Source organism: Danio rerio, chromosome 22 (assembly GCF_052040795.2).
Source record: "Danio rerio strain M-AB ecotype USA chromosome 22, GRCz13ab, whole genome shotgun sequence".
Taxonomy (NCBI): domain Eukaryota; kingdom Metazoa; phylum Chordata; class Actinopteri; order Cypriniformes; family Danionidae; genus Danio; species Danio rerio.
Genome location: NC_141042.1, coordinates 24,350,343 through 24,494,521, shown reverse-complemented (window position 1 = coordinate 24,494,521; position 144,179 = coordinate 24,350,343). Strand labels below are relative to the sequence as shown.

The following is a 144,179-nucleotide window of genomic DNA, read 5'->3' as shown; positions in this document are numbered from 1 at the left end:
GAGTAGTCATAAGTGTTGCAAAATATATGTCATGTAACCTTATTACCTGTCCGCTTCGCCCAAGCCTTGTAAACAACATAACGGAGAAATGGTATAGAATAACGGACTGATAACCTCCACACATAAACGGGCAACAACAAAATACACAGTAAGACAGGGTTTTTCTAAACGAAACGCATCACACGAACACAGAAATAAGTGGAAAAAGACAAGGGAAAGAGATGGGGCTGGTGAGTGGTCTGGCGAGCGCTTTTATGATGGGTGGTCTTTGCTTATTGGATGTGACGTAATGTGACAATGACCAGGGAGGAAATGACTGACAGCTGAATAGACCAATGAACGAAACCTGAGAATAATGAAAGCAGATATTTGAACTTACCCCTACTATTCAGTGTGTGGTACATTTGTGTAGTTACACCAGTATTATACAAGTAAGTACTACGTACCAGTGTGTTCATACACTAGAGTGACATACTACTTACACATCTAGTTACCATGTAAGTTCCAACCCAGGCTCATTCTGAAAACGTAGTCCTCTGGACGTTTCTGGAGACCGCGAAATATGTCCCAGGAGGTACGTATGGCTGCATTTCATTTTTTTAAGCGAACGCTACGGGGCGGTATGATGCTGTTCCCTGTCGCGCTTACCAGCTGACCGCTTACCTCCATGTGGAGTGCTTTCCCACCGCAACCAGTTTGTCCCGTCAACTCATTGTGTACGTAGGCAGACTTCAGATGCAGAGAGGAGGAGTTGACCACGGCGACAGGGTTCGAGTCCAGGGAAGAGCGGTTCCAGAAATCTGGTAAGAAAAAAACAGAATTCAAAAAAATACAGAGAATGAGTTCATAACAGGGTGAGAATGTGGTGAAATCCGAAAACGTGGTAAAAAATCAGACGAGGGCTTTTCTTTTTCTAGACGGCTTTTTTAAATTGTTGCTTGGGTTTAGGAAAGTGAGTGGGCGGGCAGATCAATCGGTACAATTAGTTGGGTTTAGAGAAGGAGAAGGGTGGGTCAGCCGATTGGCCGGTCACACAGTCAAACATTCAGTCAGTCAGACAGCGGCCTCAGGTGGGTTCACGCAAGAACAGCGTGGGCGCGAACGGCACTCGTGAGAGACATTTGAGATATGAAAAAGCACACACAACAGCCTCTCGCGGTTCGTGAAAACAACCGCGAGAAAAATACGTACCTCCCGGGACGTATTTCGCGGTCTCCAGAAACGTCCACGGGATTACGTTTTCAGAATGAGTCTGGGTTGGTAAGTTTACAGGTATAAACAACACTTGAAATAAAGTGTGACCGAAATTTCTCCTGAAAAACATTGTTTCTGTGAACCCAGCATTAGAGAAGGTTGCATGTTTAATTCCCAAATAGCACAAAACGTACAATAAGAAGTTTTTATAATAAAAATAAATAAAGTAAAAATTTTGATCGTAATAATCTAGGAAAAGTCTGTATAATAACTGTGTTTTTCTGTAAACATTCTAATGAAAATATCTGTAGATTTATTATTTTTTGCATTTTATTTCTATAATTTTATGTTTTTTGTTTGGCAGCCGTAGCTGCCAGTCATTTGACATCTTTTTTTACGATTTTTTATTTTTTTTACAGAGCAAGTAATTACAATTTATTACTTTAATTTTACGTAATTTTAAATGTACTTCATAAAAAACAGGAAAAAACGCTGTGTAAATAGTACAGCAATTTTATTGTATAAAACTGACAAATTGCTGTAATTTGTCATTACTTATATAGTACATAAAATAACAGTCAAGCTGTTCATTTACAGATATTGTTTGTAATTTTTTACGGATTTTTGAATATAATTTAAAATAACTGAAAAAATACTGTATAAATAATACTGTAATTTCCCTGTATAAAAACCAAAAATGTCAGTAATTTGTCTTTAATGATAAAGTACCTAAAATGAAAGTCAAACTGTGAATTTAGAGAGATTGTTTGTCATTTCACAAAGTTCTACATATAATTTTAAATGACAAAAAAATTACTGTAAAAAATTTATGGATATTTTCTGTAAAATTAAGGGTTTTTTTTTTTTACAGTGTATACTGGCTCTTGTTTAGGTCATAAGAACTAAATGTAAGTGCACGTTTGAATTGGAAAATGTGATTTGGAGAAGGTAGTGGGTTCAAACCTCAGATCACAAAAGCTTTAGCTTGAAAACACATATACCCCACATGTCATGTCCCCCATGACTGTGGGGGAAACCGGAGCATCCGGAGGGAACCCACACCAACACGAGGAGAACATGCAAACTCCACACAGAAATGCCAACTGGCCCAACCGGGACTTGAACCAGCAACCTCTTTGCTGTGAGGTGGCAGTGCTGCAAACCACCGTGCTGCCCTAATTAACAAAATTAACCGCATGCACTCTTGTTTGTATAACAAATGTTGAGCAGATGGAGAATAAGAATTACAGGGGAAGGTTGTGGGACTTACTCCCATAGCTCAAAATGGACCTCCAACACATTGTAGAAGCATAAAAATGGATGCATTTTTTTTTCTCACACACTTTAAGTTCCCCTACCTCAACCATGCCCTTGAGCGAGACGCCTATCCCTGAGTCGCCCTGAGGGAACCCGACTGTTCATTGCTCTCAATAAAAATCATCTCGCACATGTAACAAGGCAACATACTCTGGTGAATAAATGCATTGACTTCTTAAAATGTGACAAAAAGGCAATTTTCAATCAGCGGTACATGTTTCACAGCTCTGACAGGGTGTCGTTTCTGAGAAAAGCCATCTGTCTGGGCCATATCCTTGAAGAAAGGCTGATGATTTACCGACTTCTCGCAAAATCTGACTAATCCCGACCTCTCATCCCACAAAGTCGCGATTACAGCTGAGCCCATCTATCAGATCTACTGCCTAAACATCCGAAAGCTTAGCTCAGAGATCTGTTTGTGGAAAGCCTTCGCCCTACATCGATCATTTAACACCTCTGTCTTTTCTGCAGAGGCAAACAGAGGCTGAGCGGGTTCAGACTAAACTTGGCAACCAGATTGACAGTTCAGGGAAATCAAAAACACACACTTGTCTGTTTACATCAGATGTGTTAGCGCTCAGGAGTCAACTTTTAAATTTGTTGCATTTAGCAACCTCGACAACTTTAGAGAACGTACACATGTTTGCAAATCCTTCGAGGTTCACAGAACATGTTGTTGAATTTGCAATTCAGTTTAACACTGTATTAAACACACCTACCTAAGTGTTATGATTATGTATATAGGCTGATATTTAAGTGTGGATTTTAATTAAACTCGTAAAAAGAGTGACAATTATTATTAAGGTTCATCTCGATTTATTTTCTAAATTAGTGTGGCTTTTTAGATTAAAAAGGATTTTTGCTGACAGTTTTCTCGCCTTTCATGATAAAGAAGAAACCTGCTATGCGATTCCAATCCTACTTTAAACAGCCATCAAAGGAATAGTATGAAGGATGAATGTGATTTAAAAGAAACAAATTAATACTTCTGTTCAGCAAGGATGCATTAAAGTCACAGTAATATCAGATAAATTATTATTTTGAACTTTCAAATAGTCAGCGAATCCAAAGGAAACATAATCATGATTTTCATAAAAAATATGGAGGGGAAGGAATTGTCAACATTGATGAGAATAAAAGTTTTTTTAGAAAACAAATCTGCATATATAAATAATGTCTGAAGAATTGTGTGACTCTTAATCACACAACGGGGTAATTACAGGGTAATAATGCTGAAAATTAAACTGTGCCTCAGGAATAAATTATTTTTAACACATTTCAAAAAGCTGTTTTAAAATGGAATAAAAGAATTTTCACTGTATTTTACAATTCAGCTTTCATGAGCACCTTTTCTTTCAAATTTTAAATATTAAAAAAGAAAAAAAACGTATTTTACAATATGAATTACACATACGAATCAAATTTCATTGTGAAAAAAAAATTGCTCGTTTTCCATATTAATTGATATATATGTAAACGACACATATAGAACCTATATATGTTTCCTTTACAAACATTATTGAGAATATTACATATAAAATCAATTAGCTACCGAATATTCTAATCTCATATATAAATCATTCTAATCATCAATGGTTGTAGTCCTAATTTACAGTAGGCTATTTATTAAAAAATGAAAATAAATATTATTATTGTTGTTATTATTATTATTATTATTATTGTTATTATTGTTGTTATTGTTATTATTATTAAGTAGAATATTGTTTATTTGTTGTACCTTTTTTTTTTTTTTTTTGAAAAGTCTATTTTTACAATTTGACAAATTCAAACCCCTTGTGCACTACGAATGGAACACAATTTTCAACATGAAGATCGCTAAAACTGAACTGTAAAAAAAAAAGAGTAAAAAAAACATTTAAATCATTTAGTTTAAATGTTAAAATGTTCTAAATGAATAGGGCATAGGGGGATAACTGGGAATAGAACCCAGCCAGAAACTTTGTTTCTTACTACAGCTCTAGAGGTTTTAGTTGCAAGCGTACAAGTTTGCGATGCAGTTTGCAAATGTTCGTTAGAACGACGGACTTGGGAAATGCCAAATTAACAAACAATGTTTGTAATGGTGGAATTTGCACTCTTAGTTACACTGTAAAAACAACCTTTAATTTTACGGTTAAAAAAAGTAAAATAACAGCCATTAAATTACAGAAATTTACTGTAAAATAACAGAGATTGAATCACAGAAAATTCCCAGAAATTTTAAAGGGGTGGTCCAGAATGTCATTTTAAGGCTTGGTTTTGTTGATAAGATGCAAAGCAATGTGTGCTCATGTTTCACTTGAAGGAAATCGTGTTATTTTTTCATATAGCTCACTTTGATTATACACAGCTACTCAGCTAACATAAAAAACGACTATCAATTTTCCCAGTTCCTCTGAATGACTCTGATTTGTCATCGTCATAATGTGCTGTGATTCACGCATGGGCTCCACGTCACACCTGGACAAGCACGCGCGTTTTGTGTAAACAGTCAGTCAACATGTGTCTGTAACAAGTGAAAATTGGATGCCGCTCCTTTAAAAGTGTTTGTATGCCATTGTGTGTGTGTTTATGTGTGTGCGTGTGTATACTATGAAGTATCTGTAACACGAGAAGAAAAAATTATTATTTTACCGATTATTATTGTTCTTTTTCTCTCATAATCGGATTAAGTTATTTTCTGTGGTGACGCTGCTGACAGAATAAAGCACAAGATGTGGGATGAGACCTGTGTGAGCCTGGATTGATTTTTTTTGCTGTTACACTCCAGTTGGGAGAGCATTGCTGTATTTTTTTTTAAATCAACGTGTTACAGGACGTCTTTCACACATATGCCTGTGTAAGTAACATGAATCGTTCACTAATCTTTTGCAACTTTATTGTCTGAGATGTAAAACGCATGGAAAAGTCTAGAGAAACACTGCCGTCTCACACAGAGATACGCACGTGCTGGTCAAGAGTGTGTGTATGTGTATGTGTGTGTGTGTGTGTGTGTGTGTGTGTGTGTGTGTGTGTGTGTTTACAGCAGTTTGACCGATAAATGTGCATTTGTAGCTAAATCGTTGGCGGTGGCGATAATCCCGTTGTTTACATCTTTGTTACAACATACCAATAAAGCTAGACACTGTACATGTCATGATCAATTTTAACAAATAAAAACACTTACAGGTCATGGCTCAGAGTTCACAGCGTCTCCTTGCTCCATCTTTGAGGCGATTTTAGCTGAATCCAGCACTGAACTGGGTGAGATTCTGGAAGCTGCGTTTTGTCAAATCATGCTTGCTATGTATTTTATAGTTCTCTGGAATATAATTAATATTGAAATGTAAGCACTTCTGTGTTTGGGACGTGTCATTTGAAAGCCCAAATACAGAAACAGAGAAGCTCTGTAAAAAACGGCAGGATGGCATTTCTCCCTCCGCAGTAACGTTACAGCGCCTCTGGCCACGGCCCTTACCTGCGCTGTGTGGGTGCGCATAAACGAACCTTTGTGATCTCACAGGGGGCGGAAGTATTTTGTGTAGTCCCTTGTTCATTGTAGGCTTTGCTAAGCCTTTAAAAAACTCTGTAAAAATCAAGGTCTCTCTTTGCATTGAACTTTGAGCATTTTACATTCAGTGATGCTGTTTATGTTCACACAGCTACATTACACATCAACTTAAATTTGAAATATGATATCATAGTGGAACACCCCTTTAATTAAGGAAGATTTCTGTAATTTAATGTCCGCTATTTTATGGTAAATTTCTGTAATTATTTATGGTTATTTTATTGTTTATTTCTGCCTAACCAGCTACTGGAAATAAATTGTAAAATTATGGATTTTATTTACAGTGTAGCTAATAGTGGTTTTTTGGAAATGCATGCCAGTTCCGTTTTTTTTTTTTTGTTTGTTTGTTTTTTTTTTTTACAATGCAAGATTCTTAATCTAAACTTGGCCTTTCTAATTATTTGAAAGAACCAATTCACAAAAATGCCAAATTAGCCAAATCATTTTAGTTCATGTTTGTGACGTGTACAGGTTTAAATACGCAGAATGAAAAATGAAATTTAGACGGGAAAGTTGTGGCTTTAAATCCCACAGCACAAAATCTTCCATGAAAAAACAGTAAAAGTCATTTTTCAACTATGCAGAAATTTAGATTAGGATTCATTCTGGGTTTACATCAAAAGTTAAATAAATTATTGACGCAATTAGGGTTAGAAAAAGCCAGTGCAAATGCACAAATATAGATAAGTTTCCACTGGGCGATATGAATGACACAATTTGCCTCAAAACTGTGGAATTTGCCTCAACGCCATTTTCAAATAATGCAAATTAAGTTCAAATAATGCAACTCAATTGCATTTGCTATTCTTCTTCTCATAGTTTTCCCTTTGAAATTTTCAACTCAGGCTTACCCCTATATACATTTCTGGAAAGCGAATTTTTACATTATTTTTTTTTTTTTAGTTTTGCTAATCCACCAGAGGGCGCTGTGTACTCTTTTTCAGATAAAAAATTTATCTCGCCAGTGTCATTTCTGTCTGCTGTTGTCATATAAATCCACCAGAGACCACTGCCAACCGACCCACCGAATGACCTCACGCACCTCCTTCTCTAAACCCAACCGATAGTATTTTCAAAAGCACAGATTGACCCAATCACCCCCTTCCCTAAACCCAAAATGTGTTTAAAAGCAATCCAAAAAAAAAGAAAAGCCCCTTGATTTTTTTACCATGTTTTCAGATCTTTCCACGTTCTCACCCTGTTATTTGCTTTTTTATTATTTTTTTGTCTTTTGTTTTTGTCTTACCTGTTATTTGGAACAGTTCTTCAACAGACTCGAACCCTATTATAGTGGTCAACTCCTCTCTGCGTCTCAAGTCCACTGACGTACATGGCAAGCTGGGCAAACTGGTAACAGCGGAAAAGCCTTCCATCCACACAACCACATAAGCGGTAAGCTCTCCAGAAATGTATACGGGAGTACATTTTCACAATAAGCCTGTGTTACAAATTCCAAATTCTAGTTTACTGTACATGCGAGTATGAATATTTTACATATTTTTTTAAAGCTCTTCTGCAATAAATGACAGCTGTCCAGCAGTGTATATTATAACATATATTCACCCTATATTCATAACACTTGTCTCAGGGAGTCTTGAGATAATAACAGTTTTAGTACAATAAAGGTAAAGCTAGCGGGACTCCTCTCATGTGCAGTTCTTCATTGGTTTCCATGGTGCCTATGAGGAGCCCGGTGAAAGCGGCCATACTGTAATTGAACACACTTGCAGAAAAATCAATCTGCCGCTGTTTGAAGTCAGAACCCAGAGTCCAATCCGCACTCCCTCGTTAGGAGTACTTTCATCCCAGCTCCCATTTCATAGTTATTATCACTCTCCTTCTGACACTGGCGGGGGAAAAAAGAAGCTCTGTCTATTATTGACTCGAGTGTTTGGTATTCAGCCCTGAGTACTAGTTTTATCTGCTCAAAAAAAGCCACAGGCTGGTTAAAACACACCAGTCATATAATGAATCTTTAGAACTCACTGATTTATATACATGAGCGTTTCCAGTTTATATTCACTGCGAGACAGCTCTGGAGAAGACAAATGTGAAGAGCTGTGGAGAAGTCCTGATGCTTGGTAAAAAAGAAAATCTATATAAAGTGCACTATTATTGAGGGTGCCATTATCAGTATAATATATAGCTTCTTTTTCTTTTTAAATATGTAAATTAGTCATTAGCTGTAATGCAAACTATAGTGGCATTGCATGTGTGTGTGTGTTTAACTTGTTTTGAACAACTCAGAGTATACGTTTCAGCTGAACATTTTTTTTTTCATTTTATGTTAAAAATGATTTTGTTCATTTTTTTTTACGTAAAAGCCAAACATTTTACATGATAGCTGAACAATTTACTTAATTTTACACAATAGCTGAACATTTTTCTAGTGCATCTATCAATCCATAAATTTACCATCTTAACCTTACTTTAAAACTCATGTATATCCTTTTATAAATATAAAATAACTAATATGGTGAAACCTATGTTAGAAATGGGTTGTATATATTATTCTGAATGTTACAAGTTACATTACATTTTTTCCCTATTTATAATATATACACACACACACACACACATTCAGGTAATTATTTTACTTATTTGTATTTCATTTGTTTTGTCTAATTATTATATATGTATTTTGATCAATGTTTGGGTAATGCATTTCGTTATCATGTTTTTTATGAAAAAATGTACATTTTAAAGAAAATCATTCTGTTCATACAGGCAGCATTTATTAAATGTCACATTTTATAAAAAAAAAAAAAAAAATTAAATAGCTGCTTTCTTATTATACAGTATGAAGTTTCAAATGAGATTATTACTCCAGTCATTAATGATACGGTCTAGTCGATAATGATAAAAATAAAAAAATATTTTTATTATAACAATTATTATTATAATTATAATTAATATGATTATGAAATTATTACTCCAGTTATTATTGCATTTATTTATAATACCATGAATAATAATACTAATAATAATACTACTAGTAATAGTAATAATAATAATTATTATTATTATAGTTATTTTATAGTGCAATAACATTTCATAATTTGTACTGTATTTTTGATAAAAAAAAAAATATATATATATATATATATATATATATATATATATATATATATATATATATATATATATATATATATACATTTTTTTTATCGAGATTAATCTCTGAATTATTCTAGATTAAAATGGCTCATTTGAATTCTGCCGAAGACATTCAGAATATGTGTGCACCCAAATAATAAGTCTTTGAGATTTTAAGGTTTTTTCAAGCCAGGTGGCACATTAGACCGCGATTTTAGACAGCACATTAGACAGCGATTTTTGATCACCTTAATCTGACTAAAGTCATAACTAAACTAAACAGAAACGGAATTAAGACATGTGGAGTATGCAGAAATTAGTGGCATTATTGAAATAAACAATGCAATCAGTAAACACTATCATGTTGGACTTTTCCTCATATTTTCCGACAAAATTCACACAGGCAGCTGTCAGTAAAGGACTGCGCACACACAAACAAACACACACACATATCACGAAACGCAGAATATTTTTTTTCTTTCTATTTGGCATGCGTTATTTAATTCTATAACACTCACCAGTCCTTATTTGCGTCTAATACCACAGTTTGTCACGGGAGCATGAATGAAATGTTCATGAGTTAAAGTGAAACTGTCAAACTGCAGTTAAAGTCAGGTATCCTGCTGATTTGATTCAGAAGGGCACTTTTTTGTCAGACAGCTCACCGGTCAGGTATACATCCGTACTAAAATATCAAGGTGAAAGTCATCATAGTTTGCGTAGTACAGACCCAGCTCCCAACCTAATTTTGAGAATAGATTAATGGCAATATTTTTTTGTCTCGCGTTAGCGCAGCACGTTTACGCCAATAACGGCCCACCACTAATATATATATATATAGTCGCGAGGGAGGTGAGCGCGAGAATTTACAACACTCAGCCAACTCAGGGCTGGCCCGTGGCACAGGCACCATAGGCAAATGCTAAGGGCGCTGTATATCCAGGGGGGCGCCAGAAATGAGCGCGGTTCAGTTGGTTTTGTTTTCGATATTCCTGACACACATTCAGTTATAGACGGCATTATTTTAAAAAACTCTTACCCTAAAAGGATCTAAAGTGTGTTTCCTACAAAAAGACAAAGCTGGTTATGTTTCACAGCTGTCTTTTTTTTTCGCTCGACATTACGAGCACTGCTCCGTTCAAGCCTTCGCAATATGTGTTCAGCCGGGAGAGCTCGCGCTAAGAGGAGCTCTCTGTAAGAGACCGTCAGAAAAGTGTTTATTTTTTAATTTTTTCTGCTCCGCTCAGCTCGCTCTCCCTGTTGCGAGGGCTTAAGTGTGTGTGTGTGTGTGTGTGTGTGTGTAATTGCTTGTTGCTGTCTATGTTTGTGTATGTGTTTGAATGAGAGAGAGTGTGGTGCTGTGTGTCTGTGTGTTTATACAGACAGCATGTTATAGCCTCCCCCCTAAAATATAATACTGTATATGGAAAGCATCGCCAATGCACCGTGATATCGAATTGAACCGAATCGAAGGCATGATAATCGTAACCGAACCATGAGACCAGTATAGGTTCACACTTCTAATATATATATATATATATATATATATATATATATACAGGTATATATATATATATATATATATATATATACAGGTATATATATATATATATATATATATATATATATATATATATATATACATATATAAATATATATAGACACATTTTTGTTACATTCTGTGATAAAGAAATACATAGAACAGATATAAAAAGTAAATGATCTGAAAGCACTAAATAAAAAAGTCAAAAGTCAAACATTTTGCTGCTTCCTTCAAACCACCTAAAAAGTCATATAAATATGCAATTAAACTGACTGTGAAGGAAGCGTAGGTGTTGCACTGCATGTAAGTCAGAGGTGTAGATAGTTGTGGCATGTTTTTTTGTGAAATGAAAGTCATTTCTGAGGTAATTAGCATGAGGGTCTGCTTTGAATGATTTTACTCCGTTGGACTGCCTTTTACCATCCAATGTCATTAAAGCTGAGGCCCACGAAACGATTACTCAGCGATAAACTTTTAATTGCTCGGCCGTCTCCAGTCTGCAATTAGCGGATCCAGGGAATACACAAAGCACCGTCATTTTTATCTCCAGAAGAAGTGTCACATACTGCAGAAAAAAAACTCAAATTGAATTCGGCTGTGGCGTCTTCTAATCAGCAACGATACAATGCGGGAGGGCTCTTTTGAATGGCGTCCATTCAAGTCGCATGTCCTTGATTATGGATGCATTGTTTCACGTTACTGGCAGACTTCAAAATATACCTCCAGAATCCTAATGGGCAAAAACGACGAGGGGGGAAAAATAAAAAATAAAACTGGCATTAGTGTCATTCACTCACTGCAGGACTCCAGATGTAATTGTGAACTGCACTGACACTATTGCTGGGATTTCGGTGGATGTATATTGTCATTTTTGAAATCCTGCTGACTTCCATCATGCTTCTAATTACATTATATAATAACAGTGTACAGTATTTTAAGTTGCGCTTGGTAAAACAAGTTAAATAAGATGACTTGTATAAAAGTAAAACCTAATTTATAGTGACAATAATAATAATAATAATAATAATAATAATAATAATAATAATAATAATGTGTTCATTGCTAAATGTTTTCTACTTATTACAGTACAATATTTAGAAATTTATTATTTGTTTTAATATTTGTTTGATTGTTTCACTTTTATTTGCACTTACTTTATTATGTATGATTATATTATAGTGTTATATTATTACTATTAAAACCAAAATATGGGTAATCAATTTACATGATTCTCATTTTTGTGTTAATCCCGGACGAGCCCCCTTATGTTACACCTGGCTCAAAGATGTAACATTAAGAGAGACGACATGGCCAAAGAAATCAATCTATATTTATTAGTAAGTATTTATTTGTTTAATCAGTGTGAAAGGCAAATGAATGAATACAGTAAGTGTTGTCACTGCTAGTTTATGGATGCAAAACAAAACTTGAAGGGCAGCTCTAGACAACTGCCCAAACAATAAAAGAACAGTGGCCCAAATGAACTCTCACACTGCATTTAAATATGAGTGATGACAATCATTAGGTGTGCTGAAGTCACACCCCAAACTTCAACGGACAAAATTATACTAAAACACAAACCAAAACAATGCAATCCTAAAAATAAAAAACAGAATAAATACTACTATACATTAGGGTTGTCGCAATACCATTAATTATTCTTACGATACTATACTAGCTGAATTATCACAATACAAAGTAGTATTGGGACAATGTAAATATATCACTAAAATATAAAGAATTTATGTTTAGAAATACTATATTTATGTTATAATAAGCCTACTTAAATTGAATTTATAACTTCCAAAGTATGCCAAAAAGTAATATTTGCACGTCACTTCAACTAAAATTTATTTATTATTTTTCTTTATTTTGTAGATAACTGACTAAAAAAAATACATAAAAAAGATACAAATTATGCTAAATTTAAACAAAATTAGGCTATATGAAGTGGCCAAAGTTGTTTCAATGTTTGCTGCATGTCTTTGGACCGTGGGGGAAACCGGAGCACCCGGAGGAAACCCACACAAACAAGAGGAGAACATGAAAACTTCACACAGAAATAAATGCTAACTGACCCAGCCGAGGCTTGAACCAGCAACCTTTTTTCTGTGAGGCTTACTGCGCCACGGCATCACCCTTCATTTGTTATTATTGTAAAAAATATATATATTTATTTTTTATTTACCATTTATTGACTTTACAATTACACCATTTTTGGTCCACTGCAAATGTTGACTACATTTTATTGATCTTAATAAAATATTAAATATTTAAAATATGTATTAGTTATTAGTCAATGATATATTCATTATTTTAACTGCACATTTATGATGCTTTCTCTCCAAACGCACAGTTGAAGGCTAAATTATTGTTAAATGTTAATTATTTAAAAAAAAAAAATACTAAGTGCTGTTTAACAAAGATTTTTCCCAACATTTTTTAAGCATAATAGTTTTAATCACTCATTTCTAATAACTATTGTATGATTATGGCTTTTATTCTCTTCTCTTTGTCCATTTTAAGCTGCTTTGACACAACCAACATCGTAAAAGTGCTAAAGACGTAGGGATAAATTGAACTAATTTCTTTTGTCTTTGCCAGGCTGACAGTTAATAATATTTGTACTTATTTTGCAAGGTACTAGTATTCTGTTTGATAGCCATTTAAAGCCTTAACTAGGTTAATATGTCAAGTTTTTTATGCTTTTAAGTTTGTATTTATTTATTTACAAGTTAATTTAATTTAATATATTTATTTATATCATTATTTTAAAGGAGGCTTATAATATTAAACTTAAAACATTCTAGGAAATACTATGCAAATTGCCTTGCTCTGTTAAATATCTATTGGAAAGTATTTGAAAAAGAATTAAAATTTCACACAAGGGCTATTCAATTTGTCTTCAAAATCAGCAACTGAAATATGGTGCCCTGCACAAAAAGTTTGCTTATATATATTTACTGCTTTCATCCTTTTAAGATGGATTTTGCTGAGTGCTACTTTCTTCATCTTTTGAAGCAGGCATAAAAGTACATCTCAAGATGGCTACCTTAAGGCAACTCTCTTTCTTCTTTTGGAGCTCAGTGAAACTGTAGGCTGGGCTGACTGATCATCTTTGGCCTTCATTCACAACAAAAATATATAGGTGCAAACAGTGCATCATCCTGCCTGTCATAATGCAGGCCCTGTTTTGTTACAAAAACTAGTGAGATGGCAAGTAGGGGTTATAAGTGCACACAAAATAATTAGGCAGAACCACATCTCAGTTGAAAAATTCAAGGTGGCTGATCAAGGAGGTAAGAAGATTAGAAATATAAAAACTGGATGAATGTCAGAGATTGTGAAAGGTAGATGGCAACTCTCAATGATTCTGATGATTGCCTTAATCAAAAAATGCCATTTGAAAACTGTTAATAATAACAAAATGTGGCCAAGATCAACACATGATGATTCTGCAGCACTTGAAATATTGGAGGAGACTCTAGCACTCTCCAAACACATGCCTGCTTTTCTTGTTTGCTCAAATCAAATAAAGCTCGTCTCAGAAAACAAGAGTTGTCCACAATAAAATCTGCTCAGGGAAAACACTCAGTAGGGTTTTGTTTGTTTCACTGGCTCTGCTCCATCCCAGTGGACTCAAGACGTTATACTGACACGTACTGCAATGGAAGCACAAACTTTATTAACAGTTGCTAACTTACACTAGAGTGGTTTAGCTTCTTGTCTTTATTTGTCCATCACGAGATGGGCGTCCTTTGATTCAAGCTCTAATGCTTTACATTTTGGACGTTGAATCTCATTTGACTGATATTTGCAGAAGCTAGCATTGAAATAATTAGCAAAATTTCTAAAAAATAAAAAATAAACAAGCCAGGTTAACCTACAAACATTTTGACAAATGTAATGTGTAATGGAGGCCAGCTAGAGAAGTGCTATGCAGGTAAACCTCACTCCTCTGACCTCAAAAGTTGCTCTAGTGACAGAGGCTATGGACTTTAGCCTCCTTGTTAGAGCAACCAACTCCCATGCTAAGAATTGTCGGTTCGATCCCAGCTTGGACAGGATGGGGTACAGTAGGACCGGTGGGTTACATGTGTGGGCTCAACCGGGATTGGAGTGAGGTTTAGGGGGTGAATGTATTGTAGGCCAGCTTGCGAAGTGCTGTGCAGGTAAACCTCACTCCTCTGACTTCAAAAGGTGCTCTAGCAATAGATGCTAGGTCCATGGTCTTTAGCCTCCTTGTTAGAGCAAGCAATTCCCAAGCAAAGAATCAGAGGTTCGCTCTCAGCTTAGACCGGGTTGGGTAAATTAGGATCAGTGGGTTATGCGTGGGGGCTCGTCCGGGATGGGAGTGAGGTTTAGGGGGGGGTGAGTGTATTGGAGGCCAGCTGGAGAAGTGCTGTGCAGGAAACCTCAGTTTTCTGACCTCAAAAGGTGCTCTAGCTACAGATGCTAGGATAGTCTTTAGCCTCCATGTTAGAGCAACCGACTACCATGCAAAGAATCATTGGTTTGATCTCAGCTTAGACTGGGTTGGGTACGGTAAAACCAGTGGGTTACAAATTTATGTAGGCTGTAGTTTTTTTTGTTTTGTTTTTTTGTCAAAACTGTCAAAATAGACAGAAATTACAGATGTTCTGAAAGATGTTATCATTTGCAAAACAAGATTTCAGATCTGCAGGTTTTACAGAGAGTAAGGTTGATTTAACAGATTTAGTCAGTAACGCTGTGTTACCTTGCTACTAAAAAATTGCCTGTAGCTTTTTAATTGCAAAACTTTTATCAGAGTCGATGAGCAATGCTGACAACATGTTTTTGTGTTTGCCTGTATGTGTCCTTGAATGAGTGGGAATTTGAATGGGAGAGAACAAGCGAAACAGAGCATATGCTTTCCATAGTTTTCTATTTTGAGGGACAAAACTTTTGTTGCTATTGTTTCTTATATTTGTTTGCTTACTCAGTGACTTTGTGGGTTTGGCCTATTTTGCTTTTACTTGCTGTGAGGACCTTAAATAAAGATAAATGAAATAATTTAGCATAGTGATATGAAGCTGTACTGCAGTCAGAAACCTACCTGAAAGTGGTTTAGTTGTTTCCATAGAAAAAAAGTATTGTACATCATACACACATGAGAGTGTCTTTCCATGGTCTGTCCAACACTGTTCAAAATCCTCACATCTTAGATCACCACTCACACATTATTTTCTGTTCAGTTGCTTTAGATGTGTCTTCAAGGCATATTAAGTACAAAAAAAATCATTAGAATATCCAAAAACAATTTAAAAGTTATATATTTTGACAACTCCCAAGTGTTTCATAGAATGTTCAAATTTAGAGAAATAAGCTATTTTAATTAATAGTCGATCGTTACGATAATGATGTCAAAAATTTGACCTCAATTTTTTTGTTTAATTTTTATAGAAAACAGAGAAACACCAAAGATAATTTAATTGTTAGACAGTACACCAATATATTTAGAATATATTTAAATGTAGTGTGATAAAACAGCACTACTGCTTCTCCCGCGATCTCTTTCGGAAGAACCAGAAGCGGGGGATGTACAAAATGAATCAACACAACACAGACTCATTGTAAAAATGTACCCCGTATACATTTCTGAGGAGCGGAAATTATGTAGCCAGAGCTACCTATGGCTGCATTTCATCTTTTAAATGAATGCTACAGGGCAGTATGATATTACAGACGGCTTTTGCTTAGTTTCCTGTCAGCTGACCGATTACCTCCATGTGGATGGCTTTTCCTGCTGTTACCAGTTTGTCCAGTAGCTTGCCGTATACGTTGGTGGAATTGAGATGCAGAGATTACATAACTGTGACAACGGGGTTCGAGACCAGCAAAGAACAGTTTCAGAAAGATGAGGCTTCACATTGATCCTGAAGGGCCAGCCTGTTCACCAGCTGGTGACCTCTCCCACCTACAGTTCTCCACGATGGAAGTCCAACTTCAGCCTCCAACACCTAGACTGCAGCTCTGCACAAGAAGTTTGGCCAGAGGAGAAATGGTCATGCCCAACTGAGCCTGGTTTCTCTCTAGGATTTTTTCCTTCACTTTCATCAATTGGTTAAGTTTGTTCCTCATCACTGTCGCCACTGGCTTGCATGGTTCGGGACTTGTGGAGCTGTTACATCGATAGATTTGCTCTTCAGTGTTTAGACTCTCAGCAGTGAAAATTAAACTACACTGAACTGAACTAAACTGAACTACAACTCTGAAAACTGGACAGACAGTTTCAATTTACTATATTCTTCAATGTTAAGCTGCTTTAGCGCAATCAACAATGTAAAAGCGCTATAAAATAACGATGTAGATATTCAGTAAATATTGTGAAAACTTCACACTCTAAAGCCTAGTTTATACTTTTGTCACATTTTTTGAGAGGTGCGCATCAGCAGCACCGACGGCCATGGCGAGGACTAAAGCCTGGTTTATACTTCTGCGTCAAGTGACCAGTGTGACCCACAGTGCATGCAACGCGCATAGCTGTGCATTCATACTTCTGAGCGCTGTTTCTGCTGCTCTGCTATAACACTTTCGAAATGCTAGTTGGCAGTGAGGTGTTTATGTTCCTCTGTGTCGATTTTCTTCCGGTGTTTTGTTTTTCCTTAACGCTTCCTTAATGTACAAGTGGCTCAAACTCGCCCATTTTGACTCCACACTTGTAAAAAATTGCTCTGTTAGGCTTACGCGGCTCTCTGTCCCACCCAGACTCATCAGCGCTACCAAGCCAACCAATCACAGAGCTTGCGCTATGCGTCGTTGCGACGTCTAGTTACATATTAAGTATAAAGAAGTATAAATCAGCCTTATGTGTCCAAAGAATAGGCTGCGTCATGGCATACGCGTGCGATTGACGCAGAAGTATTAATCAGTCTATAGAGGCGATCTTTTGTTTAATTATTATTCAGATTTTTTTACCCCCAAATTGCAGTTCAATTCTTTGTGTAAAACTTTTTTAAATGAGGAAAATGACTGAGTGTAGTTTAAAAGCCATTGCATGCTTCATATCTGCATTTTTTATAGCACAAATTGATGCAACTGGCATTGGCAAAAATGGACTAATACCAGACTTTCTAGCAAAAGGAAGGGTGTTAAAATACAACCAACAACTTTTTCTTCACAACTTTGTTAATTTGACTCTCTATTTAAATGTGAGTTACTGGAATGTTTTTGAAGAAAAACTCACATTCGGGCAATTACTGCTGTTCTGAAAATGCATTTGTGGCCAACCATTATCTGTAAAAATAGTGCTTTCAAAGCCAAATGTGATTCAGTGGTTCATTTTAATATTGGTAGTATTTGTCATGTTCACCTTCTGCTTCTAGAAGCATTAACTGTTCCTACAGACACAGCTATTCATAAGTAAAGTCAAAGAAAAGTGCATAACATACATTAGCATCTGCAGACATTAAATTATCAGCTATAATAAATGACTCCAAGGATTACAGAAATTATGCAAAACAAGCTGCCCAAGAACATGATTAAATTATACGCATCAATTTACCCTCATAAAACACACTATAAGTGCTTAATACCAATATTTTCCAGTCTGCACTAATGTAAACAGAGCGTCTTTTTTCCTGTTAGTAAAATAAAGCACATTAATGAGCTAGATTAAGACAATGAAGTAGAAAATTATATTTATACTTAAGATATATTGTAAGAAGCATCAGAGCATATTTATTCATTTATTAGGTGGCTCTCTTCATTCTGCGATCAAATATTTAACAAGGCTCGCTCACCTGTAAATTTGACCGTCACCTTGGAAACCAGTCTCCAACACTGTGCTAGCTTCACGTCATTTCTGGCACTTTGTGGATTTCCTTATAAAATAATGAAGCAATCACAACTCAAATCAGCATTTATTTACATTAGTTAAGCAGGATCGTTTACAATAAACAAGTCACTATTGCTTAATAAACCCCTTCAGGAGCATACAAATTAGATTTAATGTCAGTGTTTATTTTGCAACTGTACTTAATATGTACTTCATTTGCTCTCTTGTAAAAAGCAGAGTGCAAACTGAGTGTAATGATTTCTGACCATTTTTTGGATAGCTTCATTGCGATTAAATGCAAATATATTAGAGTTCAATCTTCTGGTGTTCCTGGCATGGCAGTGAAAAATGACCTGTATCATTTCAATTAAATTAATGTACTGTGCTTTAGTTCAATAATGGTTTTATTTAATGTTTGGTATTCAAAAGGGATTTGTATTTTTCTGGCTCTAAATTATGTTTCAGCATAAAGCATTTATGAACTGTTGATTACTTTTTAAGTATAGACTTCAAAATGAAATGTCCAACTTAAGATGTCATAAATCCTGAATGGTGGAAAAGTTGCTAAAGCGACAAAAGTAGTAGAATTTAAAAGTCTAATATTTGTATTTAGTATTATTTTTCTTGAAATGTTGTTATTATATTATTATACATATTGAAATATGTATTCTACAAACCAAATGTGTATTCTCTAAATTAAAATACTAAAGAAAAAAAATGAAGCATCTTTCAATAAATATAAATAGATTATACTGCCGGGGCGAAGCAGTGGCACATTAGGTAGTGATGTCGCCTCACAGCAAGAAAGATGTCGCCTCACAGCAAGAAAGTCGCTGGGTCGCTGGTTCGAGCCTCGGCTGGGTCAGTTGGCGTTTCTGTGTGGAGTTTGCATGTTCTCCCTGCGTTCGCATGGGTTTCCTCCGGGTGCTCCGGTTTCCCCCACAGTCCAAAGACATGCGGTACAGGTGAATTGGGTAGGCTAAATTGTCCGTAGTGTATGAGTGTATGGGTTGTGGCTGGAAGGGCATCTGCTGTGTAAAAATTTGCTGGATCAGTTGGCGGTTCATCCCGCTGTGGCGACCCCAGATTAATAAAGGTACTAAGCCGACAAGAAAATGAATGAATGAATGAGATCATGCTGCCTTTGCCCTAGATTTATTATGTAAATAATTAAATCTGTATGTATATTATGTCATTAATTCATTCATTTTCTTTTTGGCTTAGTCACTTTATTAATCAGGGGTTGCCACAGTGCAACGAACTGCCAACTTATCCAGCATATCTTTTACACAGCGGATGCCTTTTCAGCTGCAACCTAATAAAATATGCATTCTTCAAAGCAAATATGGATTTTCTAAATCAAACGTACAGCAAATATATCTGTAAAGGTTTCCTAGGGTGCAAAATAGCATTTTTACATACATTGAAATACAGTGTGCTGCCTTTGCCTCATAGATTTTCTATGTAAATAATTATAACTGTGTGCATGTATATTATATACAGTTGAAATCAGAAAACCCTTTGATTATTTTTTTCTTTTTTTAAATATTTTCCAAATTATGTTCAACAGAGTAAGGACATTTTCACAGTATGTTTGATAATATTTTTTTTTCTTCTGGAGAAAGTCTTATTTCTTTTATTTCAGCTAGAATAAAAGCAGTTTAAATAATAATAATAAAAAAACAAACGTTAAGGTCATAATAAACTGTAAAATGATGGATTTTGTTACAGTGTAGTCAGGATAGAGGGAAAGGTGAATGCAGCAAAGTACAGAGACATCCTGAATGAAAACCTGCTTCAGAGTGCTCTTGACCTCAGACTGGGGCGACGGTTCATTTTCCACCAGGACAATGACCCCAAGCACACCCCTCAAATATCAATGGGATTGTCATGGTCACACAAAGAGGACAAGGAGGGTTATCTTTTTTCATCAATTTATTCAAGCAAATAGTGCATTATTAAACAGGAGAAGCAGGGAAGTGGGAGTCTTTGCAATGGGGCGGATGAATAATGGTTTACGTAGTAAACAGATAGCTTCAAACAGACATAGGCTGCATTTAAACTGCAGATATTGATGGTCAATTCCGAATTTGTGACTTTATCCCATTTTTTTGATGACCTGCTTACATCACCTTTTAAAAGAGACTCTTATCCGATTGTCTGCATTTAAACAGCATATGACAAAGGCCCAATGACCATGAAAAAAAAGAGCTGGCTCTGACTAACAGCTGATAATAAGAGTGTTTTTTTCTCTATTCCTGTATGTAATCTGTTCACAGCTTTTGACAAGCTGTTTTACTATAGTTTATGACAGAAATGTTCTCATTTGTCCATCTTCTTTTGATATATAGGCTTTTTTAAACCTCTAGGTATCCCCATGTATTGTCCATGGTGAGATTTGTGCACGTCATGTAGCTATGCACTAGTTTTATATTAGTTCATACTGGTTATGTGGCGGACATTGTACTCTCTCGCTTTCGTTAACATGCCTAAATAGCTGTGCTATATGACATTATAAAAGCTGTTTAAGTCCTTGTGTATGACATTTATGATGATGTGTGCCTCGCATTTACATGTAAAATTTCAATCTACCTGCTTACACTGCAAACACGAAGGCACAGATCAGATTCATATCGGATAAATTTCCACATCTGAACAAATCCTGAATCTGCTTTGAGTAAATTGGAATCTATGTGATTTGTTCCTGCTTACATGTACATGGGCCAAATGCGATCTGTGCCACATGGGAGAAAAAAAATTGGAATTGAACAGTGCAGTGTAATTGCAGCCATAGAGTGTAAAGTCACTTCCCTTAATGATAGTTCTGTTCATCCACAGGTTCGAGAGAAACATTTACAGGTTAAACGTTCATAGGAGAGGGGAATCATCCACTGAAGAAGGCAAGTCAGTGACAAGGTAAGGTGAACCGTCAGACATCGATTCCAGCTCCTGACTGACTGGAATCGCTAGGTTATATAGGGAATGCTGATGAGGGGTGCAGGTGTGTCTAATTAGAACTCAGGTGAATGTGCTCGGGTGTGATGAGAGGTGGCAGGAGATGGGGAGCGATGATTGGTGCTGAGGTAACGTGATGATGAGAGAGACTCTGTGAATGTCCTTGAGTGGCCCAGCCAGAGCCCAGACCTAAATCCTATTGAACAACTCTGGAGAGATCTGAAAATGGCTGTACACCGCCACTTTCCATCCAACCTGATAGAGCTTGAGAGGTACTGCAAAGAGGAATGGGCAAAAACTCCCAAAGACGTGTGTGCCACGCTTGTGGCATCATATTCAAAAAGACTTAAGGCTGCAATTGCTGCCAAAGGTGCATCAACACAGACCTGAGCAAAGGCTGTGAATGTACATGTGATTTTTCAGCTGTAGTACAGTCAGTACAATTTAGTGCATTTCTTTTCACAAGCTTATAAAGCCAGCTTCAAACACATAAACTTCATTCTCCTGCTACGAACATTAATTTAATCTGATTTTGGGTTTGTCTGAAATCATAGAGCATTCCCTTGGGAAATTACTTAGAGTTGATCTCCTTACGATTTAGCTAGTGACAAATGATCAAAGAGTCAACAGTAATGCTTACGCATCATTGACATCGGCAAAGATTCATTTCTACCAATGTGTTCGCAATTAGAGGCCAGCAGGTTCAACTGACCTTGCAGTATATTCCTGTCTGACATATGCAGAGAGGATCTGTTGCAACTGGCATATTGTATTTACATTTATATTCTCCGCATATGCCTTCCTACCAAAGTGACTTACAATAAAGTGCTCAAGTCACGTTAAATGCCAAGCACCAGGACAGGTAGCTGATCATGCACAGCGCCTGCAAGCCTTAAAGCGATAACATTTATTCAGCCTTGCGTTGCTTAAAACCCATATGCTGTTATTATTTCCCCTCCAAACACAAAAGAAGAACATTGGATAAAGATGACAGCTGAATAACAAATTACGAATCAGTAGATGATTCCCTGAAAATTATGAAGCCAGCACAAGGTGTTTTCACAGTACAGCTGTTAAAGTTTCTTGTAAATTTAAAGGTTTTCGATGTTACAAGACAGCAATCAGCAGGGACGTGGCATCCTGAAGTCATTTATTTTCAATGAGAGTTGGTGACTCAGGCTCCTGTGAGATGCTAGAGCCGAATGTAGGCAAGATGGAAAAGTTAATGCTGCTGTGAGTGATTTCAGCGTTTTGTAGGATTTGTCTCTGTCCACAAAGTGCAATATAATAAATATGATTTGTGGAAAACAGTGGAAGAAACTGTCAGCACTCTTGGATTTGTGCAATGATAATCATTCATCTTGTTTGCGATATGATGCACTGCACACTGTCGCTATTTATAAACACACAGATTTCATTATAAAACAGTAATTCTGGTGTAATGACAGCAATACAACAAGATAAATACACTGAAATGCTAGTTTAGGGGTCGGAAAATGAAAGTTTTGATAATGAGTTTTAAAGCACAAGTTTTTTTAAAAATATGCTAACATTGTCATTAAGTAAACTACAAATATGGCAAAGAAAGCGTTCTTGCAGGACTCCTAGAGTTCATCAAGATTATTTAGATTAATCTTCATTGCCCCCTCCTTCATCTTACCCTAGGCATGCTCAATAATGTTCATGTCTGGTGACTTGGATGGCCAATTCTGGAGCACCTTGACCTTCTTTGCTTTCAGGAATTTTGATGTGGAGGCTGAAGTCTGAGAAGGAGTGATCCTGCAGAAGAATCTCCTGTGGTTTTTAATGTAATGGGCAGCACAAATGTTGTGATACATCAGGCTGTTGATGCCATCCACTCTGCAGATCTCTCGCATGACCCCATACTGAATGTATCCCCAAACCATGTTTTTTTCTTCACCAAACTTGACTATTCTCAGTTAGAATTTTGGAATCATGTGGGTGGTATTCTGCAGTATTTGTGAAGATTGAGATGGAGTTCAACAGATGATTCATCAGAAAAATCTGCCTTCTGCCACTTTTCCAAATGATCAACTAGAATTCAAGTTATTATTTGTTGCTCTTACAACTGGGATTGATGACAAGACTTTTGTCAGGTAGTGTGTGTTTGTATTGATTAAACTATTGATTATTTGACTAATCTAAAGGTCATTGCACACTAAATATGAAAGATTCATCAGTAATTTCGAATGTTAAAAAATAAATTCGACGTCACGTTGTGTGAATCATATTTACACACTGCCTCCAAAACTTTTATCGGTCATAAAAAAAGAACCGGGTAAGTTTTTTTTTTTTTTTTTTTTTTTTTTTTTTTTACACTTTTTGCATCCAAAAATTGCTTTGATAGTTAAAGAGCCACCGTACGAGTGAAAATACAGAATGCCGTCATTTGAGCTGCAGATAACTGTATGACAAACACATTGCATAAAATAAAGACAAAATATGGTGAACAACCCCTATATGCTGGATTTAGTGACTCGAGCACCTCCCCTGCTGCTGCTTGTTTTGTCTGTGTCTGTCCATAAATTTGACGTACTGCCCATAGACATTATAAAAGAAAGCATGGTGTGCTTTTGGTTTGTTGCTTCGACACGTCAATGCAGACACAATCTATTATAGTGTCTATAGGTAATTCTGGTCTCTGTTAAAGGTTTGTTTATATACGTGAATGTGTGAAATTTCACAAGCAATGTGTCAATTCCACAGATTTCCTGAAAAAAAAATCCTTTGCAATTTGGGATAATCCAGCACAGCTCTTTGATTATGATCCTAACTCTCCTTCCTCAATGCAGTATGGATGAACACATTATGTAGCCCATTCCTCTTTCTTTTTCTACTTTGGAGAAGAGAAGAGAACAATGTATCGCTGCACTGCCTTTTTTTTTTTTGGCGTTTACATTGACGTAAATTGCATTTTTTTGTGATGGATTAATTAATACACAGACTCAGTGTGCAAGGTTTGTTTATGTGACAGTTTTTTGCATATGAACATGAATTCAGTGGGCAAAGACCTTAAATGATTACATTTATATTGAAAATCTATCATTTTTATCTACCTTGCAACTTTGTCGGCACCAATAGCCTAGTGGTTATATGTGCCGACATATAGAACCATGGTGCTCATGGTTCAATTCCCAGCTTAATGTCCTTTGCCATTTCTTCCCCTCTCTCTACTCCCAATACTTTCCTGTCTGTAACCTCCACTATCCTATCCAAATTAAAGGTGAAAAAAAAGCTTTTGACAGAATGTACAACTAAAACAAACATTTCAAATAAAAACTGGAGAAAAAAAAATGTAAGCATGCTTTAATCTGAATGGCAGTACTCTACTGTGCATACAGTACATGTTCATTAGGTCATTATGCCGCTAGCCACGCACTGAAATGGTCTTAGGTAAATTATTTAATTACAGTAGACAACATTATGCCTGCACGTGAACAAAGGCAAACACAAATCAAACTAACAGTGGTTCTCAATTCCAGAATGAATATTTTGCATATTTATCATATTTAACACACCCAATTGAGATTACCAGCTCATTAGATGAGAGCTCCACGCATGAACTGTGTTCTGATTGACAGGGTCTTGTTTGTTGGTCTTTCAGCATGGGTAATCTTTACTTTACTTTGGAACACACATTCTGGGATTTGAGCTAGTTTGCAGCATCTTCACAAACAGGCAAAACTCACTAGTTTTTTAGAACTATTTAGATTAATGATATTTAAATTCAGATGTTGTGCACTAAAATGCGGTTTGATTGAGATATATGCTTGCTCCCTAGGCCACTTTGCAGGGCACTTAAATTGCATAACTTAGCCCGAACTATTGATTATAAAATATTGATGTAGACTAATTGTTCAAATACAGCCAAAACAACAGTGGCACACTGTTTATTTACACATTGACATTGCCACCTACTGGTAGACAGGGGCGGACTTAACCAACAAGCAAGGTAAGCAGTGGCTTAGGCCACCCAGGAAATTAGGCGACCCCGACCAATGCCAAGAAGCCTATATTAAACACATAATCATTTTTTTTTCTCATATGTTGTAAATATGTCTATAACCATTAAGATTTTAATGTTATTACTTCTTTTCAAAACCGGAAGGTCCCATGAACAGTGGAACTTTACTTCTATTTAATTAAATTTTACATTAAGAAGATGAAGGTTCCACTTAAAATATATATTTAACATGTAGTTTATTTACAAAAGGAAAACTACAGAAAAAAACATCTACAGTATAGAGAAAGAGAGTGGTTTGAGTGTAAATTCTTGGGTCCCATACCTGAAATTGCTTAGGGCCCCCAAATCGCTAAGTCCGTGTCACAATCATCAGCAATTTTATTCTGGCAGATCGATGGCAAACACACAGATTGCTAAAAGGAGTACAAATCCGCTGGTATAGGGACTACAAGTTCCAGTCATGCACCGCTCACATGCACCTGTTTCTCATTGGGCTGATAACACAAAGGAAACATGAGTAGAGGTGATGCCAGTATTATATTGTTACTTAGTTACTGTCGCCACTGGCTTGCATGGTTCAGGATCTGAAAAGCTACTCATCGATGATTTTGCTCTTCAGTGTTTGGACTCTCAATAATGACTTCAAACCACACTAAACTGAACTAAACTGAACTTATACACTAAAAACTGAAATACCCTGATCCAGTTACTATGAACATTTATGTGAAGCTGCTTTGACACAATCTACATTGTAAAAGCGCTATACAAATAAAGCTGAATTGAATAGTTGGTCTGAGTCTTCTGTAATGTGAAGTAGACACTGACAAAGAGGTGTGCTGTTTAAATAGTCCTTAAAATCAGTTCATGAGCAGCTTTCAGCCGTGACTGTGTGTAATCAACCCAATGAGAAACAGGTGCGTGTGAGCGGTGCAAGATTGGAACTTGGAGTCCATATTCAAGCAGCTTTGTATTCCTTCAGCAATCTACCAGGACAAGGTCGCTGGTGATTGTGACAGTCTACACCGTTTTGATGGTATTTTCAATTTTTGGTACATCTTTGTAGTGCAAGCATCCCTTGGACTGTGATTTAGCAAGTGCCAACACTTCTCTACTCGTGCACATTTGAAGGCTTCAGATTCCCTGAAAGGAAACAATATAGTTAATTTAGTCATTGATCTAGATATTGCTTTACCCTTAAGATATCTCAGAAAGCAATTTATCAGTGGCTTTAGCAGGTCTGACAAGCCTTAAGCCTTACTGACAGAAAGTCAATGGACCTAATTAGTGTTATCCGTAATTTCTCTCAGATATGATGTCTCAAATAATAAGAACCTCTGAGATTAATATCCCAGAAAGTAATACTTAAAGGATTTGTGAGTTAGCGACAGGAAAATCTGCAGTTAAAAAGAACTCCTAATGATATAGCGACAGAACTTTCCACCTTTGTGCCATTCAACCAGTTTAATTGGTCTTGAATTTAATTGGCTTGCCGACACTGACAACAGAATTGTGCATAGATCCCAGTGAATAATTTCAACATCCATGCGGATAATGTTTTGACATAGCTTCCCAAAGTGTGCAAAAATCGAAATGTTTCAAAGCTATTGATTGTGACTATGCATCATTTGCACTGCTTCTGAGCTAGCAAGGCAATTCTTTATTTAAATGGGTGTTTATGAAGTGCACAAAAACCCCCACTCCCAGAGTCAAAATAAATGCAACAGCGAAGATTATTACCGCCGAGCTGCAGTGTAAATATGCAGGAGGCAGGGGCACGAGTGGGGTAGTGCTTCATTATCTATCTGTCTGGCTTATACGCGGCCCTTCTTCAATCATAAAATATTGCAATTGCTGTCTCATTTCTGACTATCAATCAAGAGAGACACAGTTTGCTCCACTAATGGACTGCTCTGACTGATTTCTCTCTGTGCAGTCATCTGGGCATGGCAGCATTACGAGTCACGGCGAATTAAATTACAGCTAGCAAAACTTCTCCCATTCTCTACTGGGGGAAAGTGACACTGCAGGCCCCTGGAGAAATAGGGGGTTGTGGGAACGTCACTCGGATAATTTGGGGATATCATAAATTCATAATATTCACATGGGCAAAGTGCATGGGAGTGCAAGACCCATAAGTCATGCAACTGTCAGAGGCAGATGGTGATACATGCAGTGGGGGTGGGATGCAAGGTGCTCCAGGCAGGGGGTGTGTGCTGCGGTTTGCCGTCAGATAAGGAGAGAGGCCTCCCTAATTCCATCCGCTAGTCTAATGTGTTTTTAATGCAGCCTGTGACTTATGTTGCTGTCAGAGCGCGCTGCCGCAGAGGGATTCCCAGACAGTAGTGGGCAGCAGGCGAAGACTTGGAAAGGTGGCAAAGATTAATCGACTAGCAGGGGCAAACGCAACTTGATCAAATGTGCATTGATGAGGAAAAAACACAGAGAGGGCAAAACCTATGGAGTGGAGACGAGACACTAGAGTCATCTCAGCATTTTGCTAAATGGACCTATTGTTCCTCTGTGAATTGGTGCTACAAGACTGATTCACCCAAAATGCTTGCTTCGGATCCCAGCAGAGCAAACAACTCACAAAGGAGATTTGTGAAGCTACCTTGCTTATCAATTATGCAAAGCACATTTGATTCAAAAATACCTTATTTGAACTTTCGAGATTCACAGATAAACCATTTTCCACCAAAACATTGTTAGTTCTTATATCAGAGCAAGCGTAAAACTTGGGTAATCACTCTGTTAACCACTCTGATAAAATCACCAGGAGTGTAAACTGCAATATTAGAGCAAATATTAGTGTCTGCCTTGTTGGTTAGAAAACCATATTTGGAGGGGACCCTATCCTTCCCCCAGTTCTGTGATGTTACTGGTTCCCTGTTTAATACCAGCTGCACAGAGGAACAAATATTTCCAGCCTAGAGCTGGAAGCCACTGTCTCCTCAGTGGAGACACTTGGAACCCATCAAACTAGTGGCTTATGAGTGGACAAGGGGAATAAGTTAAACTAAAACAGAATACATCCCAAAATACTGAAACACTTTCATCTCTAAATATTCTTCAGCTGTTTTTTAAAGGAAGTCTGTGCACACTTGGCCCGGGTATCGTTTGGGGTTATTTTGATACCAGTGCAAAATCGCCATTTCTGTGTGGAGTTTATACGTTCTCCCCGTGCTCACGTGGGTTTCTCTCAGGTGCCCTAGTTTCCTTCCACCGTCCAAAAACATGCCACTTAAGTTAATTGACTAATCCAAATGGGCACCATAGACATGCTGAGTAAGTACTAGTAAGTAGTTATCTCTTAAGAGAAATCCCTATCTGTTTATTAGCTACTACAGCAGGGGAGTTTTCGAGTTCTACCTGAGCTCAAACTCCTGTCTCGCCTTGCAAATGGGAGGGAGCTCTGGGCTCGAGGATGTTATGAGCTCTGGGCTCTCTCTTGGGACAGTATGGCAAACATGCTTTATAAACAATCATCAGCTAAGTGTGAAATCTTAAAAGGTTTGTCTCTATGTTCATTTGTTAATTGTGACTGTTTTGTTTCATGTAAAATGTTTATACTATTTTCAAATCATATGTGAGTTTTCTACTTTGATAATGTGATAGCCATGCTGTGGAATTTATATGTCTGCAGCAAGCCATCCACTTATAGGACTGTATTGTTTTATATTACAGCAAAAGTGTTAACCAAATACTTTGTGCTGGTCTTCATTCGAGAAAAACACAATGCAAAAGGAAGAAGATGAGTTGAAGGACCGGAAACAAGCATTAAGTAAGGTCTGGTGGAGAAGTGTTGTTTTAATAAAATTTGATATCACATGATGAATGGAAAGAAAAAACCTCCGCATTTCGTGACGCGGGTGTCTGTGGTCCTTTAAGGTAATTAAAAATCGCTGTTTACATGATAGACTTCAGGCATCATAGTATTGTTTTAATCATACTAAAATCGGAGTATTGGTGTCCATCTAAGTGAAGTTTGATCAACTAATTTCGAGAGGAGCACGTGATATGATTGACCGCAGCTGGTCTCTCATCTACAATCATTAGTTAGCCAATCAGATTATTCCAAACTCATTAGCTAAAAGTAATCTCTTCATTTTCAAAAGAAACCCCCCATCCACCCTTTCTCCCCCTCTATTCCTTTATCAAAGGGAGCTTTCGAGAACTACCTGATCTCATTCTCCTCTTACATGCTAAACTGACCAGGCGGCAGCCCAGGGCTCAATTGTCTCTGAACTAAGGGTTCTCTCCCGTGACAGAATGCCAAACCTGCTAACATTTGTCAAACAGGTTCTAAGTGTGAACACTTGAAACAGTGGAAGCACCTGATGATGTCACAAGCTGTCAAAGAGAGTGCATTCTTCTGCCTTTAGGTTGACTCCATGATGTGTCCTTAAATGTTTCATTAAGTTTGACGTGTTTACAACTTTTGTAAAGCATCTGCTTCATGTGTCAGAATCCTTACTAGTAAATTATAGCCATACTTTAGAACTCTAAGTTTAAGCTATTTGATAGAATGTGATCATGCAACAACAACAAACAGATGGTGTTCGTTTCCCTCAAAGTTGTTTAGAATTAAACATTTAAAGATGGTGTGACAATGCGTACTTATGTGTGCTTTGGTGCACCCCTTAATGTCCTTGTCGCAGCACCAGTTGAACTGAAGTTAGGCAATGTAATTCATATGCTGATTCGGTCTGCTGCATACCGGTTACATTGGTACTGGCGCCATAAAGGCACCGGGTTTCGGTACCCAACCCTAGTGCACACTTGCCACTGCTCTCTCTGCATGGAGCATGGGTTTCAAACTGGAGAACCACGACCCTGCACAGTTTTAGATCCAACCCTGAGGCCCTTCAGAAATTGAGAAACCCATGCCATGGAGGGTGCACAATTAAACCAAATGGTTCTATTTGGAACTATAGTAGTGACCATTTGTCAAACTTGTCTGTTCATGATCATCTACGATCGAGCTCCACTGAAACAGCTGTGTGCAAGATGGAGTGGAACACGAAAAAATAAGATACCTGGGCTTTTAAAGGGACTTCGCTTGCCTCTTTGATGTGTCTTCTTATCGCCTCCTTCTGATAATACCCTTCTGCTAATCATTCAAGTAGGTGCAGAATGGTGCTTGGTTTCAAGCTGGGATTTAAAATGCATGTATTCCTCTCTCGAAGGCCCCAGGGATCATCCTTCCCAGGAAGCCGAAAGTCCAATAAAACTACATGCAGAGTAATGACATGCATTACTGCTGCCTGCATGCATGCGATAGATCAGCTCCTGAAGGTGAAAGCAGACCAGGAAAGAAAAAAAAAGACTTTGTCACTGCCCTCCATCTTCAAGCTTGCAGCAGCAGCACTCCAAAGGTGAAGGCTTCCCAGTCAGCTGTGGCTGGCCTCAGCCTTGAGTCAGCTCATAAATTTGTACCCTTCTCACAGATGACTTCACAAGGTGTTGCCAAAGAAAGGTCACTCGCTGACTGTGGTTTTATGATAGATAGATAGATCCCAAATCTGATATGCTGGTGCCATTATGGGTGAGCACTAGGGGATATCTTTTGTCTATTATCACTCTGACGGCCAAGTCATGATTAGTGACAGACAGATGTGAAGATGGAGGAAATGATCAGACCAACTTAGAATTGCAGTCACTTTTACAAAAGTATTATAAAGTATGTTAAGATGTACTTTTAAAAGTTTTGATGAATTTTAAAGCTAAAAATATACAGAATTTAAGGCCAATTCACACTACACAGTCAACACCAACAAACAAGCCTGTCAGATTTTGTTTGATCAGTGTTACTCATGTCTCGTTCTGATACCATTGGTCAGAGTTTGCTTTTACCCGACTAAACATGTTCAATTGTTAAAATAGGATACACAAATTTTATACTAGAATGATTCCTCCTTGTCCAGTATCTGTGCCTTTTCTCTCCATGACTAGGTCTGCGTATTGTTTGGGGTTATCTTCAATAACGAAAATCTAAAAGTTTAAATCTAAATCTAAACTTTTAAAATGGTACCAGTGCTAAAACGGTGCCCTAGACTCGTTCACAGCTACAGATAGACAATCACTACCTTCCCTCGCATTCCAAATCTTTGAGTGCTTCACCCACCAGTATGGGTAGGAGGGTTTGTGACCAGCACCCCTTGGGTGAGGACCAGATGGTTGCCGCCTTCATCGAACTGCATCCACATTCCCTGTTGCGATGTTATGTCTATACCCCTGTCACTACAAGTTGTGACGCTACTAGCTTAACTACATTTCTCAGTAGCGTGGCAGTAGTGCTCTGGTAGTGATACTTTCTAAATCAAATGGCTTTTTAGTAGCGAGGTTATTTTTTAGTCAAGTAGCGCAGTAGTGTTCACACCAGCTACATTTACCACTCGCAGATCAAAAAGTGATGGCACCGACACTCAAGGGGACGTGAGTCCTGTGTCTAACCGATTAAAATACATCCATGTGAAGGCGAAAATGACGATTTTTTCTTCTAGCTGTTTTACGGTGGTGGGCAACAAACTTTTTGGTACGTCACTGCCACCTCTCGCTACGGTCGGAGATGTCACCAAACAATTAGGCTTACACAAGAAATTTGCTTGATGGAAAGATGACTGAGGAAGAGGAGTAGCAGGATTCCTCATGACCATACCTTGAGAAGTATTTATTCAGAAGCAATAACATTAATTCTGATGCTGTGCTCAAAAAATACTTCAGTAATTTATAGTAAGTACATATATACATAATATATATATATATATAATTACATGTATATATTATATATTACATATATATGTGTGCTTTGGTGCATGCTTTGATGCTTCTTACGTCCTTTTCGCAGCACCAGGGGCACCGAAATTCATATGCTTATTCGGTCTGGTGCATACATGTACTGGATAAGTTGGCGGTTCATTCCGCTGTGGCAACCCCGGATTAATAAAGGGACTACGCTGAAAAGTAAATTTTTTTAACGTCACTTGACAACGATAAATCAACTGCGTATTGCGTAAGAGTGTTATTGTAGAAATTGTGATAATTGTAATGATTGATAATAATGTAATATTCAAGATTTGTAAAGTCCCACAGTTCTGCATAACTTGAAACAGTGACCACTAGTCTCTCCCCCATCTTTAAAACTCTCTGTTAAAGAGAGACACAAACACTGCCATCACCTCCACGCAAACCCTGACTCTCAACGCAAAAAGCACGTTCGGTATGATTGGCCCCTAAGATCAACAACGATGTTCATATCCTTCAATGTTGGTTAAAATTAAATGTTCAGAGATGGTGTGACAACGTGTACTTATGTGTGCCTTCGATGTACCCCTTGATGCTTCTTACGTCCTTGTTGCTTCAATATTAAGCATAGAAATTCATATGCTGATTCGGTCCGATGCATACCGGTTACATAGGTACCAGTGCCATAATGGCACAGGTTTTCGGTACCCAACCCTACTCTGTAAAATCCAAAAAGTTAAGACAACTCAAACCATTTGAGGAAACCTATTGCAGCAAACCGTTTAGGTTCAAAAACTAGCCCTAATGAGTACTGTAAACTTCATACATTTTAGTAAATGAAGCAATTTGAGCACCCAATAAAATAATAACAATAAAACCTAATAAATTAAGAGAACTCAAACAAATGAGAACTGTAAAACCCAATAAGTTAAGGCAACTCAAAACGTTTAAAAAAATAATCGATATGAGTATTGTGAACTTACTCCATTTAAGTTAAAATAATGAGGTTTTTAATTAACCCATTACGTTCAACCCTGAGTTCAAAACAGTTTTCAAATAAGCAGAATTAACATTCCGTAAATTTTGAGTTAATACACTCATTTCAGTTGATAAAGTTGACTGTTGGGTTTTACAGTGTAGTTATAAGAAATAAAATTGGCATGTTACTCATTGTAGTTAGAATAGTAGAAATATTTTAATCCTTTTACACACTCACGTGTCAATAGACAGTAATTATTTTTCCAATATTTAGAATTGTTTATGTTCCCTCTCTTCAGTTTCTTTTCTGGCCATGAAAATTCAGTTTGGAAAAATTGTGTGCAAACTAAAAAGTCCAAAAACAATTCAAACCACATTTGAAACCTGAGTACATTATAAGGTAATCATACAGGTAGAAAAACACTGTCAACAAAATTTACATCACACGCATATTCACAAGCATGCACATAAAATCTGATGTGCGATACAAAGTTTGTCAAATAAAACAGCTTATTGAATTTACCTTGAAAGCATGTATTCAGAACAAATGTAGCTCAACGATATAAATTTACTCTTGTTTACTTTTGCGAAATCTACAAAATGCTTCTAATCATGGAGCCATCAATAACTGGCAATGGCTCCTTTAATGTTCCAAGGCCAAATATCAGTCGCCTCATTGGAGAAGGTAATTATGCTGTTTCTGGCCCCCATTGAATTCAGTCAAGAGCCAATGCCATCCTTCCCTCCGCTCTCCGACTGGCTCATCTCTCCACTTATGGGGCATATGCTTCCAAAACCCATCTGAGGTGGAGAGGCTGATGAGCCATGTGGAAAGACCGAGTACAGTCATTCATTTAGAAATGAAATTACAGAAGCCCAGCACCCGCTCTGCCTCTTCTTCTTTTTTTTTCGCCCCCACACTTATGGAGCCAAAATGTGCCTGAGCATTTCCATAATTGGATTATTCCCCTACATATTCACACCCATTCCCCCACTGTGATATTACATTTGATCTAATGGTCACCGCAGAACTGCAGGATGCATATTGAGGATGGTGAAACACACAAGCTCAGTTTGATGAAATTGTGAGCAGGAGAAGCGTCTGAAGTGAGACTGTAAGTGTGTCAGGAAAACAATGGGGCTGGGAAGGGCTAAAGGTTACAAATTGGCTTTGTTTGTGTGTGTGTGTGTGTGTGTGTGTGTGTGTGTGTGTGTGTGTGTGTGTGTGTGTGTGTGTGTGTGTGTGTGTGTGTCATCGCTGAAGGCATTTGATCCCAACGCTGAAATACAAACACTTTTTCTCTTTCGTTGTTTTCCTGCTTTGATATCAGAACATGATATTTGTGTTTTATTGATGCCTTTTTCTCTGTATTACTCCTCTTGACCTCCTGGGACAGCACAGTCAAGCCTGTCTACATTATTCAGAAAAAGCAACGCGAAAAGTCGCATAACAGAGGTTTGTGTGTGTGTGTGTGTTTGCAGAGCTGAAAACTTGATGGATCACAGTGAAACCAAACAACTTATCAAAATGAATTTTGTCTCTAAAGCAGAAAATTGCAATTCACTAGATGATCCAAATGGGTTGATTGCTTTTTTGCCATCATTTTTAGTAATGCCACGATTACTGTTTTTAGACTTAGAGTTACCCTAACTATTAATCCTATAAATATCAAATACAGCATCTGGGCAATTCCCTGAAATTTACGACTTAATCTAATACTTTATAAGCAATCAGACTTTTTGCTTGCTGTTCATTAAAATGCCAAGAAAATCTCAGAGAGCTACACGGAGAGAGGGATTCAAGCCAATACCTTGAGACAACACACTTGTATATACATAATAGCACTATGACAACCTCTAATGGCCCGTTTTCACTGAGTCGGTACAGGTCACCTTTATCAGGCTTGCATTTCCACTGCCTAAAGGGTACTAATGGTACCCTTTTGATGGGCGTAGTGTATGACAGAAAGTTGCGTTCTACATCATTGTCGCTAAAGGAAATGTCAAAGTAAAACTGTACAGGTCGTTCATATATCATATGAGAAGCTTGGGTCGAAGCATAAACCAAAATGCTTGAATCATAGTTCGTTAATATATATAGGGCGAAGCAGTGGCGCAAGAAGGTCGCTGGTTCGAACCTCGGCTCTGCTGGCATTTCTGTGTGGAGTTTGGAATTGTGGAGTGTGGAGTTTTTAAATTGTCCGTAGTGTATGTGTGTGTGTGTGTTTGTGTGTGTGTGGATGTTTCCCAGAGATGGGTTGCGGCTGGAAGGGCATCCGCTGTGTAAAAACCTGCTGGATATGTTGGCGGTTCATTCTGATGTGGCAACCCCGGATTAATAAAGGGACTAAGCCGACAAGAAAATGAATGAATATATATATATTGCTGTTAGGTACCTTTTGATGGTGAAAATCTATCGAACCATACAATACTGTACCACTCAGTGAAAACGGGTCATTAGAGATTGTCATGGTGCTATTATGTGTGTTGTCTCAAGGTATTGGCTTGGATCCCTCTATCAGTGTAGTTCAATGAAATTTCCTTCCTTTTAATGAACAACAAGAAAAAAAGTCTGATTGATTAGATAAGTCAGAAAATTTGAGGAATTGCCCAGATGTGTTTAATATTAATAGGATTAAGTGTCTGTCTGAGTCTAACAACAGTAATCGTGACGTTACTAAAAATGGCACTAAAAAGCCAATCAAGCCATTTGGATAATCTAGTAAATCTTCCTCTTTTCCTAGATGGACAGCACGGCAGGTAAGTGGTTAGTAATGTTGCCTGAAAAATTCACGAAATGGGAGGATTTGGATCAGAAGCCGCTTGTCTGGAGAGTATTGAATGGGCCAATGAATGAAATGAATTGGCAGCGTAAACTTGCACAGGTGTGCTGCATTGCCAATTATCCCAGCATATAAGCACACCTGGAGCGAGCAAACGCCATCCTTTTCGCTTTAGATCCTTTCTGAGTGAGTCGACGAGGGTTCCTCTTGCTGATCAGCACTTCAGAGTGAAGAAGTTTCTCTCGGTCCAGAGTGGGTTTTCGCAGTGGTAGACGGTCGAGCTGGGTTTCTCCTTTGCTTGCGGTTCTTTGGGTCCGGTCCTCCAGAGCGGTGCGTATTGTTGCAACTTTCCTAAAAGAGCAACACAGTCGTGCAGCACGTTCTTTTCAGGATGTTGCTCTGACTGTGCGTTTCTGGATGCGGGAGTGGACACGATCACTGCATTGCATGTTTGGGATCCAGCATGTTAATGCGGTGCTCGCGGGCGGTTCATGTCGTCATTGTGATGCCATGACCGTTGCACAGCTAAGATCGCGGCTAACTTTCGTAAGAGAGCGAGCCACCCCAGTTGCCTCCTGTTCTAAAAAAGCAGCGGGCGCTCGGGCAGATCTGAGGGTTCCAGTTGGAGAAAATCGTCCGCCCACGGACTCGCGGACCTCTCGCTCCTCACGGCGCTCCATCCAAGCTTTGGGCAGTGGGAGTGATCCGTCTAACCAGATGGGAGCTCTCACGCTCGCTGACACCAGAGATCAGATGTCCTCCGCGGCATCGGAGGGTGGGCTTTCACTGTCCGACGAAGATCCGGACCCGCTCGCCCCCTCCGGGCAGGTGACCGCCGTCAAATCGGATGCTGAAGCGGACATGTTAGCCATGCTTTCCCGGGCTGCTTCGGCCGTGGGGTTGGAGCTGGTTCATCCCCCAGCTCCGCGGCCGGACTGACTAGATGGGTGCTACGTAGAGGACCAGAAGGCGAAGCCTTCGAAGCCTCTCGTCCCCTTCTACCCGGAAGTGCACAGTAGGCTCACGCAGTCTTGGAGGGCACCTTTCTCTGCCCGTGCTGCGTGTCCCTCCGCCCTCACCGCCCTTGACGGCGGAGCTGCCAGGGTGTATGAGACGATCCCTGTCAGTGGAGCGCGCTATCGCGGTCCATCTTTGTCCGCGTGGCGCCTCTGCGTGGCGGGGTTTGCCCCGCCTCCCGTCCAAAGCCTGTAGGTAGTCTGCCTCCCTCAGAGCCAGAGCTTATAAGGCTGCGGGCCAGGCTGCTTCTGCTTTGCACGCGATGGCCACCTACCAGCCCTACCAAGCGCAGGCGCTGGCCGAGCTGCACGAGGGCGGGTCTAACCCAGGCTTACTACATGAGCTGCGCACCGCGACCGACTATGCTCTTCGGACTACTAAGTCCGCCGCGTGTGCGCTGGGCTCGAGGATCTTATAAACTCAGGGCTCTCTCCCAAGACAGCATGCCAAACATGCTTTATAACCAATGATCAGCTAAGTGTAAACTAGGGATGCTCAAAATAATCGATTAACCGTTAACCGAAAGGGTGCATTTGTGACCGATAAATGCTATCAGTTAAACGATTAAAATATTATTTTATATATTTTTAGTTTGGCTGCATAAGGGGCCGATTAAATGCGTCTTTGCGTTAAGAGGGGCATCTTTTGCATGCGGCTCATCCCAGAGCAGCAGTTTGTGTTGTCAAGACAACTAGAGAGAACTTTTTAAGAGCTTGGTTTCCGCTACATTCATTCTTCCATGGCAGGGACCAAAATGCATCCCGCCACGGCTACATTACCCATTCAAAACATTCAGTTATTGTTGTTGTTGTTTTTAATAGCGGATTATAAACGCATCAAAACGTATTAAAAGGTAAGTGGATTATAACAGAGCAAACTTTTCTGTAACCGTATAGTGCTGTGCGCTGTTTAATCTTTTGGTGTTACGTGCTGACTGACTGACAGGTGCGCGATGCGTGAGGCCAGCAAACACGCAGAAGCTTTCAGTTAAGATGAACACAGTTTATATAGTTATACTTTATTTAAAGATAAAGTATGACTCTGTATATAATCACTCTATCTTGCTGGAGTTTACAGCCGTTTCGCTTTACTTCAGGACGCATTAAAGCCGCTCTGAAGGTCTAATCGCTGTTTTAAGTTATCCAGAGCTGTATGAATGTACAAATCTTGAATATCACAATATTATTAAATATTACAATTGTAACAACAAAGACAGCAAAACTTTTGCACAATCGCTACCCAGCTGATTCAGTCGTTTCATAAGAGGACCGCGACTCTTCTCTTCTTTTTTCCTTGTCAACATAAAGGCAGTGAGGTGCGCCTAGCGTTTTTGGACTGAAAAAAAGCATGTTAGCTGTGGTCGGCCACTTGTTTTACTGCAAGACATACTTAACTTGCGGGACGATAACGTATAACCCGTGGCTACAGACACATTTGCCAAAGAAGCAAAATGGAAGAAGAATATTGCTGTTTGAAACAGACGTGTTGATGCCAAAAAAAGCGTTGATGTTGACCTGGATCTGCGTAATAAACACAACAAATAGGCTTTATTTTTTATTTTACAGCTTATAAAGCATGTATGCACATTAATGCAATATCATATTTAAACAACAAAACTGTTTACAAAAAGTCAACATATGCGCGCGTTGTCTTTTCATCACGCAGCACGCACTTGAACCGCGAGGGAGAGAAGGGAAACCATACATCAGGACATGTTCTTTAAAATAATGATTTCTATTAAAAATGTAAAAGGTTTTGTGATTATAATAATAACAGCGGGGCATTAAATAAATGCATATTTTCCGTGGAGCGAGGAAGGAGACTTTGAGGAAGTCTGCTATTTTATTTGACGGAAGAAAAAACATATGATTGGAAAAAAACAGCCTATGCCGGTTATTAAAAATAATCAGTCAGTGTTTTCAATTTGTAATATAAATTAATTATTTAAGTGGAAAATAATTTAGGGCAGTCCTATTTATTTTATTCATTTTATTTAGTTTAATCTGCTCTTCTGTGCTAAACACTGCAGGTGTGTGAAAATGCTTTGTTATGTTCTATTATTAATATGCTAGCATATAAAAATAAATCAGTATTTTAAAATGCAATATTTAATGTGTCAGACACAAAATAGACACGTCAATTTGTTTAATATAAAATTAATAGTAATCTGACCAGTTAATCGTTAATAACCGATTAATGAGCGCCGGTTGTCGGTTAGCAAAATTAACCGAAATGAGCATCCCTAGTGTAAACTCCTGAAATAATTTTTAACCATTTAACAGTAAAGCTAAACAAAAGCAAAATAAATTTCACACAATGCAAAAAACTAAGCAAATTAAAAAATAAATGATATAAGCAAATATATGTGCTAAACAAATACAAAGAAACATATCAATAAAACAAACAAAAAAAACCCACATACAAATAAATTTTCCTGACACAACGTAAAATAAATTAATAAAAAGCTAATTAAATTATTAGATGTGGACAAAACAGACAAAAACAAATAATTTGTATGGCAATAAACATACAAATAAACCATTAAAAAATGAAATAATTGTTATTTTATTTAGTTATTTAGTTATATTAGTTATGAGAAACAAATAACCAAATGTCCAAATAAATAAACAAGTAAAAAGTTATAAATAATTATAGCAATAAAAATAATAATAATAATAATAGTAATAATAATAATAATACGGTAATAATAAATAAGGTATTATTGTTAAAATAAACAAATGAATATGCAAATAGAGCAAACATAAATAAATAAACAAGTTAAAAAACAAGTAGTCAATAAAGATGTGCTTATTATGCTAAAAAAACTAAACAAAAAAAAAATAAATCACAACAATATAAAAAAAATAAATAAACAAATAAATAATCAGGCAAATAAACAATAAAAGTTTTGCCTGTATTTTAATATACAAACAAAACAAACATGAAGTGCAAAAAAACAAAACAAATGTATAAGCAATTTGACAGTTGGTTTTGCCCTTGTCATTACCCAATATTAGCCACCCTCTTATTCGACCTATTTGACAAATTTCTGACACATGCATTATGCATCTTGTAAATCAGGTATTTTATTTCTGAACCTTCTTGAAACCCCAAACCGCAGCAAACACGCAGACATGAAGGGACAGGGTCGGATCTCAATTAGGTCAGTTCCTGAGAATGTTTCAGATAAGCATTGTGAAAATAAGCAAGTGGATATTTATATATTCTCTTTGATGTGCGACCTCGGGGGAGAACCAAACCCCGCGCTGGCATATTTTGAGTTCAGCGATGGAATGTTGCGCATGTTTTTGTGTAACACTGGAAGTCTATTGCTAATGAGTCACAGGTGAGCTCAGCCTCGTCGTCTCACGTTTTCATGGTTATTTTTGGAGGTTATAACACATGGACACACACGGGCATTTTCTAACACAAACACACACTCAAACACACACTTATTGACTTGCATTTATAACGACATCTCTCAGAGTGACTCACGGGCTGTTTGCATAGATCTCAAAGCTGTAGTCACTACACAAACACTGATGGTTAATTACCCTAACATTACAGGACAGCCAAAGGTTTCGACATCATCACAAGGTGACCTCTGTGCCTTTTCAAATATTGTTTCATATTTCAAAGCAGGCTAATTGATTTTTTTAAGGTGCAAAAAGAGACATCTCAGATATCTTTCGCAGAATTCTAGCCAGAAATCCATATTTCAAGAGCCGCAGGAAAGCTGAAAACTTGCTGTATTGCTTTTCAAATCGACCTCTCGGCATCTGAACTTTTTACAGGTCTTGTGTACATGTGGATAGTGTTGCCCTGAGGTTCTCAAAGCACAAATGCAGATTTCATTAAGGTCATGTCCTTACCAATTACTGGGAACAAACTACACTGTAAAACCCAACAGTCAACTTTATCAAATGAAATAAGTGGTTACCTCAAAATTTACCTAAAGTTAATTCTACTCATTTGAAGAGTTTTGAACTCAGCGTTAAAGGTATAGAAGTTAATTAAATATCTCATTACTTCAATTTAAATGTAGTAAGTTCACAGTACTCATACAGATTTGTTTTTTAACTCAAATAATTTGTTGAAATTGGTCCTCCCTTCGTCTGCTACCCAGGCTTTTCTGTCCATTCACTGTCCAATCAATTAAAGGTAAAGACCCCCCCAAAAATAAAAATTATAAAAATGAAGATAAACATGTATTTTTGTTATTGAAATTTTTGGGTGAACTATCCCTTCAAATGTTTTTTTTTTTTTTTAATCTATAGTATATTTTATGTGTGGTATTTTTTTTACAACAAGACATTAATTATTCATTCACTCACTCATTTTCCTTAGGCTTAGTGCCTTTATTCATCAGGGGTCGCCACAGTGGAATGAACCGCCAATGAACTGACTGTGGGGGAAACCGGAGTACGCGGAGGAAACTCACACGAACACGGGGAGAACATGCAAACCACAAGGTAATGCCAACTGGCCCAGCCGGGGCTCGAACCAGCAACCGTTTTGCTGTGTGGCGACAGTGCTAATCACTGAGCTACTGTGTCGCCTGCTTCATTAATTAATGTTAAATCATTTATTAACTAACATGGATTCAAAATGATCTTGTTTAGCATTTATTAACTGCAGTTAATTACACTACAAATGCATTATTAAAATCGAAAATTGTACAAAATTTAACATTAGTTAATGGAATTCTTCGATAGTTAATATAGTTAATGTAATTTTTTTATTACAAAGATGAATAAATACTGCAATAAATATTAGTCAGTAAAGTACATTAACTAACATTAACTAATTTGTGTTAATTACATTTACTTATGTACATATTTTTTCCATCAATAAATTATTGTATTATACACTAGTTCTAAGTGTTGTCGTTTGTCAGTTACCAGCGATCTAATCCTTGCAGATTGAAAGTAAACTCAGAGATTGCATAGATCTACATATCTGCCGGTATATGGACTACAAGATCCAGTCATGATTGCTAACACACACAGCTAAAGCTGTTCAAAACTGATGACATGGACTTTAAAAGCAGCACACACACACACACTAGTGGCTGAGTCTTCTAATGTAAAGCAGACTATGCAGCTAATATTATCATTTATTTAAAATACAAAACATGTTTTCGATTTAGAAAAATGGTTTGGAATAATTTTATAATGGTTTGATTTTGGGGTAGGACTGACCATTATCGAGGCGTCAAAACTGCAATTCTTTCTTAATAAATAGAAAAACATACACATATCCCTCATATGATTACAGAGCAACATTAAAACCCATCATGATTCCTAATCCAGTCTTGACTTCACAGTCAGATCCTTTTTTATGTATTCCTGAAGAAGATTACCGGATGTTTCTTGCAGCTCTGTAAATAATTCATAACTTTGAGGTCTTACATATTTGTTATATATACAGTACATATTATGGGACATGACTAGGCCCACATGGAATCTGTAGATTTTAGCCAATCATTCAGTCTAATTATTTACAAGTGTAAATTTGTTCTTGTTCATTTTTATTAATTTCAGTAATATTATTGACTAATATAAAAATGTTCCTTTGATTTATTTACAATAGTTTGTAAAGTATTATTTTCTGTCTTTTAGTAGATATATTAAATGAGACTTGCTTTGCTTAACAAAAGTGGATCTAGTTGAATTTTCATTGTAAACATTAAATAAAAGTTGAAAAGCTTTTTTTAAATTGAATTTATTACGTTTTTAGTTTTGATACTCCCAAAACAGTTTGCATAAATCCGCAGATTTTATTTTATTTTATTTTATTTTTTACAAAATTCTCTGCAGAAATAGCAAAAAAAGTCCACTGATTCTATCTGGCCCTAGATATGACCTATTAATGAAACCAAATGTTAAAGGGGTCCTGTTATGACCCTTTTTACAAGATGTAAAATAAATATCTAATGTCCTTAGAGTGTGTATGACAAGTTTCAAGTCAAAAACTATATTGTTTTACTCTTTAACTGTCCCTTTTAAGCTTTGATCCTGAATTTTGGTGACTGTCACTTTAAATTCAAATAAGATTGTGCTGCCAGCCCTGTTTTGAAAAGAGGGCGGAGCTACAAATGCATCATCATAACAGCAGATTCAAAAATGGCTGCTACTCAGGGCTGTCTATGCTAATGAGGAAGAGATGGGTGCTAATGGGCGGGGCTTTCTCCCTCTGATGACACCTACAAAGGGAGAATGTCAATCAAAGTGTTTCTGCAGGCTGCTTTAATGATGTGTGACTATACAAAGTAGAACTAATTAATTTTTACCATAAGAGACTGGCTATATTCACATACTGTTGCCACACAACACCCCCAATAAAAGAGATTTTAGCATAATAGGTCCCCTTTAATGAAGAAAAACTAATAAATCGTGAGAAGAAAAAAAAGCATCAAGATTAAAGAGTTAGTTTTTGCATCAGTGAACTGTTTGAAATGATATGTCGTTTGTCCTGCGGTAATGCATCCGACTGCCTGAAGTTATGACTGATGGACCAGTCACCCTTTCTGCCACGAAAGGCAATAATGCATTGATTATGCTGAATAATCAAATTATTCATTCAACAATCAACGGCTGCTGGCAGGCAGATACGCTTTCGTGTACCACAAGAATTGTGCCAGAGGCAACATTGCATATTTATGGACTAATCACAAGATTATGTCGCATGCATGCCACCAAAAGTAAATAAATAAACATACTTTTTCAAGGTATTAAAGCCAAATAAGCAGAAAACAACAGCATAAATTTCATATTCGATGTCATACTGATCAAAACATTCATTTATCTGTGGAAAAAGTCACTTTATCAGGTGTATACTTGCAATTTTTTATGTGTATATTTAACATATTTTACAATCATTAATATTATGTATATTATATATCATGTATCGAAGAAATGTGTGCATATAACCCATTGGGCCATCCATTGTCGAACTATGCTTTTAAGAAAACTACCATTTAAAAATCATCTTCAACCAGCCAAAGTGGCTAGTGGAGGTGGCTGTCTAACCGGCCACAGCTGAACTCTATACTGCATTTGGTGGGTTGGCAGGTGCTTTTGTCAAGCCCTGATTTTTAAGTGAAGTTTCACAAACTAAAGCTACGGTCACACTAGAGTTTGAGCTTGCGAAATTCTGTTGTTCGGTGCTGCGAAAAGGGGCGGGATTAAACAAGACAATTAGACATTTCAAAAAGTGAACGATTGTTCCATATTTTAAATTACTGTCCAGAAAGATCGTGTTTTGATCCTCGATTGGTCTCACGCAGTCGATTTCGCAGGTCAGAGTTCACCAACCTTGAACTTTCCATTGCAGCGATCTGCAAAACTTGCTGCATGAGCTTGCATTTTCAGTCTGACGCATTCCCGTGCGTATGAATGGAAGTCTGTGGGGAGAAAAGTGCAGTGTGACTGCAGCTTAACTTCGAGAGGATCAATCACGTAATATGAGCTGTTCTCTCATCTGTAATCATGAGTAAGCCAATCAGATCAATCCAAACACTCTATAAGTAGCCTGTCTAAAACTACACCCTTATCTTTATTTTCCGAAGAAACCCCTTATCCACCCCATCTCCCCCTTTCCTCCTTTAACAGGGCGAGCTCTCAAGAACTACATGATCTCGTATGCCTTACATGCTCATTGATTGAGCGGGAGCCCTGGGCTTCATTATCTCTGAGCTTAGGGTTCTCTCCCGGGACAGCATGTCAAACCAGCTATTATTATCAAGCAATATCTAAGCGTGAACTCTTGAATATTGGATAAAATTTAATCTATCAACACAAATTTTATTTGTGTGTGTACCTATTTTACTAATTTTTTAAGATTTAATATTATTTTTATGGTTCTTCTGAATGTGCCAGTTTAGTTTCAGTTTAAAACAAAATTCAGATTTTTTTATTACAATGTGTTAAAAGTCAGAGAGACAGAGAGAAACAATATGAGTGAAGGACCAGCATTCAGCTGTACGTGTACGACCCAGACACAGACCAAGCAGACACTACTGTTGAGAAATCAATACTCGTGATGTGCTAGAATATGGATTAACTGGATTAACTTTGACTGAGGGTATAAGGCAAGTTAGTTATTTCCAAAGGAGAGACGCATACGCGAGGCAACGAGCTCACAGTTTACAGCCGCACCTAGATGAGATGACAGGGAGCTTCTGTGACCAGGGGAAATGCAAGCGGCTGAAGTTTAGGGAAGACGCGATGAAAAGTACACATTTGCAAACCCACCTAAAGTTACAAACATTGGCGCTGATGAGAGCAATCATGTGGTGAATGTTGATCCGCCAGCTGAAATCAATCGAGTGTTTTTAGAGATAGTGCTGAAAGACTCGGTGGATCAGCAGTTTTTAATGGGCTGAATCTCAATACGCTGCATTCACTATGTCTTCAGCACAAATGGCCGCTAAATGTAAAATTTATGTTGCTCATTCGCTGGAAAACAAAGGAAGCCTAATGAGCCTTACATCTAAAAATAGAGCAAGGTTGTTTCTTTGGTGACATCGCTTTGACTACCATGCTAAAAATGGCGGAAGTGAAACAACAAATTGAGGATATGGTAATGTGCGACTGTCAATTAATATTGGTGGGCGAGAGGACCGCACTCCTACGACAAGTTGCGGTCGGTCTCAAAACCGAAAAAAAAAAGGACTGGATGTGTTTATGTCATGCTCCTTGAAAAAAAACGATAACAACAAGGATCCAAGATGCAAGGTCTTTAAATGACTGGTGAGTAACCGACAGTTTAAAAAATAGAACAAAAACAGAAAGATAAGTGCAGAGCTGTAAAGGAAAACCAATGAAGTCCAGATCGGTTTAGCTCTCTGGAACAGCTGGCAGATCCAATAAACGCAGTACAATAAACGATAACGAACTGACAAGATGCAAAGAACACCACGCACCTATATATAGGAAAGATAATTAGCCACAGCTGAAACCAATGAAACAGTCACATGATCAAAGCAGAATACTACTACACCGCAAATGAATGAGGCGAAACAAACAGGAAGTGCACACAGCCTGTAACCGTGACATGTTTATATCACCCTAATATGACGGTCTATACATTACACCAACACACGTCTGTCCAAACAGCTTGAAAAGTAGATTTTTCACCATAGGTGCCCTTTAAAATTAAATAGAACTTATTTTCAATGGTGCAGCATAATACAAGCAGTATTTGGTGTGTAAAAATTTTAAAAACTGTGAGGTAAAAAATAATGATTCAAATGACGCAACCATTTCATGAATTCACCTCACAGTATTGTCATTGATGTCTTCAAAGGAAGGCTATTTATTCTTTCATTCCGAGGCTACGTTGTAAGCTAAATTTAATTTGCATTTCTCTCCAGCAGTCACAAGTCGTGTCTCCATTCACTCCTAAGATAAGTTGAAAAATATTTAATTTCACGCCTTTTACGACGCCAAGAATAGAGCCGAGGACATGTTTCATCAATTTGCAGCTTCACATCTCTGCTTTTGAATTCTGCCCGAGTTCATTGTAGCGTTTCTCAGCTGAGTGTTTGTTCATTTCGAATGCACTCACTCCAGGCAGACGTCTGGATGCTTGAATGGTGCCATCTGTTGAGTCAGCAGCACGGAAACATTCAAAATGCAGAGGCTGCAGCACAACACTCGTCAACTGGAAAGCTCAGCCACGTTACGTCAATATGATTAGTTTGGAATCATTTCCTCTGGTAAATGCGGGACACCCACAATGATTTACCTTTCGATTGCCCCGTAATGAGAAAACAAGGTCTTCGTTGGCTGAATGACAATTGGTAGTAGACCTCACAGAATCCCTCAGCACCACAGTAGACATTAACAATCAAAACAAACTGTTCTAATATCACTCTAAGGAAAATACATTCAAAAATTAAATGCTGTATTATTTATTTTGGGTTCTGATGTCATTTGTATTCCAACTGTGTTGTTGTTACGTGTAGTGTTCACTTCTGCCCGTAATTATTACTTTCAATTGATCTTGTTTTACTTTTTCTCTTTTCATTTTCTATTGGTTGATTTGGTGATGTCAAACTTCTCACTCTCACTCATTCCTCCATGCCATCACAATTTTTCGATGGCTTTATTGCTGTGTTACAAAGTACCATTACGTGCCTAAAAATGTAGTGCGAGTAAACGTACCTGTCGTAAGTATTACTCAAAGTATGAGTAAAAAGTAGACTTTCAAAAGTACTCAAGAGTAGTGAGTATTATGCTGTAAAAAGCTGATGCATTTACTTAACATTCTGTAAACTTAACATTCTGTAGTGCATTTAGCGCAAACAACATCAAAAGATGTTAATCTTAGGTTTGATTTAGGTTGTGAGGTCCAAAATTCAAGTCTAGACAGCGTTTAAGGGCAACATTATTTTGATGTCCAGAAATGACGTCAAATAAAGTTAATATTTGGTTAATTTTAAGTTGTTTTACAAAGCCACCAAAATCCAACATTGAGCCAACACCCTTAACCAAATTCTGACATTTATTCAACAGAATGCAACGTTTGATAAACGTCATAGTGGTAACATCCACACAACATCCACAAACATCACTAGACATAGATATTTGGTTGATTTTAGGTTGGACATTGACGTCGGCCTGACACTGAGTTGCTGACACTCAGAGGTGGGTAGTAACGAGTTACAACTACTTCGTTACATTTACTTGAGTAAAATTATTGGGTAACATGTACTTTTTGAGTACATTTAAATATGTGTACTTTTACTCAATTATCAGAGAAAAATCATCACTCTTACTTCACTAAATTTCGTGGCATTCCTCTGTTACAGTCAAATGATAATAAAAATTATCCATATGTTTTGTTTGCAAATATCACGAGGCGCTGCATTGGAGAGGTTGTGTCACGAGAGGTTGCCATAGAGTCACATCTCCCACTTTCGGTTAGGGCGCCCGTGTTATACTGCAGTCACACCATGGCCATCTGCAGTTCCAAGAAGGACGATCATGCAGTCTGTGCAGTAAGTTTTATCGGACAAGGTCACCCGGCCTTAAGTTCAGTCTGTTTTCACTCCAAGATGTCAACAAGAATAGTCTGATAATGCGATGCATGCACAATGTACATTAAACTGACATCGCAGCATATACATGAATTCCAGCTCCAACCTGAAAAAAAATGGTGGTAAGTGTCTAAATTATCCCATTTTGAACCCTATTAATGGTAACTATGCAGGCCCGTAGCCAGGGGGCTTCAGGTGGTTGGAAAAACCCACTCCTCAATGACAAAGGTCAAGAATTTGTCTCATACATGAGCTTATTTGCCTTATTTTGACTGCTATGTCATCATAAATAGTGAAATTAATTTATTGAAAAAGGCTTTAAGACCAGTGTAAATCCTATAGTAAAATTTATTTGAAAACTAATTTGGTTATTTTTGCTATTTTGCTATTTGCTAATATTTTGGTACAATAAATGTGTCATTACGATGACGACCTAATAGGCTAATCCAGCTAAAATAGTGCTTAAAATGCCACTAAAATGCAGTATTTAAATCTCATACATTGTAAATGAGGTAAATATCTGCAAGAAAGGTCCACATTTAAAAAAAAAAAAAAACTTATAACAGGCTGGCTACGGGACTGCTTTGGAATAACCGAGTAGCTGTTAAATGGAATAACAGATTGTCCCAGTACATATTAGTCACTTAGTGTCCCGGAGATGGGTTGCGGCTGGAAGGGCATCTTCTGCGTAAAAAGGTGCTGGATAAGTTGGCGGTTCATCCTGCTGTGGCGACCCCAAATTTATTCAGGGTCTAAGCCGAAAAAAGAAAATGAATGAATATTAGTCATTCAGGCTGTTAATCCTTAAAAAATGTAACATTTAAACGTTATTTTTAACATAAAATCATAAAATGGTTTATATATATATATATATATATATATATATATATATATATATATATATATATATATATATATATATATATATATAATTAGCTCCATGTATATTTTTCCCATTATGTTTAACAAAATTTTTTTTAACACATTTCTATACATAATAGTTTTAATAACTCATTTCTAAAAACTGATTTGATTTATCTTTGTCATGATGACAGTAAATAATATTTGACTAGATATTTTTCAAGACACTAGTATTAAGCTTAAAGTGACATTTAAAGGCTTAACTATGTTAACTATGTAACTATGTTATTAGGTTAAAGTTAGAGTAATTAGGCAAGTCATTAAGGATGGTTTGTTCTGTAGACAATCAAAAAAATATTGCTGAAGGGGGCTAATAATATTGACCTTAAAATGGGTTTAAAATTATTAAAAACTGAGAAACTGTGAAACTGTGAAAATTTCAATCTGTTAAACATCATTTGGGAAATATTTGAAGAAAAAAATCCGGAGGGCGAATTATTTTGACAAACTATATATATATATTTGTGTGTGTGTGTGTGTGTGTGTGTGTGTGTGTGTGTGTGTTTGTTTGTGTGTGTGTGTGTGTGTGTGTTTGTGTGTATGTATATACACACACACAGTTGACATATTTAATTTAAAAAAAAAAAAATATATATATATATATATGAGCAATTCCATGAAAATGTCAACCTTGCCATGAAAAGAAAAATGTTTTCACCAAAATAGCGAAACCGTTTCTACATTTTTTGCGCAGGCAAGTGTTTTACAGTACTTTAACAATACTTAAAAATGTCTCTGTCAATGTTTTCAAACTATTATATTTGATTTACCAAAGTCAAACAAATGGCAATTTCACATCCATCACATCCATAACGAAAAAGTGTCACATCCATAAAGCTTTTCCCTCAAAAATGCAATTATGTCAAAATAAAATAAAATCAATCAGTTTTGTTCTATAAAGAGCCTACTCTTATCCTTTTGTTGAGCATTATTTATTTTGGGTTGTGTAGTTTAATTCACAGAATTTCTACGAAATATGTTGTATACTGTAAACTCGCAGACTTTTTTTTGTCACATCCATAACGCTTGTTTATTTTCCTCATTTAAAGTATAAAAATGTTCACAGATTGAATTTTTTTGATCCCATAACTCTGTGGTTAGTTGTTTTGGAAAATATAAATAGATGGTTCAATATAATGTTAACGTATACTTTCTCTGCGAATTTATGTTTTGAATTTTTACTGCAAATGTCACATCCATAACGCTGGAATCAGCCATATATATATACATATATATATATATATATATATATATATATATATATATATATATATATATATATATATATATATATATATTATTATTATTATTTTTTTTTTTTAATTTTATTATTTTATTTATTTATTTATTTTTTTATTAAATATGTCAACTGCCAACATTAAACCCTGAAATTAAGAACAATGTCACCATTTAGTAGAAACTGTGTGAATGGAATGTTAGTTATGGGCTTTACTTTAATCCGTAAATAGCTTTACTTTGGAAACCTAATGTGATTAAAAATCGCAAGCATATCTAGCACAATTCATTCACAAAGTCTTTGCCACAAAGTCCATTCATGTGCTTGTCAAGAGAGAGGGCGGGACCATCTCAAGTTTTTTAGAGCTTATTGGATGTTGACGCTTCTCCTTTCAGCTATTGGCTCAAAGGAGTGTCAATTAAAGGTGCAAAAATGGCCGGCGGCCATTTTGTTGACCAAATCACCAGTGTTATGACTGGAGACGCTACTCTGTTGAATTCACTACAACGAGTAGTTTGGATGATAGTTTGGATGAACATGGATGTTTATCAATGTATAAATATGTTGTGGACTAATGTTTTAAGGATTGGATTTCCTGAACCCTTGCTTGAGAGGTGAGTCATTCTATTCACGCTACATTCGTCTTTCGAAAGAAACATGTTTAATCTTTGTTGCAGTTTGCGAGGCTTCCCTTTAAAAGTGTTATGTACATTACCGCAGGTGCACCGCTAGGAAATCGGTGAGAGTTCGGCTTGGATCACCAGTGTCTTAAGAGTTTAGGCGGAGTTTGTGGACAGTGATCGAGTTTTGACTGTGATCTTGCTGGAGGATTGGGTTGAAGACACAGAGATTGCGTTGTGTGAGGCAGTTTGAAGTGGAAGGTTGAGATATTGTTGAAATTGTTGGATTTATAGTTGGAGATGTAGTTGTTGTTGTTGTGTTCTTCAAATCGAAGATGGCTGTAGTGAGAAACACTGGCTCTTTATAGTGGGTTAGGACTGGCCTGATTGGTGGATTATACGTAGCTAATGTAAAACTGTGTTCAATCATAATCACGTGATCCTCTTGAAATTAGTTTATAAATATTCTCACTAATTTCTGTCTTGAACACAACAGTTTTTTTCCCCTTTACTGCTTTTAATGCAATAATAACAAACACATACACTTTTTAAACATGTTTTGACTATCAGTTAAAAATAGTGTTTGGGACATTTCATATGCTGCAAAACAGTTGCAAGATGACACTGTATGTCTGTAACAAAGTATAAAATGTAAGACATAAAAGCTAAAACGTGCTGTATGTTGCCACTAAGCCCTAGGAGGTCATTAAAGGGAGTAACAGAAAAAAAAAGAAAAATACAAACCATAATGGCAATATCATCCATTATCAAAGCTATTCAATCATTCATTCATTCATCCATTCAGTTATTCCTTTTCTTTTCGGCTTAGTCCCTTTTTTAATCCAGAGTCATCACAGCGGAATGAACCACCAACTTATCAAGCACATGTTTTACGCAGCAGATGCCCTTCCAGCTGCAACTCATCTCTGGGAAACATCCATACACACTCATTCACACTCATACACTATGGACAATATAGCTTACCTAATTCACCAGTACCTCATTTCAGTGGACTGTGGGGTAAACCAGAGAACACCTAGAAAACCCACGCGAACGCGGGGAGATCATGCAAACTCCACTCAGAAACGCCAATTGACCCATCAGAGGCTCGACTTAGTGAACTTCTTGCTGTACAGCGACAGCACTACCAACTGCACCACTGCGTTGCCTCAAAGCTGTTCAAATGGACAAAAAATAATCATTTGTAAAAATTGACCTGCATTATGCAGAGTTTTGCTCATTTACAGTCAACATCTCTTATTAAATCAGGAATTAATTTAAAGTCTCTTTTCTCTTGTATTTGCAATAATACATATGTAACTGCATTAGCTCATTGCAGCAAAATGCAGGAAACACCAGACAAATTTACACTACATGAATATAACATTTTCCCTTTGTCTCTTGATCAGTAAGAGTCTTTTTATTTGAAAATGCCATAACAGCCTATTAGTGATGATTTTTTTTTTACATTGATTATTATTATTTTTTTTTTACATTTTATCTCCCATCAGTATCAGGCAAATAATAAACATATACAGTCGAAATCAGAAATATTAACCCCCTGAATTATTAGACCCCTGTTTATTTCCCCCCAATTTTTGTTGAACAGTGATTTTTTTATACACATTTCTAAACAAAATAGTTATAATAACTCATCTCTAATAACTGATTTATTTTATCTTTGCCATGATGACAGTAAATAATATTTGATTAGATATTTTTCAAGACACTTCTATGTTGCTTAAAGTGACATTTAAAGGCTTAACTAGGTTAATTAGTTTAACTAGACAGGTTAGGGTAATTAGGCAGGTTATTGTAAAATGATGGTTTGTTCTGTAGACTATCACAAAAAAAATAGCTTAAAGGGGCTAATAATCTTGAACTTAATATGTTTTTTTTTAATTAACAATAATTATTAAAAAATCGATCCTTAAATCTTTAAGTATAAATTTAAAAAACACCCACACATAGAATTTTTTGTGTGTTGAAATTACGTATACTGTTGTCAGTAGGCCACCTCGCCATTGTTTGACTGCAGATTATTAATAATTCACTGAATAAGACACCTTTGTTCATTAATTCATCTGTTGTTGTCATGGCGGATGTCTTGTAGGATCACAATGCTATATTTTCTAAAGTCATCTGCCTATACCATGGACATCTGCAAGCTAAACTGATTATTTTAAACATTAAGTGAAATCATTTGTAAAAAAAAATTAAAAATAACACAACAACAAAAAAAATTAAAAACATTTTTGCTTTGGAAACGAAATATTTTCTTCCTCTGTCGATTAGCATTACGTATAAACCGCTTAACGTCATAATAAAATATTTAGCATGGTTTAAAGCTCCTGTTTTGAAGTAATTAAATCTCTTTCTGTAGGCATATCTCTCAGCTTTTAATTTCCCTGCTGCTTTCATTGTAGATTGTTTTAAGAAGCGAGCATTAAATCATGACTAAATCTGGAGTCACTGCAGTTGTTCATAACAAAATCCTAATCAGACTATTTACAAAGGAACGACACAAAAAGCACAGTGTCACTAAATAGCACCATCTTAAAAAAGTGTACTCTAAATAGCAGTGACTTCGACAAATGGAACTTAATCTATAAAACTACATGCAAAAGTGCTGCACTTATTCACCACTGTGTGTCTTATTGATTTCCATTGATTTCAGTTTGCCATTTAACACATACTGCAAGCTCAAGCAAAAGGAAACATCCAGATCTAAACTCTTCTGCAGCAGAGTGCTACTCTTCCAATGCGCAGCAGAGCATCATGGTTCATATTAGGACCTCATGTTCCACCATTCTTTGTGATGAGTTCCCCAGGGCTTTGTACTGAGTCCGCTGCTGTTCACCTTCCGACCCTAGACTGCATTGCTCAACATTAAAGCATAACATCATTAACTTTTCCTTAGCAGAGTTATTGGACTCATCGCCCAGAATGAGATGGCCTAGTGCAACAACAACTCTTGCTATAATGGCAACAAAACAAAACTGATGATTGTTGACTGCACTGCTCTTGAATTACAGCAGTGTGGTATTGGACGTGCTCATAGTTTCAAAGTCAAGATACTGTTTTCAGTTGGTATTAACACACATTTAAATGCATCGCTGTGATCAGATGTGTTCAGACTTCCTTGGGACTCATTCCTATATTTCATTTACTAGATTCAAGTACTAAGCCAACTAATGCACATCATGAGTAAGCAGGAAAGCAAGTGAATGAAAAGAGAGTGGATGGAAACTTGATTATGGTGGATTGAGAAAGCCAACATATTGTTATGCTGCATAAACTTAATATTCTTCTGTATGCTTCTTCTTAGACTGTTTTAAGAACACATATCCCCCTAGACTGTTCATACTACAACCTCCAAACTAACTCTAAACCTCCAAACCATACTGAATTAAGTTGCTTTATCTTTTCCAACTGATCCGACTTACAGTTTTCCGAAAACTGTCCCGGAAATGTAGAAAAAGTCCCATTGACTTAACATTGGACCAAACTTTGTGACAGCATAACTTTGCACCAGACTGTCATACATACTTAAGTTTGAGCTCATTTAACTCAGACCACTAATTTGCCAATCACTGGTGACCTTTCAACTTACTAGCCACACCCTAGCAACCACTTACAACACCCTAGTAACTGTCCCATAGACTTCCATTGTAAAAAAAAAAAAAAAAACGTTTATGAGAGGTTGTGTAAGTATATGAAGCATGTATTTTGGGTAAAGTTCTTAAGCATGAGTGTGCAAGCTTTGTGGTGAAGATTGTCCCTTTCACTGATAGGTTAGTGAGCTCTTAAGAAAGGCCACAGACTCAGCTTTGCCATTTGTTTATTTTATTCAAGCAGGTACAGTATGTGTTTACTCATGCTTCTATTATGATTTTGAATGTATGCATATTGTTTGTCTTTTTTTGGTGTATGTTAAACACACTTCAACTTGATTTACGTCAGTTCGCGGCAAACACGATTGAGGAGTGTTTGGCGAGCTCTTAAGGAAAGCCACAGTCTCAGCTTTGCCATTTGTTTATTTTATTCATGCAGAATAAAAGGCAGTTTACTCCCATATGACTGGTTCCTTTCACCTAAAAACAAAACAATGCAAAGTAAAGCAAGTACCGGTCACTCTAACAACATATTACAGGGTATAAACGGAACTTAAGCACAATTGAATTTGTTTTACTACCTATTTTAATACCATCAAAAAATAGTTTTATACCAGTTAGGTTACAACTTAGAGCTGCAATTGTAGTGACGTGAATGAAATATCTTTCCAAATGGAATAACATATTGCAGAAAACATATACATTAAAGTAAAGCAAAGTAAACACCACAGTACCTCATCTCGCAATGTAGTGGTAATGGCGGGGTGTAGCATAGCGTCTGTTGTCTGACGTCTATCATGCACCTGTTGAAAATGCTGCTAGTCCCACTGCTGGCAGTGGTTTGCATCCCAAGCAGTCGATGTTGAGGTCAAAGCAGTGGAGGTTGAGGTCGTTGATGCAGCTGTAGCACAAAACATTGAAATGGGAAGCTACTCGTTGCATCCGCACATCCTAGCTTGGTGGCTATTTGATTTTATATGCAATTTGATGCCATTCATTCCCACCCAGGTTAAATTAATTGTCTTCTTGCAGACTTAGCAATAAGCCTCCCGGCTATTGCCAACTACAGGCCAAACCCAGTCTTTAAATCTTAAGTCCTCTAGCCAGAGGTCTGAAAACTTGCATTTTCCCATGTTTTAATTCAAATATTAAATAAAAGCGAGCTTGCCCTCATGGTTGGCAGCAAGCCAGCAGGGTACCCGGTTTTTTTCAGGGTGCCTGCAAATGTACACCACCTGATATCGCTCAGATACTCTCGACATATAAATAAATCCACGCAAATTTTAGAATAAAGGCCTGCACTTGACACAAATTGAAAATGTATCCCAAAAAAAGGGCTGGAAAATGTATTACCTCGTCAGATGACAGTTATTACTTTTTTATACTTTAAAACCCTTAATTTTGGCCAATTTCATTTACTACTTTTTACTACCTTTTACAACCCCGCAGACACCCTGAATTATTTCTAACAATATACCACCTAAACTAGAAACATACGATCGACATACAAACAATATACTGATCCATACTAGAAACATTTAGTATTAGTTTGTGGAAAAGTGCTTACTGGAGACACAAATCGTTTCAAATGATTCAGTTTAATTTGATGAGCTAGTCTAACCAGCTAATTTAGAAGATATAAAAATAAAACCCATTATTGGGCAGAAATGTGTTAAATTAATACTTTTAAGTGTCTGCTTGGTCGTATATAATATTGTCACCGTGTTGTTATCATGTCCAGTTGTTGTTTTTGTCGTAGGAGCAACAGCAAGGACTGACTGGAGGAATACTGACTAGATCTGGCTAATGGCATGAGGATTACAGACTCTGAGATGTTGCATGAGTCAAACACCTGGCAGTGTAAAGTAAATCGATTTACTTCTAAAAGGCTTATGTATGAAATACTTTTACAAAGAGGAACACGACAAAACTTTTTGTTATAATTTTAGTCAAAGTTCGTTTTGTGCATACACAAAACTGTTTCGGTCAGTTCTAGATTAAAAAATATATATCTTTTTACTTTGATAATGTTTTTATTATTATATAAATTAACAAAAATGTTTTTTAAATTTTAGTTTTCAGGGGTTTTTTTTTGTTCGTTTTCGTTAATATTTCGTTTTCGTTTTCCTATAATAACCTTGTTGTACAATTGTAACTTCCAGAAACTGTCATCTATTGGTCAGATAATCAATGGGCTGATCCAACACCACAGCACTCATATCACAACTTTAAACTTAGCCTATATATTGCTTTTAATTTCAAACTGAAAAAAAATAAATAAATAACTGTTTGACCTCCAAATTGTTGGCATTTAGAAAATATTTTCTTTGCAGCAAAAATAATTCTGCAATTGATCATCTAAGCAGTTGTGACTTTTCATCAAAATTACACAATGTGCACAAATCAATATATATAAAACTGACAAATGATACATTTTGCACCAGTTGTATCTTGTAGAATTACATATTTCTTCTTTCTGGAGAACGGAGTGTTTTTTTTTCTTCCTGACCTTCATTCCTCATTTCCCCGCGCGTGACCTGTGATAATTAACAGCTACACGCAGCCCTCCAGAGATGTACAGATGTACGCTGTTGATTTCACATGCTTGTTTTTGCTTGTTCTATTGGTAAGTGTGGAACAGGCTGTAGGCGGCCAGCAAATTAGAAATCCTCTGTAAGCTCAATAATTAGCTGCACACCCTTGAACCTGAGGAAAACTCCTCTGTGACATGAATGAATTGAAGTTATTTCCACAAATCTTACCCAGAGAGAGCGGTGGAGAACCAAGGACATCTGGACATGGCGGTATTTGCTACAGCGTATATGGAGCACATTGTTGCATTCAAAGGATTTAAACATTGTTGAACACAATATGTAACTTGTAGCTGAAGCTTTGGAAGAATGTATTAGGAATAATCCAATCTTTTACTCTGTCAGAATGGTAAGCAGGGGATTTACAAAGCCTTCGGTAACCATCTACTTACACAAGAAATAAATGTCAAATATAAAGAGTATATTTAAGAAAACAACTCAGACATGCTCACAGTGGGAAGTAATATAATATGAGGGAATGCAATGAGGGGGTGTGTTTGAAATTTTAGTTTCAGATTACAAGCTAATACACTTTAAAAAAAATAATAAGATTAGTTGCCTTTACTTAACAAAAGTGATTAAACGCATTGCTTTTAAAGCAATTAATTGGCTTAACTTTAAAAATAATAAATAAACGCACAGCAAAAAGGTCATTGGATCAAGTTCCCACTGGGCCAGTTGGCATTTCTGTATGGAGTTTGCATGTTCTCCGCAAGTTGGCATGGGTTTCCTCTGGGTGCCCCTGTTTCCCCCACAGTGCAAAGACATGCGTGTAAGCTGAATTGAATAAGCTAAATTTTCCTTAGTGTATGAGTGTGAATGAATGTGTATGGGTGTTTCCCAATACTGGGTTGCAGCTGGAAGAGCGTCTGCTGTGTAAAGCATTTGCTGGAATTGTTGGTGGTTCATTTCACTGTAGAAAACTCTGAAAGAGACCAAGGGCTCTATTTTAACAATCTAAGCACAAAGTCTGAAGCGCAGGGCGCAAAAAGTATTAAGGGCGCATCCGAATCCACTTTTGATATTTTAAGGATGGAAATATACGCTTATTCTCTTTATGACTTATTTGTGTGTTTTGAGAATAAACCAATCAGAGTCTCATCTCCCATTCCCTTTAAAAGTCAGTTGTGTCGCACCATGACGCATTTGCTATTTACACAGCTGATTTTGTAAGTGGAAAAACTGAGCGTTTCACTAGAGAGAAAATGGTTAAACAGAGCATCTGCAATGCCAGAATGAGAGAAAGAGCCTCCTCTATTCGGTCCTTCTTTTCACTTTCACTTTCTCTCTTCCGTGGATAAGGAAACGGTGTTGTACACATAGACATCCATTAGCCTACATAATTAATTTTGTTTGTTAAGCGCAAATATTTGTTTCAAAACTATTTTTAAATTCAGTTCTAATTTCCAGCAAACAAAATAAAAGAACAGTGTTAACGAAGTGTGTTCAAAAAACTAGTTATATCCAAATACACATGCTGTGCCCAAATATGGTCCAAAACTCAACAGGTGGACAAATCTAAGCTTGTTTTTAATAAAACAAATATAAATATGCATTTAATAAATACTACTACTAATAATAACAACATTATACAAAAGAAAATTGTCATGAATAAATTAAAAGTTTTGTTCTTGCATTGGTCTGAAAATAGCAACACATCATGAAAACACATCTTGTGCCTTATTTCGCCGGGTGTATGATAGGGCACTAAAAGTCTTTGCACACTGTAGTCTGAATTTTTATTCATATGCGGAAACAGTTGTCATGTTAACAAACTTTGCAGTGAGTTTGATGTGTTTCAATTAATCTGTTAGGCTAATTAATAATAAATATAATAAATAAAAATAATAAAGTCTGTTTGGCGTTGTTAACAATTTAGCAACAAATAAATATTTGTAACATTACAGCATGTTATGTAAGCTGACCAATCAGAGCCTCTTGAGGGCGAGCATTTTGGATGTTTTCATGTTAGCTGAGTAGCTGTATGTAATCAAAGTAAGATATGAAATAATAATGTGATATTTTACAAATGAAGCATGAGCACACATTGCTTTGCATTTTATAAACATAACCAATTCTTAAAAATACACTCTGACCACTCCCTCAAAGGTCTTAGCAAACTGAAGTCTGAAATTTTTGTATGTTTTTTTTTTCATATTCATATATTTCATATTCACAAACCTTGCACACTGTGTCAAATGCATTTTAATTAATTCATTACGAAAAATCATTTTGAGTCAGTTCAAGCAGTGATACTTTGTTCTCCAAAGTAGAAAAAGAAAGAGGAATAGGCTACACATTGTGTTTATCCAATGCTGCATTGAGAGTTAAGATCATAATCAAAAAGTGATGCTTGCGACGCTTCGCACATTCATGTACATAAACAAATCTTGAACAGAGGCTGGCAGTACCTATAGACAGTATAATAGTAGGCAGCCACATTGACGTGTCGAAGCAACAAACCAAAAGCGGATTACGAGGTGTCAAGCTTTCCATTATAATGTCCATAAGCAGTACGTCAAATGTATGGACACACACCAAACAGCAGCAGAGGTGCACCAGTCACTGAATCCAGCATACTGGATTCAGTTCTCAACTGTCCGGCACATTCTGTCTTTATTTTAGGCAATGTGTTTGTCATAAAGTTATCTGTAGCTCAAATGACAGCATTCTGTATTTAGCTTTTCACTTGTACGATGGCTCTGAACTGTCAAAACACCTCTTAAAGTGCTTTTTCAGAGACGAAAAGTGGATAAAAAATCCCGCTTAGATTTTTTTTTATGACAGAAAAAAAGTTTTGGAGGCAGTTTGTCAATGGACACAACAAGAGGTTGAATTTGTGTTTTAATGTGAGAAATTACGGATGATAATTTCGAATTCAGTGCGCAACAACCTTAAGTCGAAGAAAAATGAATGAATGAACAAACCCATTGCCTTATATTTATTAAGTACACTGTAAAACCCAACAGTCAACTTTATCAAACGAAAAGAGTGTAATTAACTCAAAATTGACTGAAAGTTAATTCTACTCATTTGAAAAGAGTTTTGAACTTGGTGTTGAAGGTAATAAGTTATTTAAATACCCCATTACTTCAACCTAAATGGATTAAGTTCCCGGTGCTTTTATAGATTAGTTTTTTAACTGAAATGGTTTGTTGCATTTGGTTTCCTCAAATGATTTGAGTTACTTAACGTTTTGGGTTTTACCATGTAAATGAGCTACATTATTCTAAAAATTCAATTAACAATTTCAAGTTACAACTGGTCCACTCACTTTTTTAAGTGAAGTTTTTTAACTAATTTTGAGATGAGCACGTGATATGATTGATCACAACTGGTCTATCAGTTAGAATCAGCAATAACCCAATCAGATTAATCCAAGCCTACAAGAAATAGACTGTTTTCACCCTACTGCTTCATCTTGGAAGAATCCCCTCTTCAACCCCATCTCCTCCTTTTAGCAGAGGGAGCTCTCGAGACCTACCTGATCTCAGACCCCCTTACATGCTAATTGACCAGGCTCTTAACCCTCCCAGCTCAGGGTTCTCTCCCAGGATAGCATGCCAAACCAGTTTATAGCATCAAGCAATATCAAAGTGTGAACTCTTGAAATTCAACTTGCCGCTTTTAATATGAGTTTGTTCAGTTTTTAACATACAGTAACAAATAGCTTTTTACAGTGTACAGGTAAGCCCAAATCAATATTTTGTGGTTCATTAATCGGTTAGTTTAATTTGGGTAATTCAACAGACAAATTTTTGAGCAGTTATTCCATACAATGTGGTTTGAAAATAATTATTGTCAATTAAATTTTACATAAAACAGAGAAGTTTGATAAGAATTATAAGGCTGAAAATGTCTTTTGTTTTTTGTTTTTTTTTTCCTTTGAAATGATGAAGATGTGTATGGGGGTCTGCTATTGTTATATCTATTCAGGTTCAATTTAATTCGTCTTTATTTCTATAGAGCTTTTCCAATGTAGTTTGTGTTAAAGCAGCTTAATACCGAAGTTCTCTCTGTATAGGCTAGTGAACTCCAACTCTCTCTACACTCCCTCTCTACATTCAAGCTAAGTACAATTATCTGTTTTTTGTTACCAATTCAAGTGTAACCATAAAAAATACTCGTATTAAACCATTTCAATTATGAATGATCAGTGAACTATGCTTAATTGATTATAGCACTGAACGCCGTTTAATATAGTCACACAATAGAAACACTCTCCCACGTTTTGCTTTTCTGACTGTGCTTATTTCTGTCAATGGTATAAGTGGCAGAAGGTGATGATAGACTATGTATGTAATTTATTACAACATCCTGATAAAGTGTCTTTAGTTATTTGCCAATGCTACAGACTGAACCACTGTATTAAAACCACCGTACAGCATTTTGTCCACTCATTTTCACGGCAACCATCTGAAAACACAATTGTTTGAAAATAAGTTGTGAGTAAAAGTGCAAGCTTCTGAAAATTATGCTGTTATTCACTCAATTTGTGAAAATGGTGATGTCATGACCATGTGTATTACCAAAGTCCCTTTAAGGCAGGGGTCACCAACCCTGTTCCTGGAGAGCTACCTTCCTGCACATTTCAGTTGCAACCCTGACCAAACACACCTGTTTGTAATTATCAAGTGCTGCTTTAGGTAATATTAATTGGTTCAGGTGCGATTGATCAGGGTTGGGATTGAATTCTGCAGGAAGGTAGCTCTCCAGGAACAGGGTTGGTGACCCCTGCTTTAAGGCAAGTCATTTCACTCGGTGGCCATCTTTGAAACGCCCCTTAGGCAGTATGCTCAGACATTGTTTGAATTTGGAAACATCAAATTCTCCAAAATTGCCTGCCAATACGTATAGCACAATAACTGTTTTCAAGGTATACCGCGGTTTGGAAAGGTCAAGGTTTTAAAACCGCCAACATTTTCTGCTAAACTGTTCCTACGGTATGTGTAAGATTTAATTTTTTTTTTTAGGAGAACAGTATCTCCAGCAGGAAAGATATCCAAATATGTCATTTTAAATCTGTTTTTGAAACTAATGAAGACAGCAGAAGTCATTCATTCATTCATTTTCTTGTCGGCTTAGTCCCTTTATTAATTCGGGGTCGCCACAGTGGAATGAACGCCAACTTATCCAGTCAGTTTTTCACGCAGCGTATGCCCTTCCAGCCGCAACCCATCTCTGGGAAACATCCACACATACATTTACACACACACACTCATACACTACGGGCAATTTAGCCTACCCAATGTACCTGTACCGCATGTCTTTGGACTGTGGGGGAAACCGGAGCACCCGGAGAAAACCCACGCGAAGGCAGGGAGAACATGCAAACTCCACACAGAAACGCCAACTGAGCCGAGGTTCGAACCAGTGACCTTCTTGCTGTGAGGCGACAGCACTACCTACTGCACCACTGTTAATTGTTGGAATAGGTTGTTTTCACATGACGTCATTGATGACGCACAAATATCAGATGGAGCGAAGAAAGTGATTCTTCTACATAGAAATCGCTATCGGAACATCAAAATGTTTCTGTTTTATGTTGTTTAAAATTGTTTAAATTGATCAAAATAAGAAATGCTGAACAGTTTTTATGGACTTCCAAACGTTTTTGCTTATGAAGTGGGAAAGTTTAAGAAACTTTCTGAAAAACGGAAGAAAAGGCGGCATGTAATAAACATTTATTTAATGAATCCATGTGTACAAACTTTTTTTAACGCGATAAGTCGTTTGACAGCACCAATGAAGATTATATACAGACCTAACTATGTATATAAATATATTTTCAAGAGTTCACACTTACAGTAGCTGATGATTGATTATAAAGCTTGTTTGGCATCCTTTCCCGGGAGAGAGCCCTGGGGTCTGTTCTTCGTACGTGGATTACTCAATTAGATGAATTTGGTTATTGACGATTTGACATGATCCAGGATCGTTTCGTTCTTTAAAACTCATTAGAGAGTTGTTGTCATAGCAACAGTTCTGGTAGCTCAAACGTGCTCTGTAGCAGGCTTATTTCATATAAACAAAATTAGAATGGGTCTTTTCAAGCAAAGGTAATACTGAAAGTATGGACCAAAAGCTGTTTTTTTTTTTCTCACAGTAGTAACCTAAAGATTAAATACACCTGGGAAAAAATAAAATAGTAAAAAAAAAAAAAAACAGTTTATATATATTTATATATATATATATATATATATATATATATATATACATATATATATATATATATATATATATATATATATATATATATATATATATATCATTTATAATAATTAATATAATTTAATATTAAATAATAAATCATATTTATGTTTATATACATATAAGTTAAAAAAAAAATATGTAAATAAAACTTGGTAAATAAAAGTACAAAAATGAGGTGGTTCTCCCCAAAGGGATCAAAGAGGATATTTATTAATATGGATTTTTTTTAGATACAAATGTGTACTATTTAAAGGTACCGATTCAGAATTAGTACAATTTCTAAAAGATTATAAACATAAACAATATTCAACAATTTTTTTTTATTTAATTTTTTTTTATAGAGGAATAAATTTTGCATAGACATCTTGCATCAACAGTGCGGGCTGGATCTTTTCATCTCTAGAAAATTATAACAAACATTTGATATGTAATGTATTATTACAAGGGATGCTCCGATCAGGATTTTTGCAGCCGATACCAAGTACCGATTCCTTGTCTTGGTGATCGGCCGATTTAGAGTATCGATTCTAATGCTTCAAGTTTTATAATGCATAAAGCACATTTAAGCATGATACTTACGTGGAGATTTCGCCTTACCTAAGAGAATATATATTATAATATATAATCCCTTAAACATTTAGTGTGGACAAGACATGGTTGGAAGCAGCTTTACAGAAAGTTATGTATTTAACAGATTTTGTTTTTAAATGGTAAGAAAAACAACTAACAAGGCAATTTAGAAACATTTTCAAATGATGGAAAAAGAGTTTAACATGTCTCCATGAAGAAAAATTTTGGAGAGCATATTTGATACAAGTTAAAATGCACACCTATAAATACACATTTGTTTATTGAAGTAAGTGTATTACAGAAAGGCATATTATTCAATTTTCAAGTTTTAAAAAAATAATTTTAAAGTTTTTTTTATTTCAAAATGTTCAGCAGGTTTTAGTGACCTTGCACTATTGTAAAAAACTTTCAGTTTATATATATGTAAAAAGGCCTAAACATGCAAGACCATACCAATATTTTGCTCTCCAACTAGCATGTCTGATTCCTCTGCATGTAAACTCATAAACAGACATCTGCGTCTGGATCCTGAAAACAGCCAGATTCACGAGTACCGATCGAGTCATAAAATGTGATTATCGGCCGATGCTGGCCGTTTTTTTTTTTTTTACCTTTTTTTTTTAGAATTCTGCTTTGAAGGATTCAAACTTAGTAACATATGTTCATTCTCATGCCATGTGGAGAAAAACAACAAAAAACATTCAACAACATCAGCTTCAGCTTCCAGGGAAGCGCAAGAAGCTCTATGGAAGATTCTTAAATGATGATGATCATGAGCTTTCATGCACTGTTGTTAAACAAAAAACATGGAGACAAGACAAACACATTCTAAAATGCATGTGAAATTCCAGCGATTTACATGAAATCATTTGTATTAAATTAAAAACGAATGCAAAGCAGCAGCGATTTCGCTTGACTTCTGGCCCCCGCTGTAAATAAAAGTGCATCAATATGCTGCAAAGCTCCTGACCTCATGAATCTCTTTTCTGCAGGAGATAGAAGAGCGGTCAGGCATCTGCGCTGGTGCTTTAGCGCTGCCTCTACTGGGTCTTTTCATCTCACGCCATCGCTTTCTAAATTGCAGTGGCGATAATGGAAGCGGATATAGTCATTTTCAAATGGACTTGCACTTATCATTGATAGTTTCGTTTGCCAGGGATGTAACTTTTTGCGCATTGTCATTCACCTCACGCGTCAGTCTGGTGGGCTCTTGATCGCTGGGCTGTGGGCCAGGTCATAGAGTGATTTAAGGTTTCTTTCATAGTTTAAGAACTGCTGGTACATTGGCTTTTAGTGTGCCGAGTGCCGCTGGAGGTCATCCGTGAGAAGCCCGTGCTGAGGTATTTATGCCAGCTAACACGTCATTAGAAATGCACTCCACACGGATGAACTTTGATAGATGGTTTTAATAAGCAATGAGCCACTCAAGGCCGTGCATTACAATGAATTTTACCACAGTTTAAGGTTGTTGAAAACCCCCTTAATCATGGTAAAAATCAATGTAACATACGGGTTCAAGTGCCTTATGGCTTTCATTAGACAGAAGCGATGGCAGCATGATAAAAGACAGCGATGTTCAATAAACCATTAAAAGAACTAATAATGCCAGTAAAGAAGGTTTGGCCTGATCATTTGTTGTCGCAACTAGGCTGCTTTCAGTTGCCAAGCAACATATTATCGTGGCACATTAATATAGATGTCAGCTGATGAGCTCAAGAGTTTTGTGTCTATCAGTTTTTTTACTATGATTATAAACACAGTACATTCACACATGACAAAGTTTTATTAAAATAGCAAAGTTTTTCTTACCGTAATTATTAAAATGAGTTTTTGCACAAACAAACAATACTGTAAGTAAATAAATAAAGAAATAAAATGGTGGCACGGTGGCTCTGTGGTTAGCACTGTCACCTCACAGCAAGAAGGTTTCTGGTTCAAGTTTCACCTGGGCCAATTGGCATTTCTGTGTGGAGTTTGCATGTTCTCCCGGTACTCACGTGGGTTTCCTCGGGGTGCTCTGGTTTCCCCCACAGTCCAAAGACATGCGGTACAGGTGAATTGGGTAGGCTAAATTGTCCATAGTGTATGTGTATTTGAATTGAATAAACTAAATTGGCTGTAGTGTGTGAATGAGTGTGTATTGATGTTTCCCAGTACTGGGTTGTGACTGAAAGGGCATCCACTGCAGAAAACATATGCTGGTTCATTCTGCTGTGGCAACCCCTGATGAATAAAGGGACTAAGCCGGAGAAAAATGAATGAATAAAAAATAAACAAAATAAATAAACTGCACACTAAAAAATGTGGTTATTTCAACCTAATTCTGGGTGTAATACAGACTGAAACAACTGCTGAATAAATGAAGGGTCTTGCATTTTTTGGGTTAGTCCATATTTTGCCCAGTTTGAGTTTTCAAAACCCAACATTTCTTATGCTGTGTTCACATCAGATGTGGCACGAACTAATAAATAAATAATGCTATTTATGCATAAATAGTCACTTTAACATTTTGAGTTTAAATTCACATTTAAATTTGTCAAATTCACTTCACAATAGACGCAGATAGGGCTTTTGTCTACCCAGTGACTCTAGCTTCATTGCTAAATGGCTAACATGGATTTTAGTGAGACAATAGCTGTGTTTATGTGCTTTAGGAAGGTTAAGAAAAACAGCATAGATTAGTTTAGCGTTGTGTTCACTAAATCCTGATTTCAGAAGTATACCCAGGGCATCTGCTGTGTAAAACATATGCTGGATAAGTTGGCAGTTAATTCCGCTGTGGCGACCCCTGATGAATAAAGGGACTAAGTCAAAGTAAAATTATATATATATTTTGCAGAGATGGGCAGCCTCTTTACTTTCTCTTTATTTTACTTTTACTTTTCTCCTTTACTTTCATGGAGTAAGGAAACGGTGTTGTACTCACTCCACTGAAGACATCTATTAATCTACATATTTAATTTTGTTTGTAAAGCGCAATAATTTGTTTTAAAAACTATTTCTAAATTCAGTTCTAACTTCATGGTGAGGCAGTGGCGCAGTAGGTAGTGCTGTCGCCTCACAGCAAGAAGGTTGCTGGATTGCTGATTCGAACCTCGGCTCAGTTGGCGTTTCTGTGTGGAGTTTGCATGTTCTCCCTGCCTTTGCGTGGGTTTCCTCTGGGTGATTCGGTTTCCCCCACTGTCCAAAGACATGTGGTACAGGTGAATTGGGTAGGCTAAATTGTCCATAGTGTGTGTGAATGTGTGTGTGGATGTTTCCCAAAGATGGATTGCGGCTGGAAGGGCATCCGCTGCATAAAAACTTGCTGGAAAAGTTGGTGGTTCATTCTGCTGTGGCGACCCCGGATTAATAAAGGGAATAAGCTGACAAGAAAATTAATGAATAAATGAGTTCTAACTTTAGCATAACTAATGCGCTCTGCGCTGGACTTTAGACCTGCTTAGTTGGTCAATGGTGCTGTCTTTTTCAGTTCTTCAAAAATGTGCCATGACACACCTTCTTTTCAGACCAGTACACCCCATGAGTTCACAAAGTGCCCTTATTGTGTAGGGTGTAGGATAGGGCCCATAATCTTTATTTGCACCCAAAAATAATGGAAAATGATTTTCCTTGACAAGTCAACTCATACATTTTTATTATTTTAACAAGCTTTATGAGCTTTCAACAGTACACCAAATGTCAGATACCGCTCTATATGTGCTCAATTCCAAAGTTAGATCATTTCAGCACTACTTGAAGGCAGCGCACGGCCATCAAGCCTAAGAAAGTTTTAGAGAGATTCAGGTAGAGCTGATAAAAATGCGAACAGACCTCCGGATGGCAGATCCAGGAGAAGAGCTTGGCTTTAAAGAGAGCAATAAACAAAAAAAAAAGTGAGTCCGTGGCTGACAGCTCTGAGTAGGTACATCTTGAGATGAAGTTTTTGTCATGCCACAGACTATAAAGCTCCAGAGACGGGAAGCCCAATGAACTGCTCAGCAGGCCAGCATCACGTTCAAAGCGTAGTTATCTCACTAGTGCTCTGAAACATGCTGTAAGCGGACACACAGCTGTCATCTGCTCTGACAGTAATCCCTTATAAGAGCCACTACGTGCGTGTGTATCAGGAGCTACATGTGTCAAATAGTACAAACTCCCACTGCGTGTGTTTACGTGGCTGCAGATTGTGGACTTCACCATCATTTGAGGAATTAAACCAGCAAACTATTTTAATGACAGGAGGACTTGTACTAGATTTGAGTTGACAAATATTACACCTGCAGAGTCGAGCAACTTACTATTGATGTTAATGGAGAATGCAGCTCATGTTTGTGTATTACTGGCAGACACCAGACAAGTGAAAGTTCCTGAGTGCTTCTTTATGCATTAATAGATGTGATGTGTTAATACTATAAAAATAACCATTGGACAATGTTGTCACTGCGATGTTCTAGGATTGGATATCAAAAAAATAAAAATAAATAAATAACAAGTACCAAGGACCAATGTTAGGGTAACTAACAGTTGCTTAGGATTTTAATAACCTATAAATAATCATTACATTCTGTAGAAATCATCAGATTCTTTTTTAAAAATAACTAAATCACTTGTTCAGGTGCTTTCACACCTGTGGTTTGGTTCATTTGCTTTGATCTAATTATACATCTTTGCATTCTCTGCGGTCTTAGATTCTTTTCACACCACACTGTTTGCTCTGGTCTGAACCAGATGAAACAAACCAAAATGCAGTCATGTGACAACATCTACATCACTCATTGGGCAGATGTGTCATTGAACACATTTTCTAAACTGCTTTTTTAATTGGTTAGAATTAACGTGCTAGAATTATACAGTTTGAGGGTAATTTCCAGATGCAGCGTGAAATAATGCCCTGCAAATGGACAAGGAGCATCACAAGTCACTCCTGTTGCTAAAGCACAGTAAACAAATACCTGCCCTTATCCTATGAAGTGCAGCTGAACATTCTCCCCTTGTTCGCGTGGGTTTTCTCCGCATGCTCCGGTTTACCCCACAGTCCAAGGACATGCAGTACTGGTGAATTGAATAAGCTACATTGGCCATAGTGTATGTGTGTGAATGAGTGTGTATGGATGTTTCCCAGTACTGGGTTGCAGCTAGAAGGGCATCCACTGTGCTGGATAAGTTGGCGGTTCATTTCGCTGTAGCAACCCCTGATGAATAAAAGGAACTAAGACAAAGAAAAATGAATGAATAAATGAATAGTCCAAGACAAGATTAAGTCTCACTGACTTTAAACAAACAAAATTTAAGACGTTTAAGCACACTGTGTGATTATTTCACTCCAGAATAAGCTGCAAAAAGACATATAATTTATACTGAAATAATGACAACAAATACATTAAACATATTTTTATTTATATTTCTTGCTTGCTGACACCAATAAGCAGTATAATTATAAGCATTCTAAACAGAGAAAGGATGAAAACATGACCTTGTTATATAATATACAACTGACTAATAATTAAGTAGAATAAAACACTAACAAAATCTATTAAAACTTCATCAAGAAGAGTTTACTGCAATGTAAAATGAATATAGACACGATAAAGCTACTGTAACACTGGGTCACGCTGCCACAACCAGTGGAGTATCATTATACTACGTTCTTTTGTTGCAGTGCACACATGTCATAAAAACATTTGGGCCATGTGTTCAGGAAATGCGTCATGAGAAATGGAAATCCCAGAGAGGAATTGTAACTATAGACTGTGGAGTCTTTCTATGGTATATTAACCTGTATGTTTTGTTAATTTGCACAGGCTTCATAGGACTTTCATAAAAAGCAGTGTACTCAGAAGTACCAAAGGTATACCTGTCAACCCTCCCGTTTTTCCCGGGATTCTCCCGTATTTTGCAGTTCTATCCTGCTAACATCCCGTAAAGGTATTTTCCCATATTTCAGTTTTCACTGAAGGGTGGCAAATAAACATTAAAGAGCTGAGCCCTCCTATACACAACCCATACCGCCGAACCACCAGGGGTCACCCTTACTCTTAATTGTGAGTCTGTTCTGTGCTTTCGCTTTGTTTAGGCATGGCAACACTTTGAAATAAACATAAAAACGGCGCCATTCCCTTCCTTTTCATTACAGGTGCCGTCTCCCCTTCATATGCAATGCTCAAAACAGTCATATAACGGTGCATGAGTCTCAGCTGACACGGTGAATAGGGATAAACAGACGCTGCTTCCTAATTGGATTCTGTACATGCGATTTGAAGCGGAGCAAAAGTCAGGGTTTTGGATGCGTGTTTAAACAGACATACACATGATTAATAATAATAATAATAATATTTAAAGATGTCGATCTTGGTGGGGTTTCTTTTCCAAACACAAGTAATTTTGTCCTAAAAGAGCATAAAAAGTTAGGAAAGCAATCGAATGCTTTCATTATAACGTTAGATGTGTGCATTTTTAGTGACACCTCTGTTATTTAATGTAACGAAAAAAAAAATCTATATAATTCATTCGTTGCTCTTTATTCAGAAGTGTGACCCATACAGTAAAGAAACAGCTCATGAGATTTGATAACTTGATTATATTACATTATAACAGCTATTAATTTTAATAAGCTGAACTGTTTACCTGAATATTTGCTGCTAATGTATACAGAACTATTTATTTTTTTTTTGTAAATATTAATAGAACATATTACTGACCACTTAACTGTTTATTTACAATGAAACAGCTCCAAATGAGCATATTTAGTAATTTGGGGATTTTTTAAAGGGGGGTCGGGGGAATCCCTTATTATGGTGGGCATATCCCTTATTTTCACATACTAATGTTGACAGGTATGACCAAAGGTCTCAGTGCATTGTTTAAAGCATGTTTACTGCTTTTCTCCTGTTACTTGTCTAAAGTTCAGCCATGTTTAGTTGCAACTGGTGTGTCATTTTTCCTGCATTGAGAATCAAAGGTTAAAACATCAGCAGAGACCAATTCAACACCGCGGGACGCAACAAGAGGATGGAAGGTGTTGTTTTCAGACTCGAGATCTGTGGCGTGTCAAATGGCTGTCTATAAGACCTGTCAAAATTTAGCAGATGGAAAGGTCTGAGGCTCTGTCATTGGAGAAGGTGTAACAGCCTCTTCTTGAATCAAGAGTGGCTTTTATAACCAATCACAGTGCAGGCTTGATGTCCATTGACTTTCTGTCAGAATTGTGCGACATTCAGTCACTGTTTGTAGAGACCTGTCACAAAATTGTCTGACTAAACAGCAATTTTTTCTACTGTTATCTCAAAAAATACATAGATCCAAAACTATTTATGATTCTTGAAATGACACAACAGTTTGAAGAAATAATTGTTTAATAAATACTTATTAGACTGCAAACCTTAACATTGAAGTCAAATATATTAGCTCTGGAGTTAACAGATGACTGTTACCAAATATTCTATTCAATTCATGTTCATTTCTATAGCGCTTTTACAATGTAGATTGTGTCAAAGCCCCTTAACATAGAAGTTTTAGTAAAGTCCAGATTTCAAAGTTGAAGTTCTGTGAATAGAGTGAATATTGTGGTTAGATATAAACTAAAAAAAATGCATTTCACAATAGGACAATATAGACTAGTACCAGTCCGTGGATCTATTGGTACCAGGTGGCACAAGAAATCATCAATTATTTCTGTTTTATTTATTATCTGAATCTAAACAATCTTTTATACTGAAAAATCTTTTATTATGAAATATTTAAATATTTTACTTTGAAATTATTTTAGCGTTTTATTCTTATTCTCTTTGTTTATCTTGGTCACGTAAGCATCAAAATTTAACCCACAAGCTAGCAAAATGGGTAAGAAACGTCTTTGGAAAGTTTCTTTGCGAAAGGGAAATGGAACAGTGAAGGACCCACAAACTGCAAAGCAATGTATCCGCAACCCATTTGTTAACAAATCAGGTGAATCCAGCATGTCTGTGTAAGAAGATCAACTTCTAGAAAACGCAAATGACGGCAAACATTCACCTATCATGTCTTTTCTGCATATAAGTATTGTTATTTCCAATGGAGGCGTGCAGCTTACATATTGGAAGGGACGCACGCATGTGGAGCGACAAGCTCGTGCCTTCCAGGCACAGCCATTTGAAATCATCTCAACAGTTTTGGAATGCCGCAAGTACACCACGAGTCATGTGACAAACTGACCGATCAGCTTCATACTTTGTATAGAATATACACATTTCGGTAGTCAATGTTTTGTCAGCTTGTCATCCTCTTAAGAAAACAGTTAATGGTTGAATAGCAATCTACGTTTACATATACACACCGCACTATTCCACGGTAAAATGAAAAAAGCACTGACCAGTACATGGTGATAAAAATGTTGGGAGTGCTCTCGCCGAGTGAATGGCTGCCGACATGCTGGAAGTTTCACCGAAACACATTTTTCAAAGAGGGACTACTTTTATAAATAAACTGCATGTTTGCAATCTAAACAACTACATCTCTAAATACATTATGTGGTCCAACAGTCGCAGTATTTGTCATATATAAAAAGTTTAGTCCTCTGTTTGTCACTCACTGTGACGGAGTGATACACTCAAATGAAGAGGCTGAAAGAGATCTGAAACTGGCAGAATATAGCAGTACTAAATTATTATAATCTATTCTTGTTTATTAGACTCAAGTCAATCTTGTGTAATTCTAGCATGCTACTTATTTTTACTCATCTTTTAATAAAAATAATAATAAAAGAACATATTTTTAACATTTTAAACAAGTAGTTGTAACTAATAGTGTAGGACTAGTACTAGGTAATAATATCTATAATTACTATTAGTATTGGGGCTGCACGATTAATCGGAAAAAAAATATTATTATTCATTATATTAACTTAACTAGTACTATATATTATATACCAGTCACTATATAAATTAGTACTATAGTCTAATGAATAAGCATCTTTTAAAAACCTAATAGTAAGCAAGAATAAGCAGTAGTAACTAACAATAAGAAGTACCTAATGGAAAATACAGTAGTATCCAAAAATAGGTGCTTGTAGAAAAAAAATAGATATTAGTACAGGTTATAAAATAAATATTAAAATGACTTTACATAAAAATGTGCGTAAACGAAGCTGTCATGGCAAGACAGAGAGATATAGTTCAGCTAACAGGTGCTGTTGATCTTATGTTCCTGAATGTCACTGGAATTATTAAAAGAAAACGCTTTCGATTAAGCCAAATACACTTTCAATGCCCACAAACTGGGCTATTTTCACAGGATTTCTATTTTCTTTTACCCGTCAAGCACTTTTAACCCAGAGGCAGGAAGTGATGGGAAAATTGTGGAATGCAAATGGACTGAATTGAACTGCTGTTTTAATGGTTGGTTAGAGCTTAAAAAAAATAGCTAAAATTGTAGTGAAGCTTTAGACACACAGCACAGAGAAAAATAAGAGGCCAGGCTGCTTTATTACTCCACATCCGTGAGAACAATTTGATCACATCGAGCTCAGTAGGTTGACTGAGGAGTTTTTAGTAAACCCAAATGAATACAATTTCCTTTTAACGTGACCCAATAATTGAGTTTAATAGCACAGAAAGAGAAAAAAAATGAGAGGGAAAGAAAGAAAATCACTTTTTATTATTACCTTATGCATCAGCAATCAAATATGAATTTGAAAGAAGCCAGGCTCGCAAGTTTGAAGCAATCTTTCATTTTGATTCATCTCTATTTCCAAGACATTTGCTGCATATTTAATGCATGTCCTCATTCTGAATGAGGAGAATAGCTAATCAGGATATGAATATTTAATTCCTTCAGTTTATTCACCTTGAATTCTAATTTACAGGGCATGGGAAGACGCCCAGATGTGTAATAATTTATAGGATTCCCAATTCGTATGTTTCATGTTTGAGTCGGGATTTAAAAAAAAAAGAAGAACAACAACAATAAGAAAGCTATCAGGATACGTTTGTGCAAAACAGCCAGGTTACAAGCAGCTTTCCTCATGCACCTGCTGTTTCCATGGTGATTGTGATTGGGTAGGTAGCGAGTAGTTAGCACTAGACCCAATCAGGGTGTATTGGCGGGGAGGGCTGCAGGAAGACAGTTAGCCAACACGCGGATGACACTTCTATAAATCAAACGGCCGGCAATCAGAAAACGATCTGGAACTAATTGCTCTTGGTGAGGAAGAGACATGGAGAATCAATGATTTCCAGCAGCGGATGCAAAACGCCTTGTTAGATCTAAGTGGGGTTAGCTTCGCATGATTCATATGACTTCATCATAAACTTAGATTGAGTTAATGATGAAGAGCATAGAAACCATCATGATTAAAATTATATGGTAGAAAAAACAGGCCAAGACTGTTTGAAATGTAAGAAAGGGTGAAAATAATTGCTTTCAATTCACTACTGTTTGGCTACTTAAAATTAAGGATAGCCATTAACATGATCAAAGTAAGACAGCTTCATTTGTTCCCTCTTCATTAAAATTCAGTTAATTTTCGATGCAACATTACCTTTACTTTCCTTATGATTATAATTATTTTACTTTCCTTATAAAAATCTTTGGCAAATACTTTGTAGGCACGTGTGGTTGCTTGTGCTAGCGTCCCACGAGTTAACAAATATGTGTTGCACATTTAGGGGTCGATCACCCTGAACGCGCTTTTACACTGATCTTTTTTATGTCACTAGGCAACGTGGCAACTGAATTAATCTTCAAAAGTCTCATCTTGACAACACAAACACTGCTGTCACCTCAACAGAAACCCCACCTCTGCCTTCATTTGATTGAAGAATGAAAAAGATGCGACTGACGTAACACTTTTTATGCTCCAGGTTGACTTTTATTTCAACTGCGAGCGAACAGCATGCAACGACAAAAACGCGAGGTGCACAGGGTAGAGATCTGCGCGGGACTAAATTCTAAATCCCACTCCTGCCTGCACCTGCCAGGTTTTTGTCCAAACCCGACCGCAGCCGCTTATGTTCAGCATTCGTTGTTCGCTGCCCGACCCGTTCCGTTTTCTACACGCCGCGCCCGTTACCACTAATGGGCTGGGGGGACAACAAAACCGAAAACCACCCAGCTATTCAGAGTCCAGACAACACGCTGTCTGTATAAACACATACACACAGCACCAAGCAAGTGACACACACACAGACAGCAACATAACGCTTTCTCTCATTCACACACACACAAACATAGCACAAAGCTCTTTCTCTTATTCGCGCATGCACACACACAAACACATACAGCAACAAACAAGCTAAACGCAGCATCACGCTGTCTCATTCACACACATACATACACATGCTCGCTCTCTCTGGAGTCGGGAGCGATATTGTTAGACCGCCCGCTCCCGTCCAAAAATACACCAGTTACCGACCGCTCCCACACTTTATTCAGAAATGTATTCCTGCACTGAAAGAAATCTGGTCGGGTCCCGCGGGAATCCAGAGCATAGTACAGTGCGCATAAACAGCACGCAAAACCCTTGCAGCCGTTAGTAACCCATTCAAAAGATGCGCCTCTCAATGCAAAAATCGTGTTCGCTGTGATCGGCCCTTATGCAGCCAAATTTTTCAAAAATATATAAAATTATATTTTTAACCATTGAACTGATAATGGTTAAAATGCACCATTTCAGTTAATGGTTAATCAATTTTTTGAGTATCCCTAATATATATATATATATATATATATATATATATATATATATATATATATATATATATATATATATATACATATAAATATATATATTAGCGCTGTCAAAATTAGTGCGTTAATGCATGCGATTAATTTTAAATAATTAACGCACAAAAAAAAATTGACGCAGTTGCATGTTTTTTTTTACCTCCTGTTGTGGTGGACGTGTATTTAACATGCAAGAAATGTGGATAAGACCAAGGAAGCACTTTTTGAAGGCAATTTCAGTATAAAACAATTAGTCGCATCACCAGGCTATCCAAAGTTTCATGCAATTTCGGGTGTTTCATTTTTAACTTTCGACTTCTGTTGTAAGTTGATACCGCATGGCGAGCAGAAAGAAAATCCTCCGCATTTCGTGACTCGGTGTTCCTTTAAGGTAATAAAATCACTGCTTAGGCTACACAGTAGAATTTTAATAAAAGTATAATCTTAATCATATTAAAATCAGAGTATTGGTGTCTTATGTGAATGTATTTAGAAAGTCTCTGAATGTATTTAGAAGACGCGAGCTGTCAAAGACAGGGCATTGCTCTGCCTTTCAGCATGAGCCCTCCAAGTTTAGCGTGTTTCCTCATTAAACGTAACGAAAGCGTATGCTTTGCGTTGTTGTGTCAGAATCCTTGTGAAATACAGTAGTACTTTTAGGACGCTTAGTTTAAGCAAATTTGTAGAACGTGATCATGCGTGTTGAATCTGAGGGGAGTCGCTCCAGTATGGAAGGCCGTTGGGGCCAAAACGTCTGCAGCGTGTTGTGTGTGTGTCTGTGTCAGGCCCGTTGAGGGGTGTCAGGGGTGGAGTAAGTGACGTATCTGAGTATGGGCGTGCGCGCGAGACGTACCTGAAGGACGGTGGGGGTGAGTTGCGCGCGACATAGGCTACCTGAAGAGCTAGGAGGGATGCGGGGGAGAGGGGTGTGCAATGTATTTAACTACCGGTTTGCGAGAAATTATCATTCATTTGCAGGCATTTGGGAGTCTCTGTGCACTTGCGGGATACTCCTAGTCTTAGCAACTGGATGAATGTAAAGGAGGATTAAGCAAAATTGTTTCTACTCTATAACTAATGTTCTCCACTCACAGCAATAAAAATTTACAATGAGTGCAACTGTTTGTATTCAATAGTTTATATTTATAATTTTTCATTTTCCATATCTGCAATTCCTGTATTTTGGCATTTTTTTGCAGTCCACTTAGAATCCAACATGGAAATCAATGTTTTCTTTATTGGCATTGATTGTTTTGAAATTTAAATGTCATTAACATGCCTGTGTTTTAATTTCTTTAATAAATATGGCTGTCAAGCCAGGATCTTGATGGTTTATTGTGGGTATGTTGTTTACATGAAAAAAATCTGTGTTACAAGTTAAACAAAAATTCTATTAAACAGTTATATTTTGAATTTTAATTCTAATAAAAATTATATTTTGAATTTAAATAGTTTTTGTCTTGCATTTACATTAATTTTACATTTGAATAGCCAAAATTACTAGTTTCAGTATTTTAAATGCGATTAATCGCGATAAATTTTTTTTAAAAAGGTGTGATTAATTAGTAATTTTTTTTAATCGATTGACAGCACTAATATATATATATATATATATATATATATATATATATATATATATATATATATATATATATATATATATATTAAACACAATTTATTTTCATGCATATGTATTGTAAAAATGCTTGGTTTCACACAGTTCCTTCAAGTTGTCCCAACACAAATCAATTTACAAGTTAATCTTTTTTACAAATGTATGTGGATTGACCATAAAACAATTAAGTTGTCCCAAAATTGTGTTATTTTAACTCAATTTAAATACTGTAAGTAGTTTGATCAAGTAGCAAATGTAATTTATGCTAGTAGTCTACACTGTAAAAAGTAATTAGTTACTTAAAGTGAGTAAAACAAATTGCCTTTAAAGCAACAAGTTGACTATACAAAAATAATGTAAGTAAACCTATTGTAACTTGGAACTGTTAAGCTGACTTAATTTTTTAGAATTATGCTTATTGTACTTACTTTTTAAAGTCAACTAATCCTTTTTTACAATGATAAACTATTTTAGCACGTCTTTTTAAAAAATATTTACTGCAGTTATTACAATATAACATATTTGGTGCTTCATTAAGTCTATCAAATCTACAATTATAGCCTGTATTGAACTTAGAAGAAATACTGGAGTCTGGAAGAGCAGATTTATTTTAGGTACAATCATTTTGCTAGACACAGAAAAGCTGAAAAAAAAAAAACTAATATAATAAATGTGTATTTGGAAAAAGAGATTAGTTTACTTTTATTTTTAAAAAGGGAATGAAACTTGCATATTAATAAAAATTATTAAAAAGTCAACTTAACATTTCCAAGTTACAAATAGTTTACTTACATTATTTTTGTAAAGTCATGTTTACAAGTTCACTTGTTTCTTTTAAGGCAATTTGTTTACTAGCTTTAAGTAACTAATTACTTTTTACAGTGTGCAACGTTTTTATGCTTGTCTTAGATTTTGAAGGGCCACCGTAGAGTTCATATAATCCTATAAATAATATTAATAAAAAAATTAAAAATAACAAAACATACTTGTAACATTTTAAATAAGTAGTTGTAAGTAATACAGAGAAAATAAAAAGTATGTATATTATATATTTTTTTCTTTTTTATTATTAAATTTAAAAAAAATGGATTTAACTAAACAGGATTTAATTAAAGCTTTCTATGTGCTTTTATATTTATAATAAACAGGTTTTAATCTAAACCTCCTGATTTCAAAGTTATACTGAGGTAAACAGAGGATTTCAGAGGAATTCTGATTTATGTTATTATCATACTTTTCAGAACAAATGCGATAAATAAAAAGAAAAGTCAATTTTTTTGCTTCCAAAGCTGAAATGTTGTTACTTTCAAAACAACAACAAAAAAAGTTTTTCCAATATCAAACAAAAAAAGAATAAAAAAAACACACCTAGATATCATTCCTACTAATAATGTGTATAGTATAAGTATTCATTCATTTTCTTTTTGGCTTAGTCCCTTTATTATTCCGGGTCGCCACAGCGAAATGAGCCGCCAATGTATCCAGCATATGTTTAATGCACCAGATGCCCTTTCAGCTGCAACCCATCACTGGGAAACACCCACACACTCTCATTCACATACATACACTACGAACCATCAAATTATTAAAGCTTCCTTCATCCTCAGATCTCTTCTCTTATTAACCCCAAATATTCTGTTCAAAGCCTATGCAGTAATCGCAGAATGTAAAAATAACTCCTGTGGAAGTGGACAAGCTCATCCCATGTGCAAAATCAGACGGCAGCGAGGCGCCTCTCAGCACAGAGAGACCACTGACCCACGGTGGGCTCTGATATCACTTTAATGACAAGCTTCCATGTCAACAGCGCTGGAGAGCTCTTGACTGCGAGGGTGACTAAGAGATGGCCTCAAGGCCTGTGTTATTCATTTATCTAAATGAACGGAGGATGCATCGCGCTCTATGAATTTGCATTCCTGCCTCTCTCTCGCTGTTCATTAACAGCTGATGAATGCAGCTGTGTACCAAAAAGCTTTGTTAAAGTTCTTTAGCGAACACTTTCTGGCTTTCATTTTCTCTCTGCTTCTCCTCTCTGCCATCTAATGTAGGTCATCTGTCAACCACCCACCCATTATTCTCTGTTACCTTTACGGCAGACAGTGAAGTGGGAGTTTTCAGTTCGCCTCCGGCCAAAAGAAACCTTTAGACCGGGCCTGACTCCGAGGACCACTGTAGCCCAAACAGCGTGCAAAAACCTCCCACGTCCACGCTTGTCTGGACATTGATGGAGTCATTAATCTTGCCACGCATTTAGCATTTGGCCGCACTGTGCATTACTCTGCCTGTTTTTGAATGCAGTGATCTGAAGTCAGAGAAAAATGCAAAACGTTGGAGTAAAATGTTGTTTGAAACCGTAAATAGATTTTTTTTTTCCTGTTTTAAAGTAGAACGAAAATTGATTTATTAAAAATTAAGTTTCTTTAATCTGCTTGTTAAGTTGTAATGTGTAGAATATTATTTCAAGCCTCTACTACTTTGAAATGAGAAACCTCAGTATCTGTCTGTTTAGTCAAATCCAGTGTTGGGAAAAAATGAAGCTGCTTTTAAAATTAAGTAAACACATTTTTTAAAAATATATATAAAATAATGTTATTTTGTGTGTGTGTGTGTGTGTGTGTGTTTGTAAAATGAAACTTAAAATGCTAATATAAAACTTGTTATACCCAACAGTGGTCAAATCACACATTAAAAGTGAGTTTTTTACACAATCAAGACTGCCAGATTTTAATATGTTAACCATTTATAGAAGATCTGTACTTAGGCATGAATATAAACGGTTATTTTCTAATTTTTAATAATTCTACTGAGGACTGTGAGCATATACAGTAAATCATTACTGTCAACCCTCCCGTTTTCCTGGGATTCTGCATTTTACAGTTATGTCCCTCTATCACCCCATAAAGGTATTTTCCCATATTTCTTTCATATTTTAAATGCTCTTAAATGTGAATCTGTTCTGTGCTTTATTTTTATTTAGACATGAAAACACTTCAAAATAAATATTAAAACGGCGCAATTCCCTTCCTTTCCATTACAGGCGCCGTTGTTCCTCATATGTAATCCTTAAATCAGTCATGTAGCAGTGCGTGACTGTCAGACGTGCTCCATATTACTAAATAGACGATGTTTCTCAAATGAATTCTGTACACACCGTTTGAAGCGCAGCAAAAGTTTGGGTTTTGGGTGCATGTCTGAACAGACATAGACACATAATTAATAATAATAACATCTAAAGATGTGACGTGCTGGCAGAGTGGGTAGCACATTCGCCTCACTGCAAGAAGGTCATTGGTTCGAGCTTCGGTGAATTACAGGTGAATTGGGTAAGCTAAAAATTGTCCATACTGTTTGTGTGTGAATGAGTGTGTGTGGATATTTCCCAGTAATGGGTTGCAGCTGGAAGGGTATACGCTGCATAAAACATGTGCTGGATAAGTTGGTGGTTCATTCTGTGGTGGTGATCCTAGAATAATAAAGGGACTAAGCCGAAAAGAAAATTAATGAATAAATAAATAACAATAATAACAATAAGGTGACGCAGTGGTGCAGTAGGTAGTGCTGTCGCCTCATAGCAAGAAAGTTGCTGGTTCGAGCCTCGGCTGGGTCAGTTGGCGTTTCTGTGTGGAGTTTGCATGTTCTTCCTGCATTCACGTGGGTTGCCTCCGGGTGCTCGGTTTCCCCCACAGTCCAAAGACATGCGCTAGGTGAATTGGGTTGACTAAAAATATTTGTAGTGTATGAGTGTGAATGAGTGTGTATGGATGTTTCCCAGAGATGGGTTGCAGCCGGAAAGGCATCCGCTGCGTAAAACATATGCTGGATAAGTTGGCGGTTCATTCCGCTGTGGCGACCCCAGATTAATAAAGTGTCTAAGCCGACAAGAAAATGAATGAATGAATAATATTAATAGTAATAATAAAAATAATAGTAATAATAATAATAAAACATATTACTGACTGGTGACCAATGTTTACAGTTATGCAGTAAATGATGTTTGTTTACAGTATCTGATCAGAAACTGTGACGTTAGATTTAATAGAAAGACTTTTAAAGTAAACACAATATCAAGTCTTCAGTTAGTCTGTGTGTAACATATCTTTTTGGGAGATTTTACAAGCCATTGGCACATCTACTAAACAATACAAACACATTCACAATCAATTTGAATAAACTGTGAAACGTTTTGTGGCATGCTACTTCCTAAGGCAAAAATATTGTTCTGGCATCTTGAAAACGGATTTCAAGGGTCATTCCTGCCTTCTAGTGGCGGATATAAAGTACTACAAAAAGAGTGAGAGATTTTGTGGTCCTTCATGACATGAATGTATTCATCATTAGTGCCTTAAACTAACATTTTGATCTTGTATGCATGCATGTATTTATTTTAATATTAAAACAACAATTCACAGCTTATGTTTAAGCCTTTTTATTTTTGTTTTTCAAACATTTAACTATATTTATTTTGGTAGAAAACCAAAGGAGAAACTTATTTTTTTTGAAGGCTTACAGGCATCAGATTACGTAAAAATAATAATGTGTGTGTGTGTGTGTGTGGGTGTGTGTGTGTGTGTGTTTGTCATGCTACAAATTATTATCTCAGGCATTGTGGAAAAAAATAACTAAGAATACTGACTAAATGGTGGGTTATACTGTTTTATTTATTCAATGTACATTTTTATTCATATTTGTCAAACCAATTTAAATTTTACATTGCATCTAATGTTGATACACCTAAGAGACATTTTTTTCCAAAAACATTTTAAAAACAACACTAATAATGCATACATCCATAAATATGACCACATGCTGGAGCTGTGTCCCCATGAATTCCTAACTAAATGATTTCCTTGTGCCAGCCGGTGATGCAAGAAGTGTGTTGTTTATTTAAGTGCAGAGTTCAACACTAGGGATTTTTTTTTCTACTGGCCCGATTATGGAAAAATTATTGTAAACATAGACTTTTTATTCAGCGATACTACTAAAAGTCCAATTGATGTATCTAAGTTTGAAAAAAAAAAATAAATAAAAAACATATATATATATATAAATATATATATATATATATATATATATATATATATATATATATATATATATATATATATATATATATATATATATATGTAGTTGAAACCAGAAGTTTACATACACTCTAAAGAAAGGAACATAACCATTTATAAATATAACCATTTTAAATATCTGATGGTAAATCATACTAAACATTTACTACTTTAGGTTTGTTAGGATTACCTAAATGATTTACATTTGCTAAATGCCAGAACAATGAGACTTTTCTTTTGAGAATTTTGTATTCATTTCTAGGCAGTCAAAAGTTTACATATAATTCCTTGGTATATTTTTTTTTAACTTTGCTTTTAAACTGTATAACTTTGGTCAAATGTTTCCTTCCACAAGCTGCTCACAATAGTTTAAAAGAATTTTGGCCCATTCCTCCTCACTGAACTAGTGTAACATGAGTCAGCTGTGTTGGCTGTGTTGCTCACACAAGTTTTTTCAACTCTGCCCACAAATTTTTATAGGATTGAAATCAGCGATTTGTGATGGCCACTCCAAAACATTCACTCTGTTGTCCTTAATGCACATTTTAACTAATTTAGCAGTATGCTTAGGGTCATGGTCTCTGTTTGGAAGACCCATTTGTGGCCAAGTTTTAATTTCCTGGCTGATGTCTTGAGATGTTGCTTCAGTATTTCTACATAATGCTCTTTCTACATGATGCTATCTATGCTGTAAGGTGGATCAGTCCCTCATGCAGCAAAACAACCCTATACAACATGATGTGCCGCCCCCATACTTCACAGTTGGGATGGTGTTCCTAGGCTTGTAAGCTTTCCCCTTTCATGAGAAATAACAGATGAACTGAGACTGCAGTCAGAACATAAAGCAGATCAATGTTGATCATTCTTTTCAGGTGTCAATGCAGAAATGAACAGAACAACAGGCCTAATACAAAAAGATTATTAGATTAAAATACAGAAAAATTATTAGATAGTAAATTCTGTCAATTTTCCTAATGGATAAACAGCACTCGTTAATATTTTACCATGCTTTCACCTTTTTATTCGACATGAAACACACATTTACTCGTAGGAATGACATCCCACCCTACTCATCATTCTCTCTTCATATAGCAGCATACACTGTAAAACTCATGAAGTTAAGGTAAATCAAACCATTTGAGGAAACCAATTGCAACAAACTACTTAAGTTCAAAAACTAATCCTAATGTGTTCTGTGAACATAATCCATTCGAACTTAATTCATTTGATCCATTACTGAGCAATTTGAGTACAGTAAAACCCATTAAGTTGAGTTAACTTAAACCGATTGAGGAAACCGATTGCTACAAACCATTTTCAGATAAAAAAACTAATCTATATGAGTACTGTAAACTCCATTTAAGTTGAAGTACTGAGGTATTTAATTAACTCATTACCTTCAACACTGAGTCCAAAACTCTTTTCAAATGAGTAGAAATAACTTTGTCAATTTTGAGTTATCTATACACTCATTTCATATGATACTAGTTGACTGTTGGGTTTTACAGTGTGGCTATTACATAGACATAATAAACTGTAATATAGCCTGGTTGGTTAGTTTGTTGAATCGTTTTGCTTTCGCACTACAATCGATCCGCTCCAGAGTTTGTTTCAATCGAGCTGAGACCACCTCATTCAGGCAACCTCAGACCGATTGATTTGACGCCGATCCGAGCGATATTGCGGGATTCACATATGCCAAATTAACTGTGCTAACTGTGCAAACGAGACAGGTTCCGAAACAAACGTCTTGGTATAAAAGTACTCCAAGACTGTATTTGCACACAATTGCCAAACAGTTAATTAAATTTTTGTAAAAAGGCACCACTGGTCAGATCAGGCCAGTAACCATCCTATCTACTGTTCTGAGGATCTCGCACGCTGGCCCTGGCCCATCAGGCAGTCCTTATTGTCGAGCCCTGAAGTGTAAGATAAGGAGGACTACTCATTTATTAAAACATGTTTATTTTTTTTTTATTTTACATGTATTTATTAATTTTATTTATTTATTTATTGCATGGAAGGATGCATTGTGTACCCCTTACAATACATTTTAGAGCCTGTACCAAACATTGTGTATCAAAAAGACAAAAAAGAAAAAGTAAAAGTAAAAAAAAAACACCTACATTTATTTGGGAAATAATGCATACATCTTGTGTGAAAAGAAAAAAAAAGAAGAAAAAAAAGTTGAATCAAGACCTTTGCCTTTTTTTTAGGGGTCTAGCGATATATAACAAATGTGAAACCAAATAAAACATTTTCGGGAAATATCATCATGCACAGTAAAGACCTTTTTTGACATTTGTTAATGTTTAACCATTTGATCAACAAGCACCAGAAAACAAAACCTACCGTCATTTGTGAAATGCGATCAAAATGCAAGCTCCTGTACAAATCCACATTTTTTTCTGTTTCCTATTTTCTGTTACCTTCGTACAATGTCAAGGTGAGTTAATTAATTTGCATACTGAGTATTGTCGTAGTATATGTACGTTTCAAAAGTGGTTTTAAAGATTGTTGACTAGCGCATTTGTGTGTGTGCGACTCAGAATGTCTTCGAGAGGGAATTACATATGAAAACATAACACCAGTTGAGAAGGCATCATACGATGATGGTGAAACAGTGAAATTGAACTGCATGACAGGTTATTTTGGCTTTTATAAGTTGAAGTGTAACAAAGGACAATGGCAGACCTTTATTGCACGAAGTTGCTCAAGTAAGAAAATGTTCCACATTGCACTTGATTTAAATTTTAATTGTAGTTTTTTTTTTTTGTTTTTTTTTACTAAAAGTGTAAAACTTGTTTGATTGCTGCAGAGAAAAAATGTGGTCATCCTGGGGAAACACCAAATGGTTACTTTAAACTAATAGAGGGAAAAGATTATGTTTACGGAGCAACAGTGGAGTATACTTGCAAGAAAGGGTAACTGAACAACAGTGTGTTTGCTACTTAATAATGTACAGATCTCTCCCGATTGAGTTGATCCTACTTGTACTGTACTTACAATTGTTAAAAAAAAAAAATTCTATGTTCATAGGTATGAAATGGCAAGCAGAAACAATCGTCGTCACTGTAGAATTAAAGGATGGGATAATTCCATCCCTGTCTGTGAGGGTAGGCTTCTTGAAAGTCTATTTCCATTTGATTCCTAAAGGTGCTGTAAGAGATTTTTATGCTGTGGTACACAATAAAACAACTTTACTCTCTTTAAGGTATCATTTAAGTAACTGTTCTGAAAAACTACATGATCTCTGTGACAGACCTAGACCATGTAAATTGTCCGCAGACCACTGCCTGAATTGTTGTCTAATCAACCACAAGGCTTTCTGAGGCACTTTCTGGTTGTCAATCATTGCGCACATTCACAGCAGGCACTTTATATCCTATGGGAAATTGGATGATTAGAGCGTGATAGATCAACTTGCAGTATGTTTGGATGCCAAATTGTTCACGTCAACAATAGGCATGAATGTTCCAAAGTGTTTGGAACCAGATGCAGAGCATAATTTGCTCCTGTTTAGCTTGACGTAAATATAGCCAACATATGGTGAATGTAACAGGTCAATTAATAGGTTCTGTGCAGGTAAACATCTCTGTTTTGACCTTGAATGTGTATTAGTGACAGACAACAGAGGATGCAGTATTTAGTGTCCTTTAGTGCCATGTTGAATTCTAATATCAGTGGAGCTTGTAGAATGAAGGTTATATTGGTGCCGTGAGGTGGATGGAAGTGAGATTTAGAATGGGTGAGAGTAACAGAGGTCAATTAGTAGGATCTGTGCAGGTAAACATCACTTCCCTGGCCTCAAAAGTGTAGTAGTGATGGACAACGCAGGCTGCATTCTTTAGTGTCATTGTGGATATGCCCTGCCACCTATGCCAAAAAAAAAAAAAAAGTGACATGCTGAATTCTGATATTTGTGGAGCAAATAGAACGAGGGTTATACTGGTGACGTGACCCGGTTGGAAATGAGATTTAGAAAAGGTGAGAGTAACAGAGGTCAGTTAGTAGGATCTAGGTATTTAATAAACACCACTATTATTGTTGGTGCCATGACCCAGAGAGGAGAAAGATTTAGGTAGATAGAGTGTGACAGAGGTCAATTGGTAGGATCTGTGCAGATAAGCATCACTTCCCTGACCTCAAATGTGCATTAGAGACCGACAACAGAGGCTGCAGTTTTTAATGTCATTGTGGATGTGCCCTGCCACCTATACCAAAAAAGTGACATGCTGAATTCTGATATCTGTGGAGCAAGAAGCATGAGGGTTATACTGCTGCCGTAACCTGGATGGAAATAAGGTTTAGAAAAGGTGAGAGCAACAGAGGTCAGTTAGTAGGATCTAGTTAGTTAGTAAACACCATTATTATTAGTGGTGCCGTCACCTAGATAGGAGAAAGATTTAGGTAGGTTGATTGTAACAGAAGTCAATAGGTAGGATCTGTGCAGATAAACATCACTTCCCTGACCTTAAATGTGTAATAAAGACGGACAACAGAGGCTGCAGTCTTCAGTGTCCTTGTTGATGTGCTCTGCCTTCTATGTCAAAAAAAACAAAAAACATGTTGAGATCTGAAGAGGGTAGTAGAACGAGGGATATACTGGTGCTGTTATGGAAGTGAAGTTTAAAAATGGTAAGAGTAACAGAGGTCAGTTGGTAGGATCTAATTAGTAAGTAAACACCATTTTTATTGGTGCCGTGACCAAGAAGGGAGAGAGATTTAGGCAGCTGGAATGTAACAAATTTCAATTAGTAGGATCTTTAAATGTGTATTAGTGATGGACAACAGAGGCAGCATTCTTTATCGTCATTGTTGATGTGCCCTGCCTCCTATGCTAAAAAAGTGAAATGCTGAATTCTGATATTTGTGGAGCAAGAAGAACGAGGGTAATATTGGTGCCATGACCCAGATGAAAATGAGGTTTGGATGGGGTGAGAGAGGCCAGTTAGATGTTTGTAATTAGTAAGTAAACACCATTATTATTGGTGCTGTGACCCGGTTCAGAAAGGGTGAGAGTAACAGTTCAGATAGTATGATCTAGTTAGTAAGTAAACAATTTTTTTGGTGCCATGACCCGGATAAGAGAGAGATTTAGGTAGATTGAGTGTAACAGAGGACAATTAGTAGGATCTGTGTAGGTAAACATTACTTTCCTGGCCTCAAAGGTGTAGTAGTGACGGACAACAGAGGTTGCATTCTTTAGTGTCATTATTTGATGTGCCCTGCCTCCCATGCCAAAAAAGTGACATGCTGAATTCTGATATCTGTCAAGCAAGAAGAACGAGGGTTATGTTGGTGCCATGACCCATATGAAAATGAGGTTTGGATGGGATGAGAGAGGCCAGTTAGAAGTTTGTAATTAGTAAGTAAACACCATTATTATTGGTGCTGTGACCTGGATAAGATAGAGATTTAGGTAGGATGAATGTGACACAGGTAAATTAGGTTCTTTGCAAGTAAACATTACTCCCCTGGCCTCAAAGGTATAGTAGTGACGGACAACAGAGTTTGCAGTCTTTAGTGTCATTATTGATGTGCCCTGCCTCCTACGCTAAAAAAAAGTAACATGCTGAATTCTGATATCTGCGGAGCTAGAAGAACGAGTGCTATATTGGTGCCATGACCCAAATGGAAGTGAGGTTTTGATAGGGTGAAAAAGGCCAGTTAGAAGTTTCTAATTAGTAAGTAAACACCAACATTTTTGGTGCCGTGACCCAGATGAGAGAGGAATTTGGGTTGGTTGAGTGTAATAGAGGTCAATTATTAGGATCTGTGGAGGTAAGCATTATTTCCCTGGCCTCAAGGGAGTAGTGGTAACAGAGTACAGAAGTTGTAATCTTTAATGTCATTGTTTATGTGCCCTGCCACCTATGCCAAAAATTACATATTGAACTCTGAATGCAATGTAGCTAGTATAACAAGTGTTATCCAGATAGATGTGAGGTTTACGTGAGGTGAGTGTAACAGAAGTCAGTTAGTGGGACCTAGTTTGTAGATGTCTTTGTTGATGTGCCCTATCTCCAATGCCTAAAACAATTTGAACAATACTTAGAGTGGAGCCTAAGGGATGATTTAGATGGGAGTGGTTTGGACAGAGGTTTAAATTGTGTAACCAACATCTAGGTAGTGTTTATAGCCTTGCTTTCAGCAAACATTGGGGTTGTAGCAAAAAGGAGTTAATCTTCTATTGCATTTTATAGTGGGTCTTTGACACTGACCAAAGTTCTAATGTCAATATGAAATCTAATGTCACTTACAGCACCAAAGGGGTTGCCAGGTTTCCCAATTAACATTGTAGAACATTAGCAGCATGTCAATTGTATTAAATCTATTTAAATTTGAACTGGTTTCCTAAATAAGTACATTCCGTTTATCTTGCCCCTCCTCATAGTCTAATTCTTCCAATAGTAGATTCATGAAGTCTTCATCCAAGGGACTTGCATGCAGTCATATATTGATAATAGCACACTTAAGAGAGAATTAGTAATACAAAAACAAATAAATAAATAAATAAATGAAATGGCATCAGTGAACCATTTTGTAGTGAGTGGTCTACATGCTGGTTTGGGAAACAGGCATTGCTCCAATTTCAAAATAATGTTTGACGTAAAGTGACTAATCAGAACTAATCAGTCTAAATCAGTTTATTTATTTCCTAGAAGTGAGATGCCCTGTGATTCACACCGATGGGACTGTGACTGCACTGGGCAACACAGTTGAAGGAGCTTATGGTGATGTTATTCACTTTCAGTGTGTCTCTTCCAACAAAAGTCTATACGGAAATAACATCATTCATTGTATGGAGAATGGCAACTGGAGCGGGCCTGTACCACAATGCATAGGTTTATATCACAGTATTCAGATCACATTTCATGCAGATATTAATTTTACACCTACCTTTATTAGGCACACCCACTGTTGCTTTTAATATGGGCCCTAATGCTATATGTCATAGATTAAAATAGGTGCTAAAAAACTTCCCTCTGACATTTTCATCCACATTGCTGCAGATTTGACAAGTGAACATCTCTCTATCTCTCATGTTCTATCGGTCTGAGATCTAAGGCCATATGGGGATAGTAAGCTTACCGGCAAGTGTAGAAAACTAGTTTTAAATTATTTGAACTTTGTTATATGGTGCATTATCCTGCTCGAAGGTACACTGAGATCTTAAAGGGATAGTCAGCAACAATACACAGGTAGGCAATTTCTAAAAAATGCTCGACTGGTACTAAGATGCTACATGTGTGCCAAGAAAAAGTTTCCCACAGCATTAAGCTGCCACCACCAGTCTGGCAAGAGGCACCCATGCATTATGATGTAATATTGTATATTTATATAGCGCATTTATTGCGCATTTATTGTGTATGGCCATACACCCAAAGTGCTTCACAATCATTAGGAAGGGGGTCTCTCAACACCACCACCAGTGTGCAGCATGAAGATGGATTATGCGAAGGCAGCCACAGGACAACAGCGCCCGTGCGCTCACCACACCAGCTATTGGAGGAGTGGAGAGACAGCAATAGAGCCAATATAGTGGATGGGGATGATTTTATGATTGGCATCCTGGCCAAGTCTGCCCACTGGCCTCTGTCCATCATGGCCTCCTAACCCTCCCCATGGCATATCATCACTCTGTCTCCTCTCCACCAATCAGCTGGTGTGTGTTGTGCGGTCTGGTGCAAAAATGGCTGCCGTCGCGTTATCCAGGTGGATGCTGCACACTGGTGGTGGATGAGGAGATTCCCCCCCATTGTGTAAAGTGCTTTGGGTGCCCAGAAAAGCGCTATATAAATGTAAGGAATTATCATTATTATTATTATTGTGAGGCCATGATGGGTAAAGGCTTATGGAGGGAATTTATCCACGACACCGGGGTTACACGAAGCGGCAACCTCCCGCTCTCCCTCGGGAGGCCAATACGAAAGTAACTGAAACCGCAATTCATCAAAATTCCGCTAGTCCTGGCTCCATAATAAAGCAAAGTTTAATTGAGCCCACTTTTAGAATGGCCATCTTTACAGCAGAAAAAAGGTCTTTACAGCCTGGTACAAAGAACGATTTTGGTTCATACAGCTAATATTACCCTTCATGACAACTGTGAGGTGGGTGAATTTTTTTTAACTCATCAGTTTCCTTTATATTAGGTTATATTAAGTTTGCATAATTAGGGTGTGGCCACTTGCTTGACAGCTAGGTCTCGCTGGTCGCCGTCACTTCACCTCAGCTGACTCCGGCAGATTAGCCACTGATTTCGGCATATTCATCATATTTTTGTGTTGTTTTATGTGGCTTTACACAGTCGGTTGCCTTTTGGGATTATTTCCTACAATTATCAGAGGATATAGGATGCTGTGTGAACTTAATTGTGCTCACAAACCATTCACGTAGCCTCCGTTTCCATGTGAGTAAATTTATATACTTGTAAACCATCTCTATAAATGTATTTGTTTTATTTAAGATCCTTTATCATTTTTAATGTTCTATAGAGCTGTAATGCACTCTAGAATCTGACAGATTGATTAGATGTGGGCTGTAGAACAGTCATCTGAAGCGTTATCATACAGTGTTAAGCTGAATTTCATCAATAGTCCTGCTTAAACTAACACAGACTATATCTATATATGTTTGGAAGTAATTTGCGTTTTTCTTCTGTAGGTAAACGTCATAAGAACAGAATCAGTGGCTCAGTGTGGTACTACAGTGTTTTTAAAAGTCTAAACACTTTATTGATATAGTGTACAGCCAAGCACATGTGGTCAGAACACAAACGAGTCGCAGGTGATGAAGTATTAAGTGTTTTCCCAAAGTAAAGTGTGTCTAAGCCAGGTCCAAGCAAAATGCCAGCAGGAGTCTATAGCTCAGCTCACCCTCCGCCTCTATGCCCTTGTTTGTTATCCCGCCGTGAGTGTGATGACGCGCGAACAAAATGGCGCCTATTTGTGGCTTCTTTTGTGCTCTTCAAAAACCAATGGGTGACGTCAAGGACACTACGTCCATATATTTTACAGTCTATAGGTTACACTCTGGTGCCATGGGATTTTTAATGACCACAGAAAGTCAGGACCTCAGTTTAACATCTCATCTGAAAGATGGCGCTCACTTTACTGGGGCATTAGGACTGAAGCCTGATTTATACTTCTGCGTCATGTGACCGGCGTAACCCACGGCGCAGGCAACGCGCGTGGCTGTGCATTTATACTTCTGCGCGCTGTCTCTGTTGGTCTACATTAACCTGTGATTCCCAGGGCCAATGGACAGACATAAAGCAATGCAGTGGAAAGTTGACACATATATGATAAATCTTAACTTAAAATGTTATATATGTATGGCATAGACAAAATAAATATTCTGTTTTTATACCCAGATGGTACCTGTCAGGAGCAAGAACTCAAAAAAGTCAAGATTTTGTTTGGATATCCCACCTTCACTTCTCCTTATGAACCTGGACATGTTTTAGTTTTTCAATGCACAGATGACAACATGAGGTTTTACGGTCACCGTGCAATTAAGTGCCAGCCAGATGGGAGGTGGAATCACCCATATCCACAATGTGGAGGTAAGATATGTTCCACCTGCAGCATTTATTAATTGTAATAATTGACCTCTCATTATCAACATTTGACATGTACGGCCATGATAATTTGCAATATTTTTTGATTGTTCCCCTAGGGAATGTTCAGTGTTCCCAACCAATAAAAAACATGCAATATGTGACAGTGACAGATATGAAAACTATATACAGCAACTTGGAGATTCTGAGATACACGTGTAATGAACCATACAATCAAATTCCGGATGGTGCTTACATTTGTATTTAATTACCCCAAAATAATCCTCACTAAATCTTTAATGATTTAAACCTGAATTGTGGATGTACATTATTGACTGAATCAGGGTATATGCAGGAATCCTGAAGGAAATTTCAATACCTTTTTAAGACTTTTTAAAGACCCTCTGAGAATATTTTAAGACCTCATCACCACTTCAGGTTCTAATCAGTATCAAATCTTTAACTTAATAAACAGTTGTTAATAAACAGTTGTAGTTAAATAAATCAATGGAGCACAACCATGCAACAAAACTCAGATAAGCTCGGAAGAAACAAAGCTTGAAAGAATAAATTACGCAGTTGTTTTTAGTGACAGGCTTCAGTCACTGTTTAAACTCATCATTCTCCAACCAGGAGTACACAAACTTACATTTTCCCATTTTGCCGTCTATTTCGCTCAGTGGTTTCCCAACATGTGGAGAGCATCACATCAACTTCCTATGTTTGTAGCAAATGACATGACATCACGTGGATCGAGCATGCCATTGGTAATTTTATTAGAAAAAGAAATATATTGAAGGCAATGCAGGGGCGCAGTAGGTAGTGCTGTCGCCTCACAGTAAGAGGGTCGCTGGTTCGAGCCTCGACTGAGTCAGTTGGCGTTTCTGAGTGGAGTTTGCATGTTATCCCTGTGTTCGCGTGGGTATCCTCCTGGGTGCTCCGGTTTCCCCCACAGTCCAAAGACATGCGGTGCAAGTGAATTGGATAAGCTAAATTGTCCGTAATGTATGAGTGTTAATGAGTTTGTGTCACTGTTTCCCAGAAATGGTTTGCGGCTGGAAGGTCATCAGCTGCATGAATGAATGAATAAATGAATAAATATATTTAAGCTTTTATGGAGTCAAACACTTTGGACAACGCTTGAACTAAATTCAAGACCTCTTAAAAACGCGATTAAGACTTAAGATCCTGCAGAAACCTTGTAAATAGTCAACTCTTTACAATAGCGATAATATTCATAATATTTGTATAATCAGATAATTAACTGTCATATAGCCCTATAATTTATTTTCATAATATTAATAACAATATTAATAATTCCTTACATTTATATAGCTGCACACTCAAAGTGCTTTACAAATTGTTGGGGGGAATCTCCTCATCCACCACAAGTGTGCATTTGGGGATGATTAGGCGGTCATAAGGGTCAGAGGCCAGTGGGCAAATTTGGTGAAGATGCCAGGGTTCTTTCCGAAGGATTTTTAATGACCACAGAGACCTCAGTTTAAATCTGAAAGACAGCGCTAACTGAGCAGTATAGAGTCCCCATCAATATACTCGAGTGATAGAACCCACACAGACCACAGGTTGAACCCCTGCTAGTATCACTAACTCCACTTACGGCAGCAACCTACTGTAGCTTTCCCATGTAGTCTCCCATCCAGGTACTGACCGGGCACTATGGGTGCCAAATTCAATGTTTTTTCGATGCACCGTGATGCAGCTGCGGATAATTCGGTATCGGTTCAGTAATAATCATAACCGGTTATTATGTAGTGACGTCATTTCTCAAATGCGCTGTCGCGGTAGCTTACTATGGTGAGAGATGCAAGCGCGAGTATTTAAAATGCTCCAATAACTACTTAAAAATGCAGAAGCTGTGCACAATTTCACTGTGTGTGTTTGCTGGACAGTCTTTCACTGACACAGCAGAAGCACTGTTTCACTGCGATTGTGAGAATGAAAGTAAACTTCATTTCTCTCTCTTTCTCTCAACGTGGCCCATTTGACCTGCTGGCGTAACTTTTTCCCTCTTCTCGGCTGTTACAGCGCTACTTTTGCCCCCACCTACCCAATATAAAACTGTCAATTCACCCAGATATCGAATTGAAGCAAATCGATGGCATGATATTTGCAAATTGCAACCTTCCTCTAGGTAAATTGCAACACTTCTATCGGGCACAGACCTGCTTAGCTTCAGTGGGTGACCATGTGAGAGTTTCAGAGAGCTAGCTGATGGCATATTTCAAATAATTTTTGTGGATTTAAATTTAACTAGAATTCTAGCTAGAACATCAATAAAGATTGACTTGTTTGAAAGTGTTGTGAAAGTGAAGTCTACAGGATGTTGCAACGTAAATGAAAATGTGTCTAATGCAATCATTTGTTTAGGTCAGACCTGTCCACCACCTCCGTACATTAAAAATGGAGATTACAGCACCATCAGTAAAACTGCTGATAATGTGATCACTGCAGTTTCTTACACCTGCCAGTCTTTCTTTGTGCTTGACAAGCAGCAGGAGAATTATAAGTGTGTGAATGGCATATGGGAAACTCCCCCAAAATGTCTGAGTGAGTCTCTCCATCATATTTTGTAAATGTTTCGTCCTTTTTTTTTTTGTTTTGTTTTACATTGAATCTCTGGATGTTTTTTCTCATACAGAACCTTGTGAAATTGATAAGATCGTGGAGAAGTACAATCTACAGCTTCCTAAGGAAAAGGTCTATATAAAGCATGCAGACACATATAGACTTAGCTGTACAGATGGATGGAATACAGGAAGTGAGATGAAAGCGTATGTGGACGTGTCTTGTTCTAATGGGAATCTACAGTTTGACCAAAGTTGTGAGTATTCAGAATTTGTTCTCCAGATCTGAAATAGACATTTTGGTGATGTGTACATTTATTTATGATTTATCTGGTTGTTTCTTTAGGCGATACACAAAATAAATTAAAGTAAACTGGAGTGGTAATTAAGGTAAAGTAAGCCAGTCCTACATTATGAATGATTTGAAAATGGACCAGTATTTCATTTCAGATTTCAAATTTGTTAGCTCTGTATTTTAATGCTGTAAAGCATGACTAATGTCAGCTTCAAACAGGGTGATGACCACACGTGTACATGTACTGATGGATAATAAAATGTTTCATGGCCCAAAAATGTTTTCTCCATGTAATTATGTGTTTTTCCAAATCACCTGTGTTCAAGTTTGGGCAATTCCTCAGTATCTAATGTTAAAAAAAAAAAGTTCATTGTATATCCTAATTCAAATTTCTAACAATTCTAATTTTTAACTTAAAGAATTTGTAGGATTTGTGATCAGATCCTAAAGAGAATGTAATTTGTGAAAATAGTTTTACAAATTCAAAATCTTAGCTATTGACACCAGACAAAAGAGCCAATGTGTGAATTTGTGTGCAGCTTCTCATCCTGTATGGTTTTGAGTGTGTTCACAGCTGATGAACACTTGGTGGTGCAGTTGCTTCAGGAAGTCTATAAGGCCACCAACCAACAGGCCTAAACTGTTTCCCAAAGGCATTAAGAGATGATCATACAGTAGATACCAGGGCTGTCATGATACCATACATTTAGGCCACATTACTTTGATGAAGTATCACAATACCAAGTAGTATCACGATACTGTATTAATTCATAACTCAAATCAATAAAATAAAGCAAATTGTCAGAAATACTATAATACATATAATACATAAATGAACACCTTTTATTTGTTTTTCTACAGGCATTCTCTGTTTTATTTGTATATACCCTGACTGTTATATTGTTATTGCAATAATAAATAAATAAATAAATAAATATTGTAAATCATTGACCAAACCATATGATCTGTCATGACTGCAGAAAACAACGACCATTCTGAATAGACGATTTCGTTTCCAACTTGAGCGGATAATCTCACTGACCGCCAGCTGCAGCCGTGGCTCACATCGAATGCATTTAAAAATAGAACGTTTTTGTGTGAGGAAAAAAAAGAATCAGCCTTAAGAGAAAGAAAAACGATCGCGCATGTGTGCTGTGAGACCTAACCTGCGAGACCATGCATCGGGCCCATGGGAGATGTGCACATGCTATGGTTTAACAAAATCGCAGTCTCCCATTTCATTGAATCCAATCTAGGTTCAGTTTTTTGGTGTGGAAGTTTTTGACACTCGTCACTTCACCTCAAATAGTACACTATGCAGAACCCAAAAAGTTAAGGTAACTCAAACCATTCGAGGAAAAAAAACTCATCCTAATGAGTACTGTGAACTTGCTCTATTTAAGTAAAAGAAGCAATTTGAGCACAGTAAAATCAATAAATGACAAGAACTCAAACCAACTGAGTACTGTAAAACCCAATAAGTTAAGCCAAGTCAAACCCTTTGAGTTAAAAAGAAAACAATCTGTATGAGTACTTATTCCATTTAAGTTGAAGTAATGGGGTATTTAATTAACTCATTACCTTCAACACTGAGTTCAAAACTCTTTTCAAATGAGTAGAATAAACTTTCAGCCAGTTTTGAGTTAACTACACTAATTTTTTATTTGATTAAGTTGACTGTTGGGTTTTACAGTGTGTAATTTTTGTTTATTTACTACATAACTCACCAACAATACAAATTATACCAAACTAAATCTGTTACAAGAAGAGTTTTTTTTTTTTCAACAAAATATGAAGTAAAAATATATAGTGTTTTCTTAGTGTTTTCTCTTGGTTTTTTCTCATCGATTGTATTTTTAAAATTCTTATCAGGTAAGAATCCAAGGTAGTTTCACATTTCACTTTAGTGAGTTGTTCTTTAAAGGGATCTGATTCAGATGTGTGTTTAAAGCATCAGAAAGGTACAAATTCTACACATTTATGCAGCCTTTATGCAAATTGTTCAAATTAAAATAAGTGGCAATTGTTCTTCAGTTATTTTTCTTTGTGCCAACGGTTTTTTTTAATTTAAAAAATTAACTTAAAGGAAAAGTTCACCAAAAACCTTTATGAGTTTATTTCTTCTATTGAACACAAAAGAATATATTTTGAAGTAAGCTGAAAGTCAATAACCATTAACTTCCATAGTAGGAAAAACAAATATAATGGAAGTCAATGGTTGCAGGTTTCCACAATTCTTCATTTTCTTTTGTTTTTAACAGATACTGTAAGAGTCAAACAGTACATACTTTTTGTTTAACTGCTTTGAAATGTCATGTATGATAAAAAATAAAACATAAAAAAATGATATAAATAACTATGAATAAAGAAAACAAATATTAATATTAATTAATTACAAAGTAATTAATCCCATTCTGACATGTCACAGTTTTCTACTTATGAATTTTGTATATTTTATGTTGACATTTAATTGCTAAAAAAGTATAGAAATCACACAAATTAGTGTAAAGTAAAGGAACAGAAAAAAAATGAAATGAAATTGAACACCATCATCTAACTATTGACATATGAATCGCCAGACGCTAAAGTTGAACATATTGATGTTTATCAAGTGTCTACAATGCAAGATCCAGTAAGTTACAAAGTGAAGCTTTTAATGTCAACATAGAAAGACAAACTTTTTTTTTTTTTTCAGTGTGAGATAAGGAGGATTTTCTAGGTCAAATGTTCTCCATCAGGTCCCTGGTGTGCACTAGAGGGCCTCAGCAAACTTTCTCGAGTCTCGAGTTTGTAAACTGTTTAAAACAAGACAAAATGGACCCCACAATAAGCCTTTTGTATGTATGAAACGTTTAGTTTTTTAAATCATTACTTCTTAATTTAATATTTTTTTTACTTATAAAAAAAATTAACTGCATCACATTTTAATGTTTGTGTTTGTGTGTTTTTTTTTTTTTTTTGTGTTATGCCAAGCTCTAAATTATTATTTGGGTTAAAAACAAAAATCTAAATTAACCTTGGCACTAAAACATTTAATATTTGGCCTTAGAATATTGTTACAGACCATCCCAAGCCATTGATATACAGTAGGTCATACAGCATGACAACATTTTTAGTTTACATTTTTCTTTCTCTCTTTAATGGAAATATAAAAAAAATAAAAATAAATAAAAAATAAAAACAGCACTACTTAAACTAGCTACTCCAGATCACACAGACTATGTAGCACTCGTTAATATTTTACCATGCTTTCACCTTTTTATTCGACATGAAACACACATTTACTCGTGGGAATGACATCCCACCCTACTCATCATTCTCTCTTCATATAGCAGCATACACTGTACAACTCAAGAAGTTAAGGTAAATCAAACCATTTGAGGAAACCAATTGCAACAAACTACTTAAGTTCAAAAACTAATCCTAATGTGTTCTGTGAACATAATCCATTCGAACTTTTAATCCATTACTGAGCAATTTGAGTACAGTAAAACCCATTAAGTTAAGTTATCTTAAACCGATTGAGGAAACCGATTGCTACAAACCATTTCAGATAAAAAAAATTTATCTATATGAGTACTGTAAACTCCATTTAAGTTGAAGTACTGAGGTATTTAATTAACTCATAACCTTCAACACTGAGTCCAAAACTCTTTTCAAATGAGTAGAAATAATTTTGTCAATTTGAGTTATCTATACACTCATTTCATTTGATACTAGTTGACTGTTGGGTTTTACAGTGTGGCTATTACATAGACATAATAAACTGTAATATAACCTGGTTGGTTAGTTTGTTGAATCGTTTTGCTTTCGCACTACAATCGATCAGCTCCAGAGTTTGTTTCAATCGAGCCGAGATTGATTTGACCGATTGATTTGACACCGATCCGAGCGCAATTGCGGGATTCACATATGCCAAATTAACTGTGCTAACTGTGCAAACAAGACAGGTTCTGAAACAAACGTCTTGGTATAAAAGTACTCCAAGACTGTATTTGCACACAATTGCAAAACAGTTTATTAAATTTTTGTAAAAAGGCACCACTGGTCAGATCAGGCCAGTAACCATCCTATCTACTGTTCTGAGGATCTCGCACGCTGGCCCTGACCCATCAGGCAGTCCTTATTGTCGAGCCCTGAAGTGTAAGATAAGGAGGACTACTCATTTATTAAAACATGTTTATTTTTTTATTTATTTTACATGTATTTATTAATTTTATTTATTCATTTATTGCATGGAAGGATGCATTGTGTAGCCCTTACAATACATTTTAGAGCCTGTACCAAACATTGTGTATCAAAAAGACAAAAAAGAAAAAGTAAAGGTAAAAAAAAAAAAACCTACATTTATTTGGGAAATAATGCATACATCTTGTGTGAAAAGAAAAAAAAAAGAAAAAAAAGGTTGAATCAAGACCTTTGCCTTTTTTTTTAGGAGTCTAGTGATATATAACAAATGTGAAACCAAATAAAACATTTTCGGGAAATATCCTCATGCACAGTAAAGACCTTTTTTGACATTTGTTAATGTTTAACCATTTGATCAACAAGCACCAGAAAACAAAACCTACTGTCATTTGTGAAATGAGATCAAAATGCAAGCTCCTGTACAAATCCACATTTTTTTCTGTTTCCTATTTTCTGTTACCTTCGTACAATGTCAAGGTGAGTTAATTAATTTGCATACTGAGTATTGTCGTAGTATATGTACGTTTCAAAAGTGGTTTTAAAGATTGTTGACTAGCGCATTTGTGTGTGTGCGACTCAGAATGTCTTCGAGAGGGAATTACATATGAAAACATAACACCAGTTGAGAAGGCATCATACGATGATGGTGAAACAGTGAAATTGAACTGCATGACAGGTTATTTTGGCTTTTATAAGTTGAAGTGTAACAAAGGACAATGGCAGACCTTTATTGCACGAAGTTGCTCAAGTAAGAAAATGTTCCACATTGCATAGGATTTAAATTTTAATTGTAGTTTTTTTTTTTTTTTTTTTTTACTAAAATGTAAAACTTGTTTGATTGCTACAGAGAAAAAATGTGGTCATCCTGGGGAAACACCAAATGGTTACTTTAAACTAATAGAGGGAAAAGATTATGTTTACGGAGCAACAGTGGAGTATACTTGCAAGAAAGGGTAACTGAACAACAGTTTAATACTTAACTTAAATGCTACTTAATAATGTACAGATCTCTCCCGATTGAGTTGATCCTACTTGTACTGTACTTACAATTGTTAAAAAAAAAATTCTATGTTCATAGGTATGAAATGGCAAGCAGAAACAATCGTCGTCACTGTAGAATTAAAGGATGGGATTATTCCATCCCTGTCTGTGAGGGTAGGCTTCTTGAAAGTCTGTTTCCATTTGATTCCTAAAGGTGCTGTAAGTGATTTTTATACTGTGGTACACAATAAAACAACTTTACTCTCTGTAAGGTATCATTTAAGTAACTGTTCTGAAAAACTACATGATCTCTGTGACAGACCTAGACCATGTAAATTGTCCGCAGACCACTGCCAGAATTGTTGTCTAATCAACCACAAGGCTTTCTGAGGCACTTTCTGGTTGTCAATCATTGCGCACATTCACAGCAGGCACTTTATATCCTATGGGAAATTGGATGATGAGAGCGTGATAGATCAACTTGCAGTATGTTTGGATGCCAAATTGTTCACGTCAACAATAGGCATGAATGTTCCAAAGTGTTTGGAACCAGATGCAGAGCATAATTTGCTCCTGTTTAGCTTGACGTAAATATAGCCAACATATGGTGAATGTAACAGGTCAATTAGTAGGTTCTGTGCAGGTAAACATCTCTGTTCTGACCTTGAATGTGTATTAGTGACAGACAACAGAGGATGCAGTATTTAGTGTCCTTTAGTGCCATGTTGAATTCTAATATCAGTGGAGCTAGTAGAATGAAGGTTATATTGGTGCCGCCAGTGAGGTGGATGGAAGTGAGATTTAGAATGGGTGAGAGTAACAGAGGTCAATTAGTAGGATCTGTGCAGGTAAACATCACTTCCCTGGCCTCAAAAGTGTAGTAGTGATGGACAACACAGGCTGCATTCTTTAGTGTCATTGTGGATGTGCCCTGCCAAAAAAAAAAAAAAAGTGACATGCTGAATTCTGATATCTGTGGAGCAAATAGAACGAGGGTTATACTGGTGACGTGACCCGGTTGGAAATGAGATTTAGAAAAGGTGAGAGTAACAGAGGTCAGTTAGTAGGATCTAGGTATTTAATAAACACCACTATTATTGTTGGTGCCATGACCCAGAGAGGAGAAATATTTAGGTAGATAGAGTGTGACAGAGGTCAATCTGTGCAGATAAGCATCACTTCCCTGACCTCAAATGTGCATTAGAGACCGACAACAGAGGCTGCAGTTTTTAGTGTCATTGTGGATGTGCCCTGCCACCTTTACCAAAAAAGTGACATGCTGAATTCTGATGTCTGTGGAGCAAGAAGCACGAGGGTTATACTGGTGCCGTAACCTAGATGGAAATAAGGTTTAGAAAAGGTGAGAGCAACAGAGGTCAGTTAGTAGAGTCTAGTTAGTTAGTAAACACCATTATTATTATTGGTGCCGTCACCTAGATAGGAGAAAGATTTAGGTAGGTTGAGTGTAACAGAAGTCAATTGGTAGGATCTGTGCAGATAAACATCACTTCCCTGACCTTAAATGTGTAATAAAGACGGACAACAGAGGCTGCAGTCTTCAGTGTCCTTGTTGATGTGCTCTGCCTCCTATGTCAAAAAAAAACAAAAAACGTTGAGATCTGAAGAGGGTAGTGGAACGAGGGATATACTGGTGCTGTTATGGAAGTGAAGTTTAAAAAGGGTGAGAGTAACAGAGGTCAGTTGGTAGGATCTAATTAGTAAGTAAACACCATTTTTATTGGTGCCGTGACCAAGATGGGAGAGAGATTTAGGCAGCTGGAATGTAACAAATGTCAATTAGTAGGATCTTTAAATGTGTATTAGTGATGGACAACAGAGGCAGCATTCTTTATCGTCATTGTTGATGTGCCCTGCCTCCTATGCCAAAAAAGTGACATGCTGAATTCTGATATCTGTGGAGCAAGAACGAGGGTAATATTGGTGCCATGACCCAGATGAAAATGAGGTTTGGATGGGGTGAGAGAGGCCAGTTAGATGTTTGTAATTAGTAAGTAAACACCATTATTATTGGTGCTGTGACCCGGTTCAGAAAGGGTGAGAGTAAAAGTTCCCCTTCGGGGGGAACTTCAGCACTATAAGTGGATTTGATTGTAAAATCCACGCATTGGGAGGTTCGGTTCAGAAGCTACTCGTCTGAAAGAGTATTGAACGGGCCAATTAAGAATGAATTGGCAGCGCAAGCCTGCGCAGGTGAGCGGCATAAGCAATCAACTGAGTATATAAGCTCACCTGGCGCCAGCAGACGCTATCCTTTTCGCTTCAGAGACTTTCTGATCGAGTCGATGAGGGTTCCTCCTGCTGTGACCAGCGATTCTGAGCGAACGAGAGCATTCTCCCGGTCCAGAGTGTGTACACGCAGTGGCAGACGGTCGAGCTGGGTTTCTCCCTTGCCTGGCGTTCTTTGGGTCCGGTCCTCCAGAGCGGTGCGTATAAAGTTGCAAACTTCACAGAAAGAGCAACACAGTCGTGCAGCACGTCCTTATCAGGACGGCGCTCCGACTGTGCGTTTCTGGATGCGGTGGTTTCCTGTCCTCGGATGATGGGCGCGGGCACTGCGTTGCATGTCTGGGGGTCCAGCATGTTAATGCGCTGCTCGCGGGCAGTTCATGTCGTCATTGCGATGCCATGACTGTTGCGCAAGATCGCGGTTAGCCTTTGCAAAAGGGTGAACCACCCCAGTTGTCCCCTGCTCTGCAGCGGGTACTCGGGCAGATCTGAGGGTTTCAGCGAGAGATAATCCGTCGCCCACGGGCCCGCGGACCTCCCGCTCCTCTAAGCGCTCTATCCAAGCTTCGGGCGGGGGAAGCGATCCGTCTAACAGATGGTAGCCCTTACGCCCGATGACACCGGAGACCAGATGTCCACCGCGGCATCGGAGGGTGGGCTTTCATTGTCCGATGATGATCCAGACCCGCTCGCCCCCTTCGGGCTGGTGAGCGCTGTCACTACGGATCCTGAAACGGACATGTTAGCCGTGCTTTCCCGGGCTGCTTCGGCCTTGGGTTGGAGATGGTTTATCCTCCAGCTCCGCGGCCGGACCGACTAGAGGGGCGTTCCCTTCTTCCCGGAGGTGCACAGTAGGTTTACGCGGTCTTGTAAAGCACTTTTTTCTGCTCGTGCTGCGTGTTCCTCCACCCTAACCACTCTTGACGGTGAAACAGCCAGGGGGTATGTGGCGATTCCTCAGGTTGAGTGCGCGATGGCGGTAAATCCGCGCGGCGCCTCTTCTTGGCGGGGTCCGCCTCGTCTCCTATCCAAAGCCTGTAAGTTATCTACCTCCCTCGGAGCTAGAGCTTACATAGCTGCGGGCCAGGCTGCTTCCGCCTTGCATGTGTTAGCCACCTACCAGCGCTACCAAGCGCAGGCGCTGGCCGAGCAGCACGAGGGTGGGTCCAACCCAGGCTTACGAGCTTCGCACCGCCGCCGACTTAGCTCTTCGGACTACTGAGTCCGCTGCGTGTGCGTTGGGGAGGACGATGTCCACATTAGTGGTCCAGGAGCGCCACCCCTGGCTGATATGCGCAAAGTCGACAAAGTCCGCTTTCTTGACTTCCCCATATCCCCAGCCAGGTTCGGCGACACTGTCTGTGAATTCACCCAGGAATTCAAGGCGGTGAGAGAGCAGTTGGTGGGTGATGTCTTATCGGCGGTCCGTAGCCCGCTCCGCCCGCCGTGCCATTCATACCTGCTCCTCGCCGAAGGCGCCCGCCTACGAGAGCTGCTCCGCCCCCGCACACGCCTCCGGCGAAGCGAGCGCGTTGGGCACCTCGGAAGCAGGCAGCCCCCCTGCCCAGAACGCCGCTAAGTCCGGCAACGGACCGCGAAGCGCCCCTGGGACAGGCCATCTGGAGAAGAGGGAACTTGCTCTTTTCCCCGCTGGAGGGCGGGGCCCCATTTCCAACGGCACTTTTTACTGCCATGAAAACATTATGAAAGGGCACTTTTCACTTCCCCAGATGTGACAGCCCGAAATCTGCCAGTCTGGGACGCTATGCTTTCTAGCTTGCAGATTCGGTGCGTTTCGCCAGTGGCTCACGAGCGCTGGGAGGACGGTCTCCTTTCTCCCACCCCTCGAGCCTCCCCTCCGGAGCTCGGGTTTGGAGTGAGAGCAAATATCTCACCTCCAGCTTTTCCGTGGGACCCGCGAGCTTCCCGGATCAGCACACCCACTCCGCGCTGCCCCACTGCTGGTACGTCAGCGATTGTAGCGATGAGTCCATTAGCGAGAGCTCTGCCTGCCTGGTTAGCGCGGGCCAGCTCTTCGCGGTGGCTCATACGCACAATCAGACTCGGCTATGCGATTCAGTTTGCGAAACGGCCCCCCAAGTCACGGGTGTGTATTCACCAGGGTCAGCCCCCTGTCCGCCCCTGTCTTGCGAGAGGAGATTGCTGTCCTCCTGGCGAAGGATGCAATCGAGCCGCTCCCTCCAGCCGAGATGGAGAGCGGGTTTTACAGCCCACGCTTCATCGTGCCCAAAAAGAGCGGTGGGTCACGGCCAATCCTAGATCTGCGCGTTTTGAACCGCTGCCTGCACAAGCTGCCGTTTAGAATGCTCACGCAGAAGCGCATCCTCCGGTGCGTTCGTCCTCTGGGTTGGTCTGCAGCATTAGACCTGATGGACGCGTATTTCCATGTCTCCACTCTTCCTCGCCACCGACAGTTTCTGCGGTTTTTGCGTTTGAAGGTCGAGCTTGGCAATACAAAGCCCTCTCCTTCGGGCTCTCTCTGTCTCCGCGGGTCCTCACCAAGCCCGCGGAGGGTGCCTCAGCGCCCCTTCGGCTCGCGGGCATCTGCATACTCAATTTCTTTACGACTGGCTGATTTTTGCCCTCTCTCGGAGCAGTTGATTATGCACAGAGACAAAGTGCTCTGGCACTTCCACCTGTGGAGGTTTCAGGTCAACCGAGAAAAGAGCAAACTCGCCCCCGTGCAGAGGATCTCTTCTCTCGGGCTGGAGCTGGACTCGGTCACCATGGCAGCGCGCCTCTCCGGAGAGCGCGCTCAGCTGATGCTGTACTGTCTGAGAGAGCTCGACAGTAAAATAGTGGTCCCACTGAAACTATTTCAGAGGCTCCTGGGGCATATGGCATCCGCAGCCGCTTCATGCCGCTCGGATTATTCTATATGAGACCACTTCAGCACTGGCTTCACGATCAAGTCCCCAGACGCGCATGGCACGCGCGCGCACACCGAGTCTCTGTTACTGCGCTGTGTCGCCGCGCCCTCAGCCCTTGGAGCGACCCCTCGTTCCTACAGGCCTGGGTGTCTCTAGAACAGGCGTCCAGTCTTGTTGTCGTTTCAGCAGACACTTCCAACACGGGCTGGGGGGCTGTGCGTTGCGGGCATGCGGCTGCGGACCTGTGGAAAGGTACCCAGTTGCATTGGCATATCGCCTGGAGCTGTTGGCAGTGTTCCTCGCTCTCCACCGTTTTTTTCCGGTGCTGGAGCGGCAACACGTGCTGGTCAGGACGGACAGTACGGCGGCGGTGGCGTATATCAGCCGTATAGGGGGTATGCGCTCTCGCCGCATGTCTCAGCTCGCCCGCCGTCTGCTCCTCTGGAGTCATCCGCGGCTGAAATCGCTGCACGCCATTCATATTCAGGCAAGCTCAACCGTGCAGCCGATGCGCTCTCACGGCAGCCTTGCGTCCTGGAGAATGGAGACTCCACCCCGAGTCTGTTCAGCTGATATGGGCGCGATTCGGGGAAGCCCAGATCGATCTGTTGCTTCCCCCGAGATCGCTCATTGCCAGTTGTTCTTTCCCTGACCGAGTGCTCTCGGCACGGATGCACTGGCTTACAGCTGGCCTCGGGGCACGCGCAAATACGGAAGGACGAGGAACAGGTTGCTGGTTGCGCCCCTCTGGCTCAACCGGACCTGGATGTCAGAGCTCTCCCTCGCGATAGCCCTCCCCTGGCAGTCCCTTCGAGAGAGCACCTACTCTCTCAGGGACAGGGCACCACCTGGCACCCTCGCCGATCTTTGAAGAGATTTTTAGACGCGAGGAAGACTTAGGTAACCTCCGATTGCGGTGACTAATACCGTCACTCGGGCTAGAGCCCCCTCCCCGAGCGCGCCTATGCCCTGACGTGGAGTCTATTCACTGAATGGTGTGTCTCTCGCTGAGAAGACCCCCGTAATTTGCCAGATCAGCGTTGTGCTTTCTTTACGCCGAGAGAAGTTGGAGAGCAGGCTGTCGCCCTCCACACTTAAGGTTACGTGGCTGCCATCTCCGCTCTCATAACGCGGTGGCTGGCAGCACCGTGGAAACGCATAACCTCATCATCCGGTTCCTCAGGGGCGTTAAGCGAATTAATCCACCCCGCCCCCTCTCATGCCCTCTTAGGATCTCGCCCTCGCTACACAAGCCGCGTCAGATCCCTTCGATCCTCGACTCAGTATCTTTCTGTCCCTGAAGACAGCTCTGCTGGTCGCGTTGATATCGATTAGAGGGTCGGGGACCCGGAGGCATTTTTCGGTCAGTGACTCGTGCCTGTAATTGGGCTGGCTTCTCTCACGTCCTGAGACCCCGCCCGCGATATGTGCCCAAGGTTCCTACCACTCCGTTTTAATACGAGGTAGTGAGCCTGCAAGCGCTGCCCTCGGAGGAGGCAGACCCAGCCCTTCTTATTGTCCAGTTCGCGTTTTGCGTATTATCCGGACCGCACTCAGAGTTTAGATCATCTGAGCAGCTCTTCGTCTGTTATAGCGGTCGGCAGCAGGGAAGTGCCGTACCGAAATAAGTTCCCACTAGATTGTGGATGCCTTTCTTTCACTATCAGAGCCGAGATGAGCCGCGTCCCCCGAGAGCGCGTGCGCACTCAACTCGGAGCTTCGCATCCTCTCGAGCGCGCGCACGCGGCGCCCCTCTAACAGACATCTGTAGAGCTGCGGGCTGGGTGACACCCAACACATTCGCAAGGTTTTACAATCTGTGAGTGGAGCCGGTTTCCTCAAGGGTATTAGGTAACCCTTGGTGATTGAGGAAACAATTCGGTAGGGTGTTGAAACACGCTTGCTGCGCCATTTTCCCTAACACGGAGATACGTGCGCCTTTTTATCTGTCAGTAAAGTTCCCCGTCAGGTGAGCCCTGCAGATTCCTCCGTGGCCCCCAGCACTGACTCAGCGGAGGAGTCACTTGCTGGCCCACTACGTTGTAGGTCTGCCCGCTGGTCAGCCCGCGTTTTGGGTAAAGGTGCCTGCTATGCGTGATCCCCACTAGGCGATCCCATATGCTTATTCCGCCACGGTTAAGTCCCCCCCCTGGGCGGACCCGTGTCTTCCCTCCCCGCTAACCACTCTTTTGCTATGCGTACTCCCCCTTTTTAGGGCTAGTCCATATGTAAATTCTGCCATCTATCCCCCCCTTGGGTAACGGATGGCCTCCGCAGCGTCCTCCCTATCGGGATTGCACACTTCCCAACGTACTGTCGTATTTTCCTAGAATTATCTAGATGCTCACGACTTCCCAAAAAATATATATATAAATCCGTAAAACTTCTGTTGAAGTAGGATAAATTAGGGCCAGGGACACGTTGGAGGACCGCGCCCCCCATGATGTGGGTGCGTCACGCTTGCTTGACTATCTCCTCATCGGGGGTGTTGGTAAGGTGCAGTCATTATGGCGCTTTCAATGGGCTCCCAATGCGTGGATTTTACAATCAAATCCACTTATAGTGCTGAAGTTCCCCCCGAAGGGGAACGTTCGAGGTTACTAAAGTAACCCTTCGTTCCCCGAGAAGGGGAACGGAAGCACTATACTCCGTCGCCATAATGACTGTCCCTTAGCTGTTGAAAGTCTCTTCAGCTTAAAAAGGATAGCGTCTGCTGGCGCCAGGTGAGCTTATATACTCAGTTGATTGCTTATGCCGCTCACCTGCGCAGGCTTGCGCTGCCAATTCATTCTTAATTGGCCCGTTCAATACTCTTTCAGACGAGTAGCTTCTGAACCGATCCTCCCAATGCGTGGATTTTACAATCAAATCCACTTATAGTGCTTCCGTTCCCCTCCTCGGGGAACGAAGGGTTACTTTAGTAACCTCGAACGTTCAGATAGTATGATCTAGTTAGTAAGTAAACAATTTTGTTGGTGCCATGACCCGGATAAGAGAGAGATTTAGGTAGATTGAGTGTAACAGAGGACAATTAGTAGGATCTGTGTAGGTAAACATTACTTTCCTGGCCTCAAAGGTGTAGTAGTGACGGACAACAGAGGTTGCATTCTTTAGTGTCATTATTTGATGTGCCCTGCCTCCTATGCCAAAAAAGTGACATGCAGAATTCTGATATCTGTCAAGCAAGACGAAAGAGAGTTATGTTGGTGCCCCGACCCAGATGAAAATGAGGTTTGGATGGGGTGAGAGAGGCCAGTTAGAAGTTTGTAATTAGTAAGTAAACACAATTATTATTGGTGCTGTGACCTGGATAAGATAGAGATTTAGGTAGGATGAATGTGACACAGGTAAATTAGGTTCTTTGCAGGTAAACATTACTCCCCTGGCCTCAAAGGTATAGTAGTGACGGACAACAGAGTTTGCAGTCTTTAGTGTCATTATTGATGTGCCCTGCCTCCTATGCTAAAAAAAAAAGTAACATGCTGAATTCTGATATCTGCGGAGCTAGAAGAACGAGTGCTATATTGGTGCCATGACCCAAATGGAAGTGAGATTTTGATGGGGTGAAAAAGGCCAGTTAGCAGTTTCTAATTAGTAAGTAAACACCAACATTTTTGGTGCCGTGACCCAGATGAGAGAGGAATTTGGGTTGGTTGAGTGTAATAGAGGTCAATTATTAGGATCTGTGGAGGTAAGCATTACTTCCCTGGCCTCAATGGAGTAGTGGTAATAGAGTACAGAAGTTGCAATCTTTAATGTCATTGTTTATGTGCCCTGCCACCTATGCCAAAAATTACATATTGAACTCTGAATGCAATGTAGCTAGTATAACAAGTGTTATCCAGATAGATGTGAGATTTACGTGAGGTGAGTGTAACAGAAGTCAGTTAGTGGGACCTAGTTTGTAGATGTCTTTGTTGATGTGCCCTATCTCCAATGCCTAAAACAATTTGAACAATACTTAGAGTGGAGCCTAAGGGATGATTTAGATGGGAGTGGTTTGGACAGAGGTTTAAATTGTGTAACCAACATCTAGGTAGTGTTTATAGCCTTGCTTTCAGCAAACATTGGGGTTGTAGCAAAAAGGAGTTAATCTTCTATTGCATTTTATAGTGGGTCTTTGACACTGACCAAAGTTCTAATGTCAATATGAAATCTAATGTCACTTACAGCACCAAAGGGGTTGCCAGGTTTCCCAATTAACATTGTAGAACATTAGCAGCATGTCAATTGTATTAAATCTATTTAAATTTGAACTGGTTTCCTAAATAAGTACATTCCATTTATCTTGCCCTCCTCATAGTCTAATTCTTCCAATAGTAGATTCATGAGGTCTTCATCCAAGGGACTTGCATGCAGTCATATATTGATAATAGAACACTTAAGAGAGAATTAGTAATACAAAAACAAATAAATAAACAAATGAAATGAAATGGCATCAGTGAACCATTTTGTAGTGAGTGGTCTACATGCTGGTTTGGGAAACAGGCATTGCTCCAATTTCAAAATAATGTTTGACGTAAAGTGACTAATCAGAACTAATCAGTCTAAATCAGTTTATTTATTTCCTAGAAGTGAGATGCCCTGTGATTCACACCGATGGGACTGTGACTGCACTGGGCAACACAGTTGAAGGAGCTTATGGTGATGTTATTCACTTTCAGTGTGTATCTTCCAACAAAAGTCTATACGGAAATAACATCATTCATTGTATGGAGAATGGCAACTGGAGCGGGCCTGTACCACAATGCATAGGTTTATATCACAGTATTCAGATCACATTTCATGCAGAGATTAATTTTACACCTACCTTTATTAGGCACACCCACTGTTGCTTTTAATATGGGCCCTAATGCTATATGTCATAGATTAAAATAGGTGCTAAAAAACTTCCCTCTGACATTTTCATCCACATTGCTGCAGATTTGACAAGTGAACATCTCTCTATCTCTCATGTTCTATCGGTCTGAGATCTAAGGCCATATGGGGATAGTAAGCTTACCGGCAAGTGTAGAAAACTAGTTTTAAATTATTTGAACTTTGTTATATGGTGCATTATCCTGCTGGAAGGTACACTGAGATCTTAAAGGGATAGTCAGCAACAATACACAGGTAGGCAATTTCTAAAAAATGCTCGACTGGTACTAAGATGCTGCATGTGTGCCAAGAAAAAGTTTCCCACAGCATTACGCTGCCACCACCAGTCTGGCTAGAGGCACCCATGCCTTATAATGTAATGTATATTTATATAGCGCATTTATTGTGTATGGCCATACACCCAAAGTGCTTCACAATCATAAGGAAGGGGGTCTCTCAACACCACCACCAGTGTGCAGCATGAACATGGATTATGCAATGGCAGCCACAGGACAACAGCGCCTGTGCGCTCACCACACCAGCTATTGGAGGAGTGGAGAGACAGCAATAGAGCCAATATAGTGGATGGGGATGATTTTATGATTGGCATCCTGGCCAAGTCTGCCCACTGGCCTCTGTCCATCATGGCCTCCTAATCCTCCCCATGGCATATCATCACTCTGTCTCCTCTCCACCAATCAGCTGGTGTGTGTTGTGCGGTCTGGTGCAAAAATGGCTGTCGTCGCGTCATCCAGGTGGATGCTGCACACTGGTGGTGAATGAGGAGATTCCCCCCCATTGTGTAAAGTGCTTTGGGTGCCCAGAAAAGCGCTATATAAATGTAAGGAATTATCATTATTATTATTATTGTGAGGCCTTGATGGGTAAAGGCTTATGGAGGGAATTTATCCACGACACCGGGGTTACACGAAGGGGCAACCTCCCGCTCTCCCTCGGGAGGCCAATACGAAAGTAACTGAAACCGCAATTCATCGAAATTCCGCTAATCCTGGCTCCATAATAAAGCAAAGTTTAATTGAGCCCACTGTTAGAATGGCCAACTTTACAGCAGAAAAAAGGTCTTTACAGCCTGGTACAAAGAATGATTTTGGTTCATACAGCTAATATTACCCTTCACGACAACTGTGAGGGGGGTGAATTTTTTTTAACTCATCAGTTTCCTTTATATTAGGTTATATTAAGTTTGCATAATTAGGGTGTGGCCACTTGCTTGACAGCTAGGTCTCGCTGGTCGCCGTCACTTCACCTCAGCTGACTCCGGCAGATTAGCCACTGATTTCGGCATATTCATCATATTTTTGTGTTGTTTTATGTGGCTTTACACAGTCGGTTGCCTTTTGGGATTATTTCCTACAATTATCAGAGGATACAGGATGCTGTGTGAACTTAATTGTGCTCACAAACCATTCACGTAGCCTCCGTTTCCATGTGAGTAAATTTATATACTTGTAAACCATCTCTATAAATGTATTTGTTTTATTTAAGATCCTTTATCATGTTTAATGTTCTATAGAGCTGTAATGCACTCAAGAATCTGACAGATTGATTAGCTGTGGGCTGTAGAACAGTCATCTGAAGCGTTATCATACAGTGTTATGCTGAATTTCATCAATAGTCCTGCATTAACTAACACAGACTATATCTGAAGTGTTTGGAAGTAATTTGCGTTTTTCTTCTGTAGGTAAACGTCATAAGAACAGAATCAGTGGCTCAGTGTGGTACTACAGTGTTTTTAAAAGTCTAAACACTTTATTGATATAGTGTACAGCCAAGCACATGTGGTCAGAACACAAACGAGGCACAGGTGATAAAGTATTAAGTGTTTTCCCAAAGTAAAGTGTGTCTAAGCCAGGTCCAAGCAAAATGCCAGCAGGAGTCTATAGCTCAGCTCACCCTCCGCCTCTATGCCCTTGTTTGTTATCCCGCCGTGAGTGTGATGATGCGCGAACAAAATGGCGCCTATTTGTGGCTTCTTTTGCGCTCTTCAAAAACCAATGGGTGACGTCAAGGACACTACGTCCATATATTTTACAGTCTATGGGTTACACTCTGGTGCCATGGGATTTTTAATGACCACAGAAAGTCAGGACCTCAGTTTAACATCTCATCTGAAAGATGGCGCTCACTTTACTGGGGCATTAGGACTGAAGCCTGATTTATACTTCTGCGTCAAGTGACCGGCGCAGGCAATGCGCGTGGCTGTGCATTTATACTTCTGCGCGATGTCTCTGTTGGTCTACATTAACACTTCTGAAACACTAGTTGGCTGGGAGGTGTAAATGTTCCTCTGTATCAAGTTTCTTCGCTGCTTTTTTGTTTTTCCTAAACACTTCCGGGATGTACAAGTGGCTCAAACTCGCTCATTTTGAGGCAGGAACTGGCAGACGTGCAGCAACTGTAACTATGAGGTAAACACAAAACAAAACTTTCCATCCAGAGCTCCTTCACGGGACTCCACACTTGTAAACAATCGCTACATTGGGTTCGCGCCATTCGCGCGGCTCTCGGTCCCGCCCCGACTCGTCAGCGCTACCAAGCTGACCAATAACAGATCTTGCGCTAGGCGTTGTTGCGACGTGTAGTCACATTTTTTTAGAGGTGCACGTCAGTGACGGCGACAGCCACGGCGAAGGGCTATGCGTCAGCGCCGTAGCATACGCCGGTGTTTGACGCAGAAGTATAAATCAGCCTTTACACAGACCACAGGTTGCACGCCCCCTGCTGGCCTTACTAACACCACTTCCAACAGCAACCTAGATTTCTCGCACCTCTCTTAACCTAATTATTTTCTTACTCTGTGTAAACTTCAGCAAATTATCTTCACCATGTGTTCATGCTCTGAGCCACGGCCATGTGATTGGCTGATTAGATATTTAAAGCAACAAGTCATTGAACAGGGGTACCTAATAAATTGGGGCTAGTAAGCATGCATACCTGAATTTTTACACAATCACAATCATACAGTATAGACATGCTTTCTGTACGATACACAGACTCTTCTAAGTTTAGCTCCTGTTGTTTTAATTTGGGAGCAAAGCAGGTGCCTACTGAAATATATATATATATATATACAGTTGAAGTCAGAATTATTAGCCCCCCCTAAATTATTAGACCGCTTGTTTATTTTTTTCCCCAATTTCTGTTTAACGGAGAAAAGTTTTTTTTCAACACATTTCTAAACACAATAATTCTAATAGCTTATTTCTAATAACTGATTTATTTTATCTTTACTATGATCTGTAAATAATATTTTACTAGATATTTTTCAAGACACTTCTATACAGCTTAAAGTGACATTTAAAGGCTTAACTAGGTTAATTAAGTTAAGTCGGCAGGTTAGGGGAATTAGGCAAGTTATTGTATAACAGTGGTTTGTTCTATAGATTATCGAGAAAAAATATAGCTTAAAGGGGCTAATAATTTTGTCCCTAAAATGGTTCATAAAAATTCAAAACTGCTTTTATTCTAGCCGAAATAAAACAAATAAGACTTTCTTCAGAAGAAAAAAAAAACGAAGGGGGCTAAAAATTCTGAATTCAACTATATATATATATATATATATATATATATATATATATATATATATATATATATATATATATATATATTATTATTATTATTATTTTTATTTTTTTAACTATGGATCAGGTATTATGTAGCATGTGTGCAAATATAGTATTTCAGTCTGAATATGCAGCATTAATAAAATATCTTATTTCACTTTTTTTTTTTTTGCCAATTTTTTATCTTAGTCTTAACTTAATGTATGCACTGTTTTGTCTTCACAGTAACCTGTCAGCTTGATATAACTGAAACTGGAGTGATAAAACCCATTCCAGAGGGGAAAACCGTTTTCAAAGCTGGAGAAAGTGTGAGACTTATCTGCTCTGACATAAACTCACAGTTTTTCAGACAGGAAACATTTACATGCACAAATAATGGGAAGTGGGATCATAAACCAACCTGTAAAGGTTAGATTGTAGAAAAACACTTCAGGTTTTATTGCTGAATTCATTGTCTATTACCAAAAACATATCAATCTTGTTTCAGAGATTAAATGCGAAGTTCCACATGGCCAGAACGTGTATATCCCGAATTTTTATTTCACCGGAGATCTACTGCTTGGAGCAAAAAAATCCTACAGTTGTGATACTGGATACCGTACAATGTCAGAAGAAGCAACATGCACACGAGATGGATGGTCACCAAAACCACTGTGTGCTGGTGTGTTCTGCTGTTAAAATCATCACTTCTACCATAACATAAATCTAAATCACATCAAAATGCTTTCAATGATTATGTTCATCCCTGTTGTTTTCTAGAAATGATGTGTGACCCACCAAGACTCCCAAATGCAGATATTGTTGGGGGCCAGAAACGAAACTACAGAATCTCTTCAACAATCGAGTATAAATGTCGTCCAGGATTTGAACCAGAAGAGCTTGTCCGAATCACCTGTGATTCCCAGGGCCAATGGACAGACATACAGCAATGCAGTGGAAAGTTGACACATATATGATAAATCTTAACTTAAAATGTTATATATGTATGGCATAGACAAAATAAATATTCTGTTTTTATACCCAGATGGTACCTGTCAGGAGCAAGAACTCAAAAAAGTAAAAATTTTGTTTGGATATCCCACCTTCACTTCTCCTTATGAACCTGGACATGTTTTAGTTTTTCAATGCACAGATGACAACATGAGGTTTTACGGTCACCGTGCAGTTGAGTGCCAGCCAGATGGGAGGTGGAACTACCCATATCCACAATGTGGAGGTAAAGACATGTTCCACCTGCAGCATTTATTAATTGTAATAATTTACTGCATTATCAACATTTGACATGTACGTGCCATGATAATTTGCAATAATTTTTGATTGTTCCCCTAGGGAATGTTCAGTGTTCCCAACCAATAAAAAACATGCAATATGTGACAGTGGCAGATATGAAAACTATATACAGCAACTTGGAGATTCTGAGATACACGTGTAATGAACCATACAATCAAATTCCGGATGGTGCTTTGTTGTGTCAAAATGGGCAATGGAATGGAACGTTTGACTGCAGAAGTGAGTTGCTACAAAGGCTTACATTTGTATTTAATTAACCCCAAAATAATCCTCACTAAATTTTTAATGATTTAAACCTGAATTGTGGATGTACATTATTGACTGAATCAGGGTATATGCAGGAATCCTAAAGGAAATTTCAATACCCTTTTAAGACTTTTTAAAGACCCTCTGAGAATATTTAAAGACCTCATCATCACTTCAGGTTCTAATCAGTATCAAATCTTTAACTTAATAAACAGTTGTTAATAAACAGTTGTAGTTAAATAAATCAATGGAGCACAACCATGCAACAAAACTCAGATAAGCTCGGAAGAAACAAAGCTTGAAAGAATAAATTACGCAGTTGTTTTTAGTGACAGGCTTCAGTCACTGTTTAAACTCATCATTCTCCAACCAGGAGTACACAAACTTACATTTTCCCATTTTGCCGTCTATTTCGCTCAGTGGTTTCCCAACATGTGGAGAGCATCACATCAACTTCCTATGTTTGTAGCAAATGACATGACATCACGTGGATCGAGCATGCCATTGGTAATTTTATTAGAAAAATAAATATATTGAAGGCAATGCAGGGGTGCAGTAGGTAGTGCTGTCGCCTCACAGTAAGAGGGTCGCTGGTTCGAGTCAGTTGGCGTTTCTGAGTGGAGTTTGCATGTTATCCCTGTGTTCGCGTGGGTTTCCTCCTGGGTGCTCCGGTTTCCCCCAAAGTCCAAAGACATGCGGTGCAAGTGAATTGGATAAGCTAAATTTTCCGTAATGTATGAGTGTTAATGAGTTTGTGTCACTGTTTCCCAGAAATGGTTTGCGGCTGGAAGGTCATCCGCTGCATAAAATGTGCTGGATAAGTTGGAGTTTCATTCCGCTGTGGTGAGCCAGGATTATTAAAGGGACTTAGCCGAAAAGAAAATGAATGAATGAATAAATATATTTAAGCTTTTATGGAGTCAAACACTTTGGACAACGCTTGAACTAAATTCAAGACCTCTTAAAAACGCGATTAAAACTCAAGATCCTGCAGAAACCTTGTAAATAGTCAACTCTTTACAATAGCGATAATATTCATAATATTTGTATAATCAGATAATTAACTGTCATATAGCTCTATAATTTATTTTCATAATATTAATAACAATATTAATAATTCCTTACATTTATATAGCTGCACACTCAAAGCGCTTTACAAATTGTTGGGGGGAATCTCCTCATCCACCACAAGTGTGCATTTGGGGATGATTAGGCGGTCATAAGGGTCAGAGGCCAGTGGGCAAATTTGGTGAAGATGCCAGGGTTCTTTCCGAAGGATTTTTAATGACCACAGAGACCTCAGTTTAAATCTGAAAGACAGCGCTCACTGAGCAGTATAGAGTCCCCATCAATATACTCGGGCGATAGAACCCACACAGACCACAGGTTGAACCCCTGCTGGTATCACTAACTTCACTTCCGGCAGCAACCTACTGTAGCTTTCCCATGTAGTCTCCCATCCAGGTACTGACCGGGCACTATAGGTGCCAAATTCAATGTTTTTTCGATGCACCGTGATGCAGCTGCGGATAATTCGGTATCGGTTCAGTAATAATCATAACCCGTTATTATGTAGTGACGTCATTTCTCAAATGCGCTGTCGCGGTAGCTTGCTATGGTGAGGGATTCAAGCGCGAGTATTTAAAATGCTCCAACAACTACTTAAAAAGTAGCACAGACCTGCTTAGCTTCAGTGGGTGACCATGTGAGCGTTTCAGAGAGCTAGCTGATGGCATATTTCAAATATTTTTTGTGGATTTAAATTTAACTAGAATTCTAGCTAGAACATCAATAAAGATTGACTTGTTTGAAAGTGTTGTGAATAAATGCACATGTTGATGAAGTCTACAGGATGTTGCAACGTAAATGAAAATGTGTCTAATGCAATCATTTGTTTAGGTCAGACCTGTCCACCACCTCCGTACATTAAAAATGGAGATTACAGCACCATCAGTAAAACTGCTGATAATGTGATCACTGCAGTTTCTTACACCTGCCAGTCTTTCTTTGTGCTTGACAAGCAGCAGGAGAATTATAAGTGTGTGAATGGCATATGGGAAACTCCCCCAAAATGTCTGAGTGAGTCTCTCCATCATATTTTGTAAATGTTTTGTCCTTTTTTTTATGTTTGTTTTACATTGAATCACTGAATGTTTTTTCTCATACAGAACCTTGTGAAATTGATAAGATTGTGGAGAAGTACAATCTACAGCTTCCTAAGGAAAAGGTCTATATAAAGCATGCAGACACATATAGACTTAACTGTACAGATGGATGGAATACAGGAAGTGAGATGAAAGCGTATGTGGACGTGTCTTGTTCTAATGGGAATCTACAGTTTGACCAAAGTTGTGAGTATTCAGAATTTGTTCTCCAGATCTGAAATAGACATTTTGGTGATGTGTACATTTATTTATGATTCATCTGGTTGTTTCTTTAGGCAATACACAAAATAAATGAAAGTAAACTGGAGTGGTAATTAAGGTAAAGTAAGCCAGTCCCACATTATGAATGATTTGAAAATGGCCCAGTATTTCATTTCAGATTTCAAATTTGTTAGCTCTGTATTTTAACGCTGTAAAACGTGACAACTGTCGGCTTCAAACTGGGTGATGACCACACGTGTACATGTACTGATGGATAATAAAATGTTTCATGGCCCAAAAATGTTTTCTCCATGTAATTATGTGTTTCTAAAAAATCACCCGTATTCAAGTTTCGAGTTTATCTAATGTTAAAAAAAAAGTTAATTGTATTCTAAATTTCAAATTTCTAACCGTTCTAATTTATAACTTGAATAATTTGTTGGAATTGTAATCAGATCTTAAAGAGAATGTAATTTGAGCCAATGACATTGCTTAGCGTGCATCTATCTAGTTTCACAAATTCAAAATCTTAGCTATTGACACCAGACAAAAGAGCCAATGTGTGAATTTGTGTGCAGCTTTTCATACTCTCATGACACCCGGTTTTGAGTGTGTTCACAGCTGATGAACACTTGGTGGTGCAGTTGCTTCAGGAAGTCTATATGGCCACCAACCAACAGGCATAAACTGTTTCCCAAAGCCATTGAGAGATGATTATACAGTAGATACCAGGGTTGTCATGATACCATAAATTTAGGCCACATTACTTTGATGAAGTATCACAATACCAAGTAGTATCACGATACTGTATTAATTCATAACTCAAATCAATATAATAAAGCAAATGTCAGAAACAATATAATACTTACTTAAATATAAACCTGTTATTTGTCTTTGTACAGGCATTCTCTGTTTTATTTGTATTTACTGTGACTGTTTCGTTGTTATTGCAGTAATAAATAAATATTGTTTTCCCAGAGATGGGTTGCAGCTGGAAGGGCATCCACTGTGTAAAAACGTGCAAGATAAGTTGGCAGTTCATTCTGCTGTGGCGACCCCAGATAGATAAAGGGATTAAGCTTACAAGAAAATAAATGAATGAATGAATAAATATTGTAATTAAATGACCATACCATATGATCTGTCATGACTGCAGAAAACTATGACACGTCTGAATAGACTATTTCGTTTTCAACTCCGCCCTACCTGTGCTCAGATAATCTCACTGACCGCCAGCTGCAGCCGTGGCTCAAGTCGAATGCATTTAGAAATAGAACGTTTTTGTGCGAGGAAAGAAAAAAAATTGCGCATGTGTGCTGTGAGACCTAACTTGCAAGACCATGCATCGGGCCCACAGGATATGTGCACACGCAATGGTTTAACAAACTCGTGGGCTCCCGTTTCATTTAAATCTAGGTTCAGTTGTATGGTGTGGAAGTTTTTGACACGCGTCACTTCACCTCAAATAGTACACTGTAGAACCCAAAAAGTTAAGGTAGCTCAAACCGGTTGAGGAAACCCATTGAAACAAACCATTTAAGTTAAAAAAACTAATCCTAATGAGTACTGTGAACTTAATCCATTTGAGTAAATGAAGCAATTTGAGCACAGTAAAACGCAATAAATGAACAGAACTCAAAATAACTGAGTACTGTAAAACCCCAAAAGTTAAGGCAACTCAAACCATTTGAATAAACCGATTACAACAATCACTTTGAGTTAAAAATAAACTAAGCTAAATGAGTACTGTGAACTTACTCCATTTAAGTTAAAGTAATGAGGTATTTAATTAACTCATTACCTTCAACACTGAGTTTACAACTCTTTTCAAATTAGTAGAATTAACTTTCAGTCAGTTTTGAGTTAACTACACTCCTTTTGTATATGATAAAGTTGACTGTTGGACTTACAGTGTTTGTGTAACTTTTGTTTATTTACTAGATAACTGACCAAGGATACATTAAAATTAAGATACAAATTATACCAAACAAAGTTTGTTACAAGAAGAGATTTTTTTCAACAAAATATAAAGTGAAAAAATATTGTTTTCTTAGAGTTTTCTGTTGCTTTTTTTTCTGTTTTTCTCATCTACTGTATTTTTTCAGTCTTATCAGGTAAGAATCCAAGGTAGTTTCACTGTTGTGAGTTGTTTTTTTTTTTTAAATATTTGATTCAGATGTGTGTTTAAAGCATCAGAAAGGCACAAATTCTACATATTTTTGCAGCCGTTATGCAGACTGTTAAAATTAAAATACAATAATGTGATCTTTAGATAATTTGCAGCACAAATGTGTAAGCATTTTATTGATTTTTTCACATGCAACATTAACTATTAACTGTTAATAATGATACTACCATTTACAAACTACAGAGGCACTGCCAGTATTTTGGAGCCACAGTATCGCGGTGCTGCAAAAATACAGGTAAACCATGCAACCCTAGTAATACTATTGGTGGCAAATGTTCTTAAGTTATTCTTCTTTGTGCTAACAATTCTTCAGTTATTAAAAAAATGAAACTTAAAGGAAGAGTTCACCAAAAACCGTTATGAGTTTCTTTCTTTACTGAACGCAAAATATTTTTTTTGTAGAAAGCTTAAAGTCAATAACCATTGACTTCCATAGAAGGAAAAATAAATACAATGAAAGTCACTGGTTGCAGGTTTTTACCATTCATTTTATTTTGTTTTTAACAGATACTGTGAGTCAAACAATGTATACTTTCTATATAACTGCTTTGAAATGTCATGTATGGTAAAAAAATAAATAAATAAATAAAAACTATGAATAAAGGAAACAAATAAAGTATATTATGTTGCCATTTGATTGATAAAATTAATGAAGATCACACAAATTAGTGTAAAGTAAAGGTACGGAAAAAACTGTAACTTAGATATTGAAATTGAACACTCTGCTGTCATCTAAAACATATTGACATATGAATCGCCAGACCTTAAAGTTGAACATATCAATGTTTACCAAATGTCTACAATGCAAGATCCAGTAAGTGACATTAAGCTTGTACTATCACCAAATAAAGACATTTTTTTTGTGCGTGAGATAAGGAGAATTTTTTAGGTCAGATGTTCTCCATCAGATCCCTGGTGTCTACTAGAGGGCCTCAGCAAACTTTCTCAAGTCTCGAGTTGACTTTTAAACCCGTTTAAAACAAGACTAAATGGACCCCACAGTAAGCCTTTTGTATGTCTTGTTTATATATATATTTTTTTTATGAAGAAACATTTAGTTTTATAAATCATTACTTCTTGATTTAATAAAATTTTTTCTTATAATAAACATGACTGCATCACATTTTAATGTTTATGTGTGTTTTTTTTTTTTTTTTTAAGTTAAACCAAGCTCTAGATTATTCTTTGGATTAAAAAATATGAATAATTAACCTTGCCCCTTCAACTTTTTAATATTTGGCCTTAGAAGATTACAGACCATCCCAAGCCACTGATATAAAGTAGGTCATACAGCATGACATTTTTCTTCCTCTCTTTATTGGAATAAAAAAACAGTGTTACTTAAACCAGGAACTCCAGACTACACTACTTCCAGACTATTTATCAGCGCAAACTAGAGCAAATGGATTTTGCTGGACCAGTCTTTACTTGGCCACTAATCAAACAGTTCATTGCAAAGCTCTCTGAGATGAGACACAAAAGTTCAAAGTCAAATGAAACACTGTATGGGGTTAAATGTATCTTCTTCCACAAAATATCAACTCCTATCATTTATTTTTATTGAATGTTTTTTATATCAATGGAATCTATTGGCAGAAATGTTAAATAGTGGAATATTCATGTTATATCTGTCCTGTTGTAAATGTATCATAAAAAATAAATCTATATAAATATATAAAAAATGGTAGTGAGGTTGTTTTACTTGATGATAAATGCTATTATTGTTTTTGTTAATGAATGATAATTTAATTAACATCTAGGTCAAAACTTAAGCTCCTGCTACTCTCAACTTTCATTAATTCATTCATTCAATTTCTTGTTGGCTTAGTCTCTTTATTAATCTGGAGTCGCCACAGTGGAATGAACCGCCAACTTATCCAGCACGTTTTTATGCAGCAGATGCCCTTCCAGCCGCAACCCATCTCTAGGAAACATCCACACTCATTCACACTCATACACTACTGACAATTTAGCCAACCTAATTCACCTGTACCACATGCCTTTGGACTGTGGGGGAAACTAGAGCACCCGGAAGAAACCCACGCGAACGCAGGGAGAACATGCAAACTCCACACAGAAACGCCAACTGACCCAGCCGAGGCTCGAACCAGAGACCTTCTTCACATGAGGTGACAGCACTATCTACAGCACCACTGTGTCGCCCAGTTTTATTAATTCAAATCAATAATTATCATTTCTTTTTAATATTTAAAGCCTTTTGGTATTTTCATCCATTAATATCGAAAAAAAGGTTCATAAAAACTTGACCTTAATTTGTCTCCATTGGCTTCTTTTTAAGTGAACTCAAAAAACAAAAGTTTGCTCAAAAATCTTTGGCTTACATATAGTAATGTACTTCCCAAAGCTTCAGTATGCGAACTGATGAACTCATGATATTAATTCATTCTGAAGAACTGACAACATCAGATGACAACAGCTGACAACATCAGATAAAAATATGTTCTCTTTTTTTAAAATGCATGGTCACGGATTAATCTGAAGGAGTCCTCCTTTCGATTCTGCTAAAATTATAAACTTTTTTGATCCCTCATTTTACAAAATGTGGGGAAAACCAACAACTACAGCCCTTCCTGAGATGAGCTGAAAATGAGAGTTTCTATACAAATTATCAGCTTTTGCTGTTTTCTTTTTCCTGTTACATTTGTGCAAGGTCAAGGTGGGTTATATTGTTGTCATTTCTTGTCGGCTTAGTCCCTTTATTCATCTGGGGTCGCCACAGCGGAATGAACCGCCAACTTGTCCTGCACATTTTTACTCAGCGGATGCCCTTCCAGTCGCAACCCATCTTTGGGAAACACACTCATTCATACACACACTCATACAGTACGGACATTTTAGCCAACCCAATTCACCTGTACTGCATGTCTTTGGACTGTGGGGGAAACCAAAGCACCCGAAGGAAACCCACTCGAACGCAGGGAGAACATGCAAACTCCGCACAGAAGCGCCAAATGAGCCGAGCCGAGGTTCAAACCAGCGACCTTTTTGCTGTGAGGCGACAGCACTAGCTACTGCGCCACTGCGTCGCCCTATTGTTTTAAATAAAAATCGATATTAAGATTCAGAAGGTTCTTATGCTTAATGTGATGCAGTACAATTTAGCTGCTAAACATGAATTACTTGCACTGTAAAAATCTCTATTATTCTGTAAATAGAACTGCATGTAGCTCATGATTTATGGGTGTTTATAATTTATTTACACTTTTCAAACTGCAAGTTTGTAGTTTAAAGATTTACGAAATCCTTGAGTACTTTTTTTTTTAGATTTTAACAGATTTGTGTATGTTGAGCATCAGTTAAGACAATGTTAGCACCTGTTAGCTTTAATTGTGGGAAAATGTAAATTTGAGCTTTTGCCAGCTAATTTCAGTTCCGGATTTTAAATGATTTTTGGGGCGGGATCAAAATTGGCGACGTAGCCCAAAACTGCAACTGCAAAGATGATGCTTCAGTTTCTCATTATTATTCATAGCGGAGTTTTCTTACACTATGAGAAGAGCCTGCTTCTTAATTTTTCATGACTGCGTGTACTTTCTGAAGGCAATGTAGACCTGCCAGTGCCAATCTGTAAGACAAAGACCCACGGCACACAGTATTTAGCTGTTCATGAAGGGTCGTATGTGTTTGTTTCGATGATCCATGGGGTTTGTTGCATGTTTTTCCCCGCCATGCTGTCAGTGCCGATACAGCAAAGCCGTTTGTATGCAGCAAGCATTTTTGTCGGAAGAGCAGTACGAGAATTGGAGAATGGCGGACGCTGTCTTTTATCAGGAGTTCGTTCACATTTAGACACATCGCCGTGCTTCTGTGTTTGCCTCAATCTTCTAGATTACCAACAAGGCTAATGGTTAAAAAAGAAAGGGCAAGAGAGCTGAATCTGCATTCAGACCCAGGGATTATAACTCCTCATTTACAGTGTTTATATGAACACGAGTATCTTTATGATGATGTAAATTGTGGTTATCAGTATATGAAATTATGAATAACAAATGTAGCAGGGCATTAAATTACTGTTTATTTCAACTATTGTCAGTTTATATAACTGACAATAGTTGTTCGCTCCCCTCCTTCTCCCCTGCTGGCCATGCCCACTCATGCCCTTTCCAGCTCCACGACCATTATGATGCATCTTTTAAAGAAAATTATGAGGTAGACCTGAACTAAAAGTGGGGATGTCATGACCCTTTAAACCAATATATTGTGTTTGTAAATACATTTTTAAAAATGTATTAATTCTATGCAGAGATAACATGCACAGCACCACATATACCAAATGGAGCAGTTGTTGATGTAATGCCAGAATACCAGAAAAAACGCCACATTGAAATACAGATGCTTCAGAGGGTTTAAGGCTAGAGATGCACTTCCAAGATGTACCTCACATAGCTGGACGCAGCACCCTAAATGTGATGGTAACCCTTAAAAAAAAAAAAAAAAAAAAAGATTTTCCTATTTATGGCTTTTGTCTTGTTTTAAGTCTAACTATCTAAAAAACTCAATAAACCAGAGAAGCATTTTATCAGCTAATCATATAACATCAGTGGTGTCACAAATGAACTGAAATACTGAAATAATACACAAAAGTGTCCACTAATCAAATGAACCAGGAACTTTTGTAGAGTGAACAAAATGTAAAGAGTATAGGCAAATTACCGGTTTGTAAACATTCAGGATGTGCACGCATCAAGGTTGCAGAAAAAAAAAAAAAACAGCAGTGCTAGCATTTACAGTGAGGGAATGACATCCAATGCGGTACTGAGTTTGTTGAGATAAGTTATATTGAATACATATAATATATATTATTTACATAATGCTTTCAGCGTATTATCACAGATTGTCACCCAGTGATAAGCACAGTTATTCGGCAAAATTAACATTAAAGTGAGTGGCGTTCATCTGACAGGTCTATTTGCGATAGCTCCCTCCCAATGGATATTGGATAAGAAGAAATGGCCAAGCATCCAGCCCCGAATTTACAATCTCATTGAAACTCCAAGTGTTTTAACAAGAGAGAAGTTAAAGGACTACAAGTCTTTGGATGCCAACAATTTTGTTTTGTGTGGTCATGTGCATGAAATAATGTTCCATGATTACCAGATTTAAAACTTTGTAGTGCTAAAAATCGAGCTTCTGCCTGGCCAAAGACGAGGAAAGAAGACAGAACTGTACAAGGCCTGGGTAATCAATTAGCAAAACAACAGCACCTGTACGACTTACATTTACATGAAACTTACATTTTCACATTTCTTTCTAAGCATTTAGAGAACATTCAGAGCAGTTTAATTCACCATATTTAACTGTTTTTGCTGAAATCATTGCTGCAATCAAATACGAGTAATGTGTATGATTCAGTATAGCGAGAACTTACCTGATATGAAATGAGAACTACAGAGTGCAGTTTTTTTTATTAGGTCCACACTCAGTTCAGCTCTTATGATGGCTGTTAGCCAAAGACATCTGCGGTTGGCATTAAAAGCAGTGTGGTGTACGGTAAAAAAAAGTTTTCTATTTTTAGACTGTCAATTTTGGCATTCTACTGCATAACACGAGATGTTTGCTTTTGCAACCGGCATTGTTTTGCATTGGCTATGCACGATTGAACCTATGTGACGTCATATGTGATGTAGTTTGGTAACTCCCCTATACAATTGATCATATTTGTATTTGCACTTAATAAACTACTTAATAAACACACAGCATTCAGATCCATATTTCAGACCTTTTGATTAGCATAATGACATCTTTTACAGCTGTAACTGGTAAGTTTACATCAAACTTTGAGGTAAAAAAGGGTCGTCCCAAAAGGAAAAATTATTTTTAGAGCTGGAGAATGTGTGACAATCATCTGCACTGAAAAAAAAAAAAAAAAAAGGTTTAGCTCAAAAGAAAGCAGAACATTTACATGTCAAGAGGATATCGAGTATAAATGTCAGCCTGGATTTGAACCAGAGGAGTTTGTACGAATCACCTGTAATCATCAGGGCCAATCGACAGGCATACAGCATTGTACTGGTATGTTACAGATGTAACATTTCCAAAACAATGAAACATTCCTAGTGTTATGCTGATTGGCCACTTTTCCATGTATTACATTTATTCATTATTGTTATTGCCTGCATTATTTATACAACTGATTTCTAAGCATTTCTTTCAATTGTGATCAGTAAATTTGAAAAACAAATGGGATTTTTAAAAGTTCTTATTATTAAATGGGTAGTTTCGACTCATTGGTGTTCTCTACAATGCTGTTTACCTCATCTCCGATGACTTCCAGATAGATCTCATAACCATATAAGATGAAGAGTGTGTTATTTTACCGAGATGTGATCCAATTTTACATGCACTTAACACAAAAAATCAGGAACACAATGAAACTCTTAAATGTCAATCAGTGATGATCACTTTAATGAAACTAGGCTAAATAGACATTCTGTTAAAGAGATCAGGTCTAATCAGGTCCATATGGAAAAACACATTAACTTTTAATTACCCAAGACAACAAACCATGTCCTTGGCACACGTCAAAGTTTTGGACCTAACCTGCTCGGGTAAGACTAAAAAGGGCATGTGCACAGCATACTGTAGATTGAGCCCTATGTGTGCACGTGCCTGACCTCAGGAGTTATTATTGTGCTTTTTTGTTTGTTTGCTTGTTTGTTCGTTGGTTGTTTGTTTTTTGTCAGGAAAACCTTTAAGGGGGAAATCAAGATCCATTTAATCCGTTTAATGTAGATGTTTTTTTTTCAACATAACACATAGTGAAGTACAGAGTGTCACCACAAGATTACAAAGAACTGTTCCCTTTTTATACATACAGATGGTATCTATCAGGAGCAAGAACTCAAAAACATTAAAATTATATTTGGTTACCCAACCATCTCTTCGCCTTATAAAACTGGACATATCTTGGTGTTTCAATGCACTGATGACAACATGAGGTTTTCTGGCAAATTTGCAAGTAAATGCCACCCAGATGGAAGATGGAATTACCCATATCCATGATGTGGAGGTACAGACATGTTCCACTTTGTGTTTATAGGTAAAAAAAATTTGTTATTTACCAAAACATGCCTGTGATTACATTTACCCTATGATGAACCTAATGTTAGCCAAGGCTAATGTGAGACATTGCAATTACAGTTTGAAGTGTGTGTGTTTATTAATTATTAATTTGTCCAAGTAATACAAATTAAAGAGCAGTTCCAGCGTTATGGATGTGACATTTGCAGTAAAAACTCAAAACATAAATTCACATAGAAGGTATACATTATATGTTAACTTTATATTGAAACATCTCATAATATTTTCCAGAACAACTGACTACAGAGTTACGGGACAAGAAAAATATCAATCTGTAAACATGTTTTGTTGTGGAAAATAAACATGCGTTAAGGATGTAATAAAAAAAAAGTCTGCGGGTTTACAGTACAACATATTTTGTAGAAATTCTGTGAATTAAACATGCACAACCCAAAATAATCAATGCTAATCAAAAGGACATAAATGGCTCTCTATAAAACAACAATGATTGGTTTTATTTTATTTATTATTTATGAGGAAAAAAATGTCGTTATGGATGTTACATCTCTCCATTTTGAATGTGACAGATGTGAAATTGCCACTTGTGTGACTTTGGTAAATCAAATAGAATAGTTTGAAAACATTAACAGAGACATTTTTGAGCATTTCTAAAGTACTGTAAAATACTTGCTTACTTTAAAAAGCCTGAAACAGTTTCTGTATTTTGATGAAAACTTAATTTTTTTTCGTGGCAAGGTTGACACTTGCATGGAATTGCTCAATTGTGGAAAGAAAAACAACTGAATTCCAAAGAATTTTTAATGTAAACTGCAGTAAATTTCATGTATTGTTACATTTGCAGGACAGTAAGTTGAGTAACATATTTACAGAGTGCTTATTTGACTCAATTGCATTAAAATTGTTAATAAAGTATAATTTTATTAAATTGTACTTTTAGAAACAACTCAGGGTCTCCAACCAACAAAGAACTTGCAGTATTTCACACTGTTCGATGAAAAAAAGCAATTCTGAGATACACGTGTAATAATGAACCATACAATCAAATTCCGGATGGAGCTTTGATGTGTCAAAATGGACAATGGAACAGAACATTTGACTGCAGAAGTGATTTGCCACAAAGTCCTATATTCACATTTAATTACTCAATAATAGTCCTCACTAAATCTTTATGATTCAATCCTATATCCTAAGTGTGGTTGCAGACATTATCCCTGAAAATTAAATGTAGTGTAACAAAAAGATAAGAACGTAAAATTTGGCAGAAAATGTGTTTGATCTTTTTTTTTAGGTCAGATCTGTCCACCACCTCCGTATGTAAAAATGGAGATTTCTTAGATTTTCTTACACCTGCCAGTCTTGCTTTGTGCTTGACAAACAGCAGGAGAATTTAAAATGTGTGAATGGCATATGGAAAACTCGCCCAAAATAAGTGAGTCACTCGATCATATTTTGTTGAGGTTTTGCACTGTTTTCCATGTTATGTTTAATCACTGAATGTTGTTCCTTATACAGAACCTTGTGAAATTGATAAGATTGTGGAGAAGTACAATCTACAGCTTCCAACAGAAAAGGTCTACATAAAGCACGCTAACATTTATAGACTTCAATGTAGAGATGGATGGAATACAGGAAGTGGACTGAAAGCGTATGTGAACGTGTCTTCTAATGGGAATCTACAGTTTGATCAAAGTTGTGAGTACAATTGCTTCTCTCTAACTTTGATGTATTCAGTGTATTTACATGTTTTTATACTGTTGTTTTTAATCAGGTGATACACATTAAGAGTTGTGACTAAGGTAACAGAATTACATTTCAGCAATAACTATTGAGATCGGTTATTTAAATTCAAATCTATGTTTAAACATTTTTGAACATAATATAATTTGATTAAGTAGACTGATGAGTAGTAAATAACTGTACTGTATTTTTACAGTCTCTTGAAATAAGAAGTGAAGATTCTTAAACAGAATAAAGATGGACAGACGCACGACCATGTTTATGTATAACTGTGGAAACTCATTCATTCAAAATCAGCTACTGTACTCAGATGTGATGCCTATTGTGAAAATTTGATACAGTTGTATCATCTAACAGAATGGTTACTTTTAATTTAGCCGCCTCTTGTGAACTCGCCAAAACAAAAACTGCAAAAATACGTAGCTCCTGGGACAGATTTCGCAGTCTCTAGGTTTTCAGAATGAGCCTGGGTTGAAATTAACACTGCTTGTTAACTCCCCTCCAAGTCTACAATCAATGTTTAAGGGAAAAATTAGTGAATTATCGCTTTAAGCTGAGTCAGGTGAGTTTAGCTAAAGATGGAGCCAGTGGCCATGGAGTGGCCCTCTATGAACATTTTGGACAGGTGAAAAATAATTCAAAAATCACAAAATTGTTAAATTGTCAATGAGATTAAAACAGAGGACTGTTCTGACTTTTTCAGGCATCATAAATCAGACAGCATAAATCAGACAATCAAATGTTGCCTTACAAATGTTTGTTACATCTCTACTGTCCAGCACTGATAAATACAATTTGTGTATGTGTTTGAAAACGTAACATTCTGTAGTGCATTTAGTCATTGTTAAATGTAATTTGGTGATTTTATTCATCATACAGTTGTCATCCTTCATCTTCTAATCAGTGACATGCAGTCTAAATGTTCTTTCTGTAATTGCGTGTAACTTTTAATGCTTCCACACTGTACATGTTCTATGAAGTGTGTCTTGAAATCATGGTTTGATTGTAAAAGGAATGATGGTACTAATTATTCTACTTAGCCAATAACCAAAGACACTAAAAAATAAAGTATTGACTAAGGGTTAAATGAAAATAGTGGACTAAAAGTACACACAAAGTACTAAAAATGTACTCAAGTAAAAATAAAAGTACACATTTTTAAAACTACTTAAAGTACAATTCCTAGGAGAAAACTACTCAATTAGTAGTTTCTTTGAGCTCAGACTCACATACCTGACGTCAAATTAATACATTGTTAATACACATTGTTTGGCTTTGTTCAGTTTTCCCATCACTCATCCGTTCTCATGGACTTTAATTCCTATCAGCTGTTCCCTACTTAGTTAATTTTCACTCTGTGTATTTAAAGTCCCCTCGGTTCACATTCAGTTGCCAGTTGTTGTTTGTTTTAATTTATGTTTGTGCTCACTTCTGCCTGTCATTGTGAATTACCTTTTAGTAGTCTACTAAATCTTCTGTCATTTTTCGTCATCACTCTTTTCATTGATGCGGTAAGATAATATAAATGCAAGTAAAGTTATTTTAACTCCAATTATAGTATTTGATGTCTATGTATTTGTTTATTAAGTGGGTAAGAGTAAAGATATGCACTGAAAACCAATAAATATTGGGTTTACTCAATCCTAATGGTCATTTTGCAATGGCAGTTACAGATCTATTCTGCAACATATACTATTGCATCATCTAGAGGCTAGAAGGGGTTGCAAATCTTAATTCTTGCTAATATCTAATTTAGTATAATATATAAAGTATTTGATTGATCTGAATCAAGAAGAACAATAAACAATTAAAAGAAAACTGTATAACAGAATTAAGCTGCAGTGTTCAAAGACGAACACAGCAATTATTTTGTCAACTGCCCATGGTATCCTGCTCATATGTTACTCAAATATGACTTAATTTAATTCATATTTATAGCGCTTTTGCAATGTAGATTGAGTCAAAGCAGCTTAACATAGAAGATTGTAGTAAATTGAAACTGTGTCAGTCCAGTTTTTATAGTTGAAGTTCAGTTTAGTTCAGTTCAGTGGTTTAAATTTTACTGCTGGAAGGTCAAACACTGAAGAGCAAATCCATCGATGCGCAGCTCCACTTGTCTCGGACCATGCAAGCCAGTGGCGACAGCGGTGGGAAAGAAACTTCGCCGATTGACGAAAGTGAGGGAAAAAGACGTTCGAGGTTACAGAAGTAACCCTTCGTTCCCCGAGGAGGGGAACGGAAGTGCTATTAAGTGGATTTGATCTTTGTGAAAATCCACGAAATGGGGAAGATTCGGTTCAGAAGCCGCTTGTCTGTAAGAGTATTGAACGGGCCAATGAATGCAATGAATTGGCAGCGTAAGCTTGCACAGGTGTGCTTCATTGCCAATTATCCCAGCATATAAGCACACCTGGAGCGAGCAAACACCATCCTTTTAAGCTGAAGAGACTTTTAAACAGCTAAGTGACAGTCATTATGGCGACGGAGTATAGCACTTCCGTTCCCTTCCTCGGGCAACGAAGGGTTACTTCTGTAACCTCGAACGTTCCCCTTCGGTTGGGGAACTTCAGTGCTATTAAGTGGATTTGATCTTTGTGAAAATCCACGAAATGGGAGAACTATGGAGAGCGTCATAATGACTGCACCTTATCAACGCTCCCGATGAGGGGATAGTCAAGCAAGCGTGACGCACCCACATCATGGGAGGCGCGGTCCTCCAACGTGTCCCTGGCCCTAATTTATCCTACTTCAACAGAAGTCTTACGGATTTAGATATATTTTTGGGGAAGTCGTGAGCATCTAGATAATTCTAGGTAAATACGGCAGTACGTTGGGAAGCGTGCAATCCCGATAGGGAGGACGCTGCGGAGGCCATCCGTTACCCAAGGGGGGATAGATGGCAGAATTTACATATGGACTAGCCCTAAAAGGGGGAGTACGCATAGCAAAGAGTGGTTAGCGGAGAGGGAAGACACGGGTCCGCCCAGGGGGGGGACTTAACCGTGGCGGAATAAGCATATGGGATCGCCTAGTGGGGATCACGCATAGCAGGCACCTACACCCAAAACGCGGGCTGACCAGCGGGCGGACCTACAATGTAGTGGGCCAGCAAGTGACTCCTCCGCTGAGTCAGTGCTGGGGGCCATGGAGGAATCTGCAGGGCTCACCTGACGGGGAACTTTATTGAAGGCGCACGTACCTCCGTGTTAGGGGAAATGTCGCAGCAAGCGTTTTTCAACACCCTACCGAATTGTTTCCTCAATCACCAAAGGGTTACCTAATACCCTTGAAGAAACCGGCTCCACTCACAGATTGTAAAACCTTGCAAATGTGTTGGGTGTCACCCAGCCCGCAGCTCTACAGATGTCTGTTAGAGAGGTGCCGCATGCGCGCGCGAGAGGATGCGAAGCTCCGAGTGGAGTGCGCACGCACTCTCGGGGGATGCGGCTCACCTCGGCTCTGATAAGCGAGAGAATGGCATCCATAATAGAGTGGGAAAACTTATTTCGGTACGGCACTTCTGCTCAGATGATCTAAACTCTGAGTGCGGTCCGGATAATATGCAAGACGCGAACTGGACAATAAAAAAAAGGGCTGGGTCTGCCTCCTCCGAGGGCAGCGCTTGCAGGCTCACTACCTAGTATTAAAACGGAGTGGTAGGAACCTTGGGCACGTATCGCGGGTGGGGTCTCAGGACGTGAGAGAAAGCCAGCCCAATTACAGGCACGAGTCACTGACCGAAAAATGCCTCCGGGTCCCCGACCCTCTAATCGATATCAACGCGACCAGCAGAGCTGTCTTCAGGGACAGAAAGATACTGAGTCGAGGATCGAAGGGATCTGACGCGGCTCGTGTAGCGAGGGCAAGATCCTAAGAGGGCATGAGAGGGGGCGGGGTGGATTAATTCGCTTAGCGCCCCTGAGGAACCGGATGGTGAGGTTATGCGTTCCCACGGTGCTGCCAGCCACTGCGTCATGAGAGCGGAGATGGCAGCCACGTAACCTTGAGTGTGTAGGGCGACAGCCTGCTCTCCAGCTCCTCTCGGCGTAAAGAAAGCACAACGCTGATCTGGCAAATTACAGGGGTCTTCTCTTCGAGAGACGCACCATTCAGTGAATAGACTCCACTTTAGGGCATAGGCGCGCTCGGGGTGGGGGCTCTAGCCTGAGTGACGGTAATAGCCACCGCAATCGGAGATTACCTAAGTCTTCCTCGCGTCTTAGGACCTCCAAAGATCGGCGAGGGTGCCAGATGGTGCCCTGTCCCTGAGAGAGTAGGTGCTCTCTCGAAGGGAACTGCCAGGGGAGGGCTATCGCGAGGGAGAGCTCTGACGTCCAGGTCCGGTTGTGCCAGAGGGGCGCAACCAGTAACCTGTTCCTCGTCCTCCCTGACCTTGCACAGTAACTGCGCGAGCAGGCTCACTGGGGGAAACTGACTCACTGGGGGTATTTGCGCATGCCCAGAGGCCAGCTGTAAGCTAGTGCATCTGTGCTGAGAGAGCACTCGGTCAGGGAAAGAACAACTGGCAATGAGCGATCTCGGGGAAAGCAACAGATTGATCTGGGCTTCCCCGAATCGCACCCATATCAGCTGAACAGACTCGGGGTGGAGTCTCCATTCTCCAGGACGTAAGGCTGCCGTGAGAGCACATTGGCTGCACGGTTGAGCTTGCCTGAATATGAATGGCGTACAGCGATTTCAGCCGCGGATGACTCCAGAGTCAAACAAACAGTAAGTGCAACACAAGCTAATTGTCAGAGATGGACCATAAAAAGGGATAGGCTGTCAATTCAGACATTGCTAAATACATAAAATTTACTGAACTAGTCTCGAAAGGGGGCAGTGCAGTGGCGCAGTAGGTAGTGCTGTCACCTCACAGCAAGAAAGTTGCTGGTTTGAGCCTCATCTGGGTCAGTTGGTGTTTCTGTGTGGAGTTTGCATGTTCGTGTGGGTTTCCTTCTGGTTTCCTTCACAAGGCCAAACACATGCTATAGGTGAATTGGGTAGGCCAATTGGGAATTGGGTAACCCTGTAATGGGTTGCAGCTTTGAGGGTATCCACTGTGTAAAACATATGCTGGATAAGTTGGCGATTCCCAGATTAATAAAGGGACTAAAAAGAAAATGAATGGTATAATTGCATATATAAATGGGTTGTTTTTGTTCCAGTCAGAAACATTAAATGTTTAAATATCTCTTAAATAGGTACTGCTTACATAATTTTACCATCTATACACCAATATAGGTAGTGAATGTGCGTGTCCTTGTGTGGGGCTGTGTCGGTGTGGTAATGTGGGCTGGTGTGGCTACAATGCCAGGGCTGATTTTTAGTCCCAGTCCGCTCCTGGTTACTCCCCAACACTGTAAAAGCATGAATAAGCTTTTCCGCATCAGTCATTGATAGCTTATGTCGAAGTTTGACAACATTTTAAAGATGAAAAAATGGAATTTTACAGATGCTTGAAATCTGGCCTTCAAACTAGAGATTGCTATCAAAAATCACCACCTAATTTTTGACTGAAGATGAGGACTGAACTAAGAATCCATCAAGGGTTAAACAGTGTTCTAGGTTTTTTTGTGATTCAAGAGATCTTAGTTTTCTATGATAATATTTTACGGTAATATGAATTGCTGCAAAAAAATTGAACAGGAAATATTGCCTGACCACAGAGAGCTGTGGTGTAAGAATGAACTTCTTTTGACTTTGGTAAATGACTAAGTTGGTGATCTCCAAAACGGCAAGAGGTTCCGAAACAGAACAACAAAAACGCTACTTGTGAATTGAGCTCAAAATGAATGTTCCTGTAAAACTCCTGGGCTTCGTTGTTTGGTTGTTGTGCTTGAATTGTGGCCAGTGTAAAGGCAAGTATAACTTTAAGTCCAGTTAATTAAAATTCTATTGATTTGAATATAATTGTTATATTTTGCACTTAAATACTTACAATCCTTCAATGTTATATTGTGTACTATATATGCACTTTTCAAAATATTTTGTGTGTGCAGGCATATGACAGTTAAATCTGTGTACAGTGTAATGTTTATTTGTGCCCTCTAGATTGTCTTCGAACTGACATTAACTATGAAAATGTAGAACCAGTTTCAGAATGGTCATATCCTGATGGAAAAACAGTAAGAGTGACCTGCCAGATAGGGTATACTGGCATGTACAGATTAAGGTGTGTAAACGGAAAGTGGAGTAAAACCATTGCGCGACCATGTACAAGTAAGACAAAAAATTAATGTAATCAAATCATTTTTGGTGGCTTATAGAATGAATGACAATATGTAAACTCATTTGATTTTAATAGAGAAAAGGTGCGTTCATCCAGGAGAAGCAGCAAACGCTGATTTTAAACTTTTAGATGGGACAGAGTTTGTATTTGAATCAACGGTGGTGTATACTTGCAAGAAAGGGTATTATGGTCTTATGCCTTTATTTCTATTATATAACAACACTGTCATCCTCAGTTTAACATTTCTTTGAAACTTCTAAAGTGTTAAAACATGTTGACAGGTATAAAATGAAAAGCAGAATCAATCACCGTACCTGCAGATCTCAAGGATGGGACAATGCCATCCCTGTGTGTGAAGGTATGCTTTTTTTCTCACTATTTTCTTTTGATTTTCTCAGTCATACAATTATGTTAGTCTCATAAACTACTAAAGAGAATTTACAGAATTATTTTAGATTTTTTACAAATTTTTAAATCTTGTCTAGCGGTGAAATGTCCAGCCATTCATTCAGACAGAGATGTGATTGCATCGGGCAACACAAAGGAGGGGAAATATGGTGAAGTTATTCAGTTTGAGAGTGAATCTCCTGACAATAAGATAGATAGTAGAGATGAAGTAGAGACATTCAAAGACACGTGGCTGGAGTGCTCCGTGTTCAAAGTGCATAGGTTCATTCACTTTTGCTTTATTTGATTAAGCATTTGTGCTTTATTCAATACAACTTACATTTTGTTGTTCCTGTATTTTTTCTTTGAACCCAGAGGTGACATGCACAGCACCTCACATACCAAATGGAGAAGTTGACACATGTGGTTATATTGCTGAAAACTAAATATTAGTTTGACTTTAGTCTGACTTTTATCTTTATAGCAGAGCTTGATGAATGCAGTCAGCACATCAATATTTGATTAAGTTGACAAAATGTAATAATATCTTATTTTTTAACATTTCTGGCTGTTTATATAGCAATCAAACAAACGCAATAGCTCTTAAAACATTTAAAATGTTTCTGAAATACTTATTTTGTGTCAACAAATTGAACAGTTTTAACAGTTTAATTGAATTTTTTATTTATTTTTTTGTCATTTCTATATAGTGTCGTACTCCTTTACAGCTGTAACTTGTGAGCTAACATCAAACTATGAGATGAAAAGGGTCGTCCCAGAGGGAAAAACTGTTTTCAGAGCTGGAGAAAGATTGATAATCACCTGCACTGAAAAAACCTGGTTTAGATCAAAAGAAACCAGCAGAACATTTACATGTCAAGATGATGGGACGTGGGACTCTAATCCTGTTTGTGAAGGTAAGATTATTCAGAAACACTTCTGGATTTGGTTATGACATTACTGGATGCTATTAAAAGATCTCAAATCCTGTTTCAGTGATTACATGTGAACCTCCACATAACCAGCATTTGTCCACCAACTTTTGGAGGACTTGGAAACTGGACGAATCAAAAAATTACGAGTGTGATTCTGGTTATTATAAAAAGGCAGAAGAGGCCACATGCACACAAGATGGATTAATACCAAAACCCCTGTGTGTTGGTATGTCCTGCTGTTAAACCTCACAATTTGTGCAAATGAGTCCTCAAATTTGATTTAATAGGATTTGTTTTACAGAAATCGTCTGTGCAGCTCCTGATCTGCCAAATGTAAAAATCACAAGAGGTCAGAGATCAAAGTACAAACTCAATTCAGCAATACAATATAAATGTCACCCTGGATTTGAACCACAGGGCACTGTACAAATCACCTGTAAATCCCCAGGTCAATGGTCAGGCATACAGCAATGCACTGGTATGTTGTAGTGTTTTCAACGTTTTTGTTTCTCATTTGCAGAGATACATTCAAATTAGTACTGTTTTACAGGAATGTGTGGAAGACTTGGGGCTCTATTTTTACGTTCCATGCGCAGAGCGCAAAACACAAGGTGCAAACGCTTTCAGAGCGTGTCAGAACGCATTTTTTCTAATTTACGGACGGGAAAACCTGCTTTGCGCCAGGGGGCATGGGCTAAAAGGTTTAAGTTTGTTTTCTTAATGAGTTATAGGTGTGTTTTGAGAATAACCCAATTAGAGTCTCATCTCCCATTCCCTTTAAGACCCAGCTGCGTCGCGCCAAGAGCGCATTCGCTATTTACAGGACGCAAAGTAAGTCTAAGTGGAAAAAATGAGCATTTCACAAGCAAACAGTTAACAGTTGACAGTTTTTTTAACAGAAAACTGTTAAACAGAGCATCTACGGCGTGAGAATGAGAGATAAATGATCTACTTTCACTTTCACTCCTGGATAGGGAAACCTTTACGCACAGATATCAATTAGCCTATGAATAATTAATTTTGTTTGTTAAGCGCAAAGATTTGTTTCAAAACTATTTCTAAATTCAGTTCTAATTTCTAGCAAACAAATAAATTAACAATAATGAGTGTGGTCAAAATACTGAGTTATTTCCAAATACACCTGCCATGCCCCATATGGTCTAAAACCTGACAGGTGGGCAAATCTAAGCTTGTTTTTAATAAAAACAAATATAAATATGGATATATTAAATAATACTGCTAATAATAATAACATTATACAAAAGCAAATTGTTATGAATGAACTGAAAAAGCCTCCCGAGATGAAGAAGACATAAAAGCAGTGATTTTTCATATTTATGTAGGCTAGAAAATAATATGTTTTGTAATATTTTAATCCTTTATATTTATATCTTATATCTATTCTTATTATATCCTATATATATCCTTATTATTTAAATTTTTCATATGTAAAGATATTTGCCTATTGCTCTCTTGTGCATATTAAGCAGTGCGTAAGCGAGGCGCAACTCTGCGCTGGAGTTTAGACCGGGTTAGTTTTAAAAATCTATTATAGTTTCTCAAAATAGCAACGCGCCAGCGGTCTGCCTCAGAACGCCTTCCTTTTTAGACCAGAATGCCCATGAGCGCACATATGAGCGCTAATGCATTTGCTATTTAAACAGCGTAGCGCAACGCCTCAAAATGACTCTTGCGGCAAGCTGAAACTACCAAAAGACTATTGCGCTGCGTCTTGCACCACACTGTGCCGGGTGTATGATAGGGCCCCTAATATTCCAAACGCAAAAATTATATGAGTTCTAATACAAAGTTACAGCACTTATTCAACAATACGATTTAAATGTAATCCGGGATTTGAACCTGAAGAAACTGTTCAAATCACTTGTGAGCCCCAAGCTCAATGGACAGGTTTACAGCAGTGCACTGGTTTGTAAGATTGCTGCCATTAATTCCACTGAATAACTTCTTCATTATTCAAACAAATAATTGTAGATTGCTTAAAACATTTTAAATAAGAGATCTGAAGTGTCTTGAAACTGTTTTATTGCAGCAAAGCAAGAAGAGTGCCCTGATGTACATGTGAAAAATGGGTTTAGTCAACCCCTTAACAAAACAGTAATAATTTACTCCTGCAACAAGGGTTACAAACCATTCACTGGAGAATGGTGGAGTTTAGTGACGTGTGTTAAAGGCTCTTGGTCTGAAGTTCCTCTGTGCATCCGTGAGTTTAATTATTCTCAGTCTCAGTTGTGAAATAGCTGATAATGTACTCAAAAGTGTTTTCTGTCATCTGTCTTTACAGGGAAGGAAGAATGTGGTGCTTTGCCCAGTGTTCAGAATGGAAAACTAAAACTTAAAGATCAAGAAAACGCTGAAGTTGATTGTGATCCAGGATTCATATCAAGTACACCTTCTATAAAATGCAACAATAGTACATGGGAAACACCAACCTGTAGCGGTGAGCTTCTTAAACTGTTATTACATGTTTGTGAGGAACGAAATCAATATACAGTGAGCAGAACAACAGCATTTATGTACAAGCTTAAGCTCAGTCTTTTTTGGAGTTTGTGAAATTTTACACACTTATTTACATACAAAACTTCTGAATAATTTTCTGTCCAGTTGTCTCTCTTAAATTTTTTCTTAGACTGTTGTTAGACATATTTAGCAAGTAGTTATTACATTACAAACATTTATAGCATACATTTGTACAATTTGTTCTTATTAATATTTAATGTTTAGTTCTTAGTAATATTAACCTCAGCTTTTTTGGTCTAGTTGTGAGTTCGCATTTTCGTTTTTCAGAGGGTGTGAGATGTGGCATTCCTCCATATGTGGATAATTCAGTCATTATATCTAAACCTGAAGTTGTTTATATACATGGATCAAGTGTTAAATACACATGCCGAAGCCCGTTTGTAATAATTGGGAAAAGTACAGTTGTCTGCAGCAATGGAAAATGGGAAGAAACACCAACATGTGAAGGTGAGATTCTGTTTAATGGTTCATTCAGAACTTTGTTCTAGACAAAGCAAACATATTAGAAATACCCTGATAACTGAAGTCACAGCTTATCTCTAAATATTCCGTCACTTTAGATTTATAAGATTCTTTCTGACATTTTTGTCAAAATTGAGTTATTGATATATTCCTATTAAATTACCACTTATTTACATTATTGAATGTTTTTTATAAGTTGTTTACATTTTAAGACTTTTTATCTAAAAAACGCTCAGGTTACAGAAGTAACCCTTCGTTCCCCAAGGAAGGGAACTGAAATGCTATGGGTGGATTTGATTGTAGAAAAACCACATATGGAAGGATTCGGTTCAGAAGCCGCTTGTCTGAAAGAGTATTGAACGGGCCAATGAAAGTCAGTGAATTGGCAGCGTAAGCTTGCGCAGGTGTGCTTCATTGCTAATTTTCCTAGCATATAAGCACACGTGGAGCGAGCAAACGCCATACTTTTAAGCTGAAGAGACTTGCTAAGGGAGCTAAGGGATAGTCATTGTGGCAATGAAGGGTTACTTCTGTAACCTGAGCGTTCCCCTTTGGGTGAAGAACTCCAATGCTAAAGGTGGATTTGATTGTAGAAAATCCACGTATGGGAGAACTATGGAAAACGCCATAATGACTGCACCTTACCAACGCCTCCAATGAGAGGATAGTCAAGCAAGCATGACGCACCCACATCATGGGAGAAGCGGTCCTCCAACGTGTCCCTGGCCCTAACTTATCCCACTTCAAGGGAAGTTTTACGGATTAGGTATATTTTTTGGGAGTCGCTAGCATCTAGATAATTCTAGGAAATACGACAGTACGTTGGGAAGCGTGCAATCCTGGTAGGGAGGACGCTGCGGAGACCATCCGCACCCAATGGGGGAGACAAAATGGCAATTACATATGGACTAGCCCTAAGAAGGGGGAGTGCGCATAAGAAGGTGGTTAGCGGATAGGGAAGGCACGGGTCCACCCAAGAGGGGGGACTGAACCGCAGCGGAAGGCATATGGGATCGCCTAGTGGGGATCGCACATAGCAGGCACCTATACCAGCAGGTCAGCACATAGCAGGTCTGACCAGTGGGCAGACCTACAACGTAGTGGGCCAGCAAGTGAATCCTCCGCTGAGTCAGTGCCGGGGGCCTCGGAGGAATCTGCAGGGCTCACCTGACAGGGAACTTACTGACAGACAAGGAGGTACACATCTCTCCGTGTTAGGGAAAAATGGCACCGCAAGCGTGTCACAACACCCCACCGAGTTTTTCCTCAATCACCAAGGGTTACCTATTACCCTTGAGGAAACCAGCTCCACTCGCAGATTGTAAAACCTAGCAAATGTGTTGGGTGTCGCCCAGCCCGCAGCTCTACAGATGTCTGTTAGAGAGGCGCCGCGTGTACGCGCCCAAGAGGATGCAATGCTCCGAGTGGAGTGCGCACGCACTTCTGGGGGACACGGCTCGCCTCTGCTCAAATAAGCACATGAAATGGCCTAGACAATCCAGTGGGATAATCTTTGTTTGGATACGGCACTTCCCTGCTGCCGACCACCATAACAGACAAAGAGCTGCTCAGATGATCTAAAGTACTGAGTACGGTCCACATAGATGCGAACAGGACAAAGTAAGGAAAGGGCTGGGTCTGCCTCCTCCGGGGGCAGCGCTTTCAGAGTTACTACCTGGTCTCTAAAGGGAGTGGTAGGAACCTTGGGCACATAACCCGGGCGGGGTCTCAGGATAACGTGAGAATAATCCGGCCCAAATTCCAGGCACGAGTCACTGACCGAAAATGCCTCCAGGTCCCCGACCCTCTTAATGGAGGCCAACGTGACCAGCAGAGCTGTCTTCAGGGAAAGAAATCTTAAGGATACTGATTCAAGTGGCTCAAAGGGATCAATCGCAGGCTCGTGAGAACGAGGGCGAGATCCCGAGAGGGCATGAGAAGGGGGGCGAGTTGGCTTAATTTGCCTAGCACCTCTGAAGAACCGGATGATGAGGTTGTGCTTTCCCACGGTGCTGCCAGCTACCGCATCATGATGAGCAGAGATGGCAGGCACGTAAACCTTGAGAGTGGAGGGCGACAGCCTGCTCTCTAGCTTCTCTTGAAGGAAAGAGAGCACAACACTGATCTGGCAGGTTCGGGGGTCTTTTCTGCAAGAGACACACCATTCAGTGAACAGACTCCACTTCAGGGCGTAGGCGCGCCTCATGGAGGGGGCTCTAGCCTAAGTGATAGTATCAACCACCGCAGACGGTAGGTTACCTTAGGGTGCTTTCACACCTACACTTTTGTTTCGGAACGTATCTCGTTTGCCCAGTTAGCGCGGTTCGTTTGGCATATGTGAACAGGGCAATCGCACTCTGTTCCGCGCCAAAGTAATCGCTCCGAGATCGCTTGAATGAGGTGGTCTCGGCTCGATTGAAACGAACCCTGGAGCGGTTCGATTGTAGTGAGAAAGCGATCCGATCCGAGCGCGGTTGTATCACTGTGTTTTATGGATATGTAATAGGCATATACGGCTATATGGAGAGAGAACTATGAGTATGGCGGGAAGTTTCGCGAGTCTCCGGATGCCCGCAAACGAGTGATGATCTCCCGGTAATCTCGCGTCTCCCTCCAGGTCCTCAAATAGGCATTGTCGCGCACCCTTCTCACCCCTCCCCACCACGTCTCTCCTCAGACACGTCACGCGCGCGCACCCTGTCAATCACCACCAAACCACCACCTCTCCTGACAGCTGAGCGGGACGCTGCAAAATATACCCTGACACTCTGACCAATGTAAGGAGAGTTTACTCGCACGTGACTTGTTTTAGCTCTTTTGGTCCGATTAGAAACTTTGCAGTGTGAAAGCGAACCGCTCCAAGAGCAAAGAGCAACAGTGTAACAATTTTAATCTCTGTTTCGGAACAACTGAATGGATTTACAGGTGTGAAAGCACCCTTAGTCTTCCTCGCGTCTAGGGACCACACGTGGAGGTTCCAGAGATCGGGGCGAGGGTGCCAGATGGTGCCCTGTCCCTGAGAGAGTAGGTCCTCTTTCAAAGGGATCCACCAGGGGAGGGCTGTTGCGAGGAGGAAGAGCTCTGATATCCAGTTGGGCCAGAGGGGTGCAACTAGCAAGACCTGCTCCTCGTCCTCCCTGACCTTGCACAGTAACTGCTCGAGCAGGCTCACTGGGGGAAACGCATACTTGCGTATGCCCCTAGGCCAGCTGTGGGCCAGTGCATCCGTGTCGAGAGAGCCCTCGGTCAGGGAAAAGAACTGGCAATGTTCCCAGACTGGCAGGGTTCGTGCTGTCAAATCCGGGGAAGGGGAAAAGTGTTCTTTCATTGAAATTTTGGTGGCACTGAAAAGTACCATTGGAATATGGGCCCCGACCTCCAGCAGGGAAAGAGCAAGTTTCCTCCTCTCTGGATGAATGGAAACATAAAAATACGCGTCCTTCAGGTCTATGGCTGCAAACCAATCCCGAGGATGAGCGCATCGGAGCGCAACCATTTTAAACGGCAGCTTGTGTAGAGAGCGGTTCAAAACGCGCAGATCTAGGATTGGCCGTGACCCACCGCTCTTTTTGGGTACGATGAAGTACGGGCTGTAAAACCTGCTCTCCATCTTGGCTGGAGGGACCAGCTCGATTGCACCCTTCGACAGGAGGGTAGCAATCTCCTCTCGCAAGACAGGGGCGGACAGGGGGCAGAGCCCTCGCTAATGGAGTCATTGCTACAACCGCTGACGTACCAGTGGTGGGGCAGCACGGAGCGGATGTGCTGATCCAGGAAGCGCGAGGCTCCCGTGAAAGAGCTGGAGAAGAGCGATTCGCTCTGGCTCCGCACCCTGACTCCAGAGAGGGGGCTCGAGGGCTGGGGGAAAGGACACTGTCCCCCCAGCGCTTGTGAGTCACTGGCGGAGCATGTAGACCCTGCGAGCTGGGAAGCAGCACGTCCCAGACTGGCAGGGTTCGTGCTGTCACATCTGGGGAAGGGGAAAAGTGCTCTTTCATTGAAATTTTGGTGGCACTGAAAAGTAGCGTTGGAATATGGGCCCCAACCTCCAGCGAGGAAAGAGCAAGTTTCCTCCTCTCCGGATGGCCTGTTTCAGGGATGCTTCGAGGTCCGTTTACCGGACTTAACGGCGCCCTGGGCAGCAGATGTGGATGGTATGGCGGGCGGAGTGGGCTTACGGTCGATGGTAGGTGGCCATCGCGTGCAAGGCAGAAACAGCCTGGACCGCAGCCTTGTAAGCTCTAGCTCGGAGGGAGGCAGATAACTTACAGGCTTGGGACAGGAGACGGGGCAGACCCCGCCAAGAAGAGGTGCCATGCGGACAAAGATTGACCGCAATCGCGTGCTCGATCTAAGGAATCGACACATACCCCTTGGCTGCCCCACCGTCAAAAGTGGTGAGGGCGGAGTGACGCAGCACAGGCAGAGAAAAGTGCCCTCCAAGACTGCGTGAGCCTACCGTGCACCTCCGGGAAGAAGGGGACGAGAGGCTTCGATGGCTTTGCCCTCTGGTCCTCTACGTAGCACCCATCTAGTCGGTTCGGGAAAGCAGCCCGGGAAAGCACGTCTAACATGTCCATTTCAGGATCCGTTTTGACAGCGCTTACCTGCCAGAGGGGGGCGAGCGGGCCTAGATTCCAGTAGGACAATAAAAGCCCACCCTCCGATGCAGCAGTGGACGTCTGGTCCCCGGTGTCATCGAACATAAGGGCTACCATCTGTTTAGACGGACTGCTTCCTCCGCTCGAAGCTTGGATGGAGCGCTTGGAGGAGCGGGAGGTCCGCGGGCCCGGAGACGATGGATTATCTCCCACTGGAATCCTCAGATCTGCACGAGTGCCCGCTGCAGTGCAGGGGACAGCTGGGGTGGATTGCCTTTTTGCAAAAGGCTAGCCGCAATCTTAACTGCGCAACAGTTATGGCATTGCAATGAAAAGATGAACTGCCCGCGAGCAGCGCATTAACATGTTGGACCCCCAGGCATGCAACGCAGTGCCCGTGCCCATCATCCAGGGACAGGAAACCACCGCATCCAGAAATGCACGGTCGGAGCGCCATTCTGAAAAGGACGTGCTGCACGACTGTGTTGCTATTTTTGTGAGTTGCAACTTTATACGCACCACTCTGGAGGACCGGACCCAAAGAATATAGCTCCAAAACGCTCTGCCGTCACAGCCCGTTCCTAATTCCCGTGGCTAGTGAATGCGCCAAGCCCCCCCAAAGGAAGTTGATGCTCCCGTCACAGGTCGCCGTTAAGTCTGATAAAGAGCTGAGCTCTGCTAATAAAGCACCTTTCTCTTACGTTTGGTTTTGAAACACTATTGGTTGGGTTTAAGATAGGATTTAGGTCAGTGGTTCACTGGTCTGTATAACAAACCCACCTTCTCTGGACATATAGATGCACTTGTATCTGAAAACA

The 144,179-nt window shown here is 38.4% G+C and overlaps 3 protein-coding genes and 1 long non-coding RNA gene across 11 annotated transcripts in view; 3 read left to right on the top strand and 1 right to left on the bottom strand.

The window, feature by feature from the left end:
* Positions 1 to 50,635: 50,635 nt before the first annotated feature.
* LOC147838501 (complement factor H) lies at positions 50,636 to 118,189 on the top strand. 7 transcript variants are annotated; one of them, XM_087304389.1, is made up of 13 exons: positions 99,050 to 99,234; positions 99,338 to 99,505; positions 99,605 to 99,710; positions 99,836 to 99,912; positions 109,449 to 109,631; positions 113,543 to 113,725; positions 113,805 to 113,978; positions 114,077 to 114,250; positions 114,342 to 114,533; positions 114,647 to 114,826; positions 116,753 to 116,932; positions 117,022 to 117,204; positions 117,294 to 118,189. In XM_087304389.1, exons 1-13 carry the CDS (start codon positions 99,165 to 99,167, stop codon positions 117,311 to 117,313), a joined length of 1,890 nt encoding a protein of 629 aa, XP_087160515.1. In that variant the 5' UTR covers positions 99,050 to 99,164; the 3' UTR covers positions 117,314 to 118,189. The 7 variants fall into 7 exon arrangements, with proteins under 7 accessions (XP_087160520.1, XP_087160519.1, XP_087160515.1 ...); XM_087304391.1 differs by having other exon boundaries at positions 99,098 to 99,234; positions 109,449 to 109,520; XM_087304390.1 differs by having other exon boundaries at positions 99,098 to 99,234; positions 109,449 to 109,520; positions 114,077 to 114,253.
* Positions 84,481 to 94,842, top strand: cfhl3 (complement factor H like 3; the record flags this gene model as incomplete). The annotated part of the gene is given in 15 exon segments (NM_001199191.2): positions 84,481 to 84,570; positions 84,674 to 84,841; positions 84,943 to 85,048; positions 85,164 to 85,240; positions 88,790 to 88,971; positions 91,367 to 91,409; positions 91,501 to 91,692; positions 91,806 to 91,940; positions 94,007 to 94,013; positions 94,046 to 94,056; positions 94,059 to 94,064; positions 94,067 to 94,073; positions 94,076 to 94,257; positions 94,349 to 94,531; positions 94,621 to 94,842. Coding segments are annotated over 15 exon segments (1,395 nt in total), but the record flags the coding sequence as incomplete, so codon positions are not given.
* Positions 118,190 to 133,968: 15,779 nt separating the features above from the next.
* cfhl2 (complement factor H like 2) overlaps positions 133,969 to 144,179 on the top strand; it is a 15,565-nt gene continuing 5,354 nt past the window's right edge. Inside the window, 10 exon segments of one of the 2 annotated variants that reach the window (NM_001007418.1) lie at positions 133,969 to 134,067; positions 134,261 to 134,428; positions 134,514 to 134,619; positions 134,720 to 134,796; positions 135,554 to 135,742; positions 136,311 to 136,324; positions 137,527 to 137,686; positions 137,811 to 137,981; positions 138,063 to 138,218; positions 138,566 to 138,745. In NM_001007418.1, coding sequence (NP_001007419.1) covers positions 133,998 to 134,067; positions 134,261 to 134,428; positions 134,514 to 134,619; positions 134,720 to 134,796; positions 135,554 to 135,742; positions 136,311 to 136,324; positions 137,527 to 137,686; positions 137,811 to 137,981; positions 138,063 to 138,218; positions 138,566 to 138,745 — 1,291 coding nt within the window. In that variant the 5' untranslated portion in view covers positions 133,969 to 133,997. 2 annotated transcript variants of the gene reach the window in all.
* Positions 134,832 to 138,991, bottom strand: LOC147838500 (uncharacterized). Its single transcript, XR_015522046.1, has 3 exons — positions 137,526 to 138,991; positions 136,237 to 136,324; positions 134,832 to 135,883 (listed from the first exon to the last, which is right to left on the bottom strand). It is a non-coding gene; the product is annotated as an uncharacterized LOC147838500 (long non-coding RNA).

Bases quoted from the DNA above. Each gene is read 5' to 3' on its own strand.
- LOC147838501 (XM_087304388.1), top strand. From the start codon at position 99,165: ATGCAAGCTCCTGTACAAATCCACATTTTTTTCTGTTTCCTATTTTCT. The intron at 113,726-113,804 runs GTTAGATTGTAG...ATCTTGTTTCAG, and splicing joins TCATAAACCAACCTGTAAAG to AGATTAAATGCGAAGTTCCA. The intron at 114,254-114,341 runs GAAAGTTGACAC...TTTTATACCCAG, and splicing joins AGACATACAGCAATGCAGTG to ATGGTACCTGTCAGGAGCAA.